The following is a 129,220-nucleotide window of genomic DNA, read 5'->3' on the forward strand; positions in this document are numbered from 1 at the left end:
TCAATTATGAAGTGAATAGCTGACATTTGTGATTGCCTTCTCTCTCACTAGTCTGTACTGGAGAAACACATTATATAGTGCAAGGAAGGAGACTCTAGAAAATAACTTTCCTAAAACTGAAGGACCTATACTGTATATTTATCTGGGTTTTGGAGCAAATTTTGCAGCTTATGATTTTATTCTCAATTATTTATCAGTTTTTGAAGGAAGTTTTGTATCAAATGTTTTTAATACTCATCAATACCTTTTCAATAATTATTTCACCTGTGGCCAACAAAAATGTAGTAAAGATGTTCATTTTATTGTTATGACTTTACTAACCAGAGAATTAAATTTACAGCTGTGGAGCCATCGTCTGGTGGTAAGGTGGCATTACACCCACATAATATTTCTTTTACAACTTCAAGTCAAATACAAAAAATAAAATAAAAAGCTGTACAGGGTAACATACAAGATGTGACACAGACCAGCCTCATATTATGGGAAAAGACACCGTGGTCATAGATATATGCACATAAATGGACTTATCAGTTTGTGATGGCATTCATTTTTCTCTCTGTGTGGCTGAATAATGAGTCTTGAAAATAAAATAGATAATGAAAAGAGGAAAAAATAGGAAAATACATATTAAGTTTCAGAAATCCTTAGGATTACAATGAACTCATGGGACTGGGTTCTGACACTGGTGTCAACCTGTGGTAATTCCATTTTCTTCTTCTCAGTGTGACCTGGCAACATCTCAAATAGCTCAGGAAGGTTGAACCAGTTTGGGACTTGGACACACTGAATTACATTCATTGCCTCCAGAGAGAAGTGCTTTAACTCACCCAGTTACAGCAGCATCCAAGTCTTCCTCCATAACTTGCATCCTTGGGAAAAGGTAGCTCTCAATTCCCAGGACAAAGTTCCTGGGAGCCAAAGGCAGAGCATCCTTGGCTTAAGGAGTTTGGCTATTGAAACAGCTACCTGAAAGGATTGTCTAAACCAGAGTCTGACCATTTTCAAGGCAGACAACAAGATCCCAAGTCTTTGAGGAAACTTTTCTACTATAAATGGCAAAATGAGGATCAAAACTACAATTACTCCTCAAGCAGAAAGAACTCCCTTTAACCAGGGAGGGGAAAAGAGCAGAAGACTGCATGAAGTCCAGCACGGATATTGCTGGGCAGATTTATGTCACAGGGAAGCTCTTCCATATGGCAGTGAAGGGTGCTATGGAAAACCCTGTAATAGTTAGGCTTGGGTCAAAAACATCCAAGGAAAACCCAGGGAGGTGCCAGAAACAAAGTTAGTTACAAAGGTGGTATTCTTTCCTCTAAGCCCCGGAGGTAACATCTTTTGGATCATTTATTAAAACCAAGATAGTGACCACTTGCAGCCATTGAAGATTCCTTGCTATTTTTTTTTTTTACTAAGCTTGCAGCAGTAACCCGGCTGCATTCCAACGTGGGTTATTTGCCTTTCTATATTTTCGCATGAGTTTTAAGTGGATGACATTTTTTTTTCATTTTTTGTCTTGAACTTTATGTAAATGGTTCTGTGCAGTTAATCATCTACTATGTTTTACACTAGATTTAGATGCATTTTTCAGTGGTGGAAAAGCTGATTCCTATTCTGTACATGAGAAGTTTGTAAAGTTCTTTATGAAGAAAAGTGCTTGCTATAAACCTCAGATATTTAACTAAAAACGGATAAACAACAGAGTACTCTTATGTATGAGATTTTAGAGGGAACAGTTTCTTTATTTCTTTTTCCTATCAAATAACTTCTTCATTTAAAGCTATGAGGAATACAATAGCATTTGTAAACTCCATGACACTCATCTTCCACTTCTATTGCAGAAAGTGCTGCATATCCCATCACTAAACCAGCACATCATTTTCAACTTTACCATGCCTGAATTTGGCTCCTTGTGAAACACACTATCAGGATGGCATTTCCTCACATTAATTGTACTGCTTCCAGTTGAAGCCTGACTTTGTACATGTCTGAAAATTGTTTGCAATATTAAAAGATATTTAGCAAAGACAAAGAGTTAAACCAGTTCTCAGCAGGATTCTCCCTGCTCACATTTACAACTGAGGAGTGAAAAATGAAGAACTGTGTTCCTTTTTTCCTCCGGAGATCAATATGTTTGATATATAAATATACTTCAGAAAATATTTGTATCTTTGAACAATTGTTATTTTCAATAGCTATTGTCCGTGGAAGCAGTCACTGTTTCTATTGTCATCCCCTTGGATTGTTATGCATTTCAGTCCTTAGGTCTCCCATTCAAGATGGCTTGCTAGATAGCCTGACCTCTCCTTGGTCTGGCACTTTCAATATATGTAGCAGGTCTTCTCGGCAGATCATGTCAGAAGGAAACAGCAGCCTCCTTTCACGTCAGCCTTTCCAAGTGAGTCCACATTGGATGTCAGTGATGATATATGTGGACTATCGTCCTACAATGAATGTTCCTGCTCTTTAGGCTTAGCACTGGCTAACCTCACTGTATATCGGTATTTGTATAGAAAGAAAGATTATAGTTTAAAAAAACCCTGTTCATGCATGTGTCAGAAAGCTTCCAAAAGTATTACCAAGACTATGGAGTAATTATGTCTGCCATATGCTTAAAGTGCTCATAATTATAGGCATACTAAAATAAAATGCTTCAACATTTTTTCTAGGCAGATTAACGAAGTGACACATGCACTAATCTAACTTCCATTATTAAGACAGCAAATTCCCATCTGATCACCCAATCCAAGCTGAGCACCTGTAATCTCCAATGTGCTGCAGTTAGACTCCAGTCTGTCAGATGAATGCATATCTAAATGGATGAGAAAGCATACTCAGGAGTGCTTTGCTTCTGACCTTGTCAGTTTAAGAAGTTTGACTCTGAAGATGGGTCATTCAGACTGAACTCCAGCAATCTGCATTTTAAAAGGCTTATTCAGTTACAAGATATAACATTCTTCAGAGATGGTTCAGGAATACATCAAGAAACATTACAAAGTTTCCAGTTCATGGCAGGATGGGGTCGTTCCATCAGATTCTAGCATGGATGTGTACTTTATTGGAGGTGGTGGTGGCTTGAAAGATGGAGGTCTGTTCATACTAGAATAAAAAAAAAGTATTTGAAAACACAACAGCTAATGATGTAAAAATCAATATAAAGTTATTAGGGAAAATGGGAAGAGATATAAGGACAAAAGGTAAGAAAGAATTTTGGCCTCATTCTTCTCTAACATTCTGTAGAGCTCATGTCTGTTCTCTCACCTACATATTCTACTTTACAGCTCAAAACCATGTTCCGGCATTGATGTGAGCTCTCTTGTACACAGAGGTGGAGGGCTGGGGACAACACACATCTTTTACAACTTGAAGTGCTGTGGTGAAATCCAAAACCTTTGGATAAATAAGGCAGCAAGCTGTTGCTTGAATTGATATCTGGAGACACATTGACAAAGATTTACGGCAGTGGATGGAGATTTACAGGGCTCCATAAAGTAAAAGCCCAGTCCCAAGATGTTAACAATCCAAGGATAAATATAATCTTACTGCAGTTAACTGAAAGTTCAGAATAACCAGGGTACGTTTTAAAGGGGTTTAGTTTGCCATCCCTATATTTCCCCAAACATTTAATAAGGAACTCAGCTCTCTTATGTGGAATGTTAAATTGAAGCATATTGAACAGTGAATGGGATTAAGCTTCAATTATGTATTTCACACAACTGTATGTCTGTAATTGTTCATTTCTACCCATGTACACATGCATCTACAAAATAAGATAATTATCTGAACTTCATTCTGAAACTTTGGGCTGGAATCCACACTAATATCTCTATTTCTGCTCACCATTTTTGATACTAATACTTACATTTCTTTTTGGTACTGACACCATTTTCTGATTCCTAAAATGATTAGAAAAGAACAAAACAGAAGCAAGAGTGCTACAACCGCAGGCCAGGAGAAGCGAGTCTTCTCTGCATTCCCCACCATGCCTGAAAAAGAGACAGAAAAAAAGACATAATTCAAACTCCAGTTCACAAGGAAAAGCAACATCCTGCCAAAAAAAAGAGGGGGATTTCTTTTTGATTTAATTAAGCAGGCAAATCCCTCACCCACACATCTATATAGCAAAACCAACCTGTATAGGATTGCCAGTGTTTTCAAACTCAGATGTATCAGTTTAAGCAAATAAATCCTAATTTAGGCACATAATTAAGTGACTTCATATCATAGTTGTTCAGATTACAACTCCATTCAAAGTCAACTGAAGCTGCAAATACTCAGCACTTATGAAAAATCAGACTATGATTTGATTGTTTTCTTTTAAGCACTTGCGTTGAAAAAGTTCAGCCTATACCTTTTCCACTGTGTTTTAGAAATGCTATGAGAATGGGAAACCAACATAGACATGTCACTAGGGTTGCCGTCTGCACCAAAGTTGGGGACGCAGCCAGGGGCGGCTCTAGCCATTTTACCGCCCCAAGCACGGTGGCACGCCGCAGGGGGCGCTCTGCTGGTCACCGGTCCCGCGGCTCCGGTGGACCTCCCGCAGACGTGCCTGCAGAGGGTCCGCTGGTCTCGTGGCTCCGGTGGACATCCCACAGGCGTGCCTGCGGATGCTCCACCGAAGCCGCGGCTCCAGCGGACCCTCCGCAGGCATGCATGCGGGAGGTCCACCGGAGCTGCCTGCTGCCCTTCCGGTGACTGGCAGAGCACCCCCCGCGGCATGCCGCCCCAAGCACGCGCTTGGCGTGCTGGAGCCTGGAGACGCCCCTGGACGCAGCCCTAGTTTTCCTAAGTTTGCACCAAGCCCATTACAATTGGTTAAAATATTTTGATTAATTTTTAGGCAGAGATTATGTGCTGAAAAGATTCTCTGTGTTGCTAACCACAGAGAGATAGCCCTCTGAGAATCCACTCCAGGTTCATGCATGCTGTGGGGGTTTTAGTTAATTCTACAAGATTTCCAGTGCTGGTGAGTGTATTCAATGAAGCTCTAACTCTTTAACTTAATTCGGAGTCTTACTGAGCTAACTGAAGGCTCCATACAACTTAAGGCAACACCAGCATTCCAAAGCTGCCACTTGAAGCAAAAAATTGGGCCTGGCTGTGGTACAAGTTATGAGGGATGGCAGCTGGAAAAGCCCTCTTTCAATTACTGTGGGCCAGTGTGTGAACTCATTATTCACATTGTTAAACGGTTGCTTACAGTGCTAGTCCATTTGAGTCAATTTAACTACTCGTGTGACAGACTGCTCATATAATGTGTGTGAAAAGTTCACAACCTGGCCTTCCAACTGGTACTTTAACTCAGTGTTGTTTTTCCTTTAGCCAACAGCAGTAATAGCTCTGCCCACTGTGCTACTAGTAGTACTGGCAACTTAATGGAACTTCTTGCATCCGAAGAAGTGGGTATTCACCCACGAAAGCTCATGCTGCAAAACGTCTGTTAGTCTATAAGGTGCCACAGGATTCGTTGCTGCTTTTACAGAACCAGACTAACACGGCTACCCCTCTGATACTTAATGGAACTTTTCATTTACAATTTTTTGGAGCACTGGTTCGTATGATGGTTACAAAGGTAAAACAACCTGACATTCCTGCCAGTGATAGCACAACCACAAGCTCAACATTATCATATTACCATCAACCAATGAAAAGTACTGCATTATAATGGATTTGAAATAAATCATATTTTAGCACAGAAACCATGTTGTCAGTCCACTAGTAAGTAAACACCAGTAACACACCGATATGTCTGTGGAATTCTATAGGTGTGTCATGTTGTTAAAAGTTGCAGTACATGACATTTCACAGATTAACACCATCTTTCAGTTATAGGTGGCTACCCACAAGTAGCATGCTTAGTATGCTCTTTTGCTAAAGATGTGCCAGGATTGAAATACCCAAAGCAGCTGTGATTATCTGCATTGTGGAGACATGAACAGCCATTAGACCGCCATATACAACCCTGGTTTGATTAGGGTTTTTTTTGTTTTTTTTTTTTGGTTGGTTGGTTTTCTATTACCAGTGCAACTACCCGGAGCTCCAAAGATTAGTCCCTCAAGTTCTTACATACCTACAAATATTTATGAAGGAGAGAGTTGTGAATGAATGGCTTACCAGTACCATTAACCAATTTCCTTGTAGTTGATAAACCATCAAGTTTAGTAAATAAAGCTGGATCAACCATTGTGCTGGAGGACAGACTGCCTAAAAAGATACAGACATACAATGTAAATAGTGTGTTTGATTTTACTGAGCATGATTTTTAGAAGTCACAACCATATATAGTTCATGAGAGCCTGAAAGAGCTGAAAACCAGCTGCCAGAATCTGAGTGCCCACTTTCATTTAAAGGGACAAAGCCAACTTTAGTGTTGATAAATTTTGATCTAAATTTGATATAAACAAAGATTTATAGAAGTAGTCACAAATGTTAAAAACCTCCACTAAACAATGACTTTAGCCACATGGAACTTCTGGGAGAGACGTAACCATTTCACCTGCTCTATAGCTGGAGAAATTGAGTCCAAGAAATATCAAGTGACTTACCAAAAAAATCACAAAGTGAGTTTGGTAGCAGAGCCAATAATATAAGCCCAAGTACTGTGTCACAGCTACAAAATCACCTTTCTTTGCCTTGTAAACAGTTACATCCCCTTCCCATCCTTGCTAGTTTAGCCAAGCTACACAAATTTGTGACTGGTACTGCCTTAGGATTTATTGTCATTTTTCTGGACCTGCCTCCTCAGTTCATCGCTATTCCAAAGCTATTCCAAAGCAAACCACACGACGGCATGCATTCTAGATCTGCCCCAACACTTACGGTGTGGCAGGGTTACATTCCCCCTGGAGAGGGTTGTATTCACGTTGCTCTGTTGAGTTGCAGTAGTAGGGTCACTCGGTCCTATATAAAAACAATCCATTTTCAGAAGTTACTTTACAAGCCATTACTGCCACATTAGGCTTAGTTTTGCTATTTTATGTCCTTTTCTCTTCTGGACTCTGGCAGTAAACAAAATAGCAGACCAGCCTAAAAAATGTAAGTATAATGTCTGGTGCCTAAACCTACTATACTCAAATATAAATTCCATTGCAATACTTAGTTGGCAAAATATGGTTGTTAATTCCACAAGAGCTGCACAAACAACCTGTGGGAGATTAAATAATTGAACAGAAAAAAGAAAAGACAATGGCCCTAGCATTACATGAGACTTCCACGACATGCGGCTTTTTGGTTCTGACCAGAACAGAGAAGTCAAATAATTTTTTTAATAAGTTAATCAAATATTGTGCATCTTTTAAAAAATTCAGTTCAAGTTTTAGATGGAAGTTTACATCAGTTCTTATTTTATTGAAACATAATACGTGCTTAATTCCCATGGAGATGAGCATGATATAAAAAACCCCAGAGATATACATTTACTGCAAAATCTTAATTGCTCTATATAGAAGCTTGAACAGCATTACATATTTATTCTTTTTAGTGTTTTCCATTTGTACTATGGCAGCACATAGAGGACTCAGCTGGGATCAGGGCCTCACTGTGCTAGACACTATTCAAACACAGTCAATAGACACTCCCTGCCCTGAAGAGTTGCAATCTAAGTACACAAAAATAAAATCCAGAGTGAAAGAAATGAAGTATTATTATTAAAATGTCCCCCACACTATAGATTAACAGATTTGGTTAAAAAGGAAAATATCTGATACAACGTTTTTGAGTGTTTGTTTTGTTTATCCATGGTTTAGCTAAATCTTTTGTCACTAGGGCTTTAACCCATTCAGGTGTCTCATGAACTCATTGCTTTTCTTTGCTTTGTTTGCCTTCTCCACTAATATATTTAATACGTTATAACTACCCTCTCCGTGTTCTGGTTCTGCCCAAGGACCTACCTTAATTTTAACATTATCCCTGACATTATTTTTAAACATTTTTAGTTTCAATTTGGGTGCTGAGGAAAGTTCCTGCCCTGACAGGCCTGAAGACTCAAGTCCTGCATATGAGGACACATATAGCTTAGACAGAAACAGCTTCCTCTCAAGTGCCTTGCCAATGAGCCATAAACCTGACATGAAACCACTGATCACCATTAGTGCTGAAAGCGCAGTTCAGACTCCAAGACCCTTTTAGTGTTTGCTCTCTCTGCTACGACAAAGCTTGGCCAATTAGTGCCACTTTGGTGGTGGTGGTGGGGAGCGGAGGAGGAAGTGGTTTCTGTCATCCTGTCAACCATAAACTGAAATGTGACCCATTTTGCACAGGCCCACCAATGATACCAGATATGGAAACAATTTATAGTCACAGCTGTCCTGAACTAGATTTAAACCAATTATTCCACATAGCTTCTGAGAAACTCATGCCTTGCTCTTCTGATCCAATACCTCAATACTCATTATCATCACTACACAGAAACTTTAAAAAATATTAGTTTTAGTGTCTTGATATATATATTTTGTTAGCAAGTAATAATTTCCTATGTGTGCCGTATGAGACCTTATTTTATGCTGGTGAAGTCCACAGATTAATCATTTTGCCTCCCTTAGGCCCTGAAATAATTGCCGCCCCGGCCCCAGAGGAACTTGTTTTAGTTTTTTTACAAATTCGTTTGAACTAAAATCAATCTAAATATCATTAAAATAATTAAACATTTACAAGTTTTATTATAAATAAAATTACAAGTACAGCAGACCTCACTTGAACGCGCGTCTGTATAGTCCAATTTCGCTTATAGAGCAGGACCACGCATGGATCCAAACCCCGCATTCAAGCGGGGGTCCAGTGCAGTTTAGGATTCTCGTGAGTATGTTTACTAAATGGTGTTGCACTGTCATTGGTGGTTTCAATACGCGGCATCACTGATGCTGCGATTACAAAAATGCTGCTATTATAAATCTGCCGCCCCGGCAAATTTGTCAGCCTAGGTGATAATACGCCGCTGACCACAGGAGCTTGAGTTGGGAATGCGAAGGTGGAGGTGGAGAGGACTAGGTAAACATGAGGTTTGAGTATTAACTACAAAGATCATCAACCCAATTCCAACTCTAGACTCCTGCCTGTGGCCTAGGCATTACACTTTGGAGTGGTCATGGCAAGCAGCACAATGTGATGCTACCTGTTTTAGACCATAGTTTGCACCCAGATGCAACTTGCATAAGTTCAAATCAATAAACCTGAAGAAAGTGAGCTAGGGAAGGTTTGGGTTCATGTGCCAGCTGTTCACCCAGGTCATTTCAAAAAGAGAGGTTTTTGTTATGGTTTTTTTCCCCTAAGTTGCTAAGTTCTTCTAAGTGTGTTGAAATAAATCTACTGGTGGAGAGGAAAGAAAAAAAATCATCTTATTAGGAATTCCTGTCAGGAATACAGCCCCATGTGCATCCAATATCAGACTTTGCATTATAACACAAAATAACATTCAGGAACATGTGTCAGAAACAGTTTTGGTGTGAGCGATCAATATTAGCTTGTTTGATCCTTATATTTTTTTGTGTGAACCATTACAAACAGAATAACATGCCATAGGGGATTTCTTCTCACGGCTTGTAAGGCAGCACTCATGCCTCAGCCTTACAAACATTACAGCCTATGAAAACATTAATACTTGGAGACTGGCTGGCTCAAGAGAATGATCATAAACTAGGAAATCTTTTGCAACCAGGTCACTGGTCTTTCCCTGACTAATGACTGAAACCATTGCCACCTGATGGCCTATGAGAAATAAATTAGGGGAACCAACCTATTTTTATAGGGTCTATATCCTAATATTTATCACCACAAATGTTGACACTCAGCAAAAAGATCAATGGTTCAATGGGCAAATTGAGATCTCTGCCATTGGAGCTGATTCCCAGGTCCTGCTAGATTTGAAGCACAGCATTGGGTAAGTTTGCATTGCTGCTCTAAGCGTTCAGTTTCCAGCCTTCTTTATCCAGAATTTTTTATTTAATGAAATCTTACAAGGAAAAATATACCCAGAGAGATAGTTATTATCTACTTACGCTGTGATGTTTCACTCTCACTGGATGCTATGGTGTTGGTATAGCCTTGTGTATCTGTGGCAGAATCAAACTGGCCTGTTGGAGAACAAAGCAACAGTTTGCAAAAGTTGTGCTAGACAACATTGTTGTGCTTACCATTCCTCAGACTCTCCTCACTGTCTCCTGACTGGATGATGATTAATGGCTGTTTCATTTAATATCAGCAGTTTTGGTTAATTCACAGACAAGCATGACGATAAAGAACTGGATGGGACTTTCTTTACAGAAACTCAAAGCAAGGTTTGGGGTTTTGTCATTAAGTAGAAACACAGCATGATTTAATGAAAGGATGATTCGGGTTTGTGAACATTTCTAAGGAACCTAGTCTGAGTTTTGAGAAAATCTGAACTGATTTATCATTTCAATGTGAAATCAGTTGAAACTTGGTGGTTTTAATTGAGTTTTGGGGCTTGTTCAAAATTAAAGCCAAACATACGTGAATCAAAACTGTGGAAAAGGGTTCTCTGCATGAACACCTGTGAAACAAACCCATGTTTTATCCAGCTCTAGCAAGATGTTTTGAGATAGTGACTATCAGGACCCTCGTGAAAGCCAATTCCAATTCTCCATTTAACAGTTCAAAAGGAATCAAGTAAATAGGCTGGAGCTGAACCAGCTATTTATCAGGAATTGACATTCTGGCAGATAACAAGCAATCCTCCCAGATGGCTTATTTCAGACTTGCTAAAAATGTCAGTCCTTCTTGACACCTGTCGGATTCTGCAAGAATGGCACTAAGTCATCGGAGAATGTTTGCAAGCCTGAGAAGGTGAGACAAAGCTATTACCTAACATGCAAAATGCAAGTGTCTCCGGGTGCTGCACACGAGAGATTAACATGAAAGCTAAGCATAGAACAGGCTGCCCTTGCAAGAGCTCCAATACTGCCCCCTCACAGCCTTCCAATCTATTTGTGTGCACTCTCTGCTTGTATCAATTCCCTTACACCAGCTGTCTCCGGGATTTTCAATAAGAGTGCTGTGAAATAAGAAGTTGAATCAAACAACTTTTATACTAATGAGGATTTAGAAGGCAAATCCTCTGCTCACTAACTCAGCTGCCTCCCAGGGCATCTTCTGAAGAAGCCTATGGTGACACTGGTGTGGAAAGAAGTGAGCGAGTTATTAGAAAGGAAGGAGCAATGTTATGCAGAGCACTGGGTCACCCAGACACCCAAATACCCTGTCTCTTGTGCAACTGTAATTGAGTCAGGGGAACCAGCTCCAACACAGTTGTTCCCTGTTTACAGGAGATAAGACATGCCAAAGTCCTGTTTACATCACAGCTTTTTACCAATGTCCTGAGCCAGTTAGAACATGTTCTAATTAGGTTAGCAGGCTCATTTATATCTGTAGTGTAGGTGAAGCCTTATTTGGGTGGCAGACATTTATATTTGCATATTGCAAGCAAGCTAAAAGGTTTTCATTTATTTTATTTATTTCACAAGGAGGGTGAGGTAATAAATCTTTTATTGGACTAATTTATGTTGGTCAAGCTTGAGAGATAAGCTTTCAAGATTACACTTTTTGTTTGGCAGCTTTTTGCTTGCCTCCACATAATCCATCTGGCATAGTCATGCTCTATTATGGTTTTTTTCCTTGCTACTATTTCTGTGTCTTTGGAAACTGTTTTGATTCTCCATTTTATTTTACACTATCTTCTTACCGTCTCAAAGTATATGTTATTACTAAGCCATTCAGTTTCTTCCTCTGGTGTCACCACTCAGCCAGGCTGCCAATGTCTGTCTACAGGTCTGTGTAAGTATTGTTATGCTAAGCTAATTTGTATAGTCACACTCCACAATTTAAGGAATATTTACAATACCAGAATCAAGAGCATTGGTCTTTTGCCATCACAAAGCTGCAAAAGGTACCTTTACATATTTCAGGCCAGATTCATCTATTCAGAAAGTGGAGACAATTCCCACTGATTTCCACAAGAGTGGTGCAGCCTCCTGGAGGGCTGAATTTGACCCAAGAGGTGGAATTAGCCAAAGGTAAGATCTCTTGCTGAATCAGCTTGTTATTACAGGTAGGTATGGAACTAACAAATGTGTATCCTGGGATAGGCAACCTTCTGAAAAGCTTTAATGTTTGAGTGTAATTAGTGTAATTAAGAGGATAAACACTAATTATGGAAACAACCCGCTATGTCAAACTGGGTGCACTGGAGCCATATGAGACTGGAGAAGCTGAATTTAAAAGAAAAAAAAAACCAATCACTTTTGCCTTATATTCTATGTACTACAGATATGTAGTGTCTGCCCTTCTCTGAAGTCTAAGATGACAGAAGGCCAATGCCCACAGTACAGCTGACACTGAGCACTGTCTGTATTGTAATATACAAATATATTTTCATTTGTGAGCCATGACTTTGGTGTTGCTCTGAGGAGTAAGATGAGATTAGAGTAGTCTGTTGCACTGACTCTTTTCCATTCTTCACAGCATGTGGTTTGTCTTTTACATTCTGGGTTGTTTCATTTTTGCATGATTATATTATGTGCCAGTAAGTCTACAGCCTATTGCTAGCAAGAGGAGGAAGAATGCCTGCCTAATCCTGGATCATACAAGCTGCTGGAGGGAGAGACAGACAACTGGGCCTCATAATGCAAACAACCCTTAAAAAGGCAGTGTTTCGATTACTAAAAAGGCCCTTGGTTCTAGGAAGGACCTTGCTATTCCAAACCATCAGGGCCAAACCACATGTAAGAGGCTCAGAATTTAGTCTGCTTTTGATTCATGGGATTGTCGTAGAGTTGTCAGGTGTACACCAGAGACATTTGTTGTGAGCTGATCCCTCCAGGGGAGTCTGAATAAAACCCTGCATTACACTTTCAACTAGAGCTGAGTGAACAACAGATTTTTTTGGTTCAATGGCAATTCCAAAAAAGTGTGTGTGGGGGGGGGGAGGGGAGAGAGATAGTTTAGGACCAAACACATTTTTTTTCAACCTGAAATGAAATGTTTTGTTTTGATTTTGAGCATTTTTTATTTTTTTTTTAAGTAAAATTCAAGGAATTTTTTAAACGAAAAATAATTTCAGACAAAAAAATAAAAATGCTTCATTTTGAAAGTGTAGAGATGAAATCTTTTGAAATGTTTTACTCTTTTTTTTACTTAAGCAGTTTGGCAAAATTAACACAAATTTGTGAAATGTATTGGGGTAGCTGAATCTGCCTTTTTTTTTTTTTTTTAACCAAAAACAAGGTGTGAAAAATTTTACCCAGCTCTGCTTCCAGCTGAGTCATATTTCATCATGCAAACCTGAGCGTCAGCAAGACCTACTAAGGCTGCCACAGAGAGAAGAGAGGAAATCACTAAGCTGAGTCATGCATCGTAAATATTTTATTTCTCTACGCACTCTGTGGATGCTCTGGTGCTGCAATACTTGGTTTGAACTTTCAGTATCTGTAATATAGTCCCATTTTCAAATATCTTTTTAATTATAAAAACATATATACACAATATTTTTGCTCAATTCACTTTCTAAAACTGGTGCATATTTTCTGCAACAAACAATACACATTACTACATCATAACCATGATTTCTCACATCAGTTTATTCTTAAACTGCCAACTATCAGATTAGAGAGACAAGGTCGGTGAGGTAATACCTTTTATGGGACCAACTACACTGCAAACTACCAGATTGTAACACAGTGTGGAATAGGATTATACCTATAGTGTAAATGTAAATTAAGTGTATTTTTGCCAAAAAATTGATGTCAGTTATTTAGTGTCTGTCTGTATTAAACTTTTTTCTTTAATTCTTGCAGCAATACAGAAAACATTTCAGACACAAGAATGAGCCTGAATCATACTTACTTTGTGCAGTGGAAACAGATTCAGAGGTTACTGGGCTTGTGAAGTCTAAGGAAGTTGAAGATGTAGTTTGAAGTCCTATGTAAAAGAAATATTATGTGATAAGGCATTTAGTTCATGGCGTGCTTAGTATTAATATTATTGTAGCACCTAGAGTAACCAACCAAGGTCAAGGCTGTTGTACTAAGCCCCGTGCTAACATACAGTTAGAGACTCTGCTCCAAGTCTATTTAAGTTTAAGAGCAGATGCATTACATAAATGTAGACACTTAACAAGACAGTCAGAGAAGGAGGCTGCGGATGATAATAGAAATACTTTTTTGAATAGGCTAGCTGCGTGCACTATTTTTAAGTATCTAAGGTTGCTAGGTTTGTGTGTGGGGTGAGTGCTGTACGCTCTTTATTCCCACTTTCAGTCTAGTCAAACAAGGTCTTCACAGTTTTAGCCTTGACATCTTGGATTACCAAGCAGGTCTGGTGTTTTCCAAATGCTTTTAAAAGGAGAGGCAGGACACAATAACTGATTCAGATGAAAATTATACCATTATCTCTAAGCTTGTTTTAGCCCAGGAATGGTGGCATTATTAATTAGCCCTATTAAGTGGTCACTATAGAAAGGCTTTCCTTTGTATAACACTATATGTAGCCCATGCTAACATATGTGGATTACATATCCATGAAGTTGCAACAATGAGGTCATAATCAATTTAAACTTCTAAGCAAATATTGATGGATTCCTGTCAACTAAGAACCACACATAAAACTAATTTTACCAACCAACAGTCATGTTGTACCATTTGAGTTAGGGGATGCAGAAAAGTGAAATCTAGAAACCTGGCAGTGAGGGTAGGAACTTCATATTTATGACATGTCTGGTGATACATTAATATTGAATATGGAACATATGGCTCATATTAATAGTGAAGACGTGCAGTTATGATGTTTGAGTGCAGGGGTAGTTTTCACTTCTGGTCTATCTCCTCTCTATCACCACCATATCAATTATCTGTAATAGTAATACGATTTTTGTAAAGTATTTTACTTTATTTTTTAATTTGGTGCTCAGTGTGGGGGTGGGGATGTGTGGGGTGCATGGGATGTGGGGGGGCTGGGGATGTGGGGGGGGGTGCCAGAGTCAGGTCTGGGGTCATGGCGGGGCTGAAAGAGTCAACAGAGGGCTGAGTGCGGATGAGGGAGGTACAGGGCTCAGGGCAGGGGCCAGGGGTGTGGGGAGGTCAGGGCTCAGGTCAGAGGGCTGGGTGACTGCCCCCCTCAGAATCCCCAACCCCCCCCCCCCCGCTCCTTGTCCCCTGACTACCCTCTCCTGGGACCCCTGCCCCTAACTGCCCCCCCAGGACTCCACCCCCTATCTAAGCCTCCCTGTTCCTTGTCCCCTGACTGCCCCCCCTAGGACCCTACCCCCTACCTGTCCCCTGACTGCCCTGATCCTTATCCACACCCCACCCCAGACAGACCCCGGACTCTCATGCATATCCAACCACTCCCTGCTCTGACAGGACCCCAGAATTCTGGACCCATACAACCCCCTGCTCCCTGCCTGCCCCAACCCCTCTCCACACCCCTGCCTCCTGACAGCCCCTGAACTCCCAACTCATCCAACCCCCAGCTCCTTGTCCCCTGACCACCCCTCCAGAGAACCCCCACCCTAACTGCCCCCAGGACCCTCCTTTCTCCCTGTCCCCTGACTGCCCTGACCCCTATCCACCCCCACCCCTAACAGACCCCGGACTCCCATGCCCCATCCACCCCCCCTGCTCCCTGACTGCCCCCTCCAGAGACCCCTGCCCCGAGCCACCCCCTTGGGATCCCACCCCCTATCCAACCCACCGTGCTCCCTGTCCCTTGACTGCCCTCACCCCTTATCCAACCTCCCTGGCCCCGGACCCCTTACCATGAGGCTCCAAGCAGAGCCAGATATGCTGCCCCATGGGAGCACACAGCCCCACCCTTCAGAGCACTGTGTGCGCAGTGGCAGGGCTCTGGATGAGCGGGGAGCATCTTTCCCTCCCCACGGAGCCAAACACTGCTCCGCGGGAGCGCGCAGCCCCGGCCCCCAGAGGGCTGCGCGTGCAGCAGCAGGGCTCCAGGGGCAGGGGGGAAGGCGGGGGAGGAGCCGGAGGCTTGCTGCGCTTGGCCGGACACTCCGGCCCGGGAGTGCAGACCCTGTGGCTTGCCGCGCCGGCAGGATTTTTAAATGGCACAGTGGAGTCCTGGCAGGCCACAGCGTGCCATTAAAAATTGGCTCACGTGCCGTCTTTGGCACGCGTGCCATAGGTTGCCGACCCCTGCACTAGAGCATGAACACATTCTGAACTGTGATTCTCAGTCTTGCCTCATTGTGTGCCTGATGCATAAGCACAGGTCAAGTACAGATAAGAATCTATTAGCAGAAAAATAGGATGAAATATTTTACCTGTGGTAGCCATGATTGTTGATGGAAATGTTGAAATTTCAGGATCTATAAGCAACCAAATCCAACAAGGACTTTTAAATAGCTTTTTCAATACAGCAATGTCATTTATTATTTCCTGAAAATAGAGCCACTAAGGGTTCCAAAGGCACAAGGCAATTTACAAAACCTCACACTGATCTTTCAGAGAAATCAATATAATCAGGAGATGCAGAGACTCATAAGCAAGGAAAAGCTGAAAGCCATTCTTCTATGCATGCCGTTCTAACAGGTGATTATGGGGGAGCATGCTAACAAGTAAACAAATGTGGTCAACCTAAGGGTTGTGTGCAACGTTGCTACAGATATTCAAACCCCCTGACATCATCACTTGTTTGGCAAAACTTAGGCCAGGTTTAAGTATGTGTTCTTCAGTTGGTTTGATGCTATTGACCAGGTTCTACAGCCAGAACAAGTCCCCTCTCCTTTCCCCTGTGTATTCTGGGGACACCAGAAAGCCACTCCCCCACTGGAGTCTTCCATACACCATTGAGGGGCAGGCCACATCCAGCTCAAGGAGAAGCCCAAAGGGAGGAGAGTAGGTCACCAACTTTCCCTGGGTATGTCCAAGGTAAGCATGATGTGCTTGAAACAGGAGAGGAGGACCAACTGCTGTGAAGGTGAAGAGGATGAGGGTTCTTTTTCTGCAGGTTCATGTGCCCACAGTAACTTGGACTCTGTAGGGTTTGTACAATTCTAGTGAACACCAAGGAGGGAGGGGAATCATTTAGGCTGCTACAAGGGTGCATAACTAGGAGTAAAGCCTTGAAACTGAAATTCTGATATATACTGCAGAATGCACTGCACTGTATCTGAAAAAGCCACTATATGTTAGTTAATAGGAGACAGCAGGCTTCTCTGTGCAGATTGAAATTTCTTCTCGTTTCATCTGGTACTATTTTTAGCTTCCATATAAGGAGAGATTAAAAATACTGGGACTATTCATCTTTGAAAAGAGATGACTGAGGAGGGATATGATAGAAGTCTATAAACTCATGAATCGTGTGGAGAAAATGTATAAGAAAGTGTTATGTACCCTTTCACGTAACACAAGAAACAAGACTCGCCCAATTAAATTAATAGGCAGCAGGTTTAAAACAAACAAAAGGAAGTAATTCTTCACACAACACACAGTCAACCTGTGGAACTCATTGCCAGTGGATGTTGTGAAGGCCAAAACTATAACTAGATTTAAAAAAAAAAAGTTCATGGAGAATAAATCCATTAATGGATATTAGCCAGAATGTCAAGGAAGCAACTCCATGCTCTGGGTGTCACTAAGCCTGTGATTGCCAGATGCTGGGACTGGATGACAAGGGATATATCACTGGATGATTGCCTAGTTCTGTTCATTCCCTTTGAAGAATCTGGCCTTGGACACTGTCGGAAGACAAGATATTGGGCTAGATGGACCATTGGTCTGACCTAGTATGGTCATTCTTATGTTCTTAAATTTAATATAACCCATACCCGGATTAGACGAATGACTTAACAGCAGCACTTTTCATGACCATTTAAGTGTTCACTGCCTCTCACACCATTGGCCTGCAAGGGCACTGGACACTCCTTTTTCCAAGTTCAATATGCACCGATTCTTCTATATACATACAGACTTACATAGACACATACATATATACATACAGGCAGATCACTCAACAAATCACTGAAATGTAGTCATCTCTAGTGTGGAACACACTGGAGTATTTGCTCCAACAATACTACTCAACAGCAGCAAGGTTTGGGGACGTGAAGAATAATTTGTCTAGCTGAAACTATCAGCAGAACTGACAGTGACAGAAAGCAAGAATTTGGTCAAAACAGATGCCTGAATTAACAAGCAGACTGTTGTGAAATGTGCCATCAACTCTTTAAAAATCACAAGTGTATAGGACCTCGATAGTGTGCCTAATCACATGAATGAAATGTTGTTAATAGCACAGTAGCCACCTAATGTTCTTCTCAGGCATCAGTTCAATACTGAGAGCCACCTATTCAACTGCCAACCCAAACTTCCAGAAGCACCTTCAGTGATCCTTAAAATACCTCCCATTCAAAGAGTAAGTAGGCTCCCTTCTGCTTAGCTTATGAGAATTAGCTATGATAGATCACAGCTCAAAATGGTGCAACTATGATGGTAGCACCACAATTAAGTCTTTTGTTATTTTCTGAACTTCTGATAATTGCACAAAAGCAGAGTATTCTAACTATGCTGTTCAGTCCATCCAGAAATGCTATGGCAAGTTTGGGTGCCCACTATTCCAGCAGGAAAACAGAGCATTAGAAACTTGTGCATGTATATGGGCGCACCAGTTGGAAAACAAACAACACAGTACTAAATATAGTGAAGAGTAATTTATCTTACCTTTTGTAGCTGTGGTTGTAAAAGCTGGAAATGGCCCTTTGTTATATACATGGCCTGGGAATAGCCAAATAAAATCAGTTCTTAAATAAGACAATAAACTTGTGTTTATAATAAGATCTTAAAAATAATTCACTTGTGGCGTGCCACAAGGTAAAAGCATCACATTGCAGCTATCTCAGTACCACTATGATTTTTCCTTTTTAAAAAAAACTCGTAAGTTTTTGCATAGAGGAGCACTATGTTGGTATTAGTCAATCCTATAGTCAAGTTTGGAAATCCTTGATTGGATTGATTGTTGATACAACTTCACTGTGGGGCTGACATTATCAATATTTGGGGTTTTAAAAGAAGATTACTTTAAAAAAATCTTTTCAGTTATTTTAAATTATATACATCTGACAATCCCTCCACACACTTATCTCCCCTGCAGAAACCTTTCAGAATGGCTGAGATTTGAATCTTGGCATGTAAACATTCTTCACTGGGAAGCACACCCAGAACTAAATGTGACCAACACTGGCTGCAAAGCAACAAAGTCATTAACATTTGAAAGTTAAGACTGGACATACATAGGAGGAATTGGTCACTAAGGAATGAATCATGTCCCCATCACAGCGACAAATACAAAGTCTGTGCACTAGGGAGGAACGAGGGTGGCAGAGAAACAGTGCACATGCATCTGAGTGCCAGTGGACTGCTACCCCTTCCTTAATTACGGAGTGGGAAAAGAGATGCCCCACAGCCATTACAGCATCCCCAGGAATGCAGTTACTCTCTAGGCTGCTATGACCCCATGTCCATGAAGGCTTTCAACTACGTAATGCAGGGCAGTTCCCCATTCATCTCCCACAATAGTGGAATCCAAGGCACCCAGCTGGTGTTAATGGAATGCAGAGGGGGCTCCACCCATCCTACCTATTGGTTTGACTGTCTTCAGAGCCTTTTTCATCCCTTACTCTCACTGCACATAATCTGGCCTTAACTCTCAGAGGTTTGACTTTCCAGACAGCTTCACTGCGCACATGCATGCCTTTCCCCAGGAGTGCACACTGAAAAGTGCTTGTTAATAATAATGTACTGGTGCCTTGTAGCTAAGCCAGTGTATACTGTGTATACTATACAGTGTAGCTCAAGACTGTAGCAAGCAGTGGTGTAAGAGTAAATGGAATGAGTTTCCTTCCACATGTGCGGAAGCCAACTTTTTTTTTAAGCTGTTGTAGTTTATATTTGACAGATCTTTAGCACAGTTAAGGTCTTACCTTGAAACTGCGCATGCAGTATTGCCTGACACATGCTCATGTAAGTGTTATACATACAATATTGTATTTCCCTGAGCCTGGTATTTTTTTTCTTTAAGTTACAGAAAGCTCAATGCATTCTGTGCTCTGAATATTTTAGATTTCAGATGTGTCATAATTAAAGATGACTTACCAGAAGAAATTACTATTTCTCCAGATGAAATATTCCACGTTTTATTCCCTTGGAAGGGAAAACTACACATGCACCAGAAAGTCTGATTAGTGTCTGACTGGTTTGTAGTTTGTATCTTCAGTATTGATCTCAATTCATAGAAACCTTCACCATCTTTTAGATTTTCAGCTTCAATAGATATTCCTGAAAGTAAGATGGAAAAGCCATTAGTCCTTCTTTTATGCCCTGTCCCATAAATCAGAACTGTGCAAAATGCTAGCTCTGAAAAACAAACTCATACAGCTTAAGGTTTCTTAACTCAGATCTGGTACAAAGATTTAATCAGATAAACATGACTGTTCCAAGTTGTCATTTCCATGAATGGAATTGTTGCAAGGGAGCCATCACTGCTTGTCAGCTGTTCTTCACTGGAAGTAGGGATGTTCCTTCTGCACTGAAACGAGTACCCACAACCCTCCACCTAACATGCATAATGCAGCACCAATTGTTTTTCTTTTGGCTTATAAGAATATTATTTCTGATTAACATTTATTACCTCCAAATTGGTCTTTAAGAATCTCTCCATCCACATACCATGTGAGGCTCGGCTTGGGAAATGCCTTCCTTACAATACAGATAAGACTAGCCTATAGGATAGTAAGAATAAGTCAAGTTATTAGTCTAAACATTTCTGACTTGATTCGCATTACTGAAATATTCATTAAAAAAATAATAAAAAATTGTACTAACATATTGCCCATTCCCATTTAGTAACAATCATTTACTTCTCTTTTAGGATGATGATATTTCTTATCTAGTTCTTTCTATTTCTAAAGTGAAGGTAAGATTTATCAAGCTCAAGGGACTGCTAAATGGAATGTATAATCATTTCACCCTCAATATAGATCTTTGAGTGAAAGCTGGGCCAGGTTGGGAGGATTTAAATTCATTATCCAATTCTGTTAGTGGCTTGAGAGAGATGAGATGGTGTTCTCAGTACTGTTCCTAGCAGATAGATAGATATCCATATTAAAAAAAAACCCAAAAAACAATTGTATAAGGAAAGAATTCAGCTAGGTCCAGACAATGCACTAAAGAAAAAGGGAAGTTTAGGGCACTGCCTCCTTTATTTCAGATATCCTGATAGGTCCTCAGAAAGACTGCCTGGCACAAGGATGTGCCAAGTACATAGAACTAGCTATCATAGAACTGGGCACACGTATGTCAAAGACTACAGAGACACCATAAGCCTATGTGTTGCACCCTACGTGGAACAGCAAAGGACAAAGCATACTTACTCCCAAGCATATGACACATTTACCCCCTAATTGGGTTTCGTGGCAGCCAATAAAAGGCAAAGACTGGGTAGACCTGAAGATTGGACTAGCCTCTCTCTAGAGGGGGTGCCTCCACATTGGGGCATAGACATATCAATGGACAGTGAGCATGTGGAGCCTCATCATGCCAGTGCTGCCTGTGCATTGCACTAGATGAATTTTGTTGTAACATTTTGAAGTGCTAAAGGAAGCTCAGCCTTCTTCTACTTTAAAAGTAAGAAGCTTCTTTTATTATGGGGTAGCCACACACGACACATCCATCCCTTCTGAAGAAAGCAAGGCATGTAAATTGACACCAAATGCGTCACAATGGTTACAAACCACACATTCAGGATGGAGACTGAAATATTTTTCTTGTCATAAGTCATCTCTGAAATCATGCTGTACTTGATTTTTTTCCTTCTGTTCTCCTCACAGCCCTTTGTCCTTTCTTAACTATAATCTCATTTATCAGTGCTTCTTAATGGCAAGTTCTGTCCAGACTGGATTTTATTCCTTTGGGGGGCTAAAACAGAGGAGGAAGGTGTTCAATATTTGGAGGGGGCGGGAGAAGAAGTAAAACCTCTTGAAAATAAGCAGAATGGTGCAAACGAGACTGTGGTATTGAAAATTCAGCACTGAAATAGGTCATGGGGGAAATGATGACAGTTCTATGCATTGTGTCTGACATGTGGCTAATCTGAAAGCAGGATGGATGTGGCTTATGTAGGTTAGAACAGACTCTTCAGTTCACAGAACTTATTTCAGGTGTCTACATATCAAAAGGTTAAAACTGGCTGGTCAAAAATTATGCAGACAGATTTCATGAGAATGCTGTCATCAGTTGGTCATTGGGCGACTGATCCGTTTTATACTAAATATGATCTGAGGTGTAAGATTTGGGTAAAGATTCCGCTGACAACATGAGCCATGTGCCCTAGCTACATTACTGTGGGCAGAGGGTAGTGATAGATGGAGAGATGTGCCTTAGAAACTCAGCAGGGCTGCCAGTAGGCAACGAGTGTGGCAATTTAAGACTCAGGATGCACTTTTCAAACATAAGTCGTGGTATTGTGTCACCTCTACATGGACACCTCCACCTTAATCTTGGCAGAGGCGGTGAGTTGTATGGGCCCGTGGTGCCCAAGCTCCAGCAATATTCAGGGCCTGGGGGCCCGGCTCAACCAGTGTTTGGGGCCGGGTCTCTCCCACGGCCTCGCCTGCCAGCTGGGGGTAGCCAGGACTGGTCGGAGCCCAAGGGAAGTTAGAGTAGCTAAAGGGCTGTTTCAACTTGCACTGGCTGGTAAAAAAGCCCCAGGGGGACTGTTACATAACTGGAAACAACTTGAGTACAAAGTGGAATTCCAGCTCCTTTTAAAAAAATACTGATTCCACAACCACTTTTGCCTAGCTGTGCTCAGTGACGTGGCAAACATGCTATTCAATGTCTTTAGGCAGTACTACTCCCAGCACGCTAGTGCCTGCAGTTCATACAATCAGCTGGCTTTCCAGGAATCTATCCATGTGGAAAGACAATCTCCCTGCCTCCTTCCACCAGCAGATAACAGAAGGAAATGTGATTGGCTAACACAATAATTGAGTTATGAGTTTTCTATAATTGGAACATCGCTGTTGCAAGAACCTAGGGTTAGGCTTAAAATCTCAAGGAAAAACTGAGCTTCACACCAATTTCTAAAGTGTTTTCAATGATTTGGGATGGAGGCTAACGTAGCTGGGGAAAAACAGCAGCCTCATCTCGATCAATCCAGTGACAAATTCACCAGGCAGACTTGCTGAAATTCTTCTTTCGCCCAAGAGGCCCACTAGCAAAGGATTTGGATTTGCGTTTTGTCTATTTTTCACAAGCTTACCGGTTCTGTTATCTCTGATTTTGTTCGTGCTCATCTCCCCTTACCCTACACCCCCAAAAGGCCATGCAGAATTGTTCCCTACAGTAAACACCAAACTTTGGTATTTTGCCTCATCTCATTTTTACCCTACCAACAATAAATGTTAATCAACCATTAGTAGCTAATTATTCAAGTGATTTGGGGAACTTCCACCAGTTCCCCTGTGAGGCTGTTCCACAGCCAAATAGAGCTTTCTATAAAGACATTTTTCCCTGATAAACAGCCTCAATTTTCCTTTGTTCAGTTTCTTATCACCAAAACTGCTAGTAATATCCTCTTGGATCATCCTCAACAACTCCCTCCCTATGAAGGTGCAGTTAAGCATCAACGTACTTACTCTTGCAAAAATGTTCTGGGTTTTTTTACAATCAGTAGCAGGCAATAGTTGTTCTTTATGTCTAGTTAAAGCACACTGCTCCAAACCAATACGCTGGTTCACTAATAGCTCAGATGAACGAACATGAAATACTGAACTTAAATCACTGATGTGACTTCCTGTGGTCCCTGAGCATTCTGTCAGTTCTAATCACTCACCTCCCTAATGCTGCCACTGGAATTATTTTGGAGGGTAATGGAGATTTCCGGCTTGGCTGAAAAGCAAATAAAATACATGTTAACGAAACTGACAGCAATAACCACAGTAATTTAGCTTCTCGGAAGAGTCTTAGTATTGTCTTTCCTAAAATTGATACCAAGATCAACATATGCCTTTTTTATAATGACTACACACGTGTTGTTAGTACACACTAAATACTGATGAAGCGGGGAAGAGGCTGACACTTAGGATATACTAGAAGTAGCAATTACAAGATCTGTAACATATCTTACTGTTTTTAATGATCCTAGTATCTGAGACATATGTACTCAAGAAATTCATTCATAACATCTTATATACAGAATGACGATGGTCATAGCCACAGGAGGAGGAAGACTAGGACCATTTTCTTGCCATCGATGTACTTCATTTGAGTACAGGTGACTATACTAACATGAGCTTGCATATATTTTTAAGCCTGTCTAAATGATTTTTTTTCTTTTTAAAACAAGTCACTGAATTATCATTCAAAAATAAAAGGTGCATTCTTGCACCAGGGAATGTTCAGGTCACTAATAAAGTCTAAGGACTTATTGGTTTAGTTATCAACCCTTCAGACAGATTGTGGCTAGTGAACAATGAACCTCAAAAGATTTGGACTAAACCCCTCCAAAATTAAATGCGTATCTCAACCGTACCTTACTCTCTAGCCCTCTTTTGACTGCAAAACTGGACTAGAAATCTCAGGTAACCAAGGGTTTCTTCTGAGAATTTTGGTTCTTCCTATTTTCTGCTTACATCTTTCCAGATTTCAGCTGTGTTGCCTTTACTCTCTATCCCAAAAAGTTTGCCCAGGTCACCTCTATAGCACTATGGCATTACTTCACTGAGGAATTCTGCCCACATCTGTCTGTCACATCAGAATAATGCAAAGCTGTTGTGTTCAGATAAGCTCATCCACAACTTGGCTTTCTTTTGTCACATCTTATTGCTCTTGGAATCTTTTGCATGTGTATTCAGTTTTGCTGATTTGTTTTTCTTGGACTGGCTCAGGTTTTACTTTCAAGGGTTTGGGTATTGCTTGTGTTGTGTGTGACATGTTGCGGTTCGTTGGTTTTTCTGTTTTTTGGAGGGTTCTCGCTATTGTCTCTAGATATTGTACTGGGAGGCTGGTGCTTTTAGATATTCTGCTTCTTACCATAGCTTTAACTAGGCAGCACAGCAGAATGAACAACAACGGGCTGGGAAGAAAACAGCCACACTTTTTCAAACCTCAGAAATTTTGAATATTGGGTGAAGATCAGGCCAGAATTTATTATATCTTAGCCATTTTTGCCCACTTCCCTTGTATATATTAATTTTAAATCATAGCTGGACACATTTTTTCCCAAGTCCATGTTGGTTTCTGGCCATGCTATTTTCTCTGTTTCATGATATTATGTTTAGTATGCAACTATTCAATCCTGCATCTACAGGAAAAGGAATTTTCCATCTAACTTCTAAGCTTCTATTAATTGTTTGGCATCCATTTAGCTTTCTAGGATCTTTACAGATGTTTTGGGACCAGGAGGAATTCAGTATCTAGCACAGTGATTTCTGCTGTTGGACTTTTATTTGACTGGTCAATCATTGGCAAGTTAAACTTGAAAAACAACAATTCTCGCTAACTTAACTCAGAGCACTCAGTTCGAGAAAAGGCACGTTCACTATGCACATAGTTCCAGAAGTCTTCTATTAACGCCCCTCAACTGCTTATTGATGTTTTACAGGGCATGAGGGGGAGTGCTAGATAAATCCATCAGGTCCCTGGCTTTGCTTTTATATCATATCTTACTTGAACTGTAACATAGACCCATTATAAACACTTAATTGCTATCATTGACTCTTACACACAGGGTCATAGTCTCTGCTGTGCCAAGTTAGAACGGGACACAGCAGTGAGATGGGGAGGGCTGTTAGGGAGAAAGCTACAGCTCCCTCATTCTCTGTCCAGCTCCAGTGCAGTATCCATAGTGGAGGGGCTGCTGCAACCTGAGATGGCTAGTTGTCATCCCCAAGTGACCATATGAGATCTGGGGACTGCTGAATTGGTGTGCTATGGCCACTCCCCCTGCTTGCCCCATCCCAGCTCCTATGCTAGGAATGAATGATGCCTATTAGGGACTCTAATAGCAATAATTGTATTCAGTCTCTGCTCCTTCTGCACCATGTCTGAGGTGTAAAAGGAGAACAGCTGGACAGAGTGTATCCCATAGTATTGTATACAGCACATATACCGACACTGCTCTCAGGTAATAAAAATATAGTCATACACATGCACGATAGTGGAGGAGAAAGGAGAGTGAACACTAGTCTTTTCACCTGATAAAATATTAAATATAAACAAGGGGAAAGAGAAGCAAGCTTCAGTCCCTCTGATCTGCACTCTGTTTGCCTTCTGAACATGTGTGACTAAGATTTGAGAGACCTCAAGTCAGCTTCTGAATCCCCCTCCAACCTTTCTGCCGACTGGGAACCAGGAGGGGAAGAGTGCCCAAGACAGAAGCTATATAAGGCACTGTGCCCTTCTCCTCCAGTCCAATTGCTGGGGATTGGGCTGAGGCTACTGCAGGGCCCTCAAAGAGCATAACAAAAGGTTTTGGTTTGTCTAGTTTATTCTGAAGTCTGCTCTGCTTCAGCCCCCTCCCATTTCCTGCTAACATGCTGGTGTACGTGTCTCTGTGCACAGCCACCCTGACACAAGTTTACATGAACAGCAAGCAAAGGATATTAATGTCTAACTTATCATATGCAGAACAAGGGGCTATTCTAATTGCAGTGGTTTCAATACTTTTCAGTGCTCAAGAGACTATCCAGGTTACACTAATTATTTGTCAAATGTCACTTTTTAAACGTAAAAGCCATTTCTGATTCACACAAGCACAAGAGGAAATCTCAAACCATCAACTTCTATTTTTGTGTCTCACCTCAGCGTGTTACAGCCCAAAAGTTTCCTTTTTTGAAAAATATTGCTTCCTGCTGAATCTTTGCATTCTGAGCATCGGCCCAGTGTGAGATGTGTTGAGACTCCTGAGAGCAGGTGGTTATATAATGGATATGTTGACAGCACCTCCACAAGATGCTCATTCATTTTAGCAACCCTGGAGTTGTACCTTCAAAGACTCAGTGTACTATAAGCAAATTAATCCCTCTCAATTCCCCATGTCTTTGACACAGCAAACAGTGCTGTCCACTTGTATTTCAGCAGTAGATTTCCTACACTGTTTGAAACAGAACAGACCATGATTTGACAAAATAGTGATATGGGATGCCTCATTTTGTGGGTGCCCAGTCTGTGACAACTTAAGGCTCTGATTTTCAGAGGGTGCATGGATCAGTAATTTTCTGAGAATCAGGCCCTTTTAATGTGTTTCAGGTTAGGCCTTAAAAAAAAAAAAGCACCCAAAATCACTAATCACTTACTAAAATCTTAGCCGTGATATATAATTGAACTGGTCATAAGCCAGTAAGGGCTACAATTTTATATGATCTCAGTAACAAGGGCACAATGAGCTTGACTGTGAATGTGCATGAATGCCCAGCTGTTACCATGCAAACTTGCACATACAGATGAGCTACTTACACACCTGTTTGCATGTTGAGTGTCTATTTGTATACCCAGTAAGGTACTTTCCACAGACTCGTTCCTCCGTGTTGCAGGTGTTGGCACCAATTATTGGAAATTTGGTCTTAAATGTTTGTTAAGAAATGTGGATTTATTTTCTGAAGTAATTCACAAGAACAAAATGGCTGTCTGTGTAACAAGAATCACAAGTCTTTATAATGCAAAAAGGAAGAGTTGTCATAAACCGCTTACCAAATACTTTCACTTTGGTGATGTTCGTCAGGATTCTTTCAGGATGGTACATCACACGGCAAGAGAACACCTTGCCATCGTCAACAATTTTGATTGGGGAAATCTTTAGTGCATTGTCTGGACCTAGCTGAATTCTTTCCTTATACAATAGGCTATCAGTCTTATTCACATCCTGGTGGTAGAACTCTTTGATTATAAGAGTTGTTCCTTCACGTCCATTTTCCCCCTGTTTAAAACACAGACAGATGTTTCTTTCAGTCACAAACTCCTCCCTCCCTCCATCACAACCATTTCCTTCTCACCTTCTTTGAGTCAAAGCGTCAGGGATCATTCTAGGGTTGCAACATTTAAGCTTAGCACTCATATAGCCTTTTCAATTCCTGGATCTCAGAGCATGTCACAAAAATGGTCATGATCTCCATTTTACATATGGAGGAAATAGACACAGAGTAGCTGGTTGAGAAGATTATGATCAAGTCTCCTGAATTGTAGTCCTGTGGCTTAGACATGAACCACATTGTGTCCTTCCCACCTACAGCTACCCTTCCACACAGTGTTGAGCAACTTTAGCACATTTAAGACTAGAGAAAAATTAGAGACTTCTCTTAATCTTTTGATTTTTTTTTATTTCTAGTTGCACCAAACTAATTGAAAAGCCGAACTTCATCATCTTTTTTGACTCCTGTGCGCCAGAGCTAGTAGCAATGCCTATAGTTAAGATTGATTCCCTTTCTCTGTGCATTTGTACACACACAATCTCAACATGTGCCATGTACTTGCACAGTCTGAAATGAAGAACCTTTGCTCTTTTTTCCGATTTATAGTTTGAATTAACATCACCAAATATAAATTAGCACAATGTGAAGACTTGCCCTACAAAATTTCTAAGTTTAGGATACATGTAGTATAAGGTGATCCAAACTGATAGCCAAAGGGGCTAGAGCCACTGGAGAAAATAAAACTTATGCTTATATTTGAAGGTCAGATTAACAAAGACACTATCAATTAGAGGTTTTCAAGAGTAACCGGTGCCAACAGATATAAACCCCCAAAAGAACAAACAAGGTACAGAAATTAATGAGCAGTGCCAAGGACGTAGTTTGCTCATTTTCATCTCTGAACTACTGAAAGTAATCTTACAAGACAAAGTTGGAAAAAATAGAAAGATTCCTGCAAAAAGTAACATGCAATGCATAAAATAACTTGTTCAACTCCAAGCCAAGAGCTTCTAAACTTGTTTTGTATGTGGTTTCACATGCCTAGGCAACTGTGTTTGAGAGCTCTTTTGTTCTCCCCATTCTTAAATTGAAAGTTAGCAGCGAGCAAAAATATCCATATGTAGTCTCACTTTCTGTTTCTGAAATCACCAGATACATTACTTATCAAACAACCAGTACATTATGAGATAACCCTGCATGATGTTGAACATTTGGTAGTGCTCCAACAAAGCAAGAATTTAACAACTTTAAAAAAAAATGATGCAGAGTTTTTTTTTTTTAATTTGGTTATTCAATTTACCAATTTCTCTACCCTTTCCAACACTCTTTTTGGTTTCAATTATTTTGTGAAAAATTAAACCACCATAGCAATGTTTTTTCTTTGTTCTCTAACACACTGTTTCCAGTGATATGTATGCTGCTTGTCAACTGTGGAGACACTGCATTTCTAGCTTTTCCTCCCTGTTGTCACAGTCTGATGTTTACTCAGGTAGTAATATTACCTATACCTTTTGTCTAACAAACCTTTACTTTAACTGTTTGCAGTCCCTTGTGCAAAGTATAACATTTCTACTTGCTATGTTTTTTCCTTACTTTGTAACCAATAATGGAGGGTAGTTATACTTACCATTAGCCATTTCACAGGATATTTGGACAAATTTACAGAAGTCATGTTCTCAAGGCATGGAATTTCCAATGTTTCGTTTAATAGCATTTCCACGACCCTATAGTGCTTCTCATCTTTTATAATTGTGGCAAAAAACAAGAAGAAAATTATTAGCACAATATGTGGTGTGCTTTAAAACAAAACATACATTACTCTGCTGTTCCTATGCTGTTGATTGTTTAAACATTCCGTTAAAATACTTCCAAAGCACAGTAATCTTTTACAGACTTATTTGCTAACTGAAAACCACAGTCCCAATTCTGCAAGCAACCCTATGCCTGAAATTGCCATTGAGTTTAACAGGAATATTGTAATGGAGTAGTTGCAAAATAAATTCTGCTAGTTGTATAATCAAGATTTACTCTCAGAAGGAAAGGAGGAAAAAACTGAGTTTGTTCCTTCCTTCTGAGACACATAAGAGTCTGAAACTTCTAATTTCTTCTACTGGAATAAACCTTAACACTAATTTTTCCATTTTTGGTGCTTTTCATCTGAGGATCTCAAGGAGCTTTACAAACATTGAGTAAGCCTTGCATCATCTCATGTGAGTTAAATATTCTCCCTGTTTTACCAATGAGGAAAGAGACAGAGTTGTTAAGCAAGTTGATCCAGGTCACACAGACAGTGGCACAGCTGGAACTGGAGCACAGAACTCCTAACACCCCATCCTTTTTCTACCATTGAGTCTTTCTTTTTAATACAATCATGTTGTTTTTTTCCCTTCCTATAGCAGCTTTGCCCAGGAAAGTTTTGTTTAGTAATCACACAACAAAATTTAGATATGGATGCAACAGTCTGAGCACACATTCCTTCTCTCATAACAACAGTATACTTGAAATAGTAATAACTAGGGCTGTCAAGCAATTAAAAATTTAATCGCGATTAATCACACTGTTAAAGAATAATACAACACCATATATTTAAATTTTTGGATGTTTTCTAAAAATAGCTCAGTGGTTTGAGCACTGGTCTGCTGCTAAACCCAGGGTTGTGAGTTCAATCCTTGAGGGGACCACTTAGGGATCTGGGGCAAAAATCAGTACTTGGTCCTGCTAGTGAAGGCAGGGGGCTGGACTCGATGACCTTTCAAGGTCCCTTCCAGTTCTAGGAGATAGGTATATCTCCTATTATTATTATTAATTACCACACATAATAAAGTGTACAGTGCTCACTTTATGTTACTATTTTTTACTATGAATATTTGCACGGTAAAAAACAAAAGAAATAGTATTTTTTCAGTTCACCTAATACAAGTACTGTAGTGCAATCTCTTTATTGTGAAAGTGCAATTTACAAATGTAGAATTATGTACAAAAAAAACTGCACTCAAAAATAAAACAAACAATGTAAAACTTTAGAGCCTACAAGTCCACTCAGTCCTACTACTTGTTTAGCCAATCACTCAATTTTGTTTACATTTTCAGGAGATAATGCTGACAGCTTCTTATTTACAATCAGGGGCGGCTCTACGAATCCCGCCGCCCCAAGCAGGGCGGCGCGCCACGGGGCGCGCTCTGGCAGTGCCGGTCCCGTGGCTCCAGGGGACCTCTGGCAGACGTGCCTGCGGAGGTTCCGCTGGTCCCGCGGCTCCGGTGGAGCTTCCTCAGGCACGTCTGCGGGAAGGTCCACCCGAGCCGCGGGACCAGCGAACCCTCCGCAGTCATGCCTGCGGGAGGTCCCCCGAAGCTGCGGCTCCAGTGGACCTCCCGCAGGCATGACGGCGGAAGGTCCACCGGAGCCGGCTGCCGCCCTGCCGGCAAAATGCTGCCCCAAGCGCGCACTTGGCGCGCTGGGGTCTGGAGCCGGCCCTGTTTACAATGTCACCTGAAACTGACAACATGTGTTTGCATGGCACTGTTATAGTCGGCGTTGCCAGATGCGCTCAAGATTCATATGTGCCTTCATGCTTCAACCACTATTCCAGAGGACGTGTGTCCATGCTGATGACAGTTTTGCTTGATAACAATCCACAGCAGTATGGACTGACGTTCATTTTCATCATCTGAGTCAGATGTCACCAGCAGAAGGTTGATTTTCCTTTTTTGGTGGTTCGGCTCTGTCATTTCAGCATCAGAGTGTTGCTCTTTTAAGACTTTTGAAAGCATGCTCCACACCTCATCCCTCTCAGATTTTGGAAGACACTTCAGATTCTTAAACCTTGGGTTGAGTGCTGTAGCTATCTTTAGAAATCTCACATTGGTACCTTCTTTGCGTTTTGTCAAATATGCAGTGAAAGTGTTCTTAAAATGAACGACATGTACTGGGTCATCATCTGAGATTTCTATAACATGAAATATATGGCCAAATGTGGATAAAACAGAGAAGGAGACATACAATTCTCCCCCAAGGAGTTCAGTCACAAATTTAATTAACATATATTTTTTGTAATGATCATCATCAGCATGGAAGCATGCCTTCTGGAATGGTGGCTGAAGCATGAAGGGGCATACAAATGTTTAGCATATCTGGCACATAAATACCTTGCAATGCCAGTTTACAAAAAAGCCATGCAAATGCCTGTTTTCACTTTCAGGTGACGTTGTAAATAAGAAGAGGGCAGCATTATCCCCTGTAAATGTAAACAAACTTGTTTGTCTTAGCGATTGGCTGAATAAGAAATAGGACTGAGTGGACTTGTAAAACTTTAGAGCCTACATTGTTTTGTTTTTTGAGTGCAGTTATGTAACAAAATACCTACATTTGTAAGTTGCACTTTCACAATAAAGAGATTGCACTACAGTACTTGTATGAGGTGAATTGAAAAATACTATTTATTTTATCATTTTTACAGTGCAAATATTTGTAATAAAAATAATAATATAAAGTGAGCAGTGTACACTTTGTATTCTGTGTTGTACCTGAAATAAATATATTTGAAAATGTAGAAAAACATCCACAATATTTAATAAATTTCAATTGGTAGTCTATTGTTTAACATTGTGATTAAAAGTGTTATTAATCTCAATTTATTTTTAATCACAATTAATTTCTTTAATTAAAGTTAACTGTGATTAATCGACAGTCCTAGTAATAACTAAGTGTCTGCACTCAGCTTCTTTTCCGCCAATATTTTCCACCATAGTGTCCACACTTCAAGGCTGAAATACAGGCATTAAAGGGTAGAGCAATTATATAACTAACTAAATACAAATGTAGATCAAGAAATACAATCAAACACAAGATGCTTTTTTTTTTTTTTAAATGCTGAAGCTCTTCTCTGATGTATGGAGGTCAGACACCCATGCTAGTTTTATCAGTTCCCTCAGTGTCCCTGGATATGATTCCTGTCGTGGTGCTGCTGAATTGTCTGCAGGACCCGGTGGGGTGGATGGGATTGCTGAAGGTTAACTCCATTTGCTTCTCACAAGGTTCTGAAGATTCACTGTTCATCCTTCCTGAGGCTCTGCAGTGCAAGGTCACCACACCAGGCTGTTTTCTCTCCTGTTCCCCATGTTTCCTGGGCCAATAGAGGGGACTGACATATTTCAGTCTGCAGTATCAATGAACGGACTACTGTCAATTCTATTGCTCCTCCTAGATTCTGTTATCTTTGTATTTCCAGAGCCTGGATGAAACCCAGCTAGTTTAGGATCAATCCAGGCAATACAAAGGTGATGCTGGTAGACAGGTAAAAAGCATATTGTAGAAATGATAGGGATAAGCCTGCTTCCTATATATTGGTACATCATCACAAAATCTTATCTGTTCTGTTACTTTTCTCAGGTGACAGCAAAGGCCCACTGAACCTTTATAACTAATCACGGGGTTTGCAGTTCTTCATTCTAGTAAGGATTTTTCCCGTTTATCCATGCCCTTGTCACCTCCAGGCTGATGAATGATATATGGTCTACTTAGCAATGTCTTTGAAGGCCACCTGGAAGTGTTAGCTAGTACAAAATGCGGCCTTCTGCCTTTCCTATGGGAAGGCAATAGTGCACGCTGACTAGAAGTTCTTCAGCTCTGGAACTAGATTCCACTAGTAGATTCATCAAAGGTACATCTAGCTCACATAACCGTGTGCTAGACTTTTTCTTTTTGCTTTTCCTCAGTCACAGGTTCTTAGTCTACGTGGGCTCTCTGTGTCTGACAGTTGTCTGCAATGACAATTCTCACATTTGGAAGCGAAGTGCAGCGTTACAGCTGGCGAGGAGCCAGCGAGCAGCCCATGTCATGAAAGCACTGATTTGCAACCCTCAGAATGTTCTGCAGGAAGCTCAAAAGAGGAAGCTGTTATATGTATTTCAGTGGGGGAAGGACCACTCAAAAAGGTAAATGTCACTATCGCTGCATTACAAAAGGGCACTGATCAGCTTTTCATGATAGTCCAGAAAGGGGAAATAGTACAGCAAAAGATTCACTCCATGTACTTGAGAAATTAAACTGTCTGGGTGAGTCAGCAGATAAGTTACAGGTCATGCTGAGGTTTAAGTAAGGTCAATAGACAAACAGGAGAGCTATTTAAAACATGAATTCTTGACACAGGAGGTATTTTTGAAGACTACCTCTCTGCATTCTCACAATCCTGTGTCAACAGTTCTATTTTCCCTGCAGTTCTTTTATTCAGTTCTCTAGTAACAAACTGTCTGCTATGGTCCTACGTGATTGCCATTCACCATTTTTGTCTCCCTTAAAATATACATTGGCAATAGGCATACTGATAAATGTAGTAATATGTTTGGCTTGCTCTAGTAGGGGGCAGAGCACAGCTTGCTGGTTTGTGCTGTTTCTGCAAAAAGCCAGTCTGAAACTCACTGAACGTGAACAATAGTTGTCCTCATTTTAACCTATGTTGATGGTAATGCTAATGCTGGGCAGGTCTGCATCAGTAAGGAGAAAGGCTTCATTTCTTTAAGAAGGAGAGAGAAAACCCAGCACAATGAATAAGCTTTTAGTCAAATGCTTATCTAGCTAGTCCCTTCATTTCCTCCACCCAGTGCTCTCCACACTCTAGGGCTGTACCATAGCCATGGCATGGAAGCAGAACTTCCCATCCCACAGGGGTGTCAGAAGTGCACCTTGGCTATAGCACAGAGTGCTGGTGCAGTCCTTTTCACAGTGGCTGGTGGGTTTATAACCTCTCTAAGTTTTACTCATTCATTATTAACATTCTTTATAGTCTCAGTTCTCTTCCCTAGTTTATTTGATCTGCCTTTTGCTGTTAGTCAAATGGCAAGAAGATCCCCAAAGAGGAGACTATGCGGTAACTCCAAGGAACCTCCTGCACCCACGAGTTAAGATGGAATCTTCTCAATGAACCAACATTTGCCATTTCAACCCTAGTATTCATATTTTTGATCCAGAGCGATAGTTTGTCCTCGTTTGTTTCCGCAAGTCCATGCAGATGGTTTCTTGAGACTGGTCAGCCCAGATGTTAGTCCATGAAACTTAAAAAACAAATGTGAACTACTCAAAGCCACATTCTACATATGTAATCATAGCAACAACTCCAACCTGGAGAGACTCAGTTTCAGTTTGCACATCCCAGCATATGTCCCCTTTTGGTAAAAGATCTAACTTAAAGCCAACTTCTAAAGCCACTGAGTCAACAGTATTTGCCCTTGGGGCAGGTAGGTGACCCTTAATGCAGCAGCTGCCATTCTGTTTTGTGCCTCTTTTCTGTCCTACGCAAGGACAAACATGTCACTATCTTTTACCTTTCCTATACCCTTCAAACACTCCTCAGCGTCTGCATGCACATGAATGCAGTACACAGGAGAACAGGTACAACAAGTTACATAGCGCCCAAGCAATGGCAAATCAGAGTCCTCACTGCCATCTTCCCTGTTTCATTCCTGTAGTTTGTTAAATACTCGAAATCACATATTTCAGTTGTTTTTTAAGCAACCAAGAAAACCCAGCTGATGTGAACAACTAAATTCCTTCCTAAAATAAAAATAGCGCATTTCTTCACTTTTTTCATGTTATCTGAAAACAGGCAAAACTAATGTGATTTCTGATTTTCATTCAGATCAAAACTTTGAGCCAGGTTCCCTAACCTTCCAGCAAACTGGACCAAGTTCCTAAGCATCATATTCATGATTCTGGGTGGAAATCAGGTGGCACTCATTAACCTCATATGGCTCAGAGATGAAACTTGGCAAGTTCAGCAGACTTTAGTTTTTGAGCTAGTTCAAACTCAGGACTGGTATGAATTCATCCAAATCAAAACTGGAACCTCTGCATACCAAACCTACTGACCTTCAATAAAGCACTGTTCAACAAGAACTGAACTGCCACTCGCATGTAGTCAGCCAGCCCTGCCTTTGCTTCTACTATTTATTAGCTGTTTCTAGGAAGCATAGTGCAAGTTTGAGAGCTGGCTCAGAAAACATTTGAATCCCCATTTCCCAAACATACCCTTCAACTGAGGAAGTTAGCTACCTGTAGACATTGCAGCCTGGTTTTCAAAAACACCCAGCATTAACACTACACACATCAGTCTATGGGAATTGAGGGTGTTCAGCCCTTCTGTTGATCAGTCTCTTTATTAATAATTTCAACACACACAGAGTATAGTATGTTTGGAAGACAGGTGTCCTCCATCCCTAGGATGCTGCATGGCCCAGCCCATTTCCCAATTACCATTCTCTGTCCAGTATATCATAATTGTCCCTGATGAACACACATCATCCCTCCTCCCTGCCACTCACCTGGTTCCTTCCATCAACCTGCTCCAATATTCCTGCCCAGAAGTTAAATTGTGCTATGCTTCTCACCAGGTACTGTTTATATACGGAAAGGCAAGGCATACCAGGCTCTTGGACAACAGCTAAACCAGAGATAGCAACCTGTCTAAGCAGCAGCAGTACAATACAAGTGCACATCTGGAATTACAGAGCAAATTGAATGTAGCCAGACAAAAATATTCACAACATTTACTTGTTCTGTTTTTTTTCCTTAAGTGTTCCCAAAAAACAATAGGTATCTTAATATCACTTACCTTCTGCCTTGATAGTAAGATTAATTTCCGCAGCCTTTGTCCCATATGGGTAGGTAGCAAAGCTACACTCATACTGCCCACTGAGTGAGAGACTAACATTACGGAAATGTAGACTCCACCGTTGGCATTCCACCAGGTTTGCTCCGGCATCATGGGAACTCCAAGTCTTGTTAACATCTACCCAGCACTGGCGGGGAGTCTTACTGAAAGCCACTGAATAGTTATAAGAAGTCTTAGAAAAAGGTAAGTATGTAATGCCATACATAGGGTTATATACAGCTATTCTACTGGGTGGTGTATCATCGATCTTTGACCATTGTGTTTGTGTCAGATGGATCCAATCTGCGCTCAGGATGCTGCATTCCAGAGTCACGTCACTGCCAGGGAAAGCACGGACTGCTTCTGTATTTATAATGCTGCCTTCAAGCTGGCCTTAAAAAGAAACAGAACAATTGTCAAGTCAAGCAATGCTTATAAACAACTCCCCTTTAAATCTTCTTCTCAACACTGTTTGGTGCCTTCACTAGAGAGAGACACCTATATAATAATAAGCTGGGGCCTAAAATACAGTACTGTAATATTAAGTACAGTGAGAAGGTTCAGCAATTGATGGAAGTAGTAAATCATTAGTACAGATTCCAGAAAAGAAACTGGAGAAAAAAATAAGCAGTGACTCAAGTAGCTTGTACAGGATGGGGAGTGTTACTACATCATACTACCCAAAGAGAAAGGGGAGCTTAGTAGGTGGAGATGTTTCAAGAGATATGTAAAGCAGAAGCCAGGACTGCTTATTCCACAGCTCTCTTTGCAAGAACCAAGAAGTAATTAATCCTGCTTGCTAATTCTACTTTGTGCAATTGCATTCTGCCTTTTTCAATTACCCCTGCTGTTTTAATAGGAAAAGATGTTCTTTTACATGGACCTTGCTAGGCAGCTTCTGCATTCCGCCGTGGAGGTTGTATTTCAGTGTTGGAGGAAGAAGCCTCCTCATGTATGGTTTGTTTATCAGTTTGTTAATTTTCTGAGGCACTTTGAGGTCCTTTGTGCACCATATAAATACAGAGCTAATGCATTTGTGAAAGGAAAAGAAGTTTTCAGCCTTAAAAAAAAATAAAAATAAAAATAGCTGCTGCCACAGTGAAATTGACCTTTTCTCTTTCTTTTTCCTCCTGGGGGAAAAGAACTCTGATATATCTCCACTGTCTCTGTTGAGTTCCAAGGGACATGGAGTGCAACATATTCATATGCATGAAGTTCCCAGGTAGCTATCAATTGATGACATTACACAGAGCAGTCCCCTACAGCAGAACTCCACTTAACCAAACAACAGTGCCATACAACAAATACCCTTTTATCTGAAGTATTTGGCAGTCATGAGAAACTTTCAGAAAAAATGGATATGTATGAGCACCCTCAGGTATAGGGCTCACTCCCCCTTAGCATTCTTTTTAGCCTTTCCCCTTCTTTAAAGACCACTTTGTAAATTCTCACTATGTGCCCCTTCCCCCCCCCATTTCCCAAATGGTTTAGCTATGGTCAGAGCCATATTTATTACATCTCTCTCCCAAGCTTTTTGTGCCTCCCCATACCCTGCAGCCAACACCCTCAGGTCATTTTATTCATTATGAATTTTTAAAGGGACATAGCAATTTGATTTTATGTTATATGTAACCATGTCAGGGATGGTCTGACTCTAGATAATACTTAGTCCTGCCATGAGTGCAGGGGACTGGACTAGATGACCTCTCGAGGTCCATTACAGACTTCTATGATTCTATGTTCTACAGTCCCCTAAATGCCTGTTCAGACCGAGGACATGTAATGCAGCAGTGAACTCATTTGTCATTTATGCAGTGCTAATAGTGCTTTAGGATCTATATTGACAGCTATTAAGCCAAGATGCAGGCTCTGAAGGGCTTACAGTTGAATGCCCCAGTCCTGCAAGGAGTTCAGTGTGGACAGGTCTGTGAACCCACAAGGAGCTCATTGCAGAAAAACTGGTTCTAAAATAATCAAAATATGAAACCAAGTGAATAGAGCATGAAAAGCAATGTGACTGAATAGTCAGGTTAAGTGCACTTAACTCCAGCATTTTAATACCCCCATCATGTACATCCTTTACAGTAAAATAAAGGGGAGTAAGGTGGGCAAGTTAAGATTTAAGTGGAAGATTTGCTTAAATAAAAATCTCAGTATCTGTCCAGTATGACGACAGAGGCTGATCTAAGACCTCTACTTACTAAAGGCATCTGTTATATTCAAGAGGTACCATGACTTAAGTAGTTTCCAGACAGATAACTTGCAATGAAAATTATTTTTAATAGTACATATTAGAACAAAGAGCCACATCAAGCAGGAATTTGGGATAAACATTTTAATACTTCAACTTTTTTTTTTATTAATTGCTTAACACAGCACCAAATTAACAGAGTCCATTTTATCTAAAGGTGTGCAGCAGCTCTCTCATCTTGGCACTGGAATCTTGCCAATTGTTTTAACAACTCCAATTTTACCTCAACATTAAAAAAAAAATTAAGATACCCGTATGTCCATACTTAACCCCTTTTCCTGCAAGATGTTCCACCCATTCAGAGTATCGTGCTGCATGGGCAACTCAGACACTTAAGTTTAAAGTGGAAGGACTATGTTGGCACCAGAATAAATTGGTGTGCACTGGACATGATTAAATTTAGGCTGGAAATTAAAAGAAACTTTCTAATCGTCAGAGGAGGGAGGGTCTGGAACAGCCTTCCAGTAGGAACTTTGAGGGCAAACAACCTAAGGACTTCTAAGAGGGAGCTTGATAAATCTATGAATGGGATTATATGACAGGGCTGCCTCCAATACTAGGGGACTGGACTAAATGAACCACAAGGTCTCTTCCAGTTCTGTTTTCCTCAGTGCTCTGATTTTTATTAGGGCAGAACACCTGTAGCTGCAGAGAACTTTAATGGGAGTTTAGCCTGGATAAACAACTGAAGGATTTTGCCATAACTTCTGTTTTGTTGAGATTTAATATTGACAATTGTTTCTCTGTATGTAATATGGATTTTCATCTTATTTGGCTCTTCTCTCTATCTAAACTAAGCTAAGATTTTTTTTTCATTTTTATCATCATCAATTTCACTTACAGCAGTAGGAAATTTCCCAACCTGCTCCATCTATATGCAGTCATTGATAAACATACTCAGATACATCTTGCAGTACCTGGAAAATCTTTATATTTTGAATTGGAAATTGGACTCAAACCACAACATTCATATGCACACTCAGCCCTGGGTTTTAAGTACCCCAAAGGTCAGGATGCACAAATGAAGCGTTATGAGTTTCAGGCCCTGCTCTAATTTTTAACAAGGCTGGTTTTGATTAAGCTCCCCTGATACAGACACAGTAGCTCTCCCTTCTCTAAAGTCTTATTCTAATATTCAAAAGGCCTTGCTCTGGGGGCATGTCTACATAGGAGCTGGGAGATGCAATTCCCAGCTTGAGCAGACATACGTATACTAGCTCTGGTTTATCTAGCAGGCTAAGAGCAATGTGGCCACAGCAGCGCAGGTGGCAGCTCAGGCTAAGTATATAGACGGGAGTCCAGGTAGGGTGACCAGACAGCAAGTGTGAAAAAGCAGAACAGGGTGTGGGGGGTAATAGGAGCCTATATAAGAAAAAGACCCCAAAATTGGGACTGTCCCTATAAAATTGGGACATCTGGTCACTCTAGGTCCAGGTGGGACTGTACTCAGTCAGCTAACTTGAGCTGTTGCACTTGCTACCATGGTCACATGGCTCTTTTTGATGTGCTAGCTTGAACAGAGCTAGTATGTGTCTGTCCGTCCGTGCTGGGAATCATACCTACCAGCTGCTGTAGAGACATACTCCCAGTGACAACCTTGTGTTGCAAGCCCTTAATACAGTGCACAGACGGGAAAAAATCTTTCCAGGGTTTCCAAGCAGTCAGTATCATGGTTCTGAAATTAATGGTCACATTTCGGAGGGGAGGGGAAGAGGAAGTTAAAAACCCACACAGTTAGGAGGGAAGCAGTCATTTCTAAAACATATATTCTGCTAAAATGAGTGAGTTCTTTGCAATGAGAGAAACTGTGAAAATGGCTTATAGCTTTGAAGAAGCTGACTTGCTAGTCAGTACATCTAGTTAACATTTAATAGTAGTTATCTGTATCTTTCTGTAGCTATGAAAAAGTTGCCTTGAAACACAGTATCACTGTTAGCAGTTTGATTTTTGCCTTAATGTGAAATTTAAAACAGGTTTTTCTAAATTAAAGAAGCTCAGTCCATAAAACACTTACTTACCAGCAACACGATGTGTTAGGATGAACAAATACAACGCACAGGGAGGCCACCTTTTCTCCATCTTCATCGCTTGGTGTTACATTAACATTTCCATAGTTGTCTTAGTGATTGCTGCAAGTTCTTTGTAAAGGAAGCCAAACCAGTCTACTTTACGCGAACACGTCTGATCAACCCAGACACACCATTTCAGTATGGCTTCAGAGAAGAGCAACGTCGACAGGAAACTGAGGTTTTCACATCTGGTGTGTAAAATTAGTTCATCTTTTAAAACCTTTCTGTAAAGATCATGGCTAATTATTCAAAATATAAACCCTAGATGCGCTCTGAAAATGCTGTCTAAACAGTAAATTGATGACCACATATATTCTACAGCTCACATCCAAAACTCAGTGCATGGTCTTATTCTCTATATAGAACTTCCAGAATGGACACAGTTATTAAGATAAATGTAAACTTCTTGAAAATAGCCTAAATGTTTAAGAAGTGTATATGATGTGCTGTATAGAGCAGGGGTGCATTGTAACTAACAGAAATGCAACTATTTGCTGTGCAGTGTACGCCTACATTTTTAAGAACCCGTCAATGAGCAGACAGGAATTTTGTTCTCAAAGTTAATTCAACCTCTCAGGCCCGATTGAGGTGAGCAAATTTGACTATTGATGAACACATCTGTACTATAATGTTAATTACCATGATGTGGAACACGGTTTGGACTCAGTGTAGAGCAGGAAAAACTCTGTTCAACATTATGTGAGCTAACAGCATCTGTGTTGCTAAAACCATTACTATTACTACTGCTAATAACATAGTTGAAATCAATGGGACTACTCTAATTTGTAAAGATTACTCCTGTAAGTAAGGGCTTGCAAAATCAGGCCTTCAGAAAGCTCTTCATGGCAGGAACTCCATGTTTATTTGTTTTGGTAAGGTCCACATGCATCTATGGCACTACATAAAATATCGGTGAATCAATCTATTTGTCCATTCTTCTGTGTTTTTTCCTTCCCATGTGCCTCCAGAGTAGTTTGGTGTACAACCTACATGCTACATTCACTGGTCAGAGAATTAGTGCATTGGGGTATTTCCAGTTATACTGATTGTTTTGTTTTTGTCTTGTTTCCTGTTCAATTATTTGCCACAGTATCACAAACTGCAGAATTGTGAGTGAAAGTTTAATTAGTATGGTAAACCCCGTGCAACTTAAAATCATGCAGGCTGAGTTTGAAGTGTTGTCATTGTTAGCTTCTTGAAAGTTACAACTGTTGCATTTGGAGCGTACAGCTTGTGCAAATCCTGTCCCCATTTACACTGTGTCAAAGAAGCAGAAATCCCACAAAACTGTCCCATAGCATTTGTAAAACCATAAACCAGATGTACTATTGCTGGTGACGCACCTCCTCACAACATTGTTTTGGGTTTCTGGGAGCTTGCACAGCATCCCTATTGTTTACTGCTGCCCCCACTAATTCACATTTCCCAATCTGCTCAATCACATTTCGGTAAGGTCCATGCCTTTTATTACAGATGGGGACACTTGGGCTTTGTCTATACTAAACAAGTTCCCCACCAGTTTAACTAAATCTACTTAAACTGGTGCAAATCTCTAACATAGGTGCACTTAAACTGCTGTTATAACCCTTGTGTATAAATAATTTATTTTAAGTTGGTAAATGACCAATGAAAAGAAATACAAATTTAGCAAGGTTCAAATAGTTTAAATACATCTATATGAGGGTTTGTACTGGTTTAACTAGATCTATGATACTAAGATTGAGGCTTAGGAGCTGCAAGTGGCTCTTTAATGTGTCTCCTATGGCTCTTTGCGGCACATGGTATTAAAACACTGTGAATTAATTATTAACCAATCTAAGATATTAACCAATCAGGATGCTTTTACTGTGTTATTAACCAATTGTAGAATACTTGGCCAGTCATTTTGCGGTGAGAATATTAGATATATTTTCTCACTGGACCAAATGACACAGTGTTTTAATACCATGTGCTGTAATATATATAAAATAGTAAATGAAACAATGAATTCATGCTACTGTGGCTCTTTTGGGTAATGTTGATCACTAATTTGGCTCCTGAACCACTGAGATCTGAGTATCACTGAACTAGATCAATTTTAGATCATTTCATTAAACTGTGCACTCTTCCAGTAAAGACATGTACAGTATCCTTATAAAGGGACAAATTTGAAAATAGAAATGAGAAAAAATATTCTAGCACTACCAGTTTCTCCTCCAGTAATTTTGTTCTTCCCCTTTCCTTGTGTGTTAGATTAATTGTTGAAATTCTTTTTAATACATGTGGCTGTTCTTTAAAAAAAGAGTTTTGGTGTTTTTCCTGCTTGTTTTATAATGTAAAAGCAAACTTGAAACTGGACTTCAAAGCTTGAGCTTCAGTCTTAGCCAAAATTAGTGGTCTTCAGTGCAGATTCACACAGTCAGATTGACAACACACTAGTTGCATGCACATAGGTCCTAGTAAATAACTCAATATTTGCTGAGGACCAGTGTCACTTAATTTTATGACAATAGGGCTCTATTTTCACAAAAATAACTCTGAGCTGCACACTTACAGTGAGCAACTATTTATTTTATACACAGTTGCTTTTCACATGCAGCTCAAGGTCTATTTTTTAGGAAGTTTAGTGCACTGGTAATGGTTTTTCAAACCGAATAAATTGGTTTTGAGCCTTTTTTCTGCTCATCCTTGGATTTCTTTTTCTAAAATGACAACAAAACAACAAGACAGAAGCAAGGTGAGTACCCCTCACACAAAGGCAATACCTGACCCTATTACTGATCAGTGAAATTGTGCTCTAGCTGAGCCAGAACCCGACATCCCCATTCCTAAACATAGGCCACTGGGGGATAAATCTTTGCTTCTAACTCCAATGCCATCTCTTGTTCTCATTACTTTAAATCCTGACCCCATCCTTAAGACAGCTGTGCTGCCAACATAGTAAATGTCATGACTATGCTCGGAAGCAATGAGATGCTGTATGGTAAACAAGACGTTCAAACCATAGTTTTCAGCAGTCATTTGGGAGAAGCAAAAATGCACTCTGACATGTGCACTCCCCAGTTTCCAACTCAGGGAACAGTGGTAATAGATAAATTGCTGACATCTCAGCCAGCTGCAAAAACAAGAGTCCAAGACAAATCAACTTGACTCCAAACTTCTGAGGGGGAATCCATGAATAGAGTTCTTCTATCTGCCCCTGCTGAGCAGTACCCAGCAACAAACTTTTGAACTACTGGGGGAAAGGCTTTTGTGTGACATGCCAGAAAAACCTCACACGAGCAGCTTTTATTGGTCTCAGAAACATACATCACAATTTGAAATGACAGCACAGTGTGTTGTAGGAGGCATCCACACAAAGGTCACTCAGCAGCATTTTTTTAATCAGTAGGTCATTTGGCCTGACCTCAAAGTTTGCTCCTCCAACGAGAGACGGTCTGACAATGTTATGGTTTTATATCGAGTTTCGTTGGTTGAATGTTGTCACTCAGCATTCATATTGTGGCTTGCTCATGTGCAAGCCATTTCCCTCCAACCTGCCTCCAGATTTCACAGGTCTTACTCTGAACACAACAGCCCGCCCATAGGAATGGCAGATCAACATCAATAGGTAACAACTGCCAATGTAATCTACAATTATATCGGAGATGCAAAACTTGTCTCCGCCTACTAGCTGTATCCCTACCACCAAGCACTTCTTTGTAATACTCATGAACAGAGAGCATGAAAATCATCCAAAACCACCACTACCTTTTAACAGAAGGACTGTTTCCCTCAGGAGGGAGAGTTCTCTGCCATCATATCACATACCATTGTGAGAACCTGTAAGCTTTCACAAAGCTAAATAAGCCTGGGCTAGGAGAAATAGAATATTTCTGCAGAGGTGAGGGCTCAGTAGATGGCACGTTGGAGATTGTCAGCAATGAGTTTCTCCATTGGAGATGCAACTCCATGGGAGCTAGCCACACAAAGCAAGTGTCCCTGTGTAGCAGCCTCGAATTTATCACCATGTGGTCTATGACTGCTTCAAAGCAGCTCTAGAAGACCTGGTGGCAGGTCAGTGTACATTAGTACCAAGCGGTCTTTGTGCTGCACTGCTGGTAGTGCAAAGTTGAAAGATTAAGAAAAAGCCAATGTAGGTAAGGCTTGAGATAGTGTTTTTTTGGATGTGGGCAGCACAGCATGAGGGGGACTCCCCAGCAGAGTCTTTTGGAGAAGACTTAAGACAAACATACTACAGCTGTCAATCATTAAAGATCCAACTTCTGTTTTGTAAGAATAGGGATGTTAGCTCCAGTGCCTTGTCTAAATTCCAGCTATGGAAATTACTTTCTGCCTCTTTGAATTCCTTCTGCAGTTCCACTTGGGTCTTCTAATTTTCTTCAATCTTTGCCTCAGACTTAGTGTTTCCATGTTTATGAATAGTTACTGCTTTCCACCACATAGGTGGGATCATTTCGATAGTGGTTGGATTGTATAATGTGCATTTCATTCTGTAAAGCACTCAGACACTTTATGTAAAAAGGTGTTCTATGAATGCAAACTATTTGTACTTTCAAGCACCCTCAGAATTCTCTTATGTAGATTTAATATTTATCTGACAAATTCTGAATGTAGGAGACCAATTATTATTTGCAGCCAGTAGATGGCACTGACAATTCATATCAGTACATCACAACTCGAATAACTCAAATTCATCTCATCTCCTTTATGACAGTAAGTGTATCCAATTTTGGGGGGCGATGGCTGTAGGGGTCCTCTAATTATTTTCTGCAGAGGCATTCACCACCGAAGCAGGCATTTTGAATGATAAAAATGACTTTTTCCATGGAAGTCATGCCGGTCCCCTCCATTATACTTCATGTTCACAAAAAACCTCAATTGCAATACAATTCTTCTCCCTCAATTACAGTAAGCAGCAACCAAGAAGAAAGAAGAACGGCAGTCGTTCCCACAGAAAAAGAAATCTTGAACTCTAGGGACAAATTCAATTATTCACAAAGAGAACCTTTTCAGAAATGCAGGGGCCTGAGCTAGTCCTGCTGGAGGCAAGGAATGATTACTCTTGCAAACTAGCGTCCTCTAAACATTGCTTAAAGGAAGCACTGCTCCCAGATGAAAAAGCAGTATATACTTTGAAGAAGGAATTTCATTAAAAAGTAAACTAACCTTTTAGGTTTGCTTGATGTTTAGCACCCATAGTCCTACATTGCCACCCTGTTTTAGTTTTGAACTTCATTGAAAATAGTAATAACTACTGTTACCAGGCAACTTTCAACAAAGCAACTCACTGAGTTATGATTAAAGGGCCACTCAGGTGCGGGGCAGGACAGTTTAGTTTAATGGGATAGGACACTGGGACAGGAGTGAAGCAACCTGGGTTCTAGTCCTGTTTTTGCAACTGGCCCTCTGCATGATCACAGGCCAGATTTTACTATTCTGTTTCCTCACCCAACCTTTGTGCATCTTGTCTATTTACAGTGTTATTTCTTCAGGATAAGGACTATCTCTCACATTGTGTTTGCAAAGTGCCTAGCACAGTGGGGCCTCAGTTTCATCTGGAGACCCTTCAGAACCATCCACATGCAGATAAAGTTAAACTTCATCTTCATTTCAAAAATAATTGTTTCAGAAACAAAAGTTGCTGTTGCAAAAAACATATTTAAAAGTATATATTTACTTTTCACTCATTATTATTATTTCTTTTGGACTGGATCATGAAAGCAGACTCACTTTTGCATATAATAATTTCCAGGCTGGTCTGCACAAGCTCACAGTTGCTGACACAGTAGGGTCGAGTATGTTTTTTTTTTTTTTTTTTTTTTAAACTGTGTCTACTAGAATTAAAGACAAACCCTTATGCCAACATTTCATTTGGCCTTTAGTTCTGTAGAAGCCTTGAGGCCAAATTAACCTGACAATATCCCTTTAATGAAGTCTCTTAACCATCCTTATGTAGCTGATAAATACTGTTTTCTCCATTGTAGAGATTGGGAAGCTGGCACAGAAATGAATTGATTTGTCTTAGGTCTCAAATCAAGCAAAATGGCAATGCTAGGGTAACAACCCAGGAACCCTGACTCCCTGTCCTGTGTTCTAACTGTTAGAAACACTGCAAGTTATCTTAGCGACTTCCCGGATTAAACAAGGGCCATTTTCAAGACATTACTAGAAAATATTATCATTGTGGGAAAGATTCTTCCTCAATGAATTAATCCATAAGTCAGTTTGAGGCTTTAAATTTCATGACATAGCTAAAAGCCAAACAGCAATGATGGTCAACAAATCAAAAGATGAGACATCTCTAGGAAATTCAAGCTATTAAGGAACTATATATTCAGCCTTCACAGTGAAACATATATGTCCAGGGATAATAAGTGAAAACAACTAGCTTTCTCACTTACACCCCAGTCAGCTCCGGAGCATCATCTTCTCCCCTGCCAGAACCAACATAACTCTCTAAACACTGTATCACAGAGTACAGCTGACAGGAAAAGCAAATGCTATTTAAAACAAAACAAAACCAAACCACCACTAACAAAGGAAAACTATTATGACAGAGTCAGACTGAGGGTTTCCAGCAAATTAAAGACTGCAAAGAGCTATTATTTTCCAATGCAAACTAGATGCCTGTCACATTAACCCTGCCTGTTAGTTACTGCTTCTACTTCAACTGTGGCAGAACAGCGGTTTTCTCCTTTTAGCCCTGCACCAAATACATTTGTTTACATGCACATTCTATTCCCTGACCACCCCCATCTAGAAAAAAAACCATCGAATTATAAGAACTCAGCCACATAAGATTGTTTGCAGTGTTGTTCTTGTAGCTATGTTGGTCCCAGGATATTAGAGACACAAGGTGGATGAGGTAATATATTTTACTGAACCAACTTCTGTTGGTGAATGAGCAAGCTTTCGAGCTACACAGAGCTGAAAGAGCTCTGTGTAGCTCGAAAGCATGTCTCTTTCACCAACAGAAGTTGGTCCAATAAAAGATAGTACCTCACCCACCTCGTCTCCCACATATTGTGATACAGAGCGCTATAAAAAGCCATTTGTTAGAAAAGGGTTAACCACTTATAATGTCAGTAAGCATAGTCATGTTAAACTACAGACTCTTTTAGAGGGTAATACCCTGTATTTACCACCACGTTCCATGTGAAAAGATTAAGTTTCTAGCATTTATGATTTTGAAGAAAAATCTTCAGATGGTCATTAAAAGCAGTTATTTCTGGCCGAGTCTGCAAACGTCTTGAAACAATAGTGCTAAGAGGGGTATGGACTCCTTCTGTTCATTTCAGTACGGAACTCAAGACCAATGTTGATTATTTTAAATAATCACTATTTCACTGTTCATCAAAGCCCATAAAGAAGGATGATCACCTCATGCATCTCTCTACAGTGAGTGGCATCTGGTTCAGCCATCTCAAAGGTGTGGAGCTTTGTTTGGGAGCAGAACTTGGGACAGTACCACTTTTTCCCCCTGGTTCGATCCCTCATCCTAGATTCTATTTCCATCTCTGCCATTGACTTCTTTATGATCTAATCACTGCCAACATCTTGTTATCGACCTACTGATATACCTTGGTAAGTGATTGCATGCCACAGCTTCCCTGTTCTGATTTCCCCTTTCTTACAATTGGTTAACCTTTGCAACATCACAATATTAGTAACGTATTTTGAGATTTTTGATTTGAGAAGTTCCATTTCATCATCCTCTCCAATTTACAAATGAATATGTTGAAGCACAGTAGCTTACGGGATTGTCTAATGCAACATAGCAACTCAGTGGCAGATTCAGTATGGTTTCAAGTTCCCAATTCCAAAATTTATCATCATTGTTTATGCAGAAGAAATTCCCTAAATCTTATTCCCATATGTTGAAGCCACTTTCTGCCCCTTGAAAAAAAAAATCACACAGTAAATTAACTTCTCTTATGATAATTGTATTTTAAAAAGGAGCATCTTGCAAGAGCCTCCTTAAATGCAGTAAGCTGGAGAACTGCACTATGAGCGAGCACAGAACAAACTGACTTATTTAAATATAATCCCACATTTTAATCACAAGCAGGGGGTGGGGGGGAAATCTTAATTGTTGAACTGAAATAAGTTGATTTGCTGTGAATCAGATTTTCAAAAGGACACACACAACAGGGGAAGTGGAATACATCGGGCAAGGAGAGACAGCTGCAACAATTACAAGTAATATTTTTCTCTTAAAATTGGGCAATTACACATCGTCAATTTCTATAACAGATGTTACAACATGATAAAGAGCTTATTAGGGAAAAAACACAGCATGGATTTACTAGGGACTAGTTTAAAAGCCCAACAGATTGGTCTGTAGGAGGAGTAGAACAGAATCTTTTCAAGCTAGCTTCACTGACATTAATGAATACACTAGAGGTGCATTTGGCCTGTGATGTTTAGTTTGAAAAGAGTTGATTGTGGTCATTTACAATGCTAGGAAAGTATTGGGATGAAGTATTTGGGATGAAGATCAGTGGAACTGACCGGCTGCTCAGAACACAGGTATAATATTAGAAGTCTGATTTAATATCTTGTTCTACCAGCGAAGCTTGTGGCTAAACAGGAAATAAAACTCATCTATCCTTATTAGATTTGGGCTATAATCTCATATCACTCAGATATTGGACTTTTCTAGCAGGCTTCCTGAATTGCTTCCATACTGCTATCAGCAGCATAAGGTAACAATGCAATTGTGGCACTAGACAACTCAGCAGCAGTACAGTTTAGATGGACTCCAAAATAGACTGTGAATCCAAAGTATGCTCATGTTTAGTGGCTTGAACAACAGAAATATCAAGCAAAACCTGCCAGAGAAACAGACAGGATAGATGAGTATTTTCATCAGTGATGATAAACAAAAGAGCATCATCTAGCTACACTACAGCGTCTATATTTAAAAAAATTGGGTGCAGCAAGTGTGGTATTTCTTCTTTTCCTCTCTGCTCACTGTAGGCAGGCAGTGCTGTTAAAGAAAACTAAGCCCAATGCGCACCAGCAACTGCTTTCCTTCTACACGTGGCAACAAAATTCTCCTTTGACCTCAGTGTTGAAGTAACAAAACCTGAGACTATCTTCTACAGCTGTTCTGTATCATCTGGCCTGATAAGACACAGACTCAAACTTGCCCATTTTATTTTTAGGCTGTTCATTACAAAGGCAACATTTGCAATTCCATTTTTAAAAAAATTGTTTGTGTTATAGAATAGCAAGTTGTGTTTTAGACTCAGGTAATAACATCTTTGAGTCTGATGATGTAGTTAACAAAAAAAGATTGGACATGCCAAAATAAGGTACTGTCCCTTGAATAACCATAGGAGAGCAGCAGGAATCCAGAAGTGTAGAGCAGAAGTCAACAGAGACTGTCTAAAGAAGATGTGCACCCAACTCCACTAGGCTCCTGTGAATATCTCAGCCAGAGCAAACACGCAGAGAGGGTATGAGGTGTATCCAGTTTCACACACACACCATGTATACAAAAAAACTCCTGCTTAACATCTTCCCACTCTGTCTCCTGAGCAGTGATACCAGAAGGCAATACAAGTAATATGTCTATGAAAAAAATCAGTTAAATCTAATCTGGGAACACCAGCACTAACTTTCATTGATTGCATTTGTTTCTGTAATTTTGGGAGATTATGTTGCATTCTTCATAGGGAGCAAAAGTTGAATCCCTGCTTAAAATGCAAAATTCACCCTTAACTATATGGCTGTGACTCATGTCTCCATAATATGCCACCTGCAGAAAGTAATAAGGGCCTTGTGAGGAAAAGGAAACTGAAATCCCAAAACAGATTGTGGACAATAAGTAATAGAGTTGGCTGACTAATTATTACATGACTAATATATGATTTATAAACTATAACCTGAATATAAAGATAAACCTTCTGGACTTCTTTTTGGGTGAGCAGTTAGCTAGCCCAGAAAGTTTGAGGAAATTCACCTCTCAGGACTTTACCGTTACAATATTGTTTTCCACTTATATATGAGTTGAAGCAGTGGGGCTACTCAAGGGAGGAACTCCCCTTCCCAGTCTTGGGCACACTAAAATGGCCAATAGTCTGTACAGATTCACACATGCTATCTTCACATCTTTAAATCCTAATCTTGACAAGACCTTAGAAATCTCTCTTAACATGGTTCTCAGAAAAGTATTCTTGCTACCCTGGGTGAAGGGAATCTTGTTAATGCCACATTCATCACATTAAAACACTGAGGAATCCTTGTGGCACCTTAGAGACTAACAAATTTATTTGAGCATAAGCTTTCGTGGGCTACAACCCACTTAATCAGATGCATGGAGTGGAAAATACAGTAGGCAGGTATACAAATATAGCACATGAAATGATGGGAGTTGCCTTACCAAGTGGGGGGTCAGTGCTAACAAGGCCAGTTCAATCAGGGTGGAAGTGGCCCATTCCCAGGGCCAGCTCCAGGCACCTGTGGAGGAAGCACGTGCCTGGGGCGGCACATGCTAAGGGGCAGCATTCTGTCCATTCTTGGGGCGGGACAGTCCGAGCGGCTTTTTTTTTTTGTTTGTTTGGGGCGGCAAAAATGGTAGAGCCGGCCTGGCCCATTCCCAACGGTAGACAAGAATGGGTGAATATCAACAAAGGGGAAATTACTTTTTGTAGTGACCCAGCCACCCCCAGTCTTTATTCAGGCCTAATTTGATGGTGTCAAGTTTGCAAATTAATTCCAGTTCTGCAGTTTCTCGTTGAAGTCTGTTTTTGAAGTTTTTTTGGCTGAAGAATGGCCACTTTTAAGTCTGTTATTGAGTGTCCAAGGAGATTGAAGTGCTCTTCTACTGGTTTTTGAATGTTACAATTCTTGATGTCTGATTTGTGTCCATTTATTCTTTTGCATAGAGACTGTCCGGTTTGGCCAATGTACATGGCAGAGGGGCATTGCTGGCACATGATGGCATATATCACATTGGTAGATGTGCAGGTAAACGAGCCCCTGATGGTGTGGCTGATGTGGTTAAGTCCTATGATGGTGTCCATTGAATAGATATGCAGACAGAGTTGGCAATGGGGTTTGTTGCAGGGTTTGGTTCCTGGGTTAGAGTTTCTGTTGTGTGGTGTGTAGTTGCTGGTGAGTATTTGCTTCAGGTTGCGGGGCTGTCTAAAGCGAGGACTGGCCTGTCTCCCAGGGTCTGTGAGAGTGAGGGATCGTCCTTCAGGATAGATTGTAGATCCTTGATGATGCACTGGAAAGGTTTTAGTTGGAGGCTGTAGGTGATGGCTAGTGGCATTCTGTTACTTTCTTTGTTGGGCCTGTCCTGCAGTAGGTGACTTCTGGGTACCCTTTTGGCTCTATCAATCTGTTTCTTCACTTTACCAGGTGGGCATTGTAGTTTTAATAATGCTTGATAGAGATCCCATAAGTGTTTGTCTCTGTCTGAGGGATTGGAGCAAATTTGGTTGTATTTTAAGGCTTGGCTGTAGACAATGGATCATGTGATGTGGTCTGGATGAAAGCTGGAGGCATGTAGGTAAGTATAGCGGTCAGCAGGTTTCCAGTATAGGGTGGTGTTTATGTGGCCATCACTTATTAGCACTGTAGTGTCCAGGAAGTGGATCCCTTGTGTGGACTGGTCCAGGCTGTCACTAAAACATGGCGGTCACTAGTGAGTCCAATGGAGTGGGGACAAGGCCTAAAGTTTGGCGATTTATTTGCTAGAATTTTAGCAAGCAGGACTTAGGATCACACATTCAAACACAAGAAAGGAGTTTTGTCTGGATACAAATGCCAGCCCCATGTGACCTGCTGTGCCTTGGGGAACCAGTCAAGTTCTGTCTTGTGGTGGGAGAGGATGTAGCTATTTCCTTTCAAGAGACCAAAATCAATCAATCAATCCTTTCTTGGTGGTGCTGGAACAGAGGGCCAGGACTCTCAAGGCAGATTATAAACACAATTTCCTCAATTAACTTACCCAGGCTCTGCTAGAGACAGTTAGATTTTCATTAAGTCAATTAACAACGCAGTAAACAAAGGGATAGGCTGGGGACCTATAGCTTCTGTGACCAGAGAAAAGGCCAGACTGTCCCCTGCATTTCCATGTGTAGAGGGAAAGCTGGGTAGGGTGTGAGGGTGGCAAAAGGAGTGCAAGTGGCAGAGTTAAAGTCTCATTTTACTGCCCACAGGTGCATGAGGGGGCCAGGGCTGCTCTCCACAGCATAATTGCCTTTGCATGAATTATGCAGCGTATAACTACTGCCAGTACTATCTTACATTGAAGCAAAACTTCTCAAAGCAAAACTCCCCCTGAGGGGAATGCCTAAGGGCAGCCATCAGCTGGGACTGCAGGGGAACATGCTTCTTGGGGTAGCCCTGCTGCTCACACAAAAGAGGGGCTGAGAGTTACGTGGAGACACTGGACCTTCACATCATGAGAGCCATGGCTCTGGTTTTTGTGGACATCATGAGAGCCATGGCTTTGGGGGACCAGCCCCCCTGCCTATTCCATAGGAAGGACAACTCCCGCACCCTCCAATAGGTTAGTTTAGAAAACTGTCTTATATCAGTCTCCTGCCACATATCCCAGTCAGTCCTCCCTAACCTGTATTTCAGAGATGTCAGCCATGGATGCCTCTCTTCAAGCTCTATGGCTCCCTTAAGGCTTAGAGTTGGGGGACCTGATGAACATGCTCAACACATCTCTGGCATCATCCTCTGAAGCCACACGGTCACATAGGTCTATTAGGCAAGGCAGCCTGACGGACCCCAACATTCACATCCTCCGACTCCTCAGGGCCAACAGTCAGGAGAAGTGGGTCTTGTGGGTGCAAATTTTAACATGTTTGAATAGGTAGATTCTGTCATCTTTTTAAATGCCTGCATAGCTTTCTGCCACTTCAAATTGCAAAATGCATGTGTATGCATATACAACTTTGCATATGGAAATCAGGTGCTGAAAAATAAGCCTTTACATTTTTCCATTAATCGAAGGTGTTCTTAGCAGCCTGATAGAGAATTTCTTCAGTGTGATTATCATCTTCACCAAGTCCCTGTAAATAAATTTCCACTACAGTATTTGCAGTCTTTAATCTTTTTTAATGTTTTCTTCAAATAATAATTTCTACATTCTGTGAAATTTACTTATGCTTAGTCAACAGAAATATCTGCTGACCAGAATATTGGGAATGAAATGCAGGGCCGCCCAAACAGGGGGGCAAAAGGGGCAATTTGCCCCAGGCCCCACAGGGGCCCCCACGAGAATATAATATTCTATAGTTTTGCAACTTTTTTTTATGGAAGAGGCCTCTGAAATTGCTTTGCCCCAGGCCCCCTGAATCCTCTAGGCGGCCCTGATGAAATGTACAAATCACACTTTTGGATCTGAGGCCCGAAACACAAGGCCAATTTCCTATGCTGCATGTCTTTGAGGCAGTGTCTTCGTATGTCTTCTCTATCTGAAAAATGAAGACATATGCAGCTTTGCCAAAGGAAGAGCCACTTAACACTGAACATGGATCAGATTCCCCTACAGGATTTCAGAGCAAACAAGCTGAACTCTGACCCAGAGAGATTGGAATGAGTTTTATAATGTTATCATATTCCACAATATAGAGTTAGATGGATTCTGCTCAGTGAATGGCAACCTTTTATGACAGAACTTACTTCCCCCAGTAAATAGAAGGTAAACATGACCAAATGAGGAGAGGCAATAATGGCAATCAGTACCTTGCACTATCATACCCAACAAGTCAAATGGTGCCAGACTAGACTTTTATTTTCCCTTTTGGTAAGGTCGTAAATTGACTATACTCAATCACATCAGACACAAAATATTACTGACCTTAGAAAGAAAGTTTCAAAATAGTCTCTTGACAAAAGATAACTGATGGACTAGATTCCTCTCTTCTATTTCAGTGAAATATACCCCTGACATAGCCTGATGAATGGCTGTAATAAACACAATGGGCAAGGGGACGAGCAAAAAATCAGCTAAAGTAATCGTGATGCATCAGCCAAAGAAAATGGCATGTCAGAGAGACTTGCACAATGACATACGTGACCGATGACAGCTTAAGGCTAAAACTGATGCCTACACTCATCCATCTGGATAATATTAGTTGCAGTTATCAGTGCTAGCCAGTGGAAACACACACACAATTGGAAAAATTTTAATTTGCCATGTCCTAGTTATCATGAGACTCTCTGAAGTTTGGTTCCCTTTTAAGGGAACAAGCGGCACTTGCAAAATCTGCATCTCATTTTACCCTCAAAATGAATTGCAGGCACCAAACAGAATGCTGTTGCACCCCCACCCCATGCCCCACCCCCAGCTACCTGATTTATACCCACAATATGATACTTGAAGGCTCAGGTATTCAGATCAGCACCCACAATCCAAAAGCAGGTCTACAATTGTAGATGTTGGTGTTATTGGCTTAATTTGCCTGGGGGCAAAAGGGGAGTCACTTTTTTCTCAATTTGGTTCAGTATGCAACTAGTGAAAATGTATTTGTAATCCCCCATTCCAACTTTATTCAAGTTCTGTCTTAGCTTTTTTTGTCTCCTACCGAAGCAACCTGGGTCTCCCAAACCAGCCTGTGGCAGTTCAAAACAGATCTCTATTTCAACTGTTTGTAACTATCAGAACCAACTTGCTCTCTATAAAACTTTGAGTATAATCCTTCCTTACAATCCCTAGAATCCTTTGCATTGGCTTCAAGATTTAAAAAGAAGGAACACAGCTGAAAGCAGTTGATCTAAATAGCAAAAAATCTCTTGACCATGAACCCATCCAAGGTCAACATCAATTTGGCTTTCCTGTCTGCTCAGTGATCCTTCAAACATGAAACCGTATGCAGTTGCATATGTTGCCTATGCATAACCCCCACATCATCTTTGTATTGTTGATCACTTCCTCCATATATTAGCCTCTACAAGACCCCCCAAAAAAGAGTTGGATCGACAGCAAGAGTTGAAACAATTGCTATTACACAGGTCAAAAAACCACACCATTTTATCCAAATCACCCTGCATTTTGGTGATTTGAAAAAAGTGTAACCAAGATCCAAACCACCCCAGCCTTGTTCTCAAACAAGCAATAGCTGACAAACAGGGTTTCGCAAAACCAAAACACATCCTAATGTGCTGACAATTTACACTGGCCAAAACTGAAAACCTTTATCCCAAGTCTCTGAACTCTGGGTAGTAAAAATAAAATGCAATCCACAACCCAAATGCCCTGGGTACAACCAATTCCCCCACTGTCCCCATCAATCCTCTTCTTACTACTTATGTCAGCATGTGAGCAGCTGCTTCTGTGATAATTTAGTGCCATGATATGAATCTCTTGAATACACGACAAGCTAACTATCAGGGAAGGAAACAGTGAAAAAAAATTAAGGTAGACATCCCTCATTCCATTACTTCTCCCCACATGAACACAAGATGTCTCCATGACAACCTACCCTCTTTGAGAGGTCAGAGCTCAGTCCTGAATTTTTAGACCTAGTGAATTCACCATATGATGGATCTTCAGTAGGCAAATTAAATAAGAATTTCAGACACCTCATAGAGGAATCACACTCATGCCATTACGTATCTGGTTGACAATACACCAAAGTCAGTGTTATAAAGACAACACTTCTGAAATGCTGTTTGTAATCAGTACTTCAGTGAAATGCCAACAGGTAAGACAAGCATAAGGTTAAACATTTTTCAAGAGACAATCACTTTACCTAATACTTCCTCCACAATTAAAGTCAAGTGTCTCAAGAGCACTTGAATGCTGCCAACACTACACAACCTCCTAGTTTGAGACTCTTGTTTCTTTCAGTAGTACTGATTTAGCTCTTAAGGTTCTGCCTCTTTTGTTTATGGACTTCTCCAAAATTTATGAATTGTTAGTCTTGAGAAATAAGTATTAAATGGAAAGCCTTCAAGATCAAAGCACTCCCTCTGCAGAACAAGTAGTTAAGCAGCAGCAACATTGATTACATAATTAATGTTTAGAGGGGAGGGTACACAAGCTTGAGTCCATAGCCCAGTGTAGCCTACAGGTACCCTTATCTTTAACACAGAGGCACAGCCCTTGGGGCTTACAGGTCACAGGTTGCATCTTGCCCAAGGCAAATATTAACAATGATAGCAGTTGGCTGCTAGTTTCCACAAAATAGAACCAATAAGTGCAGTCTTAAGGCTCTGGCTCAGTTCTCTGTGGGACCTGTGGCAAAAGAAAGACAGCTTAGGGCATATCTACACGCTGAGCTGGGAATGTGATTACTATCCCAAGAAGACATAACAACACTAGCTCTAATCAAGTGAATATGTTAAATATAGACCATAGCTGCAGTGGTGCAAGAGGCAAACTGCCTAAATATGTACTCACCTGAGATACTAGGCATGTACTCAGAATGGCTAGCCCCTCCTGCTCCCACAGCTACCCTCTATTTTTATCACTCTAGTTCAATCAGAGCTAGCACAGGTATGTCTCCTCTAGTTGGGAATCATGCCCCCAACTCGAAGTGTAGATGTACCATTAGATATCATTTTCAGCTGATTTCTTAGGGCATCTCTCTCACCTAATCCACACTTTTTTGAAAGCCTGTGGGTGAGGACTTAGGCTTACTCCCAGATACCAGTACTTCAAGTAACCCAGCCAGGTTGAGTATTAACTCAATACTCTGTCCTCAGCTTTTCCTTATATTATTGCAGCCTGAGGAATATTTCATAAAAACTGGATGGGTGGGTTTTTTCTGTCTGACTGCTGGGGAACTTAGGTGTCAAATCCTTGCTCAAAGAAAAGCACATTTTCTAACTAAACATTTTATAAATGTTCTCCAAATGAAGCACATAGCCTATTAGGGGCTATTATGAGTTAACAATTTCCCTAGCAACAGCCAAGAATAATTCATTATTCTCTTTATCAGCAAAGCATTTCTAATCATAATAATAAAACTTACATGTCAGAGGCACCTAAAATCAAGGTTGCTTGTCCAAACATTTGTTTTATTTTCACAATACATTCACTTCTATTGAAAAGTAACTCCCTGTCCCAAACTCCCATTCTGATAGCAAAACTGCAAACTTCAGTTGCACGACCTTGCCTCTCAGGGTCCTAAAAATTACTTCTAGCTAGCAGTGGTTGAACATACAAAATGGCTGACTGTGGTAGTGTCAAGTTCTGGGGTATATGCAGGAACATCAAATTCTAGGGTTCCGTCTTACTGCAATGATACTCAACCAGCTCATTCCCATCCTTTTGTTGGCTAGGCACTTGGACAGCAAGGAAAGGACATTCTTCTGGAAGTGACAAAACATGGAAGTAAAGTGAAGTCATCTACACACTGACAGCACTGCTGGCCTAAGCCACTCATCATCTTCCCCAATGGCCTCTTTCCCACCTTCAGCTGGAGGTGACAAAAATAGACTTCCTGTATCCAAGGACTCTTGTGATCAGGAAGCACATCCTCAGAGAGGAGTCAACAGAGGCAACTGATTAAAGAACCTGAACATGACTTCTGAATCCCACAAGCATGGCACTCACATTGGCACTGGTCAACAGCATAAAAAGCTATTCAGGGGGCTATTGCTACTATCTTGGACACAAAAATACTTGTTTTCATATATAAAGCAAGAGTGCTTTTTTATCTAGTGGGGAAAAATTGAAATGGTTTATATTTTAATCTTACAACAAATCTTTTCCTAAAGTCTCAACAACAGTTGAGTATGCCTTATTCTGGCCCAGGCTATTCACAGCACCCTCTTGCTTAGCATAAGCATACAGTCACATCTGGACCTGCAATTTTCTGACTTTTGGTTTTGCTGCATTAGTAGAGGTTTCTGGCACTGCTTGCCTTTATTTTTAGCTAGATTCCGAACAGAGTCTTGAGACTCATTTCTTCTTGCTATGAGGTTAGTCAGAAGGGGAACATGTACTTCTTTAGCAATTTTTAGTCTTTGCCTGTCTGTCAATCTTAAGTTTTAATTCCTTTCCCTTTCAAACAGTGTAGATGAAGTATTTTCTTCCCACTGTTTGCCCACAGTCCTCTGCCAGGTTAATACCCTCTACTTTTGTAGATCATTCAGAATTATTTCCTGATTGAAGTCTTCATTTGTGATCCATACAAGGTCACTGCAACTTTCTTAGTGTAGTATGTGCCTGGTTTAGTATTTCAGTGAGAATTCAGACTCTCAGACACTAGTCTTTCAAGATGTACTGTATTCTACACCTGATAGTCTGTAGAAGCCTTTTTTGTTCCTTGAATCCTCTTTCCTGTCTCTTTTCAGTGCGTTTCTTACCTTTAAATTGTTGCCTCTTACCAAACCCGAGAGCAATTCCATTCCACCATTTTAGAATCTTATTTCTCAACAAAATTAGCAGGTTTCCCCAGTTAATTATCTAGAAAATACTAGAACCTATTTTTGTTTTTTTTACCACAGAGATCTTGGAACTGAAAACACACTATTTCCTCAACAACAAGAAAAAAAACACTCAAATATTTATTTTAACACATTTCAGAAGGCCTTTTTTGCAACTTCTCAAGAACTAAAAACACATAGTGCAAGCCAGTTGGTTTTTTAATTCTGGTTATGACTAAACTTTTGCTCGGTGCTGTATATTGAAACAATCAAAAACACATATTTGGGTTTCCTTAATAGAAAACTTTGCAGACAAGAGAGATACCAAATAGTAAATGATCAAGACAGCAGCAGCATCCCTTCAGAAAAGAGCAATCATCTCCTGACACAAACAAAGGAAGTTAGACCACACACTGCCACAATGTATCATATTTCACATCTATTTAAGTACTTCTACCTAACAGGAGCAAAGGAGGCACCTGGTGTTTTAATTAACTTACGCTCAGGTGATTATGCCTTGAGCCACTGTGGAAAGTCAGTATCTAAATCTAGACATGATTTTGCAAGCACCATCAAATCCAACTGTCATAAAAAGTTTGCTTGAGTATACATTGGAGCATACTCCCAGATGTTCACCTCTGAAATAAACTTTGGTCTCATCCTTAACCTCGTGGCAGCAGCAGGCAGGCCTGTTGCCACTGGCACTGAGTACTAATGCATTTTGCAGTGCATTAGACCTTAGCATCAGACAATGACAATTCCCAATTCCAAGAGTTAATAAGAACAAATGCGTTTCCAACGGGCACTGGCGTACTTTTTTCCGCCCACGTTTATTCAGTCAGTGCTTTGTCCTGGTGGTGGGATATGGTTACATTCTATTACCATAAATTCAATTGTTTGTAAATTCTCTCTCAATTTTCTGTCCTCTGGCAATAGAGCTACATTTAGAGGCACATGTCGTTTGCAATTGCTTGCCCTCCTTTTATTGATGGGTTCCCTGAGCATCTCACTGCACGTTTTATTCCATTAGCCTTTTTTAATGGCTTTTCATTTCCTCAAACACAGCCAGTCACAGTTCCATCCAAGAGAGCATGTTATACCAACAGGTACCAGCTCCACCCCGCACCCCACCCACACTGTGGGGGGAAATAACATACAGTGGATTTTTCTTTTTGTTTTCTTTTGAGTGATTAACTCAACATTCACATATTAAATGTTGTGTCCTTGAAAGCCCTCCTTCCTATTTCCTCTGTCTCCTCTCAAATTGCATGAATGCGGAACACATATGGCTTGTGCTTATTTTTTTTAAAAGTAGTCTTAATATCAGCTTTTTTGCCTTTTTTTTTTAAATTCAGAGGAGTGTAAAAATAGGGCCTACCAAGAAATGCAAGTTAATTGATGATTAAGGCAGATTGTCAGCTGGATTTGTATCATGGTTCCTGCTGACATCTTTCAGGAATACCTTCCTACTATTGAAGAAGCCATGTATTACCAACAGATTTAATTTTAAAACCCACATAATTTCATTTGCTTGCTAAAGTATAACCTCTAGGCATCAGCCTTGCACTGAACAAATGATATGGCCGTGAACAACTTTATTTGTCACATATGAAGCTCCTGTAAGAACTGCACCACAGCTAACAAGCTTCTTTAAGATCTAACTGCTTATGCTGTCAGTTATACAGCATTTTTTAGACATCAGTAGTACCTTCTTTTGACTTCTTATAGTATTGTATCTGTTATACCTCTGGGTTTGGTCTAAACCTCAGAGTTCAGAATGGGTGCTTAATGTTTATAAGCCTCAATAATTAAAATGTCAATTTCCAGTGACAAACAGTATCAGCCCTACAGTGGCATAGGCACTTCAATATCCTTTTTCACACTCTTGTGTGAGGGGTCCCATTTTGATATTTTCAGGGACCATGCTATTTTTTCATGCATCCTACTTATGTTTCCAGGCCTCTAGTTCCACAGTGCTCCATGAGGTACATTAAACTACAGATAAAATAGGAGACCATTTTAGGGCAAGTCAGAACTGAAACTAACTGCAAAAATTAGTAGTTAAAATCTGCTTTTAAATATCACTTAGAACCTAGATCAGATTCAGCATTCTGTGAGCACTCAGAACTTCCCTGAAATCATTATGAATCTTGAATGCACAAGAATTGTTGTGTCCATCTCTGAGTGAACCTTTTGACTGAAGCTGAAAACAGCAGACTTCCACAAAGTGGGAGTTAAATGAATGAAAGACCTATTCATGGAAAATGCACAGGGTCCATGAGGCACCAAAAATAGCAAAAAAAACCAATTTTAAGGTTACTTAACATCAGTGCAACAAATAATTTTTTTAACATGGGCACCACATGGGACAGAGAAAACTAAGCAGCCACGTGACTTAGCAATGAAGCCTACATATGAAGATTAATTTCTCTTACTTGCAAATATTGACTTGGGCTGTTTAAAATTCAGTAAAACTCAAACTATTTCAAAGTCATTGCAAGTATTGTTACATACCTTCTTAAAGAAGTTGTCATCAGAAAGAGCTTAAAGCTGTGCAGCTATCTCCAAAATGTAAAGATTTCCTTTTAAACTTGTATCCTAATGGGAGATAATGTTACAGGTGTAGAAAAAGGTTTTCAACCAGTCAATTTGTGTTACATTGAATAGTATTGCTCCAGACCTCAGTGTTAATTTCTGAGAAAGAAAACAATAGCAACGCTGTCACATTAAGATTTTCAGCCTATCAACAGAATGGTGAAATAGTGCTACACATCGAGGGCTTCTCATATGTATATTATTGGGAGGATTTTATTGGTGCTGATATCCTTGGATGGAAGACACGATTTCAAAGTATCATTCCTCACCATTAGGGTATTTTTATGCCATGTACATTTACCTGTTCTATAAATATTTCCATTGCTCATAGTGCCATTCGTATTGAAGATTGTGGAGTGCACACATACAGCATTTATCCTCAGGGCTGAAAACACCATTGCCAAGGCCAAGCTTTCTGAAAAGCAAGAACAGCTTAAAAAAGCATATTTGCTAAACAGATTTTAGGTTATTTTTGTTCGCTTTCTGGTTTCTGAGTGGCTGAGTCCCATTTGAAATCTTTTCTCTGTAACCATGAGGGCTTGAAACTTGATGACAGCTCAGATGCTTTCAAGTCAAGGCATTGTGGCTTTAAAGAACTCCAGATATTATGATGAGACTTGCAGCTTTGTCAGCCCTCATGATTTTAGTGCAAGTAGGATCACATAGTTCAGGCTTATTGTGCAATAATTTGGGTGGGTCTTTTTTCAGAATCAGGCAGGTCAGTAGAGCTGGGTGAAGTTTCTCGACTGAAACTTCTGCCCCATGGAAAAACAGATTTGGTGACACAAACATTTTGTGAATTTGTGTTAATTGCAAATTGTCCATTTTGAAATAAAACCAAACATCCTTCCTTGCCCCTGACCACAAATTGAAATATTTCTACATATTTGAAACACAATGCTTACTTTTTGGTTCCAAATAACTTTTCATTATGAAACTTCCTTTAACATTAAAAAAAAATTAAAAAACATTGAAAAATGCTCAAAATCAAAATGAAATGTTTTGTTTCTGGAAGAATGAGACATTTTCTTTGACTCAAAATGATTTTCCCTCCGCCCACCTTTCAGAATGGCCAGCAAACTAAAAAAATACATTGTTCTCTCAGCTCTGGTCGGGAGGCTATTACAGGGTTCTTACTAGGTCCAACCCTACAAGGTACTGAATGCCCCAAGAAGCTCAGCACTTTTTGGTTGGAGGCCTATAATGAACAACCCTTTGACAGAATGTAGTCATGAGCACGTACACCCACAGGAACAATAAGGATTTCCATGTCAACTATTAGAAGATAGTGTTTGATTTTTCTGGGCTGACATTGGCTGAAATCATTTTCTTGTCATGGAATTAAAGATCATTTCATTCTTTTTGCTACAGAAAAAGCAATGCATTCCCTCTATGCTTTCACTACATATTTAGTACCCTTTTGATTTAACTGAAAACTGGCTGTTTCACCTTTTTTGCTCTATATGAGCTGGTTTAGGATGGAAGACTTTTTCCCTTTTTAATAAAATATGACCTAACATATTATACAGTTTTAATATATTTTGGCCGGCTATCTTTTTTTGGGGGAGGGGGAGGAGTAAAAGGAAAAATTAATTCAACCACATTTGTGCAGAGCAATATTGTGCAGTTTAAAATCTTGCAAAGCATTTGCTTTGTAGCTTCAAGGGGAAAGTGTTTTTCCAATTACATTTTTCCCACAATAGGTTCTTAATTTGCCTTGTTTTATAAGGTTTCATATTATCATTTAGCATAGCAATAAAAACCAGTGAAGCAGCTAAAGATTGCAGTCTGAGGCCTAGCTTTGATGTATCTAATGGATGGCACAATATTACTGCTCTGCTTGATTGAAAGTCATTCACACTTGCTACGATTTACAAGGCAGCTTTATAGTATATTGTATATTTATGAATAAACAATTTTATTTTATTTTACTTCTAACTTCTGCTTCAAAGACGTAAGAGCAGACTAAGACATTGGAAAACGTATATAATTGACACAGAAATGGTCTAATATGGCAAGAGGTTGCAATTCAAAGCTGAGTACTTGGAATGGAATTCAGGTAGTAGTAATCTCAGGTGAAAGTGAACTCTGTACTGAAACTGAATGCAAGTACCAAGTTGTTTCAGTGTTATTGCAACATGAAAGTTTCAGTTCTGATTACTGTTAAACTCTGCATTAGTGAAGCTTTCACTTGGGGGTGGGAGCGGGTTAGGTCCAGTCAGGTCACTTAAAGAGGGTTCCACTTTACTTCACTTGCAAGGGAGTCTTTGTAACATGTCTATTAATAATCTTCTGATTGATGAAAATCGTGTTATCTTCATTAAGTTCAGTCAAAACAAAGGGCCAGCTATTCAGAAAGATCCTTTGTCCTGGTTGTATTAGATGTCTATGTTAATTCTGCTGTCAAAATAAATCAAGTTATTTCTCCTACTTTTTCCTTGTTCCATAAATTAACACATAAAGAAACAACATTCATAGCCATAAAAAAGTCTTTTTTAAAACTCAAAGATTATCTTGGCCTTTTTCTCCTCTCTTCTCTCATGGCACTTTTTGTTTTAAAAAGCGAATTTATTCCAGTGAAAGCAATTAGACGGATCATCCTGATGTCAGAAACCAGTAATTTACCCACATAAAAACAATACAAGAATCAGAAATGCAATCATTACTACCACCAAGCCCCACCAGTGTGTTTCTATCCTGACTTGAACTAACCACTTCTGGAGACTGGCTATAATGTATTGCTAAAGTATATTATACAAGTATCAGAGGGGTAGCCATGTTAGTTTGGATCTGTAAAAAGCAACAAGGAGTCTTGTGGCACCTTAAAGACTAACAGATGTATTGGAGCATAAACCAATACATCTGTTAGTCTTTTAAGTTGCCACAGGACTCATTGTTGCTTTTTATATTATACAAGTCAGCCACTAGGTGGCATTGTGTGTAACATACCTTATTTAAGCAAACTTCATCCATGAATATTACACTGAACAATTCTGTTGTCTTTCTCTGAGAAGAAAGCTCCGAAGCCAGTTTGTAATGGATACAAGAGAGTAACCTGCTAGTAGCAGTCTTGCAACCTACCATATACATAACACTGGTCAAAGAATAATTCAGTCTGGGGCACATTCAGTTTGAGACATCTCTCTTAGAGAGTTAAAGGGTGCCACTTAATTCTCATGGTAGAAGACTTTCCACAATGTTTCTGCATTCTAGAAAAGATTGGACTCTATCCACAGATTCTTTTCATACCAGCCAAATGTGTGTGATTAAGAGGTTATCACCTTCATTTACTCCTTAATGGGGTTGAATTTAAAGCACATTTGAAATGCTAACATTTTCGTGTTTTTTTTCTGGAGTTACCTTCATTTAACAAGTGATGTTTTTGCTTCACTGATGCCTAGATTCCACAGTGTCCATATCCCCAAATTTCACTTGGTGCAGAAGCCATTTTTTTTTCTTTTTTAAAACTAACTCAAGTTCCTTTGCTTTGCTGGAATTATCCACAATCTGTAGAACAGCATTAATGAAAATTAATGCATTCGGATCTGAGCTCAGTCCAACTCAATTATTTGTCCACATCACAGAAGCTGCAACCAATGCTGACCTATTGGCCCCTCTGATATTAACCTCAGTCAAGAAGACAAGAATAGACTATGGGGGATTAATGCCCTCAGCCTAGAAGCCATCCCTCTGGTACAGCCCTGAGACATGAAGGCAGGGAAGAATGACAAAGTTGATACTATTCATACTAAACCTTTTCTGTAAATAAAGAATTTCTTTCCCTAGGTCTGTGAACCCAGCATCTTCCACAAGTACAAAAACTTACATCAATATTGAAATAATATTCAAAATACTGCTGGCCTATATCACTAGACACATCAGAAGTCCATTTTATTGCTTGTTTGGGAGCCAGGAAACCAGATTCTTCATGTGGACTGAGCTTTTGTCATGTACCAAAAAAAAAAAAAAATCAAAAAAAAAAATCTAGGCAATGTTTCTACCCAGATAATGATGTTGGGAACTGTTACACCTGTAATTGCAAGACTGTCTATTTGAACTAATGCAGCTTGGGACATCGTTCAGTCTTTTGTCCAAAGCAGCTGAAAGAGTTGTCACGCTTCAACATTGAGAAGTTTTGGATCTCTGCTTTACGCTGTTCCAAATTCAGTCCTGAAATATGTAACATGCTTGGGAATCATCAGATGGTGAATGCAAATAATCTTGCTGCTTCTGTTTATTTATATGTATACGAGTTGGATTTTTAACTTCCTACAGTAAGCTGTACCACAGCTTGTTTCAGTTGCTGAGTGTATGACAAGTAAAAAGTCTGTGCTACTTGCATTTCTATCGCTGACTGAAATAATTGTCTTCAGAGTAGCGGCTGCCTACAAGTCATGCTCATGAGGAACAAATTGGTGTAAGGGGACACAACTTAATTAAAATCACTGGAGTCACATCAAAGCTGGATTTGGTTCATCAGGTGCATCAGAATTTATCTATGGTATGTTGCCCCGTTTTCACTCAAGTTGCTAGTCAGATTTTGAGGCCTAGAGATGCTCTAGTTACAAGTAGAAATTGATGGAGTCTGGTGTTTTCTTTGATGCAGTTTTGTTTATTTACAAGGAATGTACAAAGTCCTGTGTCTCTGCATGCAGAAGGAACTAAGAACAAAAGGAGTACATGGTTTCTTAACTTACAGCCCCAAGTCTCTTTATCCAAAGGATCCAAAAGCTCTCTCCTTAGCCTTTTCCAGGGTCATGCTACATTCAAGAGATACTGCTTAGGTCTCTTGCTTTTTGCCTCTCAATTTCTTCAGTCTGTTGTCAGTTTCTGTGTATTCTGCCTCCTCCCTCACCCCCAGCCCCTTTCTCTCTTTCTCTATCAATCATAAACAATACTCAGCAAAAGTCCCCTCACCTCCAAACCAGTCCAAAACTCCTGGGTGGTTTCACATAACCCTTTTGTCTTAGCTAGAGACTTGTGATTAATTTATCCTTAAAACTATGTTGATTGAAGGGTGAGTGAGTTCACATCCATCCATCTCAGGGCTTGTCTACACTACTGCGTGGGGTTCGATCTAAGATACGCAACTTCAGCTACGTGAATAGCGTAGCTGAAGTTGACGTACTTAGATCTACTGACTGCCTGTCTTCACTGCGGTAAGTTGACAACTGACACGCTCCTGTCGACTCCGCTTGCGCTCCTTGTTCTGGTAGAGTACCAGAGTCGATGGGAGAGCACTCAGCGGTCGATTTATCGCGTCTCATATAGATGCAATAAATTGACCCTCGCTGGATCAATCTCTGCCCGCTGATCCGGCGGGTAGTGTAGACAAGCCCTCAGTGAACTTTTAACTCAACCCATAAGAAGGTTTCACCCAGCTCATAACAAGGACAAAATACTTTTGCTGACAAAATACTTCCAGCCCTGTGAGTGGTGTTAGCTTTGTCAACAAGAGAGCACTCCTGCCAACAAAGCCACATTCACACTGCCACTTGCATTGGCAAAACTTGTGTCTTTTGCGGTTTTTGTTGTTGTTTTTTTAGAGTACCCATGAAAGAAAAAAGTTTTCTTCTGCGACAACATCGCAGTGTAGACAAGCCCTCAGTATTTTTTTTCCACACCATTCAGAGTGCTGGAATTTCTTTCCATTTCATTAAATTATTTGGTTTCCCTTTTCAAATCCTGACATTCCATACTTGTTAATTTCATTAATAGGTGGGGGGATGGCAAGCAGCCGCCCATAATTCCATAAGTTGCAGCTGAAGGAAAATAGTACATCATTATATAATTAGCAAATTGTCATGCAAGCCACAGAAAATTATACAGAAGAGGTAGGGAACACATTACCTGCTAGGAACATAATTTAACATTTCGATCCTAAGGAGAGGCACTTGAGGTGGGGAACAATTTTCTAAAGTTCTCACTCTTCTCCACCCCTGGACAAACACATCACTTTCTATACTGTTAAGTCCAGTTCAGTGCATATAGATAAACAGATTGGCACTTGCCTTATTTCCCCCTCAAAGAGTGTTTTTGCTTATAAATCAAATCAATGTCAAGTGGCTGATTATAAATCTAGAAAATCTACCCTAATTTGATTAAATGGAATCAAAGAGCAGACCGATTCTCAGAAACATCACTGCTCTAATTCAGGCCACCCAAAGTAATCTAGTCAGGAGAAATAGAAGAGAATTTCCACTAGAAAAAAAAATCATCTGATGGGCGAATGCTCTAGAAGCAGCTGTCCCTCCTAAAAGCCTGCTTTCGGAATAGAGTCCATTTAAAATCAATTCAATTTACTACGGGACTCTCAAGCTGCTTTTCATTGGAGTAAAATAATAAAAAAGCTGCCTCCAAAGATGCACCAGAGCAAACAAGCACTTTCCACTTCTCCTGTTTAGACATAAGTTTAAAAGTAGGAGTTTTTACAGCCTCATGGTTGTACTTTTCAAGTAACAGCAGCTATGAAATAGGAGCCATTGAAGCCCGTGGGCTAGATTCTTCTCTCATTTAATGTGAGATAAGCTAGGAGCAACCCCAGTGAATTTAGTGGGGTTACTTCAGATTCTGAGCAGTGTCACCAAGATAAGACTCTTACCTTATGCACCATCTTTTTACTAAGTACAATTTAAACAGAGTGCATTAAATTAATGTTGTATTTCAGCCTTCTGCTGATATCACAACCAGGAAGTGTTAGTCTTTCTCCTAATAGTGACTGACTGTATGTTATCATTCATATATTAAGTGATACAACTCAATTTATTCAAAAAGTGTTCCAAGGACAACTAAAACATTCAGAGAAACTAGGTTCTGGATGATCCATTACTTCAGGGAATATAACTGCACATCAGTTAACCAAGATACAGTTACATGTAATTAACACAGTCAGTGATGCACTGCTAATATTTTCATGAGATGCTTCCACAAATATTTTCTTCCATAGCAGCATACACCCTGTTCAACAACAGTAAGAGCCTGGGCGATCAGTTTCATTTGTTTCCCCATTTAAACAAAACAAGCACACAACAAACAAATCACAACCACCATAACCAAGGAAGAGGAACCCAACCTTTGGTAGAAGCAACATTTTAAATTCACTTGCTGAGAATACTTGTTTTCTTTCCAATTAAGAAGGTGGCCTGAAGTGAGTTATTACTACAGCTGGTAAAATATGTGTATCTGGTTTGTGAACTTTTACAAAAAAGTAAAGTGTCATAAACAGTTAGTTAAGGGTTAAGGTTTTTTTTTTTTTACCTGTAAAGGGTTAACAAGCAGTACCTGTGAACACCTGACCAGAGGACCAATCAGGAACAAGATATTTTCAAATCCCTGCAGAGGGAAGTTTTTTTTTCTGTTCTTTGTTTTTAGAAAGTCTCTCTTGGAAGTTAAGGGAGTACAGACACCTTAATCAAGTCCTCCCAGGTTTCTGCAATAAATTCTTCTATTCAAGCTAGTGAGTATTAGCAAGGAACTAGTATTCTTATACTTTTATTTCTGTATTTGCAATTCTGTGTTTTGCTATAGAATTTCTTTAATTCTGTACTGTTATTGCTTTTACTGAAAAAGAAAGGAGGGGGATTCTCTCCAGAGATTGATAAGTTTAGACCCTGTGTATTGTTCCATCTTGGAATTACAGAAACAGTTACTTTCTTTTTATTCTTTAATAAATCTTTTCTGTTAAGAACTTGGTTAATCTTTCCTTGGGTAAATTCTCAGGGAAAGGGGAGGAGGGAAAAGGAAGGCATCCCTCTGTAGTTGGATCCCGGTATCTCTCCTAGGAAAAGGGAGGGGGGAGGAAGCAGCGGGGGAATGGTTTACTTCTCCTAGGTGTAAGAACTCCATGGATTTGGGGCTCTTGGGATCCCCAAGGATTTGGGGGAAGGACTGTGTCCCAATACACGTACATTATTTGGTGGTGGCAGCTTTTACCAAATCTAAAACAGGATTTTAGTTTAGGGGAGTCCATGCAGGTCCCCATTTTGGAACCCAAAAAGGTAAAAAAAAAAAACCTTAACCCTTAACTAACTGTTTATGACATAAAGCACCATGTTTGATTCTGTATTGTTCATGGGCCATGTTGTTTGGTTACTTGTAGTACATTTGGGTACGTGTTTAAGATATTGGATATGTTATACTGGAAGCATATTATTCATTACTGGTTATTCCTTCTGCTGCAAAAATCCTACCTCAATGCCTCAAAGTGGCGCAGCAGTGACCGTGATTTGTCTGACAGCCAGGATAGCTGAGTGTATTCTTCCGTACATTCAACCATGTTATTAAGGTGTCAGACTTCCAACCCAGGGGAAGGACAGCTGTCCTTCTTGAAATTGGGTGCTAGCTAAGCTGAGGAAGTAAACATGCCACTGATAGCATAGCCAGTGCGTGGATGAAGAAATGGCTAAAACAACACAAATAAATGGGCCCCAACTCTTGGTGCGCATCTTGATCCATTCTCTGACGGTGGTGGGGAGTTCAGTTGATGAGAGGCTGTTAAGACTCTCAGGGGCCAGAAAAATGACGGCCCTTTCAGTGTGCACCTATAACTGCAGGACGTGAGACGATTCGATCAACCATCTAATGGAGGAGAAGGCAAGGACAGACTGCGACATCCTTGGTCTCTGCAAAACACGATGAAGAAAGGAGATGGAAGTGAAGTGGAGAGACAAAAGTATCATCATGTTGGGAAAAGGAGAAGGCGCGAGAACCGTTGGAGGAATCGGCTTCATCATCAACAAGGAATGGTCTTCAAAAATCATTGCCTGAAAGTTCAAGTAATCGCACATCAGAATGCTACACCTCCAACTGCACAAGAACAGCACCCTCAAGATTATTCAGATCTATACTCCCACAAGCAAAGATGACAATGTTGAAGAATTCTGTCAGGAGCCCACTCAAAAATCCACATATATGATTGTGATGGAAGATTGCAGCACCAAAGTTGGAAGAGGGAAAGAAGGTGAAAAGTTCATTGGAAGGTATCAGAAAAAAAGAACAGGAGTACTTGTGACACCTTAGAGACTAACAAATTTATTTGAGCATAAGCTTTTGTGGGCTATAGCTCACTTCATCGGATACATAGAATGGAACATATATTAAGGAAATATATGTACACATACAGAGAACATGAAAAGGTGGGAGTTCCCCTACCAACTCTAAGAAGCTAATTAATTAAGATGAGCAATTGGTATGGCATTGGTGAATGCAATCCATAAGGAGAGTGACTGGCAACTCTGGCAGAGATGAAAAATGTTCATTGGTAACACGTGGTTTAAGGAGAAGGCCAAGAGGAGGTGGACATGGATCGCGCCCAATGCGAAGAACAAGAACAAGATTGACTATATTCTGATTGATAAGTGGCGCATTGTACAAGACATCTCAGTAATACCATTATTTAGCACAGGTAGTGACCATCGCTTGGCAAATGGCAGATGGCAAATCAGAGACAGTGGACAAAAATATTTGACGAGGCAATCTTGGAAGTGAACATTTCCAAGGAAGACTTGAGTCTCATAGATAACTGCAATGAGGATTATAAAAACTTCACTGATAAGTTGAAGGCAATGCATGAAATTAGCTGAGAAAGAAAGACAAAAAAGAGCGAAGGGAAGAAACACGGAGGAAATGCGGAACTTGCTAGAGAAGCGGAGGAATATGAAGTGAAATGATAGTGACAAACTTGAGTTTTCCCTCCTCCACAAGTTGATAAGATGACAACTAAAGGAGGACTTCAAGAAGTACTGAAATGAAAGGCTCTTAAAAACGGTTGAAGATCACAGAAGCCTTAAAAAAAAGCAAAAGGGAATTGACACTGTGCACGTCAACAACGGCACTGAAGCACAGGGATGGAAAACCAGTAATTGACAGAACAGGGATGGAGGCGGTCTGCAAAGATTTCCAATCCAAACTGTTCGTGTCTCAGAAAAATGTCCCAGTACCAACACTTCAACAGACCAATGAGCATGTATTCCAAGTCCTTGTCAGCGAAGTTTGACGTGCAGTTCACCAAATGAAGGAAGGAAAAGCCCTAGGTAAAGATGGACTGACAATCGAAATGATAAGAGCTGCAGGCCCAGACCGCTGAGAAACCCTTGCTCAGATGTTTAGCCATTACGTGGAAATGCAGAAAATACTATCTAGTTGGAAGGAGTCCAATACCATTCTGCTGTACAAGAAGGGCAATCATGAAGCTCTAAAGAACTATCCTCCAATATACCTGCTCTCATATATTTACAAGCTGTTCACCAAAACAACAAACGGACTCTCACAGAGTCTGGATGAGCAGCAGCTTAGAGAGCAGGCAAGCTTTCAAAGGAATTTCAGCACAATGGACCATATTTTCACTATAAACCAGCTATTGGAAAGCTCAAGGGAATACAAATTCCCTTTATGTATTTCCTTCATCGACTATGAAAAAACGTTCAACAACGTAGAGATCTACGCCGTGTCAAAAGCTCTTGCAGAGAAGGGCATCAACACAAACTATATTACACTATTAAAGGAGGCAAATTCTAACTGCACTACAGATATAACTTTATTTGATATTCCTCTTCGCATCCCAGTTAAGAAAGGTGTGAAACAAGGAAACATGGTTTCACTGAAACTCTTCACAGGCTGCCTCAAAATGGTAATGGGGTGGATGAATTGGAAGGGTGGAATCAACATCAATGGACAGCAGTTAAGCCATCTCAGATTCATGGATGATATTTGTTGATCGCTGAAAATACTATCAAACTACAGAAAATGCTGTGAGAACTCAAGACAAAAAGCAGCCAAGTCAGACTGAAAATTAACCACTCCAGAACAAAATTTATGCAGTCTGATACCTTGCCAAAAGCCCAAATAACAATCAAGAGAGAACAAATAGAAGAGGTTGAGCAATAGGTCTATTTGGGCCAAGAAATTAACATTCAGGAAAGTGAACTCTCACGAAGAAAGAAAGCAGGTTGGTGCACATTCAGTTCTATCAAGGATGTCCAAGGAAAAATCAACAAGGCAACATGCACCAGCCTCTTCAACTCAAAAGTACTGCCAGCAATGTTGTATGGCAGAGAAACATGGGCGCTGACTAAGACAGAGGAACAGCAACTGTGTCCCGGAGAGGGCGATGGAAAGAAGAATTTCAATCTGTGACCGAGTTCCCAGTAAAGTGACAGCAGAGTGGAGTGCAGGACGTCGTTGAGAGCAGGCATAGTAAAATGTGATGGACTGGGCATATGGCCAGGCTCACTGACAATCGATGGACTGCAGCTGTCGCCGAGTGGTACCCAGGGGAACTGAAACAACCACTTGGCCGACCTCCAAAGAGATGGGAAGATTTTATTGTGAAAAGATATGGCTGCACATGGAGAAGGAAGGCCAGGATACAAGAAGAATGGAAGACATGTTGATCGGCGCAATCTATACGAGGGCTGAAGGACTGATCGATCAAGGTGAAGTTTATTCATCAGTTTCTCTCTTCTTAAAAAAAAAGTTTGCCATCTAATCAAGAAGTAAAAACAATACCATGTGACTTAGGTGACCAATTGCACACTATGAACTGTGAGCATCAAATAGCTCAAGTGGCCAGTTTGAATAATTCATAGGCTGAAAAAGCTAATTATCCTATTTAACCAGTAGTTTTAAATAACTCGAGCAACTGGAAAATCAAAATCTGTTTACAAATGACACAGATTCAAAGGATTTAAGGTCAGAAGGAACCATTTTGATCCCTTAGTCTGACCTCCTGCATAATACAGGCTACTGCAGTTTACCTAGAAATTGCCACATCAAGCTCACAACTTCTCACTGAGATAGAGCATCTCTTGACTTGTGAACAGCTCCAGAAGGATACGTTCACAATGAATATTACTCACAATGAATAATTTAACCAGCTGCAGTTATGAAATCCACCACACACAGTGAGGAATATAAAAATTAGTATTTCACTGCCCAACATTACATATGTTCATACCACAAGGATTTTTCAATTGAGAAAGAGTGGGAGGTTGCTTTTGTTTGTAGAAAGTGTCGGTTTTAATTTTGTGTGGCTTCTACACATTTATTTAGGGTTGCTAATGGCTGCTTTACCCAGGTCTTGCTTCTTACTCTTTTGCTGCATCAAGATATAGGTTAAAAAAGACACAGAGCGCTTATTTGCATTTTGTGTGTCATCTTTCATTTTCAGCATTTAATTGTAGAGACCTAGCTTTTAAAATTTCTTCTTTAGAAGATATTTCATTTTTATTGGGCTTTTTAATAACGAAGTAATTGCAAAAAAGCAGAACCAAATGGTAAATGTTGAAAGCAACACTAAATGTTGCAGTAGCCTGTGTGAAGTAGCCCACATGATGTTTAACAGGAAAGTATCCTGGAAAATTATGCAGTTGCATGCAACTCCTAACAAAACTTAGTAAGTAAATTCTAAAATGCTCAGTTTAATTTCAACTAAATGTTTGTTCTCATAGGTAATGTCTACACTACAATCCGAGGTGCAATTGCAGCTTGTGTAGACATACCCATGCTAGCTTTAATCTAGCTAGAATGACTAAAATGGCAGCGTAGACACAGCAGTATGAGCCTCAGCATGGGCTGTATAAGCACATGGGAGACCCTGGGGATGTACTTGCATTGCTAGCCTGCTCTGGAATCTATGCAGTCACATTTTCATTGTTATTTTTTAGAGGCGCTAGCTAGATCAAAATTAGCAGAGTTGTTTCCATCTCTGATTGCCATGTAGACTTACCCTTAGTCTTGTAGCAGCCTTTGCCGGATGCACTCAAAGCGCTTGACTCCTCTGGTGAGTGCACTGAAGAGTTAGTAATGGAGACTCGAAGTGTTCAGCTGCCCTTTGCAAAGAGAAAGGCAGGTCAAGCTGCACAGTTGACAGTAGTGGCCACAGATCTCTAATCCAAGCACAGGAATTAAATAACCTATGAATTGGGGTAATAAAGAAAGAACTTTATTACAGCTCAATCTAGTCTTATTTTGCTTTTCTTATATTACATAGTTTCTTCTCATTCTCCTAGTCATGTATAAGCAAACTCCTAATATCATGGCATCCTGACTTTACCGGCACAACAATACAGTGGCTATGCTCTAGATTAATTAGTCCTCCAGGACGTACAGATACACCACATGTCTTCATGCAGACTTTGGTTTCCTCTGACACACTCTGCTGGAGGCAGAAACAAAGAAGTCCAGTACAGGGCTGTCATAGGTGGCAACCACACCAAATAGTAGAAAGTTTGTTGCCTCATTTTTGTACATAAACAAGATTTCTGTCGGCACCGCTCTGATCCTCATAAAGATACATACTTCAATGGCTACTATCAAGGAGGAGGTAATGGGGATAAAGCCTCTCAATTTATTCAACAAAATGTTCTCCAGGTAGATAATGTATTTTCGTTGTTATTGTAAGCAGCAAAATGGAGCACTGGGGAAGTACAAGAAGGGGCTGGTGGCCTCTATACCCTTCTGTGCAGCACTACAGAGTGCTTTCTGGAGAGGCAAGAGCTGCTGGGGCTGTCTGCCTCTAGACCCTACAAGCTCCACCTTCCATTGCAAGTATAAACCAAGTGATATGATCAGAGCATGGCTGTCTTTCAGTCCCCCTTTGGGCCAGAATCTAAGTAGACCCAGAGTTTGAGCAGCTCCTCCCCCCAGCTCAGGAACAGCACAACAGGTCCAAGTGGGAGAAAGGCGGGAACAGCAGGTAGCTGCCACCCTCTGGTTTCAAGGAAGCAGTGAGTAAGGGCTGTAACCCAGCAAGGTGGAGCAGGAGTAGTGAAGCGGGGAAGTAAGGAGCTGAGCTACTGACTTTTTCAGAAGGGAGGAAAAAGGCAGAGAGCAGACAGGAGGGCGATGCCTGGTCATTTTCAAGAGGAGCAGTCGTGGGAGTTAAAGCAGAAAAGCTATTGGGAGAACTCTGTGCTGTGTTAAAACACTCCATCCAGTCTCCCCTACATGGAAACATACTGTAGATAGAAAATACACTAGTGTGGTGAGATGCAAATTTTGTCTGTACAGGGTTAGGAAGGCTATACTAATGAGCGTAATACTGTATTTTTTATAGTACATCTAGGAAAATTGTGAAATGCTGAGCAAACAGATCTGTGAAGCAAAGCTTAGTTGAAGGGCGCACACACGTCTCTCTTTCATCTCCTGAGTGCCGTTCACATTTGTTGACTGTCACAGAACTGAGATATGCCCAATAACAAGTCACCCACAACAGGATACTGATAAAACCATAAACAGAAACCTTCCTGCATTGTCATCTTTGCATAACTTCAGCACTTTGCAAATAATTCTTAGCACATGAATAAGACATCTCCTCAGCCAAAGACCCATTATTCTGAAGAAAATCTGGCTGTTGTAATTTTAGGGACCAACCCTTGTAGAATTAGCAATGTAGGCTGGAAGGGACCTCAAAAGGCCACCAGTGCTGAGGCAGGATTAAATATAAACATCCTGATGGGTGTTTGTCTAACAAACTCTAATGACGGGATTCCAAAGCCTCCTTTGGAAGTTCTATTCCAGTGTTCTGCTATCCTTATAGTTAGGATGTTTTTCCTAATGCCTAACTTAAGTTTCCCTTGGTACATTTTGTCCAACTCTCAGCAGACATGGAGATCAAATGATTGCCATCTTCTTCATAACAGTCCTTAATGTATTTGAAGATTTATCAAATTCCCCCCTCCAGTCTTTTGTCAAGTCTAAACATGCCGAGGTTTGTTTTTTTTTAAACTTTTCCTCATAGGCACAGGTGCCTGAAGGACTGCAAGAGTGTGTGGGGGGAGGGAGTCCCCCCCCCAACATCCCAACCATCCTAGAGCCCCAACCAGGGGCGGCTCTAGGAACCTGGCCGCCCCAAGCACGGCGGCATGCCGCAGGGGGCGCGCTGCCGGTCGCGGTCCCGTGGCTCCGGGGGACCTCTTGCAGACGTGCCTGCGGAGGGTCCGCTGGTCCCACGGCTCCGGTGGAGCATCCACAGGCATGCCTGCGGGAGCTCCACCCAAGCCGCGGGACCAATGGACCCTCCGCAGTCATGCCTGCGGGAGGTCTACCGGAGCCGCGGGGGCACCGGACCCGCCGCAGTCATGCCTGCGGAAGGTCTACCAGAGCCGCGGGACCACCGGACCCTCCGCAGTCATGCCTGCGGGAGGTCCGCTGGTCCCGCGGCTCCGGCGGACCTCCCACAGGCATGACTGCGGCAGGTCCGCCGGAGCCACCTGCCGCCCCGACGGCAAAATGCCGCCCCAAGCGCACGCTTGGGTCTGGAGCCGGCCCTGGCTCCAACCCAGTCCCACCCTACCACAGCCCCTGCCCGCCCCCCCCAAACCCTCCTACCAAAGCCCAAGCACCTCACACCATACTCTTCTTACCTTACTCTCCCTGCTGACCAGCCTGAAGCCCTTGGTTGATGGGTCCTCCCTGCTTCCCAGATCCAGCAGGTCCCCAGCATCAAGAGAAGCCTTCACTGCAGCTTCGGTAGTGGATAGGTGAAGGCCCAGCTGCCAGCATGTGGCTCAATGCAGAGCGGAATCCAAGTGCTGGCCAGCCGTGCCAGGTCACAGCGCTCTCCCTCCAGGCTAGGTTTTAAGGTGGCAGAGGTAGGGAGGGACAATGGTCCTTTGGGTGCCAGAATCTTTGTAGAAGTGGGCAGGGGCAAGGCCAAAGTGGCAGGGGAATTAATACTTAAATATCTTGCAGATGTTTCTTTGGTTAAAAAGTGGGGATGAGGGGTGGGGCGGGGAGGGAGGTATGGTCCCCTGGCCTTGCCAGTTCTGGTGCCAGTGCTCATAGGTCAAGTTTTCTAAACCTTTTCTCATTTTTGTTGCTGTCTTCTGGACTCTCTCCAATTTGTCCACCTCGTTCTTAAAGTGTGGTCCACAAAACTGGAAACAGTACTCCATCTGATGCCTCACTAATATGGAACAATTATCTCCTGTGTCTTATATACCACGCTTCTGTTAATACATCCCAGAATGACATTTGCCTTTTTCTCTGTAGCATTACATTGTTGACTTGTCCTTTTCCTGTGATCCTCTATAATTCCCAGATCCCTTTTTGCAGTACTGCTGCCTAGCTTTATTCTGTAGTTCTGCATGAGATTTTTCCTTCTTAAGTGAAGTACTTTGCACTTGTCTTTATTGAATTTCATTTTTTTTTATTTCAGGCCATTTTTCCAATTGAGCAAGATCATTCTGAATTCTAATCCTGTCCTCCCAAGTGCTTGCAACCCCTCCCCAGCTTGATGTCAGCTGCAAATAGTCTAAGTACACTCTCCACTCCACCATCCAAGTCATTAATGAAAATATTGACTAGTACCTGACTCAGTACAGACCCTCTGGGATCCCACTAGATATGTTCTCACAGTTTGATATTGAACCATTGATAACTGCTTTTTGAGTATGTTTTGCCAACTAGTTGTGCACCCACCTTCTAGTAATTTCATCTAGACCATATTTCACTAATTTGCTTGTGAGAATGTTATTTGGGGACATGTCAAAAGTCTTATCAAAATCAGTTACATCATTTCTACTGCTTTCCCTGACCCATGAGGTCTGTCACCCTGTCAAAGAAGAAATTAGATTTGTTTGGCATGATTTATTCTTGACAAACCCATGCTGGCTGTTACTTATCACTTTATTATACTCCAGGTTTGAACAAATTGATTGTTTAATAATTTGTTCCAGGATCTTCCCAAGTATTGAAGTCAGGCTTGCTTGTCTATAATTTCCCAGGCCCTCATTTTCCCCTTTTTTGAAGATGAGAATGGCAAACATAGTACCTTAGTCCTCCAAGACCTCATCCATCCTCCATGAGTTCTCAAAAATAATGGTTTTGAGATGACTTCAGGTAGGTTCCCCAAGTACTCTAGGATGCATTTCATCAAGCCTTGTTGAGTTGAATACATCATGCTTATCTACATTTTCTTTAACTTTATTGTTGAAGACCATACTAAATTACCTGTGAGTGCTCAGCATCACTTCCTCTATAGCTAAATCCACACTTTCCTGATTAAGTTTAAGGGCAATTAATCATTAAACAGTAACCAGTGTGTGCATTAGTACTTTTACACTTTATAACCCAAGGGTGAACACTTAGGTCCTGATAATGATGGGGTTTCCATGGTGGATATTACATAGAGTTAAGAATTAGCCGGGTTATGCCCCGTTGGTTGAAATTACCACAACAATTTGTTGTCCATAACTAAACGGTAAACCAAGCAAGATAAATAATATTTTAAAACACTGAATGCATGGAGTTGTTTGGCAATTATTTCTAATTAATCCAATTTATCAGATTACCTGCAATTGTGTCTTAAAATAAGCTTAAAAAGTTTAGTCCTATATCTGGGATACTGTCTTTAATTATTTTGCAGATTGCTTTATTGATCTACTTGATACATTCTTAATGCTCAGTGCTGTGAAATAATCTTAAAAATGGTCAATGAAAGCTAATATAAAAGCATATTCATTAACTCCTGTATTAGTAAGGTTAAGAGTACCCAGGGGCTTACAAGGATTATCCTGCCAGCCAGTTAATATCGATAGGTACAGCAAACTAAATTAAATTACCATCTTCCTTAGCCTCCATCCTGTAACCTTACATAGTCTATGTAATACTACCATAATTGTTCTCAAGTACTGCAGAGTATTTCTTAAACCTAGAAATACCTCTTTATTTTAATATATAGTCTCAAAGCCACACATGGTACATAGGTATTTGTTTATAAGTTTAAGAGGAACATCATAGACACACAAACAGATATTAATGTGTTTGCACATATGCATGCACACCCTATTAAACTATGCTCCCTCTTTGATGAATAATAGTTTTGCTCCTTGTTCTGCATCACTTACTCAGAGAACTGCAGGTTACCCAGAAGAGGATAACCCCTTTAATGGAGGACTGTGACCTTATAGCCTGCAGCTTTACCAACATTATTAAAAGAAGAGAAAACACTGAACTCACAGCAAAGAAAACACCTAATAGCTCACACAAATACAGACTGCATCTTCAATCTAACATTACAGTAGCAGAAGCTGAAACAAGATGTATCCATATGGTTCTCTTACAATAAACTCAAATCACCCAGCCTGGAAAACCTAAAGCCAAGATTGAGTTAGAACAGATACACTAATATAATATTATTGAGGCTTGCAGATGTTATGTCAAACCCAGCTATTTTTATGTGCTGTCTAGTATTTTCATTCATTTGAAATGTTAGTTACTGTTCATACTGAGCCCAGTACAGATATACTCATGGTACATTAGCCAGCTGGCTTTACAGTTTGAGGGCTATAACAACTAGTTGAAATACATTTTTACACAAAACTTTAAATAAATACTTTAACGCGTGGAGCATTAGACAGAATAAATAGCAGCCGGGTGGAGTATTTGGGTTTTAAATGGAATTTGTTTCCATTGCACATCCCATGGAATTTGTTGCCTCATCTCCCACCCACGTGTTTGTCTCATTTTCTTCTGGATTTAAACTCTTAGGGATACGGACTATCATTGTTTGTGGGGCTGGCAGCATCACCTCTTAAGGTAGCCTGACACTTCCCATTATAAGACCATGTTTTTGGTTGCTTATAGCTTGGCCAAATTTTAACCATTTGGGCTGAAATCTTCCATTCTAGATGTTTGGAAAGTTTCAGCCAGAACAGCTCAGCCATTTCCAAGGACAAGGTTAAGGGAAAATGCATTGTTTCACAATGTTAAAAAACAAGTCTAGCAACTTTTTCCTTGGAGAAGCTATAACACCCTCATGCTTTGGAGCAGGGACTTGAGATTTGGGATGGGGTGATCATGGTGTCAGGGATATGCCTTTTGCCATCCCCATGAAAAATCTGAGACTGGTTGCGCAAAGAGAGGGGGAGTTGGAGAGTAATGCAGGGAGACTGGGACTGGTTGACTAGGTAGAAGGGCAAGAGGAGGCTCAGAATGGTTGGACAAGGAAGGAGAGCAGTACAGGCTGAACTAGGAGTTGAGAAGAGGTGGGAAACTGGGACTGGCAATCAGTGGGAGGAGAGTGGGGAAAAGTAGAGAGGGCAGATAGGTCTGACGAAAAGCAGGGTTGTGACAGACTTTGGCTAGCACTTTTGTTGGTCAGGAGTGTGGGGAAAAAAAAAGCACACCCCAACCAACATAAGTTTCACCAACAAAAGTGCTGGTGTGGACCATGCTATGTCGGCGGAAGATGCTCTCCCCCCAACATAGCTATGCTGCTTCTTGGGGGTGGCTTAATCATGCTGGTGGGAGAGCTTTCTCCTGCTGGCATAGAGTGACTACATGGGAGACCTTACAGCAGCACAGCTGCAGCGGTACAGCTGTACTGCTGTAAGGTCTGTAGTGTAGACATAGCCTTAGATTAGGTGACGGAGCCTGGGAAGGGAGAATAGGAGCCAGTGGTAGGGGAAGGTGAAGAAAAGAAAATGGGGGTTGCGGGAATGGGAAGGACAAATTAGACGTGGAGTTGGGTGGAGCAACTTTGACTGGCTGGGCAAGGAGACTGGAACTAGGATGAGAAGCCTGGGGAGTGCTGACTAGGAATGAGTAGGCAAGGAAGATGGGACTGGGGCAATGAGCCAGGGATAGGGAAGAGACAGGACTGAGACAGAATGGAGTGGACATGTGTAGCAGGGTGGACCCTGCTCCTGCCCAGAGAGGTTTAAAAAGTGGCCTGACAGGGCTTGAGAGCAGTGGCTCTCAAGGCTGAGCTGATTGGGGAAGTGGCTGCAGCTGGGGGCCACGCCCCAAACAGAGCAACAGGGCCTTATAGGAAGGCCAGGGAGGCCAGAAACAGACAGTCTCTCTCTGCCTTCAGAGAGAGATGGGCCTGGCTGCAGGAAGCTGGACACAAGGTACCTGAGTGGAGCAGGGCTGGGGAAAGGCTGAGAAGCTGGGGAGCTCTAGCCTGGAAAGCCCCAGGCTGTGGCCTAGCAGTGGGCCAACAGGTACTGGGGGTTGCAGAGGGTAGCCCAGGGGTAGGCCAAGGCAGCAGGTCCAAACCCCTTTGCCAGTGATGAGTAGGCTGATACTGCAGTCTGCCCCAGAGTGTGGGGCTAGACAATGACTGTCAGTAGCCGTACACTGAGACAAGGTGGGGATAGAGGGTGAGGTTTCCCTGAGGAGGGGAAACCCAGAGAGAAAGGGGTTACTGCTAGGGGGCAGCACCCCATATAAAAGGGCACCGGGTCCAGGGAGGGACACGGGGGCCAGAGGACAGGCGGATCACCAGCCTGCAGAGGGTGCTCCAGTGCTGGACAGAGCTAATTCCCGGAGTCACCAGTAGGAGGTGCTGCAGGGGTGAGTCCGACCCATTACAACATGGCAGAAGGGGTCAAGCTTGGATGGAACAGACAGAAAGGTCTGTGTCCACTAGATAGAACTCCCCTCCACAGCCTGGCATGGAACCCAAGATTACCATGTTTCACCATTTCTCTGTGAAACCCACTAGCAACACGTGTGTCTCATCCTGCTCTGGTCCAAATAGAGGATCACAATCCATTACTCCTAAAAGTTATTCCATTAGCTCAAATGGCAGAGGTTTATGTGGTGGATTTAAAGGTTCCAAACCAGCTAGTGACCCATGTGAGTGTCAATATGATTCCACATGCTGGAATTGGTTTCTTCAGTTTGTGTAATTTCCTAGGTTCTTTTTAAAAAAAACTATATAAAAATAACATTAAGGCTCCCAAGTCCATAGCCTACTTCACTATACTACCCTGAGTCATCCCCAGAGAAAGTCCATCTTGTGCACGAAATGAGTCAGAAATCCTGCCAAAAAATAATGTGATAACGTAATTATAGACTGTATCATAATGCACATACATGGGGCGGCGGTGGGGAGTGAAAATAAGGTTGTACATGTTGGTTACTTGAATTCTAATGTTTCTTACCTTTTGAGTGCTTGACTTTGCAAACTAAATGTTCTTTTAACATAATTGTTTAGTGTAATTTATTATATACGTTTATACAGTACCTAGCATAGTGGAGTCTAATCTGGTTGAGACTTTTAGGGGCCTACTGAACAACAACCCACCACCCCCCCCCCCCCCCCGCCAATCCCCCCAACACCACATTCAGGATGACTGGCCTAAATTAATGCATTGGTTGCAACACTCATGAAATGTGTTAATCACAAACTCATGGCACTAAAACCTTTATGCCATGCCATTTCTCTGTAAATGGAAGGGGATTAAGGAAAAGCAGAGAAGGCACTCTTATTTCAGCCTAAGCATGTCCACCCTTGCAGTTAGTTGTCTGATCGATTTTCAAGTGTAGACAAGCATTTGGTGCAAATAGTTTGAACAGAGGTGGTAATTAGCCCTCCATGGGGTATATCTGTGCAGATCCCACAATCCGGGCTATGGTGGGGTATGAATTGCGTGCTGCATGGTAACTGCCCCATGTAGATCCTCTGAACACAAACTAAAAGCTATCTAGTTCACATTAACATCACCCTGTTTCAAACAGGAATACACTAACCTGAACTAGGTACCTTTTAGTTCACACCTGCAGGGTCTACGTGCTAATGCATGCTGCAGTTTACATCCTTCTAGTACAAACTGTGCAGCCATGTAGAGAAGCCTACAGCCAGTTATGTATTTCAGCCAATAAACTCAAGGCCTGGTTCCCAGAGAGCACCCCTGCCTCAAGAATTCAGAGATTGGGGGATTAACACAGAGATCCAATTCTTCTGCTGCTTGCCACAGCTCCCTGAGAAATAAATTTACATCACAAGGCTAGCAAGAGAGCATTTCTTCTGAAGTGAACTAGGCTCCTATGCAAAAAACAAATAGAAACAAAACAAAACAACATTGCTGCCTGGTGATTCTGACTTAACAGTATTACATTCATAGGGGATTCAAGAAGAATTATATGGGCCTACAGTCTCCTTCTCCAATCATACACCATGTCTGGAACCACAGATTCACAATCCAGAGTAGGACTACTACTGCAACAATATGCTCTCCATGGAATCTAACTCCTGTTACTAGACCTCTCTAAACCTATTCTAAGTTGGCTGGTGGACTACCCTGTACTTGGTCAGTTCTGCTTCGCAATGAAAGAAGGAAATGGCAAAGTGTCAGGGAGCAAGGTCATTATAAATGCTGGGCTGCCAAAAATCAGTGACTACAAGATGTTGACCTGCCTGACGCCACCTGACTAGAAAGGTCTGCAAGACCATTTCTGAAGCCTCATTTAGTCTGCCTGTTCTCCCACTCTCTCAGTATTATTTTTATCTAAGTTATCTATTTCCCATGCATTTTCACTACAGGCTTTACTATAATACAAATAAATAAAAACACTGAAATACAAGTAAAATAAAATATTAAATCAATAAAAATAAAAGTGATGGCTGAGTATTCATACTGAAACCCAAATCAAGTGAGTTTAGACCCCTCTGCCTCTGCCCCAGTTACTTTGACTCTTACCCCAACAATTGAGTGCTTCACTGATACTAACTTTCCTGCCAAGACCAATGTTAGGCAAGTAGACTGCAGTTTTACTGATGGGTCGATGAGAGATGAATTGAGCTATCAAAGTGTGCATGGAAAATCTGTGGCAGAACTGAACGTTGAACCCGGATCACCTGAGACTCCATCTAGTGTCCTAATCACAAGATCATCCCCCACCACCTTGCTTCAGTGAGAAGTTTCTGTCTTCATTTGCTCAATTTAAGCAACATGCTCTGGTCCTGTTTATTCTTGGAACAAGCACATGCATTATTTTGACTTCACTGGTAGGGATCTGCAGACATCCTACAGTTGGAGCCAACCTGAAAGATTTTGTTGTCCATGGACAGTATTTACATCCATCTTTGGTTCTTATTTTGCCTGGCCATCTCAACTGGTATCTTGGAAGAAGACTCATGCAGATTACAGAGTCTACATAGGAGCTTATTAGTTAATGGGTCTGGCTGTGAACAGTGTTCATGTTGTCCACACCCCGGGATATGGATGATCACAAGCATGATCCAGACTGACTTCCCAAAGCGGATCACTCTGGCAAACATCCATCATTGGCAGCAAGAAATACAAGTTCAAATATAAGGAGTGTATAGGGTGATTGGCTGCCAAGTGCTCCCACCCCTTTGCTATTTTAAGCTAGCCCAGGCTTTTCAAAAGCCTCCTTCTCTCTGATTAACTGCCCATCCCTCCCTCCCATTAATTGTAGATTAGCACTGTGCTGCTTATGATGCTGTCAGTCTGACTGATCACCATTTTTCAGGGATCTTGGGCCAAGTGGCATATGGGCAAGCGGGTTTTTTCACCTTCCCCACAGTCTGCTGGAGGCATAGTTGGGTTGGAAACTATAGGATTCAAAGTTAATATAATGCTGTTAACTAAGGTTACTGACTTGCCACAACCTGCAGCTGGTGTCCAATGTGGGTAAAGGCTAAAGGATCCAGTTCCCAAACGAGACCCAGGATTTCATAGCTGGACCTTGCACTCATGGGGGAGAGGAGCCTGAAGTCTTTGCTAACTGAGGTTCCCCCCAACTCTGCCCAGCCTCTGGGCCTCTGCCATGCCACCCTTCTTATGCACAGGGATGGCTAGAGGTTTCACAACAGGACCTGAGTCCATGGGATAGACCAGGGATAGATCCGGAGTCATTGTTTGGTTTGTAATCTGCATGGGAACCAATTAAATGCCTGATATGTGAAAGCAGGAGCAAAGTGGCAGCATAGTGCCCCACCCAATGTATAATTCATAAAGTTGTGGCCTGACATTTAAACCATCTCATGTGCCTCTCATTCATTCACCAGCTTTTCCTGATCAATCACTTCATTGCTCTGTACCTCGGCTCCCTGTCTGGACACCTGGGATAATATTTACTCTCTTTCAGCTTTTACCCTTGTAATTTTGTCCATTTAGATTGTAGTTTCTTGAGGTTGGGGACTTTCTTACACCTATATACAGAGCCTAGCCAATTGGGAGCCTGACACTGGTTGCAGCCTGTAGGCAGTACTGGAATACAAACAATTTGAAACATCCTGGAAACTCAATACACTTGGACTATTTCAGGCCTTGAGAGAGTATGTTCTGAAGCAGAGGGGATATTGCCCTGCCAGCAACTATAATCTGAATTAAGCAAAGAGAATCCAGGTAAACAGCCCACTGATTGCAATCTGACACCAATATTTCTGGAGTTGCCAGTTGAAGCTCCATAGCTACAGCCTCTTCGTTATGGATGAGGTATATTGTACACTCCCCAAAATGACAGCACTTTGAGTAGTGAATGAATTTTCAAGTCACTCTGTTTCTGAGTGCAATTAAGAATGAGTCCTTAGAGAAACTGAGCACTTTACATCTGACTTTTTTTTGTCCCAAATGATTTTAACTCAAGTGTTGTCTATCCAAGAAACTAGCAGCGAATTGAATCTTGAGTATATGCAATGCAATGGGTAGCTTTTGGGAAATATATTTTTAGGCTTAAGTGACTGAAGAAAATGATTCTCCTTCAGAGCCACTGGTGAAGAATTGCTCCCTTTCAAAATGGCCAGCATTTCCTACTGTCCTAGATAGACCTGAAGCCACAGTTTGCCCTTAGCAAAGATGGCCACTGCCTCCATTCACTAGCTCATCACAGTTCTTCTTTGTACCCCCTTACAACATAGCCCCTCCCCATCTTCCTCAATGGCAACTCTGTTTCACTAAGGTTTGGAACAATGATCAGCTTTGCTAAGTGTGCATCGTGGCTTCAGCCTCAACAAGAAAATAGCACTAGCACTGACTGTGACCACACTTCCCTTTTTTTTCTAGTTACAGTGGTTAATAGTTTCCATTCTAACTTCTCTTCCTTTACAGGCACAACTTTCCACTCTCTCACTGACACAACTCAGATATGGCTGAATGCAAACTTCAGTCTCAGGGTCCCATCCTCATGTTTTACTCATGTGAACAGTCCCATTGAAGTCCAAGTATTTCTTCTTGTGAGTAAGACCTGACAGGCTTAGGCCATGCCCATGTTAATAGGCCCTCATGAGTAGCACAAGCTTTGCTCAGATAGAAAAGAAATGCATTAACCTAAGGTGCGAAGACTTGAGAATGTGGAACTTGGCATATGCAGCAGAAAATTTTGTGACACTATCAGTTGCACAGTTAAAGATGTCAAGTATCAGAGGGGTAGCCATGTTAGTCTGGATCTGTAAAAGCAGCAAAGAGTCCTGTGGCACCTTATAGACTAACAGACGTTTTGGAGCATGAGCTTTCATGGGTGAATACCCACTTCGTCGGACGTATTCACCCACGAAAGCTCATGCTCCAATACGTCTGTTAGTCTATAAGGTGCCACAGGACTCTTTGCTGCTTTTACAGTTAAAGATGGATGCTGTGTACATACATGCCTGGTTTGTGACCTGCACATTTACCGTGCTGCAGGAATTTATTTGGCTGCTGCAGCAGGAGACTGTAGACTCAAGAGGTTTAACAACTTTGGGGCAAGAGATATGGAGATCTAAGTGCAGGAAGTTGCTTTTCTCCAGACTAAGAAATATATAACCACCTTCTTAGCTCCAAAAGCCCATTCATTCCAGAGCGGGGAACATACAAGTCACAGCGTGCTTTGATGACTCTTGTTACATACAACCTATTGGTAATACAGTATGATAGCCATTCCCAACCCATCTGTGTTCCTCTGAAATTATAAGGGCTCACATTGGACTACAGTGTCTGCTTCGGGTCATTTTTATATTTAAAAGGGCAGAACCAAGTTAAACAGACATGGTCCTGCTATGTTGAATGAGCAAACTGTCTGATGGAACTGGAAAGACTGGGAGGAAGCCACCCAACTGCCACTTAAAACAGGTACCTTAATGTTGGAAAGAAGATATACTAGCCTCTTTCTAGCAGAGAACAAATTAGTTAAGGGAAAATGGGGGGTTATTTGGACAGGAATTTGGAAAAGGCTATTTGGAAAGAGGGTGCGTGGAAGCAGGGGCGGCTCTAGGCACCAGCAAAACAAGCTGGTGCCTAGGGCGGCCAAATCTAGGGGGCGGCAGGCTGCGCCGGCGGACCTGCCGCAGTCATGCCTGCGGGAGGTCCACCGGAGCCCCGGGACGACTGGACCTGCCGCAGGCATGACTGCGGAGGGAGCGCTCGTCCCGCGGCTTGGCTGGACCTCCCGCAGGCATGACTGCGGCAGCTCAAGCGGAGCCGCGGGATCCGCGAACAGTCCGCAGCCGCGGGGGGTCCAGCCGGGCCACGCGAGACCAGCGGACCCTCTGCAGTCATGCCCGCGGGAGGTCCGCTGCTCCCGTGGCTCCGGGGCGCCTCCCGCGCATGACTGCTTGGGGCGGCCAAAACTGTAGAGCCGCCCCTGCGTGGAAGCCATTACAGGGCTTGTGGCTGGAAGGAAGAAGTACCTGTTGCGAGGACTTTAAAGAGAGTCAAGTGGCTTCATTTTCCCCTCAGACAAGGTATTCTGATCAGCACCCAAATGCCAGGCACTTGACTAAACCCAAATCTCATCTTTGAAACTTTGAATTCCAACTGTAACTAAATGCAAATTGGAATACAATGGATCAATACTGTATTCAACATATAGAACAATTAAGCATAGCACAGTTAACTTGCAGACATCCATGAAACTGTAGTGACTTTTGCTTTAAACCATGGGTCAACCCAATGCAACTCAAAAGCAGCAGGTTTAATACAAACAAGAGGAAATACTTTTCACAAAATGCACAAGTCACCTGAGGAACTCATTGCCATGGGATGTTGTAATGGCCAAAAGTATAACTGCAGTCAAAAAAGAACTGGATAAGTAGATTGAGGATAGATTCATCAATGGCAATTAGCCAAGATAGTCAGGGACACAACCTCATGCTCGGGTTGACCCCAAACTTCTGACTACCAGAAGCTGGGAGTGGAAGACAGGGGTGAATCATTCCACATTTGCCCTGTTGAGCACACTTGCCCTGAAGCTCTGGTATAGGACACTGTCAAAGACAGGATACTAGGCATGATGGCCCATGGTCTGACCCAGGGTGGCAACTCATATATTCTTACATAAACTTGTTCTTTGACCCAGTCACTCACACTAAAATACATGCAATAATACTGTATTTTTGTGCTAGTAGTGGTTGTCTGCTGTCAGCTTAGTTTAATAATACTTAATGGTTCTATAATAACCTGACCAGACTGACCCTTCTTCACCTTACCTACAAACCCCTATGATTAATGACAAGCCCTACTGACCATTTGTGGTAGCATCCTTATTACAGGGCCCCCTAAAGTTTTCATCCGTTTAATTTAGTGTGGATATCCTTCCCTTAGGGCAAAATTCTTCATTTTCATAACCTTAATTTTCCACTTCTTTGCCAGTAACTCTCAGATCTGTCTCACTGATTGAAATATGTTGGCTTTCTATCAACTAAAGGTAACTCTAACTAATTGCCTATGGGACATATAAAGCCTGAGTGAGTCTAAGCTTTCTTCATTTAAAAGCTAGTAAAAAATGAGCTGGAGATGCTTAAGGCTGGATCCCATTATCAGCCTTAGTCCAGGACAGTTTTCAATTCATTTTGAGACATTTTAACACCTGAAACCAGAGCAGAGATCATCTCGTTGTGGGTTTTCATTCCCAGCTGATTTGAGAGTAGCAGGTTATTAGGCAGAGTGTGCAAAGGACTTCGTGTTATCATTCGAAAGATTTTAGTTTGCCAGGTCTGCAATTAGTAGATTCTAAGAAACCCAGCCACACTTTTATTTTCTCTAGGAAAGACTCCAGTAATGCCCATCTGTTCACATAACATATATAAGATAAGTAATCTTTGCCAGTATATTCAAAATTTGGCTTCTAAGGTGCTTTGACGTGAAAAGTAGTGCATGTCATATCATACCAATTTCTACATCCTTGCACTCACTGCAAGTAAAGAATTGATTCCAAGATTATGGTGCTGATGTGTAAAATCTTCATAGACAGGGCTTTGATTATATCTTCAAGTAAATATCCATGTACAGCCTGCCTAACAGCACTCTGGCAAGTCTCCCTTTCTGAGTCCTGATATCCATGGACACAGAATGGCAGGGCCGGCTCCAGGCACCAGCGGAGGAAGCATGTGCCTGGGGCGGCATTCCGTCCATTCTTGGGGCAGCAGTCCGAGTGGCTTTTTTTTTATTTTATTTTGTTTTGTTTGGGGCAGCAAAAATGGTAGAGCCAGCCCTGATGTTTGAGTCTACAGCTTTTTATCTTTATGATCCATGAGTTTGAAATAAGTTTCCTTGTTTTGTTTGTGCATCAAAGTACTAGCCTTAGTTTTTCCTTTCTGTAAAATGCTGGCATTTCTCTAACATCCTCCATTCATTATATTACCTTTATTAGATGGTTTCTATCATTCTGGAAACCCTGGGCCAAATTCTTCAGTAGCGTATGCAGTCACAACTTCCCCTGACGTCACGAGAGCACTGCCCACTTACACCATAAATGATTGGCCCTGACTACATAAGAGGCACACCACACACAGTTACAGCAGAGAAAAAAACATGACAGACAAGCAACACATGGTGAGACGAAGCTCACTCTTACTTTCAAGCTGAACACGACAAACATGGATAATTAAAAGTTAGGCAATTAGATCAGATTACAGTAAATGAAGTATACTCCCTGCTGCCCTCTTCACCTCCTTCCAAATACGGATCTTAATTGTTATGAAATGTGTTTACACCAGCGTAAACATAATAGCATCTGCATTGACCGATATAAAATCGGAATCAAGAGAGAGCTAAAATTAAGAGCAAGTTGGCCTTGTACTTAAATCTTCTATTTTAAATTTCTCAGTTGTAATGTAATTGGACCTACTGGATATTAACTCTTTTCCCTTTTCTACCAAGTGCACTAAATGAGAAAGGAAGAGTCTTTCCTGTCGTACAGGCTTTTATACTCAAATTTACTTCAAGGCATAGGTCATCCATCATAGCTTGGATTGCTAATAATGCTGCAAGCATTTTACAACAAGACAGCAAAAATCTTGATTATTAGCAATTCAGATTTTAATCTGCAAGGCAAAACCAGAAAAACATCCTTTAAAGAGATAATTGCTATAGAAAAATAAGCAAACAACTAGCCTTTCATTTTCACAATGCAAAAATGGCTGTTGATTAGAAGTGAATTGTTGCACTGGGGCAGATTTCAAAGCTCATTTCTTTCCAATGCTGTACTTAAAGTGATTTATTTCATCCATGGGAATGAACCTTTCTTCCCTCATGTGAAAAGCAGGATTCACATGAGGAATTAATACTTCAAAAACAGCAATGAACTGAGAGAAGGCTTTTTCTATCAGAGATGGTTTCCTAAATCCACCATCTTTGCTTTTGTGAATTATTTTGTCTGTCAAAATGCATTACACAAAGCTACAGCTATTTAAAAGCCGGAAATTAATAATAGCTGACACTTCTTTTTGGACTTCTCATGCAGCGTATACTGCGCCTTTTGTTTTTTAAGCAGGCTTTGATGTGTTTTCTTTTGAGACATGTACATAGAGGTGCAGTATTAACTTCCCTCTGCATGTTTGTGGCAAAGGGAGAAGCTAGAGTTACCACCACCACCTTCCTTGGGGATTCTAGTCAACAAGATGGAGGCTCTGACAGCTTTAGATCTAAATTTTCTAACTTGACCAGGAATGCCTCCATTTTGGGGTGCTTAGCTTGACCCCACCTTAAAAGGGCACCTGATTTTCAGAGGGCAGGTGCTTAGTACTTAGTAAAAATCTGATGTCTTTAAGGTTACTCCAGCCTGGGCACTCAAAGTTAGTCTCATTTGAAAATGTAGGCCCTTGATTGCTGCTGATCCTTGGTAGCCACATCAGTAAAGGCAGCTTAACAAAAGCACTGCTGCAGCATATCCCAGTCACCATGAACACAACTTTTTCTCAGGGATTATTAGTACTTTTTAGGCTGGGATGGCCCCTTACACCTGTGACCTGAGGTGCCTAGGGAAGCCCACACTGAAAATGCCAAGGTCAGGCCAGGCTAGGGTGACCAGAAGTCCTGATTTTATAGGGACAGTACCAATTTTGGGGTCTTTTACTTATATAGCCTCCTATTCCCCCCCCTACCCCCATCCCGATTTTTCACACTTGCTGTCTGGTCACCCTAGGCCAGGCTGCAAAAAGGAGAGCAGATGATCCCAAACCTGGTGGTTAACACTATACCAGCAGGGATGAAAATGGAGATGATACAGCTGCCTTTTTATATCCCTTGTCATGTGGCTTGTATATCCTTTGTCCCAAACACAAGCTCACAGCACATGGGTATGGAAAACTACTTGGAGTCCCCTGTCCACAGGCAGGTCCCTAGGTGTTCTGCTTACTCAGAGGCATAGCCCCTAGCTTCTCTCAATGGGTTCATTGTACCGCTGATTGCCCTTGATAGGCCATCAAGCAGGCTAGATAGTGCCGATGTCAGTCTGTCTGGGGGCATCACCCAGAAACATAGCACAGGTTTGAGATACAAATATACCACACAAACTTATAACTCATGAAACAAAGATGATACAAAAATATAAACAAGATCATCATATTTAGGAAATCCTAACTTTCCCATTGATCCTGTACATGACTTATTTTGTAAGATTCATTGCAACTTTGTAATATTGGTATCAATAATATTATAAATGGTCAGCCGTAATCCATATAGCATCACAACATGTTTCTCCCAACACAACAGAAGCTGTGGCAGCTTTGGGCTGCTGTCCCCTCCCCCTTGATCCTCTAATAATTATAATTATTTATTATTTGTATTACCAAAGCACCTAAGGACCCTAGTCATGACCAGGACTCACTGTGCTAGCTGAAGTACAAACACAGAACACAATAATCTACTCTGACACCGCAAGAGTGCCTCTGGTCCATTTTTTAGCATTTTCTTGTACCACTTATGTAATTCCTCATGGTTCTCCCCCATTCCCAAACATTTCTTGTTTGTGACCATAACAGTTTCAAAGAATTGGTATTTACTCCAATAGTAAATTAGTCACAACCTTATACAGTTCTCAAAATTAAACAGGTGGAAAGCTTTAATGATTCTTAAGTGCCTAGCATAGCACTGAAATATGATTCTTAGCCCAGATTCCATCCATTGCAATGGGAGATTCCAAATCAGCTAACTGGGACAGAGACTCATGTGCATTTACTAAAGTTCTATATATCAGGAAAGCAGCATAGACATTTTTAAATAAAAATGCAACTTACCTGGGTTTCAGATTTCACGGCAATCCTAATCTCAGGCTGGGTGTAGTGATCGGTTCATGGAGCTTCACAGACCTTTAAAATGATGCACTCCAGTTTACAGATTTGCAGCAAAAAAAAATCAGTTTTGGGGGTGTCGCTCAAAACTCTGAATCTGGCAGCTTTCCTTTTGCTTTGAAGCTCTGGGTTTGTGCAAACTCATATGGTACAAAACAAGCAAAACCCTCCTACAACACTCCTGCAAAATCAAGCCTGATGATTTCTGTATAGCCAATCTACTCAGATGCGTGGCCTCTACCTGCCCCACCTTCTACTTCCATCTGAAAGGGCCTCCAAGAATTCTACAAAGACCTGAAGGAACGGCTAACAAGTTCTGCTCAACTCCTCCTTATTCCCTGTGACAAAGTTCCTCCTCTACCTGGTGGGTCCTGCGCTTATTGGCAGATTTGCTCACCTCAGTGATCTTCCCCACAATCTGAGTCAACTGCTCCTGTGTCTGATCAGGAGTTGGGAGGTTTGGGGGGAACCCGGGCCCGCCCTCTACTCCAGGTTCCAGCCCAGGACCCTGTGGACTGCAGCTGTCTGTAGTGCCTCCTGTAACAGCTGCATGACAGCTACAACTCCCTGGGCTACTTCCCCATGGCCTCCTCCAAACACCTTCTTTATCCTCACCACAGGACCTTCCTCCTGGTGTCTGATAACGCTTGTACTCCTTAGTCCTCCAGCTGCACACCCTCTCACTCTCAGCTCCTTGTGCCTCTTGCTCCCAGCTCCTCACACGCACTTCCTCTCCTCTCGCTCCTTCTCGCCTGACTGGAGTGAGCTCCTTTTTAAACCCAGGTGCTCTGATTAGCCTGCCTTGATTGGCTGCAGGTGATCTAATCAGCCTGTCTGCCTTAATTGGTTCTAGCAGGTTCCTGATTACTCTAGTGCAGCCCCTGCTCTGGTTACTCAGGGAACAGAAAACTACTCATCCAGTGACCAGTATATTTGCCCTCTACCAGACTCCTGTACCCCACTGGTCTGGGTCTGTCACATCCCCCAACTATTAGCTTTAAGTAACATATTTCAAACATTTGCCACTCTCACTTTTTGTCTATAATGGGACAGCTACTTAACATATCAATCAGACACCCATCCGCGCATTGTTTTAAGTCAGGCTGGTCTATTGCATCTTTTCACTCTTCAGTTTAAAAAACAAAACAAAACATTGATGCCACTTACAGAATTCATGTTTTTAAAAAATCTGATTAACATTTTACCTTTCTTGCTCATCATTAATCATGAACAGTTATGTAGGTCACTAGGGGGTGTGGGGGGGAGGTGAGAGAGAGAGAGAGAGAGAGACTGTGTGTAAAGAAAAGTAAATAGTAGGGAGAGACGTCTGTATTTCGGCTTCTTCCAACCAGTCTCAGAAGCTCTTTGGTGGCTTTAAAAATTACATCAGGACTTAATAGTTATGGCTTTCAATTCCTTTGTTCTTTCTGGAGTGTAGCAGTTTCAGAGCGAAGTTTAAAAAATGGATGGTACATCCCCTTTTCTAAATTAAATTGTCTATGTGGAGCCATTTACTAATGAAACTTACGCATGCCACAACCACATCAGGCTTCTATAATGTTATACAAGTCCCAGCTGCTTAGGGACTTTAAAGAGAGAGCACCACCTGCCAGACTTAAAAGTCTATTCCAGAGCATCTGTTGAAACAGGAGGTCAACTTGAGGATAGCCATAAGAGGCAGAAAAAGATAGGGCTCCAGTGAGAACACACAATCTGTAGTAATCCTCCTTTATGAAGCATTCAAATCCATTAAGGAGCACAACCCCCTGAAGCACTGCACATCCAAGACATTGCACTATTCAGTGCCTTCTAAAATAACTCTCTCTACCTACAACCAAAAGGTAATTCAGAAAGTAAATCTGAATTCACCCTTACAGAGGGGTAACAATATGGCAGATGAGCCTACCCAAGGCATTTCAACAGCTGCATCATTCATTGCAAATGACCATTTAATGTTATGCTTGACAGGCCACACCAACTTTGCTCAATTGTCTTGAAAACACAGCAGCCAAGACACAAAACTCTACCTGACCATTCTTTACCTAGACGATTGAAAGAAAAGATTTTTTTGGTTTAAAAAGAGTGACTCATACCAGGCCTATGGGCAGTAGAATTATTTAAGGATACGTGGGCTTGTGACACTACACTTCGTATTTGTCATAGCAATATTATAATATGATTATGGCATAATTATGATCCATTTGGTACAAGATGAGTCATGTAAGGTGTCATTGGAAAAGTTATGATTTGTTGAATATGATTATCCTATTTCTGTGCATGTATCATTTTTGTATCTGAAGTTATGAATGTTGACTAGGTATCTGTATTTCAATTGTGCTCACTCTGGAAGACACCCACAGCTAGCTTTTCAGGTACAACTATGAAGAAGCCAGACAGTGCTAATGGATCATCCACAAAGACAATAGGCAATAGGAAGAGTTTATCCTTCCTGTAACATTTCAGACGGCCTGTAAATAATGGCCGCTATGACTCAGCTAGGGCATGTAACCAGACCACACAATACTGGACTCCATTTTGGGTACCTATATTTTACAACAAACTGGGCGGGCACTGAGTTTGGAACGAAGGGTTCCAGCCATAGGTTAAAGCTATATAAGGTGGAGTGTGATGTCATCTAGTGGCCTCACTCCCCGCACAAGGACATTCCTGGAAAAACCTGAGGGACAAAGACTGAACTAGGGAAAGTGTTGGTCCCAAGCTAAAAGGATTTATAGCCTGTATATGGAAACCTGGTGGAATATTTGTATCATCAGCCAGGGTGAGAGATTGCTAATTCATATCTAATCTTTCTAGAATTTTAGTCTTAGTATGTGTTTCTGTTTACTTACTAGGTAATCTGCTTTGATCTGTTTGCTATCACTTAAAATCTATCTTTTGTGGTTAATAAACTCATATGGTACTCATTTTGCTTTATCTAAAGCAGTGTGCCTTTGAGTGAAGTGTCTGGGGGAAAAAATCTCAGCTTGGTTAACACAGGCTTGTTGCATATTCCTCTTCACATTGAGGGAGGTGTGAACTATTTATGAGTTTACATTGTACAGGTCCCTGTGCAGTGCAAGACAGTATAATTTTGCATTTATACACCAGTGGGGAGTGCATGCCTGGGGAGCAGGGAAATTGGCTGGTGTCTGCTGTTTATGTTCAGGTAGCTCAGTTTGTGAGAGTGCTGACACCTGTTGTCATGTTGGGTGATAGGCCCTGGTAAGGCTGGTTGTAAATCTCCGGCAGAGCAGGGTCAGCCCAGCTGTGTGCCTTAGAGGGGCGCTGTGGTTCCCATGGCTCCCAGACTGCACCCCTCACAGGGCTCAAGGAGACAAAAGCTCTGACTAGCTTTGGCCAAATTTGCTAAAGAAAGCAGATTTGGCTCACCCAATTTTTGCAAATTTGTGTTGATTCTAGTGTATTATTTTGGTCAAAAAAGGAAAATAAATTCAAAAGTGTTAAAATGGTTCATTTCAACATTATCATAATGAAACATTTCAATTTTTTAGGTCTAGATTCATAAGGGAACATAGGTGCCATTCACAAATCCACTGGAGGAGGAGAAGGCAGTGGCGGTGCTGAAACCTTCCTGCCTTATACCCAATAGCCCTGTGATTAAGACACTCACCTGGGATATAGCAGACTTTGGTTCAAATACTCATTCTGGACCAGAGACAGGGGCGGCTCTAGAAATTATGCCGCCCCAAGCAGGGCGGCGCACTCGCCGCCCTTCCCCGGTCCCGCGGCCGGGGCAGAAGTGTCTGCGGCGGGTGCGCTGGTTCTGCGGGGCGCATGGGGCGGCATTGTCCGCCGGAGCCAAATGCTGTCCTGCCGGGACAATGCCACCCCATGCGCCTGCTTGGCGCGCTGGGGTCTGGAGCCGGCCCTGACCAGAGATTTTAACTCAGATGCTAGGGAGTGCCCTCACCACCAAACTATGGACTATTTTGAGAAATGGCCCATGCCCCAAATCCAAACTTCCAGTCGGAGATAGACAAGAAATGGCATTCACTGAGGGGGCCACAGCACAGGGAAATAAACATTCTGGTTTTTATTTATTATGATTTCTGGCTAACATCTTGTGAAGAGTCTGCAGGAGAACATGGATAAGGTGGTGGCTTATTAGTACAAGAATTGTACGGTAGAAGGGAAGACAGGGAGAAGATGATGAATGGAGCCTGAGGCCTGACTGATAGGTGGAACAGCTGGGGGATATCTCATCACATCTCCTTTTGTGTAACTTAATGCACAAACTTTGTGATTTCCCATTCACAGTTCTCTGTGACAAACTTCATCCCTTGATTACCTTTGGGCTGTCAGTCAGTCAGTTGCTCTTTGTGTGACTGTTAAGGCTTCAATATGTGAATGTATTGCTCTCTGTCTGACACCTAGCCCCATTACTGTTCCTGGAGATTTCCCTGTTCCACAGTATATTATTCAGAGATTTTTCATGGCGTTGTTCCATGGATGATATTTGTAAGAACAAACCATTCCTTTCTCTTGTCAGCTTATGGTGTGTTTCATCTCCCACTATCTCAGAAAGTGACAGCTTGATTATAATGTAATTACCTTTTTTAGAGAACTCAGTGCATAATTTTATTTCCAGGTGGGTTTATGCTGCTTCTATTTAAACTCATTATGAATAAGAGGACTGCACTGGAAAAATACAATGTTCACAATTTTCTTTAAAAGGTGATCATTACAAGAGGGCTACAGCAAGGGAAGTGTGTCCATTGTTACATTGTTGAAAAGATCAGTTTCTTAAACCTGAAAGTGTAGATATGTTTGAGAGCCCTTTAGGACATTTATATGGAAATTGCAAAAATAAGTGTTTCATTTTCATTGCTTGGCATATTGTAAAAGCTAACACACTGAACAGCTTCAGTGTGCAAGGAGAAAGTAACGGCAGAGAAGGGACCAGAGTGTGGAAGTGCATTGCTCAAAGCAGGGATAGTGCCAACTCATGATCAGTAACATTTAAATGTGTTTTTACTCAGAGAAAAAACCCCAAACAGCTCATTTGCAAGTAAAATGGTATTTGTTGATGGTAAGAACTGCATGCTGATACATTTTGCCAATGCATGTGACAAGAAAATGCATGTAAATCAATGGAACTCTGCAGCATGAAGTGTGGTTCTTCTCTGAAAAACCGACTCACTAAAGTGGCATCCTGGGGTTCTGTGTTTATTTCATCCCAGCAACTTCCAAATCAAATACATTCAATTCATAAGTAAGTGAATGACTAACTGCTACAAAATCAAAATGGAATCTTACAGCCCAGGTGTGTTTTCTTGCTCATCAACAGCCTGATAGATTCTACGCTTGGTACTTGCATCACTTACAGGATTATTAACTAATGAGCCAAAAAATAATCTGGCTCCTTCTCTGTAAGCCGGGTTGGCTGTATAGCGTTAACATAAGTCAAATGTAACAAAAAAAATGTCATGAAAGTGAGCCTGAAGTCCCAGACAGAGATCATTAATTTAGCAAGGAGGTATCATTTTTACTAGAGCTGGTCAAAAATTTTCTGAAAAAAGTATTTGTCTGTGGGGAATAATGTTGATTTGACTAATTCATGGTAATGTATTGATTTCATTAACATTTTCAATGGGAAATTATCAAAACAATTCAACCAATGATATTTCTTTGTATTTTATAACAGTTTAAATATTTTGATAAGGTTGAAAGACAATATTCTGGAATATTTTATGAGAAATTCTGAGATTGCAATTTTTCATCTTGATTTGGCACAAAATGAAATCTCAAAATTCTTATGGGACAGGGATTCTTTTTTTGTTTTAAACCAGCTCTAATGTTTATATCATCCTTTTCCTTAGCTGAAGAGCTTGACTTGAAATAAATGCTTAAATCGGAAAATATTGTAAGTGACTTGCCCTCCAGGGGAGTAAATGTCTCAGATGATGAGTAATAGGGTATCTTGGAGCCTGTGAGCATTAGGTCCCCATTTCAACTCCTGGCACTCACTGGCACAGTGACTGACTGACAACGACATTTGAAGGCCACCTAAGGTACAAGAAATGAACTGGGAGGGGATCAGTTTAATATGCCCACATCACAAACAACCCCCCTATCACAATTTTTATAATTGACATCTTTGTCATCTCAGCACTGATATTAAATAGAACAAACCATTTACACTGATTTACTCACCCATAGTGATGACAGCCCAAATCTGAGATTCTCTGCTTAGTGCCACCTTGATCAAGCAGGCACCTTTTGCTCCTTGCCTGCCTCTCATATATCAGACAGCTGGTTCCCCTTTCAGAACATGCTATGTTCAATTTGCTTCAAAAATACCTTCTTAAAATGAAGAGCGTTTTATTTAGAAACCAAGTTTATTCAACACAGTCCCATATATTCTGGCCCTATCCCTTCCCTTTGCATGGTTTAGGCCACCTATCTAGTCTGACTAGTAACCAGAATATTCCCACCCTCCCCAGAGTAGTTCATCCATCATTTCTTCTGGGGCATTTTTAACCAGTATTTCAAAATTATTCCAGTCATGCATTTCATCATATTCTATTGTTGTGCCAGAGACTTTAGTATATGAATTTAATTATTCACCAATTGGGGGCCTTTAGCTTTTCTACTTCCATTTTACCACTTCAGTACAAGTGAGTCCCCCTGCCACATCACTAAATAGAGATCATCACACATCACAAAATAGTTAATTTCCTCTTTCAAGGAGTTACTGACTGATTAGCCATGATCAGTAACACACCTGACGTACAATTTTATCAAGAAATAATATGATTCTAAATAAGAATTGGATCGTCAGACATTCAGTTAAAAATGATAAGCGGGAGTTTTTCCCTCCCATAACTTTTCAAGTGACTAAAAGCTGTATAGTACAGGAACAAAACAAATCGTGCATCTAAAATGTAAAGGAAAGGAAAAAAACATAAAACACTGGAAGAAATTGACATGTGACAAATTAGCTGTTCCTGGGGTATTGTGAGGGTTCTCAAAGGGAAAAGCACCTCTCATAATTACATAGTGAATCATAAACCACCAACTCCAGACTCACCACAAAAATGCCTCGAAAAAGACAATTCAGAAAAGTTTTATTGAAACCAATTATTTACTTACAGGTCCTAGCTCTTTAAGCAAGTAATTGGTTTCCAAAAAGATTCCTCAGTCTATGCTTTCCAAAGACATTTTTGTGGTGAGCTTAAACCTGAAGTTATTAATTTGTACATAAAGGAACCTATTCCCCACCTCCTCTTTAGTCTCATCAGTTGTTTTTGTAGATGGACTGCCGAGTGTCAGAAAACCAAAATTGTTGTGGAGACCACCCTCTTCTGAAGCGAATGAACTGAATGAGGTCAGATGGAGTTCAAGTATCTATCGTTCATGGGTGGTTTTCAATTTCCCTTTAGGAACTGTAATAATTAGATTAGACAAGGCCCAAATGTTACCCCCCTGTGGAGTTCTGAAGTCTCTCCCCACCCCAATTCTCTTTTTGACTCATCAGCATTGACTCATGGCAGTAGATAGAAGTCCTCACATCAAGACCCCTCCCCACTATTTACAATCGGGGTTACCAAATGCAGTTCAGGGATTCACAGGGTTACCACAGGCTGTGGAGAGTACACACCCCAGTCTGCAACGCTCGAAATGGTGGTTATAGATGGGTGCAGGCAGGGTAGAGACACAGCTGCAATGATCCTGCTGCCCAGAACCTCTGGGACCCAAAACTCCGCAGCAGAGACCCTTCCCCCGTCCCCTCTTTTACAAGGGCACAAAGATCCATGTGGCACTCATCCCAGCCATGTGATTTTGGGGAAGATATAAAATCAATTAGGAAAAGCAAAATACAAGTTTGTTCAGATTTTTCTAAAGTAATCACAGATTCAGAGGAAGATCTATACATACACAGCTAAGTGTTATAAAAAACCGAAGCCTGCAGAGCACCTGCAAAAGCAATTTAAGCAGTACCTGCTGCTTAGGGGGGTAGGGAAGGAATAAAATGGGGGCTTAGCCAGGGATACCCCTCTTTTCCACAGCATCCCCCAAACCTGGAGCCACATAGGGCAAAGCCCCTTACTGTGGTGGCACAAGGGTCCACACCGTGCCCTCCTTCTCCTCCCATCCTATGATCTTGGGGAAAGACCCTGCAAGGAGGCAGCAGTGGGAAACGAGCTGAGAGGAGCAGCTGCAACAGCAGTTTAAGCAGGGGCTGTGGGACAGTAAATATGTCACCAAGTTGGCTTCTATAGTTTTGCTTCTAACGTTCTTTTCCTTAGGCGGACTGGCTGTTTGCTCCAGCCCCCTCCCATGCTCTTTCCTCAAGCCGCTACACCTCAGCTTCAGTCTGCCAGCCCTCTAGGCTCCTGTCCTCTCTTCTCCGCTGCACTATTTCACTTATCCCCCCACCCCTTTAGTCATTGTCCCTTACTCTATCTTGGCACAGTGCCTAGCACAATGGAGCTGAGCTCTGTGTTGACCCTTTGGCATTACCATAATACAAGCAATATATAATATCACCACTATAGCAGGTCCCAAAAATCCTGACAAAACAATGTTTGCCAGTTCTGCAAAATTGAAACATTCAACAGAGACTGTGGGATTTCACTGAAGTTCTGAGAGAACCCTGCCTGAAGAAACGTGCCTGCTGGGCGGATGGCCCCAGGGCTGGGGACCCCAGGGCTTCGAGGTTAGCCCACCAGGCAGATTGCCTTAAAGTCAGGACTCCATTCCAGTTTTTAGAATTAAATTTCCAAATCCTCCACAAAATGCAATTATGTTTCTCAGCCCAGCTGTAGTCACCCCCACAAAAAAAGAAAGTGAATAAAACTCATGATGAAGCCTAGAGCAGTGGTTGATAGGGAGCATCAGGAAAATTCAGCTTCTTAGCATGTATGAGACCCACAGCAACTAACTACCAAAGGAAGCAGTGGATTCTCCATCTCCTAATGTCTTCAAATCTAGACTGCGTGTCATTCTGGAATATGTGTTTTAGACAAACACAAACTGTTTGGCTCAATACAGAGTAAATGGGTGAAGTTTAGTGACCTGTGAGATACAGGAGAATAGATTAAATGATTAAATGGTTCCTTCTGTCCTGAAAAAAACACCTCTGTGATGCACTGTACCTCAAAGTATCACCCTGCAATTCCTATATTCATCATTCGCATATGGTTATGATACTTCATACAAAGCATGCCTTGTGAGGTATCATACGAAAGGTCATGATCTGCTGAAACTCATTGTTCTGTCAAAATATGTATATCGTGTGAAATTATGATATTTTGCTATATAGTTATTGAAATATGTTATGAGTCTAGGAGACGCCCACAGATGGGTCTCCAGTGGCAACAAAGGAGGTGACCCACACCCAGTCAGGCATCAAACGACCATCACCAGCCATTGACCAGAAGGGGAATTGTAAACAAGAGATTTACAATGCAATAAGAGACAGCTGCGCAGTGGGCTTCCTCAACTCTGTGTCTCAGCAAGGCCCACCAGGACATGGCGGGACCAATATTTTTCCAGAGATGAGAATATAAAATAAGGGACAGTAGCTTCATGAGATCACCTCTCTCCTCCACCTTGTATCCTGAGAGCAACAAGAACACTGGAAAACAAGAGTTTGAAAAGGGGAGATTGGTCCCAGGCTCAGAAGAGAATTCAGCCTGTATATTAAGAACTGTAACCTGCCTTCAAGATCTAGTGGCGTGAGAAAAGCTGTTTGATTCAAATCTAACTGAGTCTGATAATGTTTTGGATTTAGAGAGCGTGTTTACTTTCTATTTTCTTAGGTAACTATCTCGGACTTTTATGGCTACCACTTATAATCACTTAAAATCTATCTTTCTGTAGTTAGACTTATTTTAATATTTTATCCTTACCAGTGAGTTTGTCAAAAGTACTTGGGGAATCTGCTCAGATTACAAAGGCTGGTGCATGTCCACTTTCCTTTGATGAAGTGGGGAATTAATGAGTTTGTAAGAGAAGGTCTTGAGCAGTGTAAGATGATACATTTCTGGGGTGCAAGACTGGGGGATTTGCTGGTGTTTTCCTGTGTATGGTTCACAAATGGCTTAGAGCACATTTATGCAATTTAGCTGGGTGTGTCCCTGCATGTTGTTGACGGAGTGACCACAGCATCTGGAGAAGTTACCTGCTTTTCACTAGCAAAGCATCATGAGAGACAGCCCATGCTGGAGAATTAAAGGGGCTCAGTGGTTCCACAGTTCCAGATTGTACCCCAGGGATCCCTCAAGCCCCCCCACAATGAATAAGCAGACCTTTATAGCTAAGCGCAAGTTCACTTGATGGAGGGGGGGTGTGACACACCCCATAATGCTTTATAGAAATATGCTTTATGAGTGTAAATATGACATAACTGGAATATGTTTTATGCTAGATATGCCATGTAACATATATTTGCAAAGGTTATGATCTACTGAATGCATTCACCCTATTTGTATGAATGTATCATTTTTATATCTGAAGATATGAGCGTTGTCTCTATGCTTGTATTTAAAGTGTTTGCTATAGGAAGCACATAAAACAGATTTGGTCAATATAGCATGAAGGGGCTATTTAAGTAATTGGGAGTGCTTAACTAACAATGGACTTTGGGAGATGCCAATCCACATCTGAGCTTTCCTGGGAACGTTCAAACTAACATGTAAACAGTGGCATTGGCCTGCAAAAAACGGAATCATTTTAGACATGTGACTTGCCCAGGTGGCTAGAGACCCCCTTCTTGTGGTTGTGATGTTGCACAAGAGAGAGGATATAAAAGGCCCTGAAAGCACCTCCATTTTGTCTTCAGCTGGCTCAGAAGATAGCCTCTCCACCCCAAAGAGATTCCTGAAAGAAACTGTAACAAAGGACAGTAACTACTGGCGTGAGAGTGATCACTGGACCCAAACTAGGAAGGAGTCTAGTCTGTCAAAGAAGCTTATTGGAACATCTCTGAGTGTGAGATTTACCTGCATTTAGTTTCCTACTGCATTAGGCTTAGACTTGCATGTTTTTGTTTTATTTTGCTTAGTAATTTACTTTGTTCTGTTATTACTTAGAACCACTTAAATCCTACTTTTTATATTTAATAAAATCACTTTTTGCTTATTAATTAACCCAGAGTATGTATTAATACCCAGGGGGGACAAACAGCTGTGCATCTCTCTCTATCAGTGTTATAGAGGGCAAACAATTTATGAGTTTACCCTGTATAAGCTTTATACAGAGTAAAACAGATTTATTTGGGGGTTGGACCCCATTGGGAGCTGGGTATCTGGGTGCTGGAGATGGGAGCACTTCTTAAGCTGCTTTCAGTTAAGCCTGCAGCTTATGGGGGACGTGGTTCAGACCCAGGGCTGTGTTTGTAGCAGGCTAGCATGTCTGGCTCAACAAGGCAGGGTACTGAAGTCCTGAGCTGGCAGGGAAAGCGGGGTCAGGGGTAGTCCCAGCACATCAGGTGGCAGTCCCAAGGGGGTCTCTGTGACCCAACCCGTCACAAGGGGTTGGGTGCAGGGATCATAAAGTCTTAACATATTCTGGCAAATTTTTCAGGTTTTGTTTTGTTTTGTTTTATAACTCTAATTTTAAATTTTCTCCTTCGGCCATCTGAATTCCAAACATGGCTGTTTCATGCTACAGTCTGAATGGGACCAGACTTGTATAATTCCTCTTTCCAAGGTGAGTGAGATGTGAAAACAAAAAACAAAAGCATAACTGGTTAGAAGTAGAACAGAAAGTCTTTGTATTTAAATAATCTCTGGTGTTAGTAAGCATTATGAGCAAACATCTTCAAAACAGGCCTCAGAATGTCAATGTTATTTTAAATTTTCCAGTCTAGGCCAAATATTCTTCAAACCTCCAAAGCTTTCCCTTGGTTTTCTCGTGGAGTCCTATAAATATTAAGTACTAGAGGGTTGTTCCTGTACTTATAGTGTAATAACTGGTGTCATCAAAACAAGACATGTTGCAGTGGTTCCCACAATTACTTGTGATTGATTTATCACTTGGCGGTGAGAACTGGTTTAAATTGATTTTTTTCAGCTCCCTTGCTCACTAATTGATTTTTTATTGTTCAAAATTTGATTTCATCTTATAAAACAGATTAGAATTGTTATTGCTGCATGCTGTTTAATCATTCTGCTGTGTAATTACTGTTGCTGTTATTTTATACTAGGTCTTTATTAGCAATACTTGTTGCTATGTACTTTAGACATTTAATAATCTTCTAAAATGGTAATTTGGTAATTGCTCAATACCAGTTTACTAAAATTTTGAGACTCCTGGCCAGGTTGGGTGGTCTAATACTTGTTAATCTCTATCTGATTGATCTCTTTTTTTGTTTGACTGTTGGTATTTTCTCTGTATGAGAGCCCAGACGTTATTTACGACCAACAATTTCTGTGTCATCCACAAATTTTATGAACAGTAACTTTATATTTATGTTTATATTTATAGAATTTTTATCTTTTTAACAAATGCAAAGCCCAAGGACCAACATACTTGTTTTCTCTTTGTTTTTCCATTGAGTGGATAGTTCATGTTAACATGGTAAGCTTACCAATATGGAACGGCAGCATCCATCTTAATTTCCAAACTTAACCAAAAGCTTGGAATTTAGATCATCACATAAATCCAACAGAGGTTTCCAACCTTGTTTACCTACAGAAAATGTGTAGCATAAGCAGCACAAGCTTCCCCCACAATAGCTCACTAGGACATCAACACTGATCAAAAGGGGACACCACATAGCGGGAGAGGGTAGCTCAAATTCCAGCCCTTTAATTACAAGTCTTTTCTGCTGTGACTGGCAACCAGGGTGTCACATAACAATTTTAATAGTGCTTGTGAGCTTGCCACACATAGGGTGACCAGACAGCAAGTGTGAAAATCTGGACAGGGGATGGGGGCAGGGGACTTAATAGGAGCCTATATAAGAAAAAGACCCCAAAATCAGGACTGTCCCTATAAAATCGGGACATCTGGTCAGCCTAGCCCAGCACATCAGGGCTTGCAGCAGTAGTGACTTAAAGATGTAACCAAATGATGACTATGGGGTGGATTTAAACTGCAGAAGAAGCGGTAAAAAGCTGAAGACCCTGGGGCATGTAGGTCTCTGTTAGATCAATAACTTGACTGTATGCTGGGGGGACATAGTTTACATTTATTATTTTTCTTTATAGTTATTTATCAGTATGAACCTTCGTGGATTATTTTACACAATATGAAAGTACTTTACATACATCTGGTCAATTTTACACAAATATTTTAAACTATCTTTTAAAGGTCAATTTTCTAAATAAAATACTACATGGTGGAAGGCACAGTAATGCTAGTCAGTAGAAACCTTAGCCATGCTAGAGCTGCTCTGCTTCTCCTGCTGCCTCACAGGTCCACAATAAGCACCGATTATGAGCACCACAGCATGGTCTAGGTCTAATTGCTTGAATCCAAAATGCAGACTGAGATGCTGATTAATTTTTTTTAATGTGCTGCAACCTAAAAATTAATATCAGTCACTCAAACGTTTGTTATTTATCACTACTGCTGTCTTTGCAGTGGAAATTCTCTCTTCAGAAGCACCTATGAATAAGTGAAAGGTAGAAAGGATCAGTTCCTGATTGCATCTAGAGAAAGTCACTATTACAGCCACTGGGTCACATGGGAAAGCAGTCAGTGCGACACCCTGAGCACAGTCTGTCTTGATCCTCATTAACATTTTCACACTCAAAAGCTCAAGATGGAACTGAAGGAAATCCAGCTGTTTCCAGTTCATACCCTAATACATTTAATGACCAACTCCAATTGTAAGGACAATTCATATGCGAGACTAATAAGGGGATAATCAGGCCAGTGAATAGATAGAAAGTGAAACACGAGGAACAGTCCCAGACAGATAAGGTTTAGACTTGTAATTTGGCTGAACACTTCACATCTAGAAAAATATATGGTCTCTAGATGCAATTAAAGCATCCTACACAAACCTGGCAACTGAACAGAGTAAAGATTTGAAGGAAACAAAATTAAATTCTTCCTAAACACCAGGCTGTAATGGGGGTGGGAGGGAATAGTCAATTGCAACAATATTTAATTGCTCTGTCAATTCTTCCAGGCATCTTGGATAACACTGACTTTGCTAAAGATGTTACAGTCAAATTGTAAGTTCTTCAGGGTAGGAACCATGGGTAAAATTTTAATAAGCACCCAAGTGACTTAGTTGTAGAGCTGGGTAAAATTTTTAAGCAAATAGTTTATTCAAACTCAAATGCATCTTGAGTTGTTTGTCCTGCTGTCTTATTGCTATTTCACGGCCACTTGTCTGAATATTAAACCAAGTGGGAGCTCCCTCATATCCCATTAAAACTGCATGAAGCAGAGCAGTTCAATATTTCAGTGATTTATATTTTCCAATATGTTAAACAGTGTTAAATTTCAGCCTTGATGCATAAATGTCCAACTCCACTGGACTTCAAATTGCACTTGCTTGTTTTAGAGCTAAATTTGGGTCATAAAGTTCAATTTTGAGACAATTTACAGAAGACTATTCTGACTTGTTACTTAGGCTGGGCTGCCATTTGAGTCAATGGCAGCTTGGCCTGAGTGAGGAACTCATAATCAGGCACAGTGTGTCCAGGGAACCCCTAGAGCTTTCGGGATGCACTTCTGTTCCATAATTTTATTTAGACTGCCTTATATACAGATAGTGTGCAAGAGACCAAAGAAGTATTGAATAGACTTCTCCAGCGTGACCCTTTTGCCATTGAATTCAACTGTGGTCAAAAACAGGACAATCTTCTGGTTAAAGCACTGGATGGGGACTCAGGAGACCAGCATTCAGTTCTTGGTTCTGCTTCAAACTTTCTACGGGACCTTGGACAAGTCATTTCATTTATCAGTACCACAGTGACACCCTCACATTGGATAATATTTTTTCCCACATTTCTTCCTGTCATCCCTACTAGACTAAGGTTCTCAGGGCAGAAACTCAGTACATATGCATGTGATGCAGACAAAGTGTACTGTTCATACAATATACACTTTATAATATGGGCCCTTCTCACCCCTCAAGAAGCTACTATGATAGTAATTACGAAGTGGCAAAACTACCCCTGAAAGCAATGGGAGCTGGTTCAGGCCGTCATTGCCAATAACTTGTCAAAATATCAGTGCAACAGTACATCCTATTTATACCTTTACAGTAATATTTTGAAATTAATTTATTAGCATTTTCAGTTCAGTATGTTCTCTCTGTTACACATTTACATCTCAGTAATTGGGTTTGCCTGACGACAACCTGCAATTTTACAAATCTTTTATAATTATGGTAATTAAACTTTATTTGCCTTTTTTTTTAAACACAACACAACTCGTTATCAGGATAGACTATGGACTGTTGATTTGATATTAGTGTATTCATTACTCCACCAAGCTTTTCCCTCTCCCTTTTTGCATGCATTCAGTGAAGACAGTTGCGACTATACAGTGTAAAAAAATATGCCTTCTTAGAGCTGAACTCAGCTCTGGTGTAAACAAACAACTTCAATGGGATTTGCACTGGCTGCACCAGGGCTAAATATGACAGTGCTGTGATAATGAGATCGAGCAACATTGCTTATCTAAAAGGAAAGACTACAATTAATCTACAAACCATTGTCTTAGAACTCAAGAAAAATCATCTGGTCAACTTCATGCTAATAAGAACCCAAGACACCTTGGGAAATTAGTTTTGAAAACTAGACGTTTGTTCATCCTTTCCAAGACACTCTTCAAGGCGACTTTGTACTGTTTACGTTTGTTTAGTTTAATATGGTACCAGAAAACTCTATGAAGAAATGCTACATACAGCTTGGATAGCTTCCCAGAGAGTCAGGAAGTAGAAGAGTCATTAACTTTTCAGTATGGGCTTATCTCTACTTCATTTTATTTTTTCATTTGTTCTTTATCCATTCTTTTTGTTACGTTTTGCTCCTAGGTAGCCCTGTAACAGGTATCATGAGTTTATTGAGTAATAGATCATGATCTTTCTCACCTTTAACTATATATTTTAGATGATCCAGGATTTGGTCTTTGCTTGCTTACCTGAGACCATCTCTGCTCTTCCTTGCCACCAGGAGAGAACAGAAAAGCTTGGTTCAATATCTGAACCACCTCACCTCTTAGTTTGACTTCCAACTTTAATCACTCACCATTGCCTGTGCAAGCCAAGAGCCTCAAATCCAGGCTGGAGAAGACTGTAACGGCCATGCCATCACCTGATCATGAAAAGGAAAATCTCTCTTTTTTTTTCCGGTCTTCTCTTTCCTCCATGTTTCTGATTGGTTAGAAAAATTCCAAAGTCTCCAAGCACTACAGTAAAAATGAATAAATACCAACCATCAAGCAACAATTGTAAATAGATTAACTTTTCTATTGCATCATTAAAGGGTTAAGAATGAACAGATTTTTTTTGTTACTTGCTATTTTTCCCTGCATGTAAATAAAACCATCTGCATAATATTATGTTTATTGATTAAGGCGTAAAAAGCTTTAGGTCATGAAAAAAGACTAGAGTTGTACTAGCTATGAGGTGCAAAAAGTAACCACACCTAATCAAATTAAGCCACGATTGTCCTTTGTTGAAAAGTACAGTCTCATCACCTCACTAGTAGTACGGAGAAGCATAGATGTTCTCAAAAGCATGTATATCCTTTATTTTTAGTGGCACTCAGAAAGGCAGGTTAATCTGCCTTGAATCACAGTTGATACCAGAATAAACCATTCAGCAAAAAGCCAAATATCCTCCAGTTCTGAAGACGGGAATCTAATTCAAGTAGCAACTGTGTACTAGGAGAAGTGAGCACATCTTTCTAATTATGAACCGAATATTGGAATAACTTGAGAAATTCCTATCCTGAAAGCAAATAAATACAGTAGGAATGGAGCCTCAGCTAGTGTATTTTTTTATCATTAAATGCCAAAAGAATACAAAGAGGTTGTTTCTCTTGTTCCTCATGTGCTACTTCTGTCATTTTTAGTATCTTAGGCCTGGTCTACACTAGACTTTTAATTAATTTTTCATTTATCAGCGAACTAACCGCTCAACCCAGCCCACCCCACCAGGAATAATTCGAACTAGAGCTAGTTTTTTAGTTTCTCGAATTTGGTCCACCACGGCAGGTGGATCTAATGCTAAATTCACACCAGCTAGGCTTAGGGCTTGTGTGTGGATGCGAACTTAGTAGCTCCGGGAGCCATCATCCACACTGCACCTGTGTGTGCGGACGACACACAGCCAGCCCGATTCTTCTCTGCCCAGCCACACGAAAATGACATGAAAAATTGATTTGATTTTTTTTCCTGGTCTGTTTTGTTCTGACGTTCTGTCTGGCACATCAGGCGGGCGCCCGCAGCACCTGCAACGATGCAGAGCTTCCAGCAGAGGAGTCCAGGCAATCCCACATTTTTTTTTTAACATTTTTTAGAAAAAAAGAAACAGTATTTTTAAAAAATTAAATATTAAAAACTATATGAAGAAGGTCCACACAAATGGGGATAGAAAAAATCTCGCCAGGACATCAAATATAAGAGTGGAACCATTGCCTCTACTAGCATTGCTGCATATGGTCCTGGCTGTGTTCACTGTTGGCAAACATGTATGTGTTCAAAGTGAGAGATCTAACTCGACACATACAGAAACAGGGCCATGATCAGGCTCTCTTAAAATCAAGTGGACAGTCACAGGGATGACCTCGAGACGAGAGAGTGACTCAGTTTGTTCAGTGTTGCGATTTGCTACTTGAATGACAGCAATCCCCACACGGTTCCTGCCACGTTCGCTGGTTCGCTTTCTGACCGGCTGTCTGCTGGCGTTAGTTTCAGAGAGCAAGCAATGGCCACTCGCTATGCACACTCTGCTCTGCACATGCGTGTGTCCTGGCGCTTCAGGGCAGGGCCAGCAAGTCACACAGTTCAAGGAAAGTGCCTGCATCCTCCCTGAAGTCGCAGCACTCTGTGTCATCCCAGACCTGCAGCACTACTGCGGTCCCACCAGTCTGTGCTTTTCCCCGGCCCAGAATCGTCGTTCCACACCATGAAGCGTGACCCATTGCCACCATGATCTCCACTGCCCGGCCTAATTTGTATTTAGTATGGATACACAAATTAAAGTAACAAAAAAAGAAGTTTATTTCCCAGAAAGTTAAATCTGTGATTATTTGTAATTGTCTGAACCGACCATTTTGTTGTCCTCCATTTCTCTAGTAGTTAACAGAGATTGAAAACTGTTTTGGCATAACTTTGCAATTATTTGTTTGTTTTGGTATGTCAGCAGCTGAAGATCAACTCTGGCTAAAGTAGCATAGCAGTGTGGCTTCAAGTCCAACTGCTGACAAGTGGAGTATAATCTCTATGACTACAAGTGATAGTGAGACATCTTGCAGGCAGAGAGTTAGCTACAGATGCTGAGTTATAACTCTGATTCCATTAAGACGTTCTCGTGAAGCCATGACTCATAATTACTTTATAGATACACACACTACATGCAGGGCCGGCTTTAGGGCGATTCCCCCGATTTCCAGGAATCGGGCCCTACGCCTAAAAGGGCCCCGCAGTGTCCAGAAGAGGGGCCCCGCACCTTCCGCTGAAGTGCCGCTGGAAACAGCGGCAACCGACTGAGCTGCCGCCAAATCGCCACCGCTGTCTTTGGCGGCAGTTCAGTCGCTGCCTCTGTCTTCGGCGGCAGCTCTTTCAAATCGGGCCCTGCATGTCCTAAAGCCGGCCCTGACTACATGGGTCTTTATATCCTGACCTAACCTCTCCTTATCTTTAATTCCCAGAGAAACCATGCCACTTATTCTTATCCAGATCTTCCTCTAAACACGTGCTCCTTTATTTCACCACCACCACCACAAAGATTGCAGGGAGGACAGTGGTTAGGGTGACCAGACAGCAAACGTAAAAACTCAAGATGGGTGTGGGGGGTAATAGGTGCCTATATAAGAACCCCCCACAAAATCAGGACTGTCCCTATAAAATCAGGACATCTGGTCACCCTAACAGTGGTTCTCTTCCCTTCCTGAGTCTGTTCTACCCGTACTGCTTCTGCTTCTTCCCTGTTCCCAGCAGGCCCCAACTCCTGCCACTGGAGGAAGGAGGTTTTGCCATCTTGTTAGATCAAGTTGATTTCATAATAAACAGAAGCAGCATTGCAATGGTGAGAGCTATTGCTGCGAATTTATACTATTGCTAGTAGCAGGTGGTCAGCTTTAGGTGGGGTCCTGTGATTTTCCTCAACAGCACATGTATTTGAAAATTGGCTTTAATTAACAAAGTGTCCCCTCAGTGCTCTGTCAGGCTGTTCATTGCAGGCCTGCTGTTACCGCTTGGAAGCCCCATGTAATTAACCATCATAAATGGAACACTGAATTGGGATTAATCTAATTTTACTCTGCTTTCATTTATTCATTTTGTGTTACAGTGCCCCTGCTGCCCCCGGCGGGAAAGCCAGTCATTGATTACAACACTGTGCACTCATACATTATGTTCAGGGTGGTCCTGAGGACTCAGTTTGCAATGGAAATCCATGAATACCATAAAACACAGCATCCACAATACACTGCCTTTCCACCTTTATCCAAGCAATTGGTTTCTGTACAGCTGTGTTTCCAGCAGCACTAAAGAAGGCAGACCCAGCACAACTGTGAAACCAGAGCGTTTTATTGGTGAAGATGTACAGTGTCGCACAAATAGCAGACAGCTGCCTTAAGGTGCCATGACAAGTAAGCTAGGATACAGCTCAACACTTACAATGCACACACATCTCTACCACTTGCGAGTAGTCCTGGGGCACGCCATTGGAGATCTGCTCCCTCATTCGAGAGCCAGGATAACATGGAAAGAGATTGCTGCTGTTCCCCAGACAATTTAAGAAGCAGCAAACTTACGTCCGAGATGAAGCCACAATGTGACCTTCTTCCCCTCCTTACCTGACAGCTAGCAGCCTCTGCTTGTACTTTTCACTAGAGTTAACAGATTGAGAGCCACTGAAGGGTTTCAAAAAAGAGCTGGAACACCCCTAATATCTCAATTTAGGGAATACATTCAGCCATTACACCTTTCCCTGCTGTACCTCTTCTGACTTGAGATCCCACACATAATACCTTCAGCTATGTGCCAGTTGTGCACTAAGGGGCCCTGGAGGTACGTACAGTGTATGAAACAATTCCCTATGGTCATATCCATAGGGTCACATATAATGCCATTTAAAGGGACACATTGAATTGGGCAGTGGCCGCATTAAACTCCCACATAATGGACAGTTGTACCTAACCAAATGGCTGAGCAAGTGGTTACTCTTTTTTATTAAGAGAATTTTGAGCCCTGACCAAGCCAGCTTTCACCGAGGCTGTAGCATATGCAACCAAGTACTCGCACTCACCACATTTGTTGAAAATGGCTGACAGAGAAACTTTGAAAACGTGCTGTTTTCACCCATCTAACAGCGGCATACGACATGGTATGGCACACTTGCCTGCTCGTGAAAGTATCACGGGTCCTGCTACCTTGAGTCACAGGTGTCATTGAACTGTTTCTCCGCGATAGGCAGTTCAGAGTCCATATGGGGAAGAAAACGAGTGCTTGGAGAAAACAGAGCAATCGGTTACCCCAGGGCTCTGTGCTTTCACCAACCCTGTTTAACCTTTAATGACCTCCCAACAAAGGAGTCATGAAAGTTCATTTACATCTATTGTGGTACCCGGACCCGGACGTTTCACAAGCTTGATGCCACCTTAAACCGGGACATGCTAAAGTTAGCTGACTACTGTAAGACTTGGCGCCTCCAGCCAAGCATCATAAAAACAGTCTCCAGTTTGTTCCATCTTCATCACGCCAGAGCAACCCGAGAACGGAATGTTTATCTGAATTGTCAGGAGGTGAAGCATGAAGTAGACCCAGTTTATCTAGGTGTGACCTTAGACTGCACACTGAGTTACCATGGCCACCTGAAGAAGAGAGCAGCTAAAGTTAAGGCATGCAACAATCTTCTAAGCAAACTGGCAGGTTTGTCATGGGGTGCTCATGCTCCAACTTTGTGGACTTCAGCTCTTGCCACCTCGTATTTGGTGGCAGACTACTGTGCACCAGTTTGGAGTTGATCGTCACACACCAAACTGGTGGATACATAGTTACATGCCTCCATGTGTATCATCTCTGGCACCCTGCGTCCGACTCCGCTCTCATGGCTTCCAGTTCTGAGCAATATTGTTCCTCCTCATATCAGACGAGAGGTTGCTATTGGCAAGTTACTGGAAAAAGTACGCACATACCCAAGCCTGCCACTGCACGATGACCTTTTTAAACCACCAGCTGCACGTTTGCCGTCACGTCACCCATTATGGTCTCATCCGCCATGCCAGGATGTTAGGGCGGAAACAATCTGGTCAGAGGAATGGATATCTGTTATAAACCCCAACCAGTCCCTTGTCGCCAACCCCATAATTCACCCACCTGGTTTTGACCTGCCCTGTCACCAATGGTCCCTGTTGAACAGGTTCTGGACCGGGCAAGATCTTTGGGCAGCCAACCAGTATTGCAGGGGCCTTTGTGACAGCCCTTTGTGCAGCTGCGGTGCAACACAGACAATGGCGCATATGGTTGACGAATGCCTGCTGACTAGGTTCAGCAGTGGCCTGGAGGAACTGCATCACGCCACTGAAGATGCCATCGCTTGGCTAGACGACTATGCACATGATAAATTAAGAGAACGGCCAAAATAAACTGAAGAGGTTCCCATCTTGCTGGCCAAACATATAGGTGCTAGTGGCTTTAGCTTGATTATGATCATAATCATGAGTTAATTCCTGACAGTTTGTCACCTGTGGCCTATAAGAACACATCCACTCATCAACATGTTTAACTTGCTGACCATCTCCGCCAGGAGAATGCTGTAAAAAAAATCCCCAGAAACTTCTAGACATTGCAAGCCCATCTTTGCTTCAGGCTAAACTCTTGGGGATCACAAAGGTTTTAGAGGAAGTGCCAAAATTTTGAACTTATCAATTAATATCAAAAAGGGCAAGAGAAGGGAAAAAAATGATGTAGTGACACAATGGGACCATCGATTGGATCTTCTTCACCTGGCAATTTAGATTTCACTCAGCCAGACTTAAAGAACTGTTTCCTTTGCAGAGACTGTTCCTAGCCTCTCAAGAATTGCTAATCTTTGTCTTCTAGTGTTTATGACGTCAGAAAATGTATCCTCAAGTTGTGACCTTTCAATATTTCTTTTCCATACTGTTTATCCATTCCAGCTCCTCAGTGACCTTTTTCAGATACAGTTGTGCTTCTTCAAATAAAACCATCAGATCTACCAGCAGACAGATTAAATTATGATATTTTAACCTGTAGAGTTATCTATAAACAGGGCAAGCATAAAGTCTCTTCTGATGCACATAGCACAGCTTTACTGCTTCTCCCCACATATTACCACAAGCTGCTCTCACCTCGCGATTACTTTTGTTTTCATTGGGACTACTGCTCTCAGTTCTCAGAGCTTGCCTATGCTACTCAGCTTCTATAACCTTGCCCATCAGAACTGTGACCAACTACAAGTCTCCCTCCACCTGAGATAATCTTTGACCAACTAGGCCTTTATACCAAAGTAAACAATTTGTTGTAGTTACTTTGTTTGGCAGAGCAGTTGCTTTTCTATGACCCATTGGGGCCATCTTTATCCTAATTTGTGTTTAAAATTTTGTTTAACAAAACAAGATGCATCTACCAGATAAACCAATGCATATTCTGTACTCATTTTGGGCTCACAACTCTCATTAACAGCTGAAGCTTCCCACACTGAGAAGGAGTACCATAAGCACAATACCTTCTCTGTGTCAGATGGAGAGAATTTTTGCTGAATAAATTGAACCACTTATATTGTGCAACTTTAAAACATTTACCGGAATATGTTGTGCAAGGTTTATTGTTTTTCTTCTTGAAATACCTAGCCAGATAAATGTGTTTGGTCATTTAACTCCCAGATTTAATTCAAATTGGTATATTTTGTCTGCAGCATTTGTGAAAAGGTCAATTAATATAAAACCAGAAAGAAAAGAAAGAAAGCAGCAAGCAAAATCCTTTGCAAACACTAAATTACCATTCACTTTCTTTGGCATCTCAATATAGAGGCTTGTTTATAAAAGAGTAATATAAAAAGTTGGGAATTGCCTTATTAATTCATCTAATATTTCTAAAATGATAGGGACTGACTAATACAGAAATCCACTTGGAGAACCTTGCACATATACACTAACTGTACAGTTAGGTAACATTTTTCCTCCAGTAGCATTAAAATCTATCAAGTATGTGTTTGAAAAGTTTTCCATCACCATGTTATCTGAGCACCTTGAAAACATTGTAACAAAAGATCTCACTGTTCCACCATTAAATGAACCAGCTGTGGGGTAGCTTTTGACCCCTACTCCACATTAATACAGCTGTTTAACATAGTAAGTAAAGCATGCTTCATCTTAGGAGAAGCCACAGGTGAAGTCCAGATAAGAAAATATGAATGATTTAAGTTGCAATTTGGCTCGGCCACCAGGACTCTTGCAAATAAAAACACCCACGGGATCTTTGAATACTCAACCTTTGTTTTAAGTCATTAGAAACACTAAAAAGTGGCAGCTCTGGGCTTGAGAAGCAGATTTTAACTCTAGAGCTGTACTTCTCTGAAATAACCAAAATTCACATACAGGGTTGGATATCAGGCCATTTCTATTATTTAACTGGCAAAGATATAACCTTAGATTAACTGTTCTTGTTATGTTCAGTTTCTCCTTTGCAATGACTTAATCTTGGGTTACCTGCCTCTAAAGCTTTAGAGTAAGACTGCAGGTTCCCAGCACTTTTACTTTTCTTATTCTCAACTGCCTGATATTGTTGGACAGAATACTTGAGTTTTGCTGTCTTTTGGAGTGCAAAGTCACATCCTTAATAGTGAAAAGAAACTTCTATGAGACAGTTTGCGGAAGTGTGTGAGCCTTTTAATTTAAAGAGAGATTTAAAGATTGAAAAGTTGCTGCTGGGATCCATTCACAAGCAGTGTTTTGGATATACTCTTTAAAAGGAGTGATTCCCCTTAGCCATATTCAATCTTTTTCAATGGAGAATATATATTTGAACAGCAAGGTTTAAATTGACCAGTGGGGACTTGCTTCCTTAGAGAAGACAGTAAGACCTGTCAAAGACATGTGCAGCACATAGATATTGTGGTGATAGAGATTTCAGAAATGCTTATAGAAAGACATTTCAGATTGAGGCTGCAATTTAGCATGGTGGATTTCTCAAGTCCCATGAGGCACAATCTATGTAACCACCATATTTTTATGTGATGACACTGCAGGTTGTATCTGCAGAGAGCTAGAGTGAGATAACTAAAGCAGTTTTCTTGTTACTATGTACATAAGCTACCCATCCCACTCTGGAAAAATGAAGACAATCCTGCTGATTTACAAGTATGGGTTGAACCTATGTCTAGGAGACAAGAGATCGAGATTATTTCTGGCTGTGCCAGAGACTTCCTGGGTAACCATGGGCAAGTGACTTGGAGTAAAGATTTCAAAAGTACCTAAGCGACTTAGGAGTTTAAGTCCCATTTTCAAAATTAACAGGCATTTTAAAAAACAAGGGTCAGGTACAAAGATTACTGGTGAATTTTTTTAAAATGCCTGAGTTTCCCCATCTGTAAAATGGGGATAACATTTTCCTACCTCATAGGGATATTGTGAGGATAAATACATTAAAGATTGTGAGTGTTATGTTCACGGCATACACATAGAGGAAATGAAATAAAAAATACTACTCTCACAGTAGTGGCAGTGTAACACTGCATTTATTAGAACACTAACACAGAAGGCCCCAAAACAGAAAGAAAAAAAACCAGGCTGCTCCCTAAGGCAGAGAAGCACAACTCATCCCACCCTGCTTTAAACTGGCTCTTCCAAGACTAGCTGTACTCACTAGCCTGCTAGCAGGACCTGGAAACCACATCCCCCCCTCTCCCTAGCCCTTACCTCTGCATTTAACACTGGTCTCAATATACCACATTGAAGGGCTCAGATACTACAGAAATGAGGGCCCTCTAAGTAAGACAGACAGAAAGGGTACGTCTATACTACCCACCGGATTGGCGGGTAGCGATGGATCTATCGGGGATTGATTTATCGCATGTAGTGTAGACGTGATAAATCAATCCCCGATCACTCTCCTGTCAACTGCTGAACTCCAGCAGTGCGAGAGGCGGAAGCAAAGTTGACAGGGGAGCCGCGGCCATTGATCCAGTGCCGTGAGGATGCGAAGTAAGTAATTTTAATTCGATCTAAGATACGCCAACTTCAGCTACGCTATTCTTGTAGCTGAAGTTGCATATTTTAGATTGATCCCCCTCTCCTCCCCAGTGTAGACCAGGCCAAAGAACCTATAATGGCTTATTTAAGGCCTCCATACTGTTGAAACCTGAGAATCCCCAAGGTTTAGAGCCCAAACTATTTGCAGGTGTGTTAGCTTAACAGTACTGATCTTGTACTTGTGTGCGTGCTTGGATTTGCTTTCTGTTATGGAGCACACAGGAGAAATTACCATCTGAACCCTGTATTAATAGGCAATGGAGCTGTCATTTTCCAAATCAAGCTCCAACCCACTATTTCCGAAGCATCTACTCTTGTGTTATTTCCTATCTCCCTCCTGGAAGAAAATTGGTCTTCAGTTTCTAACACTTGTTCATTTTTCTTGGCCTGAGCATCTGGGCAAAGGGAAGCAAAGCTGGGGGTCAAACCAAACTTGCCAATGACCCAGTAACGCCTTTAGAACCTGTTGCACGTACGTAGTTTTCAAGATGTCTGAGTCATTTACAATTATGATGTCCTTTGAGAGCCTGAAATAAAAATTGCTAGAGAAATGTCAGTCATTTTAACTCAACTGGGAACAACATGGGAAAGCCAAGATAATGCTTAAATCTCAAGTTGTGAGGAACAATTTGGTTTACTGTCATTTAGTAAGACTAGAGTTTCAGGTAGAGCAGCTAACATTCCAGAGAAGAGAGACCTCAGTCAAATTTTAAACCAATTTGGTCTAACTTTATGTAAAAAATTTTATTTGTCCCTAAAGGCCTTTCACCTCCCTGTCTCCTTTCTTTCCTGTCCTTTTTTCTTTTGTATTTTTGAATAGATTTTCAATAAAAAATAAATTAAAAAATTGAGATCTGCTAATGCAGATAGAAGTAACTGGGGTGGTAGGAAAAAGACCGAGAATTCAGGGACATAACATGAGCAACAGTAAACCAGGAAATCTAAGTAATATTACATGAAGAGTAATAAAACATGTGAAATACATTGAAGATGAATGAAGTTAAATATCAATAACTCCAACAAGAATTAGCATTTAAATAGAGCTTTCATTTGTAGCTCCTAGGGCACTGCATAAACGCAGGTAAACCTGGGAAAACAGAATAACTGTTGAAATGACCCCAGGTTGGACAGCATGTCAGCAGCAGAGATGGAACAAAACTCTGGTCTCATAGCTCTCAGACTTGTCCCCTGTTCACCAAATGAAACTGCCACCCACAACTGTTAAGTTTTGTAGAGGAGGGAATTTAAGGTGTGGTCCCCTGCTCTACACCACTAGATTCTCTGCTTCTCTTGACAAGTGAAATCTCTGTGCCTTCTTGGCTGTGTTAGTTCAGTGACAGAGATCAGACAGAGGGTAACAAGAGTAACACAAATGGCTGCATCGGTCCCGTTTCTCACAAACCTACACAAGACCTGGGTTTACAGCAACCAATACTGTTATCCAATAATTTAGGCCAACTCTGAAAGCCTTAACAGAGTGCCCAGACACAGCATTTAATTAGTGTTTCAATTATCATTGAAATGTTTGCACATCTAGTTCAATAAAGATCAGGCAGCTGAATTTTGAAACAAGTGGCTGTGTCATCAGTGATTTCCCAAGAGATGGTTTATTTGAAGGTTAACAATTCAAGCAGAGGGTTCTAAAAAGCAGTCAATCAGTATAAATACTTTTGGCTGCAGACATTGCCTCTGTGAACAAGTGTCTAGTTCCTTTGATCTTAATGAACTAAGATGTATTTCATGCATCACAGCAGCTGGCTGGTTCTAAGCTGCAGTTACCAAGCGCAGAGAGGTCACATCCCTCTAAACAATATCTTGTATTGGCTAGGTTGCAATTGTACTGTAGAAAATTAGCAAGGTGAGTCACTAAAATAACTGTTACACCAGCTATTAACATAAAGAAGCGTGTGCAATAAAGTTTTAAAGGAAATGTTTCAGTGGACATAAGTCTGCTTGCTAAAGGCAACAGAACCTTTAGCCTTTCTGATTTACAACTGTTAATGATAATACTTGCAATGGGCCCTTTTGTCTAGTGAACAAAAAAATTGCTGTCTGTAATCACAGGAAGGGCAAGTGGACAAGAGTAGGAGAGGGGGGAAAAAAAGTAAACCTATCTTTCTGCGCGGCATCTTCTACTTGCTGGCCCGCTAAAAAGCTATTGTGTCTACTACTTCTAGAAGCTGGGAGAACATTCCTTCAGCTCAAGCAGTAGAAACCTGTATTTTTGGATTTGAGAGAACTAGAGTTCTAGTCTAGGCATGTCACGTATTTAAGAATTAAACTAATTCTGTGCACTACAGCACATGAATTCATTACATGCCGGGTAGCAGGGAGTGTCCCAATGAATGTTCCCAAGCTATTCCATGGATGTTAGGAAAATTACTTTCTATTCTTTCATATAGCAGGTTTGGTCTCCTATACATAAGTAGACACTAGTTTAGTTGCCTGAAACCAGACTAATTCGACTGACAAAGGAACTGTTTTCTCAGTCTTCACAGACAGATTTATCAGTCAGTTTATCCAAGAGATTCAGAACAAACAGCTTATGTAAGGACTGTGCAGCACAATGAAGGAATTGAGCAGAAACAGCAGTCTTAAGGCACTTATCCTTCAATTCATCTTACTGCACTGACCTGCACTAATGCCCTGTGAGGTTGGCAATTACCCCTATTTTACACAAGAGTGAACTGAGTCAAAGTGAACGATTCCAATTCTTACAGAGACCAGCTTCAAAACAACTTCCTGGCTCTCAGTCCCGTGTGCAAGCCACTAAGACCCCAATTCTCAGTCCTGTGGTCCATATACCCTTCTCTCCAGCCTTTTGTTTGTCCTTATCCCCTTAGGTCAGGGGACTTCACACCACCTTCTCCATGACTGGTCAGGGCACCCAGGCCCACTCTCCATACTAGGTTTCAGTCCAGAGACCTACAATGACCAGCCAAGGTCTGTTCTGCCAGACACCTTGCCATTGCCTCCCTGGACTTCTTCCTACCATTAGCCTTTTGTCAGATCTTCTCCCCAGCACCGTCTTCAGTTCATTGTAACGCCCCAACACCACCCAGTGGACTATTTCCCACCCTTGTATCAGGGCCAACCACAAGAGCTTGCTCCAATCCTGTGTCCTACGGGCACCTTCCCCACCCCGCCCCTCCTCAGCTCTCTCCTTATCCTGCAGGAGCTTCCTGTTCCTGATAGGTCTCTCAACTCCCCAGAGAGTGAGGGCAGATGTCTTCCCTTTCTCCTTGCAGCCCCTCTAGCTCCAGTCCAAACACCCCACCTCACTGTCTACTTGGCTTCACTGCCTCTGGCTTTCTCCTGCCTCAAAACAACCCACCTCTGGCTTCAGGCTTTGCTCCCCCCAGCCTCTCATGCTTTCTCCTGGCTCAGGACCCTCTAGTTCTGGCTTCAGGCTTCCCTCTGCCTTTAGCCCAAGAGCAAATTTCCAGCTACTACTCTTCTGGGTCTCATCCCTGGCTTTTTCTCCATTTCCCTGTGCTCCTTCCTTCATGAACACCAAGCTCCTCCCCAGCTGAGTTTGTTCATTTATGCTTAATACACATCCAGGTGCCATCCAGGGGCTTAACTGGGCTCAGGCTCCTGTTAATCCCTGGTTAACCAATGTGGTATTTAGACATCCCATCACAAGCCCATAATTACCAGTTGTGCTTTTGCAAGTCTCCGCCAAGCCATCTTAAAGCCATAGATTGATATTTGATTCCTGACATGGGCATAAAGTTGTGGGTATCGCTGAAGACTAGCTAAGAGGAGAGACATTTTATACTTCACACTGCATGGAGCTCTCCAGGCTGCTCTGTGTGCCATTGCTTAGGCATTATAATGTAGGAGCTTTTTTAATTCACTACTTTCAACGGTTCACCAAAAATAGTTGCTTTTTTTCAGTTTCCTGATAATATAGTAAGTTAATGCACACATAGACAATTAACATTTCCTGCTGTTGGACAGGAACTAGTACACAGGTAAAGGAAATATACCATGTTGAGTGTGAGCAGAACAGATACAGGCAGTGTGAGAAAACCTGTGCTGGCCACAAATTCTGATCCTACAGACCTTCAGCACTCCCTGGGACAGTAGGAACAGCCGCAGCATCTTCTCAACAAATCAGGTGGGAGGCAGGATAAAATGAACCAAGTTCCCCGCCCCCCCTCAACTCTTTGGATGGAGATTGAAGATCCAGGCCCAAGCTGCTGAAAAATGCTACTGGCTAGAAAAAGAGGCACTGAAGACACTTTAAGAAGCCAAATGACAGGAAGATATAATAGCGAATAATACGTTCCCAATCACACTGTAGTAATGGTAGCTACAGAGAAAAGGGACTAATCCCTCAGAACACATTTTATCTTTCAAATGATATCAAATGCTCTAAACACCATCCTTTCTTAGCTTCATTTCATGCCTTGGCTTAGCCTGCAGTCACATAGATATCACACTATTATTCAAGCAGGTACGAGAACTGTCCCTCCTGCTTCTGGGAGCAGAAATGTCTGGCATCAGATTTATTTTAATCTTGGGGGTTGGGGATAGATAAAAGGTGGTGGCTGTGAGTCATTGCCACCCACTCCTCCCACCTCCATCTGTTAGCAACTCTGGGGAACCTTTTCCACCACACGTCTTCGGGTTCCAGTCTGCATGGGATTTTGGATGTGAAGGTGAAAAGTTATGAAACAGCCACATCATTCATCCCTGGCAACCCCATGGTTATGTGAGCACACATTTAATCTAGAATGAAACTCTGCATCTCCTACCGGACACCACTGCAGCTGGGACTCAATCTGTGCTGGGAGTCAGACCATGGAGACATGGCCTTTGAAGGAGAAGGAGAGCTGTCCCTCAGTTCAGACCCCCTGAAATCAGCTCACATCTTGGGCCAGCACTGGCAAAAAGAGGCCATTTTTGATGGTATAATACCGAAAAAAACCAAGGACCCTGTATTTGCATAAGTCTCTTCCTTTATGTGAGTTTATTCTGTGCAGTGGATGTTTTGGCTTCAAAATTAATGCATCTATCCTGTTAACACTTTTCAGTACTATGTACGGCATGTTGGTTCTTCCGTTTTTATATCTATTACACTAGACTATAAGAATAGCACTCAGCAAAGATGATCTATTTAAGGGTGAAAGTCCATTCTATTCTTGCACTACACAAAGCATTACAACATTTTGGACATCCGTGCTAATTAAATACCATAGGTGGTGTCCTTATTGAGAACCTATGCCCAGTACAGTCATACCTGAACCACCTGATGATAGTCAGCTATGGCGCCAATTCCCCACTCCTGCTCAATGGGTGGAAAAATTTGGACATCAACTACCAAAGACTGGAAATGCCAAATATTAGACTTGGGAACCAATTTCTTTTTAATGGTACAGAGAACAGATGTCCATATGTTGCAATAGTAATATAAATATCAAGCCCATTATTTCTGTTGCCAGGAGTTTGGATTGTGACTTTCAGTTTCCCAACAAAGAGAACGCGTAGGCAAAGCACAGATGGGGAAACATTAGTAAATGCATAGGGGAAAAAAATCGAAGTTATTGCCTTTCTGTGCAAAAGCAAAAGGAAATAACATTTCTGAAGGACTAAGTGAATTCCAGATGAAACGAAGCAGCAGTTTGTGCTGTTCATGTTATTTCTAATTCAAAAGGAGTCGTGGGTGACAGTTCTCCTTTTAATTAAGAGATTTTAAAGGGCCTTAATAAAAAAGAGTTAATCTTTAATGTTTATACAAGGATGAGTCTCCTGCTTCTAGGAGAATATTATATTTTTCTCTCTTTTTAAATAAACACATGGCCTGATCCTGCAGAATGCTGAGCATTTCCTGGCCTTGGAGTGCAGGATGCACAGCACTCCTCTGGAAATACCCAGTAACTTTCTTGGTTGGGTCCATGTATTGTAAATTTGCCAAAGATGATGACACCAAGATTGAGAAGGAGGTTTTTCAAAGAGCTAGAGAGAGCAAAGCTGGGCTTTTCTAAAACACCTAAGTGACTTAGGAGCACAAATCCCCTTCAGTGTCACTGGGGACACTGTGTTTTGAAAATCCCACACCAAATACACAAGGTTCTGTACAGAAGATTAAGGCCAAAACTTGCAGGTCTTATTCAAGCAGAACTCCCTGAAGCTGGGGGTGGGTTAGGGTTGGATTAGGCTTTTTCCACCTGACTACAAACTTATCCTTTACAGTCTACCAGTGCTTGAAATTCTACCAGTCCAAGAGGAAGGGAATGTGTTTTACAGGCACTCTGATTCAGAGGTATTCAACTCATAGGGAAAGAAATCCCCTGCACAGCAGGAGGAATTTACCACTGCAAGACCACAGCTGCTAAAAAAAAAAAAAGTGGCAGTCTTATTGCTGTAAAGGTGATGCGATCAATGGAAATAGGGATGCTTTTCTTTTCCAAATTTACAAAACCTCAAACACAATTTAGTGTGTGCATGGGAACACTGAGAAGGATTTTGTAATGTACCAAATCATCCAAAAGAAAAAACAAAGGGGTGAGAGGAATGCTATCTGCACTATTCTGTTCCAAGAAAAAATGAATCCATTGGACTATTAATTGACCTGAACCTTTACCCACAACACGAACACAAATGAACCCACCAAAATCTATTCTGGCCATTTTAGGTAAGACAGTATTAATTTCTGGATCGGCCAGAGCTGTGACTGAAAATGGAGGTGTTTAAATACAAGAAAATCTGTTCTCACACTATTTTCAACATGAGTGGAGGCAGGAAAAGGCAGGAGAGGAAGTATGCTGTTGTGGTTAAGGCACTGGGACTGGAATGAAGAAGATCTTGGCTCTACCGCAAACTTCCTGGGCAATCTTAAACAAATCACTGTGGACCAAAGTTTGAATAATCCCCAACACTTTCAGCTATGACTCAAAGTTTTGAGTGCTTCTAGAATTTCACAGACCAGCACACACACACACACACACACACACGAAGAAGCCTCTACACAGTATTTTTAGAAAGCTGTTTGACTGAATGCCCTGCTGGAATGGACCCAAGATTTGTCAGCCAAAAAAAGATGAAAGTTTTTCGTTTTAATCTGCAAAATACCAATAGGGGCAGGCAGCAGCAAGGGAAGTTTTCCATGCACAGCCCTAATACACCATCTCTGCTCTATCCTAGAATAACAAGTTATGGGGCAACAAAGTAATGCCTTCTCCATAGCCCATTCAGTCCTTGGTTTCTCTGCTCAGACTGCCAACAAGTAGGCCACTTAGCGCCAAATGTAAAGGTATTTTTAATCATGTTGACACCTACCCCTTAGGAAACCGACGGGGGCGACAAATCAAAGCATAGAAATCTAGTGATAATTCCTTTCCATCTGTTTCTGACTTGAGCCAGCCTTGAGCATTGACCTAGATGTGCCATGTTTTCCCCTCAAAAAGTAACATTTGGCTGAGACACTAGAAGAAAGTCAAGCAAAAAAGAAACCTGACGAAAGTCCGATCCACAGATCATTCAGTGTTGTGTTTTGATTAACTTACACTAAGTGAGACTCCTATGTAGCTCTTTCCTGTGTTGCTTGGGTATTTTCCCCCTTGAGACTGCCATCTGACCTTGATTTTAATTATATTTACCCTTAGACTGAGGAACCTGGCAAACAGGAAGGACTTTCAACAGGTTTGTTCAATTTCATTCTCGGGTACATTATCTCAGCAGCTGAGCACCTCACAATCTTTCATACTTCCAAACATCCCTTGGAGACATTATTTCCATGTTACATATGGGAAATTAAGGCACAGAGAAACAAAGCGATTTGACCAAGGAACAGGAACTCTGTAGCAAAGCCGGGAATCATGTCTCAGGCCAACACGCTAATCCCAGCACAACCCTGCCTCTGTCTGTGACTACCCTTCCCCTCTATTTATCTCCCCAGCAATAGATAGAGCAGGCCTGCACAACATGCGGCCCGCGGACCCTCAGTGTGCGGCCCACGAGGGGATTCTAAATCCCCTGCACACAGCGCTCTGCGGGCACCCCAGAGCCCTTTGAATCCCGCTCTGGGCTGCCGGCAACCACAGGGAGCCCAGAGCCCTTTAAATCCCAGCCGCCGCCGGGAGTCAGAGGGCTCTGGGCTGCCTGCAGCCGCGGGGAACGCAGAGCCCTTTAAATCCCAGCTGCAGCCGGGAGTCAGAGGGCTCTGGGCTGCCCACAGCCGCGGCGAGCGCAGAGCCCTTTAAATCCCAGCCACTGGGAGTCAAAGGGATCTGGGCTGCCCGCAGAGATTCCCAGCCCCGGCTGGGATTTAAAGGGCTCAGGGCTCCCCCCGGCTGCGGGCAGCCCAGAGCCGTTTGAATCCCGGCACGCGGCCGCTGTTTGCCCCCTCCCCGGACCCCTGCCCCAACTGTCCCCCAGGACCCCACCCTCTACCTGTCCCCTGATAAATCCCTGGGACTCCCATGCCTATCCTCCCGCTGCCTGTCCCCTGACTGCCCCCCTGAACCTCTGCCCCATCCAACCCCCCTGCTCCCTGTCCCTTGACTGCCGCCCTGAATCCCCTACCCCTTCTCCAACCCCCAAACCGCTTACTGTGCCACTCAGACCAGCGTGTCTGGATCCGCGCAGCTCCAGACAGTTGCTGCCATGCTCCCCTATGGAGCCCACAGCCCTCTCCCACCCCCAGCACCTGCCTTCCAGATTTGAACACCTCAAAATTCAGGAGTGCTCAAACTCAGTTTGGGCAGCTGTTACTTCATTTCTCCCAAATCAAATATACTGATCCACTGTAACTTGCTGTAGAAAAAGCAGGATAAAATTGAGCAAGAAATGCTTATTAGCACTGGAATTGTTATTTTCAACAGCCATTGCCTTTTTGTTTGTTTGAAAGGAAGACAGTGATATTGCATTGGCAAATTCCCCATAGAAAGAAAGAGTGGAACAAAAGAATAATAAAGGCACCTCAACTTTTCCTCATTTATGGAGGACAGTCTTATAATATGCATCCAGATATCCTCCAATCACACAAGCTGAAAATTGTTCCACTTTACTGCAGCTCTGTAACCATATGGGAACCAATCCTGTCTGTGTTTTGTGCACATCCAAAATTCCGGCTGAATGACCTGCCCTGGGAGCGAGTTATCAGTGACCCAGGGCTGGGGAGGCAGGAGGTGTGGGGGGAGGTACTGGTGGGGGGGAGCCCAGGGCTGGGGCAGCAGCAGGTTTGGGGGAGGGCACTGATGGGGAGGAAAGGGGGAAGCCCAGCACTGGGGTGGCAGGGGGTGTGGGTCAGTGGGGGGAGAGCCCAGGATTGGGGCAGCAGGGGGGCACAGGAGGGATCCCAGGGCTGGGATGGGGGACAGCCAAATTTTTTTTTGCTTGGGGCAGCAAAAAACCTAGAGCTGGCCCTGCCGGGTTCCCCCAGCCGCCGGAGCCCGGGCCCTTTAATTTGACCCTGAGGGCTCCCAGCCACCTCTTCAGCTGGGAGCCCCTGGTTGATTTAAAATAAAGTATCACCTCTCCACCCCCAACCTTCCTTTTTTGGCCCACAGTTGTTTTGGTGGGGCGGCACTGGGGAAGGAGGGTTTGTTTCTGCAGGGCTGGACGGCCCTGGGGCGGGGTGTTTCTGCGGGGCCGGAAGGTTTCGGCCCTATGCTGTTTTCTTTGGAGTAATGTGGCCCTCGCCGCTTTACGAGTTGTGCAGGCCTGAGATAGAGTATTCCCAAAGCAAATCTAATGAAGACCCACCACTTAAAAGAGATCCATTATAAGGGTTAAAAAAAATAGAGATTCTATGAATCGCATTCATTTGAATGACAAGCTCAGTCACAAGCATCAGATTCATTTCCTCTGTTTTGCTTCAAAAATTGGCCTCCATATTTTCAAAGCCCCTCCCCTACTCATCCCCACATAGATTGACTGTTAAGGTAGGCTGAAAGGGTAAAAATCACTTCAAAGGGAAATATAAAAGTGCTCTTTCTAAAGCTAAATTATCAAAGTCTGCATCAAGATGCAAAAGGCATGGCTTTGTCAGATGTTTGGGATAGAAAATTCCACTCCATTAAGAAAATATGCTTCTGTCTTTAAATAATTTCTTGGCAGATATTGGTTAGAAACATATTTATAATGAGGATATTAATATTCATACTATATATGTTTATTTTATGAGGCATGAATCACAAGTAGAGACGCAACAGAAGAATTATTATGGGGTTTCCAGTACAATAAGAGCTGCATGAAGCATCTTGCTCACTGCAAATCGTTGGGACACTGGTTGACTTTGGATTAGGTCAAAGCAATGATCTGTATAATTATCAACCCTCCCCTATTGCCTTCCATCTTTCACTTTGGGGAATCAGGCTTGGGGTGTCCAGATTTTTGTTTCAATATATGCTCCTATTGATAAAGTGATACTTGAGTATTCAATAGAGGAGGGAAGCTTGCAGAGGTAGGCTACATTTAAGCACAAATTTTCAGCATTTATCTGGGAGCTAGTATGCCACATTAACAGAAGTGGCTGATGCTTGTTTATTTCCCTAAATACCTAGGGTGCAGACATAGCATTAGATATGCATCATGCCTTGCACAGTTAGTTACAAACAAAGGAAATCAGATACATTTAGCATAGTAGCAACCCTACAGCAAAACGAGACAATTATTGGCTATTAATGTGCATTTAACAGTTTGTGAATCTTTTCCAACAACTCTCTTTGTATGCATTTGAGTATACTTGGCATTCTCTTAGCTTATCGTGGTTCTTTTTAAGCCACAATGACTTTTGTTTAGATCTTGAAGGTCATAGCTTCAAAGGACTGCA

General features: G+C 41.5%; 2 protein-coding genes across 3 annotated transcripts; one reads left to right on the plus strand and one right to left on the minus strand.

The window, feature by feature from the left end:
- Positions 1-333: 333 nt before the first annotated feature.
- CD96 (CD96 molecule) lies at positions 334-41,029 on the minus strand. Of its 2 annotated transcripts, XM_039520836.1 has the most exons (15): positions 40,846-41,029; positions 36,538-36,969; positions 29,559-29,671; positions 27,714-27,939; positions 23,857-23,912; positions 20,653-20,743; positions 20,118-20,300; positions 18,687-18,740; positions 16,289-16,333; positions 13,858-13,932; positions 9,996-10,070; positions 6,823-6,903; positions 6,118-6,207; positions 3,863-3,986; positions 334-3,099 (listed from the first exon to the last, which is right to left on the minus strand). In XM_039520836.1, exons 1-15 carry the CDS (start codon positions 40,910-40,912, stop codon positions 2,991-2,993), a joined length of 1,821 nt encoding a protein of 606 aa, XP_039376770.1. In that variant the 5' UTR covers positions 40,913-41,029; the 3' UTR covers positions 334-2,990. The 2 variants fall into 2 exon arrangements, with proteins under 2 accessions (XP_039376770.1, XP_039376771.1); XM_039520837.1 differs by lacking the exon at positions 6,823-6,903.
- A 29,422-nt stretch (positions 41,030-70,451) lies between these two features.
- Positions 70,452-72,532, plus strand: LOC120408711. Its single transcript, XM_039545931.1, has 2 exons — positions 70,452-70,592; positions 71,918-72,532. Exons 1-2 carry the CDS (start codon positions 70,452-70,454, stop codon positions 72,530-72,532), a joined length of 756 nt encoding a protein of 251 aa, XP_039401865.1.
- The last annotated feature ends 56,688 nt before the right edge of the window (positions 72,533-129,220 follow it).

Source organism: Mauremys reevesii, linkage group 1 (assembly GCF_016161935.1).
Source record: "Mauremys reevesii isolate NIE-2019 linkage group 1, ASM1616193v1, whole genome shotgun sequence".
NCBI lineage: Eukaryota > Metazoa > Chordata > Testudines > Geoemydidae > Mauremys > Mauremys reevesii.

Excerpts from the sequence above, each read along its gene's own strand:
- CD96 (XM_039520836.1), bottom strand. The coding sequence starts at position 40,912 with ATGAAGATGGAGAAAAGGTGGCCTCCCTGTGCGTTGTATTTGTTCATC. Across the intron at positions 29,672-36,537 it reads TCTTACTATCAAGGCAGAAG|ATGAGAAGCACTATAGGGTC; the intron begins GTAAGTGATATT and ends CAATTATAAAAG. Across the intron at positions 3,100-3,862 it reads TGTCAGTACCAAAAAGAAAT|TATGAACAGACCTCCATCTT; the intron begins GTAAGTATTAGT and ends TTTTTATTCTAG.
- LOC120408711 (XM_039545931.1), top strand. The coding sequence starts at position 70,452 with ATGAAGAAAGGAGATGGAAGTGAAGTGGAGAGACAAAAGTATCATCAT. Across the intron at positions 70,593-71,917 it reads ATCATTGCCTGAAAGTTCAA|ATGTTTAGCCATTACGTGGA; the intron begins GTAATCGCACAT and ends ACCCTTGCTCAG.